The sequence below is a fragment of the Diadema setosum genome, chromosome 14 (assembly GCF_964275005.1).
Source record: "Diadema setosum chromosome 14, eeDiaSeto1, whole genome shotgun sequence".
Taxonomy (NCBI): domain Eukaryota; kingdom Metazoa; phylum Echinodermata; class Echinoidea; order Diadematoida; family Diadematidae; genus Diadema; species Diadema setosum.
Window position 1 is genome coordinate 5,732,599 of NC_092698.1, and position 127,638 is coordinate 5,860,236.

Here is a 127,638-nt window from a genome sequence, read left to right on the forward strand (position 1 = left end):
ATGAATGAATGAATGAATGAATGAATAAATGAATAGATAGATGGATGGATGAATGAATGAATAAATGAATGAATGAATGAATGAATGAATAAATAAATAAATAAACAGATCAATGAATCAATGAATCAATCAATTAATAAATTAATTAATCAATCAATCAGTCAGTCAATCAGTCATTCGAGTGAGCGATCTATCAATGAATCACAATAAATCAAACAATTTTATGAATAGAAATACAAACAAGATTAGTAAAGGACTATTAAACTAATTAAGTAAATAACGAATCATTTCAAATTGAAGTTATCTTTTCTTTTTTCAACTGGACTGACCTTCTTCTCCATGAATGGCAAGTCTTGAGGATATTTTGAGGACATGCATGATCATGTTGAACTGATGTAATGAATGTATGTAAAAACGACAGTTAGGAGATTTACGTCTTCATAGATTATACGTAAATGAGCTTTAAAGAAAAACTTCCAAGACAACTTTAATTACGCCTGCTGTATTTTCCAGAACATTTTCCCACCATATCGTAACCAGTTGTTCACATATTACAGAATGCAACTGTGTCTTCACACAAAACTACTTTAATGAACTAGTATTGTCAGAACAGATGAATTGCTGTAGATTTTCATACGCATGAACATGGCAACTGCGGTTTGAACACGAATTTGTAGCGCGCTTTTTATAGGTCTGCGACGCTGTGTCTCGCGCATGTGCAGAACACCATTTTATTTGTTTGTTTTGTTTCTGTTTTGTTTTGCTGTTGTGTGTGTGTGTGTGTTTTTTTTTTTTTTCGTTTTGTTTTTGCCTAATAGCGGCGTCTCGGCGTTCGCGTCGGTGATCCAAAGCGCCAACGCTCCAAAGCTGCATGTGACATAAAAAAGTGTGTCGAAGGTGCAGCATAAGGGTGCAGAGATCGTCCCTATAATTTGATATGTATCTTAGAGAGCGTCAAAAGGTGCCCACCCACTACACACAATGTCTCAGCTGATGAAACAGGTGCGATAATTAACCCCCTTTGTCCAGTCCTTGTTTAAGCGGAAGTAGTTAACCTCCTTCTTTCTTTCTTTTTTCTTTCTCCTCTTTTTCTGTGTGTAGAACATTGTGGAAGAAGTCACTCTGCGTGTAACCCCGGATACGTCAAATCAATCTATACGAGTACTAATTGGCTAAAGGGTCGTTGTATATCAGTCCTTCTGCATGCTGAACATTTTGCTTCATTAGTTAAACCAGAGGTATACTAAACTTTGAGGTTAATGTTTTTTGTCCGTAAAAAATATATATTATACATCCTTTGCGATGGCATTGAAATTAATGTCGCGGAATGTGTGTGATGATGGTAAGACATATAAAACAACAAATAAAAAGAAAGAAAACATGAAGACAGGCGGAGCTCTTGGACGATTGACATTAATGATATCATACATATGACGTCATTGTGATGGTGTAAAATGTTATAGCACGTATCAAACAAAATGGCTAAGCACAAAGTCATTAAATTGTGTAAAAGATGATTGTATGATTTGTGCGTGCGCAATGGTGACATTGCCTTTGGTAAGTTCCTAATGCAGGGGTATCAAGTAGGTGATGAATTGATACGAAATAATTATGTACTTTTGAATGCTTGTAAAGGAGAGCGCAGCCTCAAAAGATTAGATTAGGTGATGTATTCCGAAAGATCATTTATCCGAAAATGAAATAAGGTTCCTTATTCTGAAGGTTCGTAATTCCGCATCACATGCACGAATTCTGTATACCGCGATGCTCTCTCCGAAAATGGTATTATAGGGTTCCTTAATCCAGATATAATTTTGTGCCGTTTTTCCGAAGATTCCTTAGAGTCCGAAATGAACAAGAATAGTGCGTATATTATACTAAAGAGTTACTTTTGAAATAACCAGGGAGGTGAGAAAAAAACTCACATAAGACAGCAGATCAAAAACAGCACTTAAGCCTTCATGGTTACTATTATTAACAAATATTTACTGTCCAAATACATATTGAATTGATGATAATGTCTGACAGCAGAATCGCATTACAAAATACCTAAGTTGTGTCATAGGCCTTAATCAAATTATATCTAAATTTAATTTGATGATTTCTTAACAGTTATGGCTATTTCTTTAAATCAGATCTAACAAATTAATGATATACATTATTTTTGCAGATAATAATTAAGTATTATTTTGAGGTTCATGCACATTTACCCACAGCAAGATGCACCTTGCAGGACTATTTCAAGCACAATATTTTCCATTTTGCTTTCTCGTTTTCCTCTCTCTTCAGTGCCCAATTCCCAGGCAATCATCATTATGCATAAGCTAAAATACGAATTGCCATTTTCACATGCCGTCCATCATGAAGAAAATAGTTTTTCCATATTATGAAAACGCTATGTTTTCGGGGGGGGGGGGGTTCGAATCTGAGCTTGGGGCGTTTTAGCAAATTTGTCGTTTAAACTGTAAATAATGAATTAAAAAAAAAAACTACATAGGTTCTTTTCTTGCAAAGATGTATCTTATTCATCGATTCCCTGGTCCAAAGAAAAATGGTGTGTGCGATATAGGTTTTCAAAAAAAAAGTATTTTTCTTGATAATTTCTTTTCCCACTCAAGGATGGAATTTGTCTTTGATTCAGGAATTCAGTTTGCTCTATATCACATCATACGTCGTTTCTGATATATTGGTGCATGAAATGATGTCCCATTCAAAGAATTGAATTATCCAATTCAAGACAACGGGCCCCATACACACGCATTAAATTCTCAAACACGTCATTTCAACATTAATGTTTTGCATACTGTGCAAATTATGCCTCTGAATCCACAGACTGAAATATTTGCTTTGTTCTCATATGCCATAATTGTGTCACTTCCTTTTATCGCCAACCCAACTCCTACCACATCACAGGATCAATAACATATATTTTGTGTCATTATCTTCTTCATCTGGTAAACAAATTAGACATAAAGCGGGTAAACGGGTATGATACGGTCAGTCTATAACGGCCAATATACAACCTATAGCCAAACTTTATTTTGTCAAAGAATATTTAAACTAGCCGATCTAAATGTTGAATGAATAAATCTATCAAGCTCGCTTGACCATAGATTCATAGGCAATTTGGAAATTACAAATAATTTTAGACTTCTCACACACTGCAAAAACATCGGTGTTATATTTAACACCTTGGGTGTTAAATCTAACACCGATCAAGTGTCAACAGAGGACCACACCCACAGGTGTAGAAATGTATTGTGATGGTGTTGAAAAGTGTTCACCTGGCACTTCGTGGTGTTGATTTGACACGGTATCTGGTGATATTTTTGACACTGCGCTGGTGTTAATTCAATAATGACACCGCATGGTGTTGATTTTATATTGCTGGTGTTAATGTTAATGGTATAACACCCGTCCAGCTTCAATAGGAGACCACACCAGCTGGTGTTATTGTGGTGTGAATGTGTTTACACATTTTTTCATAAATCCAGTACTTTATCGGAAAATTCTTGGTCGTCTTGTTGAAGTTCAAAATCAACAAGAAGTGCAGTAACTAAGAAACTATAAAAAAAAAACAATTTTATATTTCAAAATGACACCCGGAGGTGTTAATCTAACACCATAAATGAGCACCAAAAATTTAACACTAGCTCGGTGTTTCATATTTAAACCGGACTTTTTGCAGCACAGGATTAAAATGCAATTCAACTTTACGTTCAAAAATAGGCCCTATATAGGAGTTTTGTGTTGTTGTTTGTTTCATTTTCCATCTAAGAAGATGGTTGGATAGCCCATATTCAGCTGCAATAGCTGGTCTTCCATGGGGTCCAGTTGGACAGTAAATTTAGGCAAAAAAAAAAAAAGATAAAAATCTGTTGAAGAAGACAACAAAATCGAACTAAAATGATGATTAATAAAAAAAACACCAAACATGACGTGGAATTGTATTGCAAGCCAAAAAGCTGTAAACTTAATGGAACATATCTCAGGAAGCCCCCCCCCCCCCCAACACACAAACAAACAGTAGCAAAAACAAAACAAAACACTACACTGCAAAAACATTGGTGTTAGATTTAACACCATAGGAGACCACACCAACTGGTGTTATTGTGGTGTTAATGTTTTCACACCCTTTTTTCCAAAAATCAAGTACTTTATCGGAAAGTTTTTGATCGTCTTGTTAAAGTTCAAAATCAACAAGAAAAATAGTACTTATTAAGGTGATTCAAAAAACAGTTTCATACATTGAAGTGATACCAGGGGGTGTTAATTTAACACCAAAGATGAGCACCTGAAATTTAACACCAGATTGGCGTTTCATATTTTCACCGGATGTTTTGCAGTGTATAATGAACAAAACAACATAAAGTCACTTGAAAATAGTCCACCATGCATGATTCGCTTATTGCTTTAACAAATCCGGTGTGTTGCCCACTATTTTTTTCTTAAATTATGCATCCTGAATCATAACGAATTAGAGGAAAACGCTTACGACGAAAACAACGAAAGGGGGATGGGAAGGCAACATCTGTGCGTGCGCAGAAATAAACCTTGACACGTATCTCAGTGTGAAGTGAAGAACTGTGTTAGAAATAGAAGGGATTGGAGGTGGTTTCGAGTGACGTTTGTTTTCCGAAGATTCTTCCGAATCACACAAATTCCGTATAACTCAATGTTCGTTTGATAGTCCGAAAATGAACAAGTGTTCGTTAATCCGAACATGTGTGGTGTTATTCCGAAGGTTCGTAGTCAAAAAAAAAAAAAAAAATAAAAAAATAAATAAATAAATAAATAAAAATAAAAATAAAAATGGAAAAGGTTCGTTAATCCGAAAGTTCCGAACCTCATTTCATTTTCGACTATCGAACCTTCTGACTAACATATTCATTTTATTTTCGGATAACAGAGCTTTGGACTAACGAATCTTATTTCGCTTTTGGACCAACAAACTTTCGGAATATCAAACGAACCTCATTTTATTTTCAGAAATAAACCTTCGGATGAACGAACCGTCGGAATAATTAACCTTCGACGGTACGAACCTTTGGAATGATTAACTCTCGAAACAGTTTACTGTAACCGGTGGTTTCACTGGTCCCACTGAAGTCAGAGGATGGGTATAAGGGCAAGATATTAAGTTGATACGATCACTGCAAAAATGATTTCCGTCAACCGAATTTTACACAAGTTGATAAATGTGTGTAGAGTAAATAATAGTAAAAAGAGAGAAATAATATTATATAGAGAGAAAGAGACGGAGAGAGAGGGAGAGAGGGAAAGAGGAGGGAGAGAAGAGGGAGAGATAGAAGGAAATATGACTATCTTTTACTTGGTTTATGTCCAGTACTAAACGCTAGTAGACCTACTTTCTTCTTTGATGTTGTGACTGCAATAAAATCGTTCTCATCTGTCGCGGGGGCATTGTAACACCAACCCACATTTAGTATAGCGCCATCTACCGGTAAAACGGCTTCACACACTCGCGTTCTGTATGCCAGGAACAACATTATAGGGCTCACACGGGTAAATAATTCCCCATAGAGACGTGTGTTAAAATTCAAATGTCAAAAAATTCTGTAAAATAGCTGGGAGAAATGAGGTGTTTCATCTTCACTAACCTGAATAAGTGAGATATTAACTTTCATCCATCAGATTGCCAGGGTGGGTTGTTCTGCTCTAATTCTGTCCAGGGGTCCGCAAAGCGAGACTACGAGTTCTTGTCACTCAAAAAATCACCTATTTTCCGTACACGTACCCAATGAAATATAGTCCCCTCAAATTCCATCAGAAAAGCTTTCATCTTCCAACCAAAATGCAGTTTGTAGAGGAATTCACACTCAATATCTACAGCTATTCAGTTTTTTGCCAAACTACATCATTGATTTTTAATTAATTTTTTTTCTTCATTTATTTTGGTATCTTTGGTACAAATTTGTGAAGGGGTCTGGGACAGTCCATTTTATTTACAGGTGTGAGCCCTATAGTGGAGGTCATATTTCTTATTTGACTTTTAAACATCATAAATGTGTTTTTTATGATATTTGCCCCTACATCATATGAGAAATGACACTTTCAAGGATTATAAAGCTTCTCAAAGGGACACTTTTAGAAAATCATGCCCTTTAGGGTTTTTTTTTTTTAATAAATCTTGCAGTTTTGATCAGTTCTTCATAAGATGAATACATAGATCCAGGCAGTTATCCTTGATTGTGGGTGTGTCATCATCACCTTATAGCCTACAAAGTACTTGATAAGACTTTGTTTTGTCAAACAGACTAACTTTATGTATTTTGAGCTGTTTCAGTGGTAGCCAAAACAAAGAAATACATTAAAATAACACAGTCATTCAAAGTTGTGTGATACTGATGACTGACTGCTATGTACTAAGATCTAGTGACAAGAACATAATATTAAGAAAAGAAATAGTAGCAAGGCAGAGTTGAGGAGGGGGGGGGGGGGAGTAGAGGAGAGAGGTAGAGAGAGGGGGGTAGGGAGGGGAAGGGGAGGGAGGAAGAGATCTGACACAATACAAGATACACAATACAAGATTAACACAGTCATTCAAAGTTGTGTGATACTGATGACTGCTATTTACTAAGATCTAGTACCACAAGAACATAATATTAAGAAAAGAAATTATAGCAAGGAAGAGTGGGGGGGGGGGGAGTTAGAGGAGAGAGGTAGAGGGAGGGGGGTAGGGAGCAGAAGGGGGAGGGAGGAAGAGATCTGACACAATACAAGATACACAATACAAGAAGTCATTCAAAGTTGTGTGATACTGATGACTGCTATTTACTAAGATCTAGTACCACAAGAACATAATATTAAGAAAAGAAATTGAAGCAAGATATAGTTGGGGGGGGGGGGGAGTAGAGGAGAGAGGTAGAGGGAGGGGGGGGGGGAGTAGGGAGGAGAAGGGGGAGGGAGGAAGAGAGATCTGACACAATACAAGATCAACATAAACCAGCAGAGCTTGTATGGGATGAATACTTCCCATAGACTTGCATGTATTGCGTGCATTCTCTATAGGACTCACACGGGTAAATAATTCCCCATAGAGATGTGTGTTAAAATTCAAATTTCAAAAAATTCTGTAAAATAGCTGGGAGAAATGAGGTGTTTCATCTTCACTAACCTGAATAAGTGAGATATTACCTTTCATCCATCAGATTGCCAGGGTGGGTTGTTCTGCTCTAATTCTGTCCAGGGGTCCGCAAAGCGTGACTACGAGTTCTTGTCACTCAAAAAATCACCTATTTTCCGTACACGTACCCAATGAAATATAGTCCCCTCAAATTCCATCAGAAAAGCTTTCATCTTCCAACCAAAATGCAGTTTGTAGAGGAATTCATACTCAATATCTACAGCTATTCAGTTTTTTGCCAAACTACATCATTGATTTTTAATTAATTTTTTTCTTCATTTATTTTGGTATCTTTGGTACGAATTTGTGAAGGGGTCTGGGACAGTCCATTTTATTTACAGGTGTGAGCCCGATATCCCTTCCGACATTTATCTTTCAAACAAATTCACAAATTAAAGGGCCCCTGAAATCCAAATGCATGTTGATTTGTGTTGATTTATCATTTTATGATACCTTCAACATCACTTTTGCGGTGAAACAATGAAGATCTAGAAACACTCCATATATTTTTAACGATTTTTTTTCTTCTATTTTTCTTGAGATTACTTGGGAACGCCCATAAAAAATCCTTCCAAACCAATATTCCTCAAATGACCTCATCTGTCCATCATTGCTAAAGTACTGAAATGTTTAACAAAAGACATTGGAATACACCTTCCCCTCGACTCAGCATAACTTGCATATTCCCTCGCCATGTCTTTTGTTAGTCACATTAATATCACAGAAACATGCAAGTTATGCTGAGTCTAGCCATTTCTAGATATTTGTTTCACCGCAAAAATGATGTTGAGGGAATCATAAATCAACACAAATCAACATGCATTTGGATTTCAGAGGCCCTTTAAGATGAACATATCACATCACACATAGGTTGCACTTCTAATTTACTGTGAAAATCATATTTCTATAAATAGAAATTGAAGAAGATACCATGCAGTTTACTATTTGGGCTGAACACAACAATGTTGAGACAAGATGTGTTGGGATCCTTTTTATTTTACTTAGCGCAATGAAATGAGCAAAAGTACACACACACACACACACACACACACACACACACAAACAAACAAACAAACAGATAGACACAAACAGATGCACTCACACCCATACACCACAGGCATTCATGGTTAATGTCAATGACTTAGTAGGACTATGGGGGGGGGGGGGGAGAGGCACTTGCCACATATTCACCATGCAAAAGAGCTGCCCCCTTTTGTGAGTTAAATGTGCTCTTTTGAGGGTTGGTGTCCATGTAATTATTTTTATATTCCACGTACTAAGAATCTTGCTATAGAATTGGTCAAGAGCTGATCACGTGATAAAGCGTAGTTTTTCCCATCACATCACCTGAGAAGAAAAGTTCGTTACACTCTATGATGATAGTCATTTTGTTTTGCTGATCTTTTAGTCCGCACAGTCCTAACGCGTTATATAACTTACAATTTTGAATACGCGCGAAATAAAATTGCGTTGCACTGTGGTCTATCACTTGACCGAGGTCAAATGATAGACCACAGTGCAACGCAATTTTATTTCGCGCGTATTCAAAATTGTAAGTTATATAACGCGTTATCAAATGATAGACCGAGGTCTATCATTTGACCTCGGTCAAGTGATAGACCACAGCGCAACGCACTTTTATTTCGGTGCCACGCGCGGGGCGTGGAGCAAATTCATTGTTTTGTCATCTACGTGCATACGTCAACGTACGTAACCTAAGCCCTGAGGATACCGAAAGACAGCTAAAATGGTTTCAGATGTGGAATAAAATGGGAATATCTAGGACCCTAGATGTGGAATATACAGTTCAGCCAGCGATCAAGTTCCCCCTAGATTGCGATCACGGGCGATCAGTGATCGTATACGCGATTATTGATTGTATGATTGATTGTATGCAATTCGGCATACAATCAATTGACTGCGACATATCGCGTATGCAATCACTGATCGCCCGTGATCGCGATCTAGGGGGAACTTGATCGCTGGCTGAACTGCAAAGCAAATAATCAACTTTTAGTTTCACGCAATGAGACAAACTATCACTTCCTCGGCGATCTGAATGTGTACGCTATCTTTCCTCAGCTGCGCTTTGTAAAGATAGCTACATCCAGATCGCCTCGGAAGTGATAGTTTGTCCCATCACCTTCACCAACGTTGATTATTTGCTTACTGTAGTGTACTTATAACTAGATTTGTGATTGGTCGAATTGGTACCACGTGACATTCATTGCAGTGCTGTAAAACCAGACACAGTTGCGACATGAAACTTTTGCAAATTGCTGACCATGAAAAAGTTAAAAGTATACTACATGTGTAGGTAAAAACTTTTGCGTGCATCTTATTTTTGTCAATTTTGGCTCCTTGCAAAATTCACCAAAGTTTAATGCACGCAAATATTTTTGGTTTTACAGTACTTAATTTCATACAAACCATGTCGTTCATGATACATGCATTCAAAGAAAAGTACCCAAGCCACTGCATTTTCACAAATAGTGGACAGTTTTTAGTTTTAATAAAGTAATGACAATATACATTCACTGCTAATGTACAGTAGAAGTCAAACAGGTTCACAGCGATTCAAGTCATGTCTTCTTCTGTCCAACTAAATGAATCAGTCCACTCCTTGGCGTGGATACAAGACATGACAAGACCTGTCTACACATAAAATACATTCCAAGAAATAATCAGAGAACATACCACGAGATATCCAACTTTATTTGGCAGCTTGATATCATTGCTGATAAAACAGCACTGCCCAATAACTTGGATTGATTTGATTCAGTTCCATACTGTTTCATGGCAATGTTGACCAGCGTTTTTATGATACAGAGTGAAATGAGACAGGCCATCACACTTATCAACTGGCGCGGGAAGTACTGGGTATGTTAAATACTTAAAACATTAGTACAGTAAAAGCCTGGACACATTTACCATGTTTCACTACAACTACCAGATTTACAACTTTAGTGGTACTTTAGATTTACAACTTAGTGGAATGTTACCTCTGTAACTTTCTACAACAAATGAAATCACTATTTTCAAACACAAACACCAAAGTCCAGGTCATGGAAATGCAGTGAATATTGCTAATACATCATACCCCTACACCTTATTTCAGAAGGTGCTTGTCTTTAGTTTGCGATCATGTTTGGAATAAATATCCTGCTTTTCAAAAGATTTTTTTTTTTTTTCATGACTGGTAAAAGTCAGTTTTGAAATAGGCACATTACATGCTTTCACAATCTTATTCAGAATAATACATATATACCACAAAATATCAAGTCACTTTCTACTGGTACAATCATATCAGAGCACTGAAAATTTGAGAAAAAAAAAAACACAACCAGAACATACAAATCTAATCACATAGCTTGAGTGCTCTGACACCAACAGTTAAACTAACAAATAAACAAAGTAACTACATTTGGTGATCTACGCAGGTCAATGACAGAGACAAAAAAAAATGATCTAGTTTCTAGGGTGTAGAAATTAACAGGTCTTGGGTTAATTTGCATGGCATCAAACAGATAGCAACACACCTGAGCTACAGGTTGTCCAATAAATATTTTCCACTCTCATAGACTGGATGAAGAGCCAATTAAAAAAAATGTTTGTAGACGACTTGGGGTTAAAGTATAAATAGGCCCAGCTTTGCTCTCTCCATAGGTAGAACATAGGAGAAGGAAGGCATACAAAAATTATATGAATATTTTTTTTTCTTTGGCCAACTTTTTTTTGCTGTATTTTATGCTCTTACATTAACACGAGGAGGATTTGGGGCAGGATGCTACAAACACGCTTTCCTGCTCACCAGGGGCAACCAAAACTCACTGCGGGGCAAATACAATATAGATTTGGCACTTGCCTATTCAGAGCATGGAACCACTTGCTTACATGCCCAACTGGACAAGTAGGAGAAAGATCTTTTCTTTGCCTGACCGGCAGAAGGGTCCTTACATGAACTTTGACCCCCACACTGAATTTTGGTTTGCGACATAATTCAACAGAGTTTTGAAAGCTCTTTCATGTGATGTGCCTATCATTATTTGTGAATTTTCCAGCGTGCAAGCTTTGGGACCCATCTGCCGGGCAGGCCACATTTTTTTGTAGTCTCCTGCTTTAGAGGCTTGGAATTACTGTTAATGAATCATTTCTGATCAAGTCCATATTAGGATTAGGAGAAAGTTGCCAATTAGGTGAATAGCCATTTCAGTCAAGATGAAGTGAATAGAATGGGGAGTAAATCAGGATGTATTACACTGAATACTTGAAAACCAAATGCAAAACATTAAACACTGATGTCACTTTTGTATGTACTATCGGAATTTATGGAGTCAAAAGGGGCCTGGGCCAAAGCTCAAGCCCCTTTAGACCCCATTTAACTCCAATGGCTCACCACTATTGGATAAGCAGTTTTTAGCAGTTTTTTTTTTGGTTTTTTTTTTTTTTGTTTTGTTTTGTTACTGCAGGTGTATCAGAATTATTATCATTCTTCTGCCATTACCATTCAGCACAGTAGCTTTGCCAACTGGGGAAAGTTTACATGATTTTAACAACATATGTCATTTCAATGAAACATAAGATGCCTCATATATACACAAAAGGAAAACCAGCATACATACGAATGCCACTGAGCTGAGCTGAGTTGTAACTGAAGGCAATATTTGTGTTTTATCTCTCTTTTTGGGACCATGGCTTAGCGATACAAAATTCCTTCCAACTCCAAAATTATTTGAATCATCACCTAAAAAGGCCAGTTAGTAATATTCATAAAATGTTATAAAAATCAATACAATAACCATGTCACACAATTTTCTGGGAATAGCATTTAGGCTGCAGCAAAGTAATGACACAGGTTTTGTAAATATAGACCAGTTTGCAGGTGAAGGAAAGGAAAAGACTAGTACCAAGAACTATCTCTCTTCCAATAATGGAATCCTTTTTCTTTCCTGGAAACATACATTACTGAGCAATAGTGAACAACAGCCAAACTGGATACAATTTGTGGGCTTTTGAAAAGTGGGCCAATTGATATGGCTCACCGCTTCGAAGAAACATACATCCTATAGTTTGGAAAGGTGTAGGGTAGCTGTGGCAAACCAGGAGTCAACAGAAACTGAATATATTTTGAGCTGCAGCTGAAACTTACAGAGGAAAACATCGAGCATGATCTGAAAGTTTCACCATTTCTTGATGCTTCAGCTATTTGATTGCAAAACATTTGGCACAATGAGTGTTCAACTGGTACATATTGTGAAAAGAACGCCTCTGTGTTCGCCTTTCAGACCTTTACCATGGAAGCATATTGCCAACCTAATGCTTTAATGATTACCATGGTAATTCCTTATTAAGTTGTCCAACTCACAATTTACTCTATATTTTACATGGTGAGTATCATTGCATGATACAAATATTCATCCACCACGATTTGCAAAAAATATAAGAGCAAGGCATAGATTCGCACATCAGAAAGTTGTTTATAAGCTGCCAAAATCAAATAAACATAGCCTGAATAAAAATTCACCACACATCCTGCTATAACATCAAACACATATCATACAAAGACATATTTGATACATGCAAAACCTCTTTAAAAACTTCTATGAGATGTCCATGTGAATTAGCCTTGAACATTGTAGCTCCACCTTTACAATCAACTCATCTATGAGGAGCCAAATGCTTCCTAGTTAATTTCACACCATTTATATTATCTAAGACAAAAAATTACAGAGTAATTTCACCTCATGATGTGTTCCAGCAGTCATGTTGCACCACATGTTGGTTCATTAAAATCTTGGTGGTTTGCAAATGATCATAAGGGATCTGTACAAATAATACTGAGGTTTGACAGTAGCATTCCTTCACTATGAGAAGAAACACAAATTCAATCCAAGTCAAGCAATTAATTACATGTACTGTCAGTTAGCTTCTAAGGTACAAAAATCTGTCTGCATTTTACAGGAGTGGAAAACATGCTATATTCTGCCAGCAACTCAAGGATCTTGACATAGAAATGTTAAACCTTTCTCATAGTAGTCCCATGTAACAAAGCGGAAATGGATCACTTAAACATGGATGCCATTCCCTTGCTAAAAATGGAGAGGAATTGAAATAAGATTTCACTAAAAAGTTGACCTTTGACCTGCAGGACAGTCTTAAGATCATGGACACTAGCTACAACAACAGAAAACAAACACAGAGTGACTTGCATGTAGAACTAATACACTTTTATACTATGTTCTTTACCAATTTTAGTATTAACTGCTACACATTACTATCTCATCTACAACAAAGGTACAGTTTACAAAGAGTAACATATGCAATAATGAGTCATACTAACCACTTTTTTTTTTTTTTAAACTGCATTAAATAAAATTGGGTTTTCACCATCTGGTGACCTAAAATACTTGTTCGGATCTATGCATATACACATTTATTTACACATACAGTCTCTTTCACACTTTTGCTACGAAATACTGGGAAGAGGGCTTACAGTAGATGACAGTGGAAATTATATCTTATAACATCCTAAAAACATCATGATTATACAAACAGTATTACCTACGCAGTCAATCTAGTTTCACATAGGATGCACACAATTGGTGCAGCTGCTTTGTGTCTATGCAACTGCACTGCTTATCACAGAAAAAATACAGAGAAGAAGATACATATTGATTTCCCATGCTAGTAATACAAAATTGCACTTTATAATCCTGAAAGTTAAGAAGCGATTACTGCTCCGATAAAAGAAGAAACTATGATCTACTGTCTTTTTTTGCATGCATTCCTAACCAGAATGGATGGGGAAAAGTTACCACTGACATTTTTGGGTCAAGGACAAGCAGGCTGCTATGGCAGATGAATTTACCTCAAAGAGAAATGATCTGTTGATATTTTTAAAGAAGTTAAATTTTACCCAAATGTTACCTACAAGGAATTCCTATAGAATAAAGCACACCAAAGTCCTACCTATCCTTTATGTGAAGTCAAGAAGAAGGTATTCATTGAATTTGTCGGGAGGATATATAATAATCCCACATGTATCATGAGAAAATTCAGAAAGAAACCATCTTTCAATAGAACTTGTTGTAAACAACATTCCTCTCACAAAAATACCAGAGGAGCGTCATGGCAATGACACTATCTGCTATTATGAGACCCATATGGTCCCTTTTTGATGTCCATTATGCAGCATATCATACAAACTATTAACATCCAGAGAATTGATATTTCCATAACTTTCATGTGATTTGCCAATTTTTGTTTCGCTGTATTCTGACAGTGTAAATTTCTTCAAAAAGATGCAAATTTCTTCATCACCGTGAAGAGTACGTGGAGTGATGTCTCTCTAGCTGTATGCTGACAGAGCTTGAGATAGCGGCCCTGTAGACCCAGATATTTCGCGAGTAGAGAACTCTAAGACACTCACACGAGTGGTGGAATCCGTGATCATGAAACACAACGGTGGAGTGCAGGGATTCTAAAATTCCGGCTTTTGACAGAAAATTTCCCACTTTGAGTCCATTCTCTTAAAATCCTCCACTTTCTGCCTGGGCGTGAATTTCTCATGCTCAAAATTTGACTTTCTTAAACCTTGGATGTCAATCTTTGCAAAACAAAAAGTTTTAGGGCAGATCTTTGCTTTATACGTAGACTTAAAACATTCTCACATACAAATCTGATCTACATCAAAGTCCTGGAATGATAAATTGCATGAGATCAATCCCTCTAACCCCTTCAATCTCTCCTAGCAAGAACTCTTGCCAGGAGTGAAAGTTGTCCCACAAATATACTTCTCATAGATCTTACGCAAATACTAGTAAGTACATTCTTGGAAATTTACAGTAAAATTTGCTTGTTATGTCAGAACTTAACAACAAGGCCAAGCTGAAGAAATTCACTGAATCCACAAAATTGTTGTTGTACTATGCACAAGTAAGGGAGTAATACCTTCCTGTACTTTGGTGCAAAAATGGAAGCATTTGCAGGTTAAACGTACATGACCCTTACTAAATAAATCCACGATACATTATCTGCCTCAGATATTGATTCTCTTTACTACTAATCTGCATAACTGCATTGAGCCTACAGTACACCACACTGTAAAGAAAAAGGCTCACTTCCCAATGAACCAGATCTGCAAAGCCTGCAAAGATAGAATGCCACGCAGTGAAACATTTCATCAGAGAGAACACATCTTTACTAGTACAAGCAGAAGAATTTACATACCCTTAAAAGGTGAATTCCAATACCGTCAATGCTTCCAATGACTGATGCATTCACAATAAAGCCTCTGGTACCCTTTAGAGCAAAAGCATAGAAATTGTCATTGCACTACGTGTAGCGCGACATGGAGACCCATACAACACATCTCATAGAATTTGCGCAGGAGCGATTCCGAACATTGTGTAGGCAGTGCATCTTGTGTCGTATCGTGTCTAAATTCTGCTGCCAACGCGACAAATGATATTCTTCAGAATACAGTCATCCATGGCCCACAACATGAAATTTGGCTGATAATTTTGCCTGCTCCAATCAAGTAAATTCTACCTAATAAGATGAGTAAAATACAGAGCATTCCTCTTCCGTTCTGGGCCTTAACTATACACAGCCCTGTCACTGTACACAAGTGTCGTGACCATGCTTCCCACAGCATCTGGTCGGGCTATCTGGGCCTATGAATAAATAATACAAATGATATGGATGAGATGACAGCTCAATTTGATATTCTCTGAACAAAGACGAAATCGAATCTACATTTTGGAGTGAATTTACTTGCTAAATAAATGAATTCTGGTCCTTTCAAGTGTGTTCGCCTTTCTTGCTTTCAGAAAACTCAAAATCAAGCAACTTTCCTTCGCCATAAACATGCAACCATTCTCATCTTTAAGACGTTTTGCCTCTGAAGCAATTACAGTGTTTCTTTACCTACTACTGCTTTCCATGTTTTCTTTTATTCTTTTTAAGCACAGGTTTTGTATAATGACGTGAGTATAATAGGTATCCACACATCAGTTTGTCAACATAACATTTTAGGAACACACAAAATATGTTTTTGTCCTACATGTCTACAACTAAGTTGATATTCTCAATGGTGCAACAAATGCTCGGTCACTAGTTTGTGAGATTTCATTACTGTTTTGCTAGTACGCCCCATTCTAGAATAGGTGGGAATTTACAAAATCAACCCATAACAGAAATCAACTCATGATGATATAACACTATGAATTACTGTTTCTGGGTCTTTACGAGCACAAAACTTGGTGTATGCAGGAAAGCATCATTTCAGCATCATATGTAATGACACAGCAGACAAAATTCTGAGGACTACACAGGTAATATTTGTATTCATGAAGTGATAAACCCATTTGTCCGGGGGGGGGGGGGGGGAATCGTTCGATACCTTCAACATAAACAAATAAATCTTCCGTGGGGCTTCATTAATATGTGTTGCCTCAAACCTATCAGAAAAACTATAGTATTTGTGATGATGCTAGCGCAACAATATCCTGATTCCACGCCCAAAGCGATATCTGGTTCTGCCTGGAGGTTCCACCAGAGGCATGGGATTCTCCCGCTGCAGAAACCTCCCTGCCGAGGACTTATCTGAGGCCTACTAAAAACATTCTGACAACACCCCCTTGGAATAATGACAGTGGCTCAGATCTACACGTGATGAACATGCATACCAGTACACCTAAAGCGGGTGCATACTGAACCAGCATGACACTGGATTGGTGGTTCTGAAATAATACTTACAAAAATGTGGTGAGTTGTTTGAAAGAATGGAGAAGCTTTTCAGGGTAAAAACACATTGTGATTTTCAACATCTGATCCCTGCTGTAACATAGAGGAATGTGTTCTAGCCACACTATGGCACATACTGTAGCTACCTTAAAGGGAAACTTCATTTTGTGTTGTAGTTGACTTTTAAAGGGAGAGTGGGGTCTAACGCACAGAAAAGTAACAGTTTCATAAAAGTCAACTGAAATGTAGGAAAGTCTTTAAAGTGTGACATTCGTCATGATCATTTGTGCAAATTAGATTAGGCGATGGATGTCTTCAATTCTCCTACTGGTTTGTAAAGGAAAGAAAGAGAAACAATTATTATATATATATTTTTTTTGTTGTTGAAAATGCAGCAACTACCCCCCTCCTTTAATTTCTTCTTATTGCGTTCATGCCAGAAAGGAAAATGAAATCGAAACTTGTGAGGCTATGACATCACCATCTCATCTTATTTGCATACAATGATGTGACTGTGACTGATGTCACTTTCACAGAAAATACATGACACTGTAAAATTCTCTAAATGTCTTGCCCAATTCTTCTGATTGTTCTGCTTGTCTTTACATTAATCAGTCAACTTGAACATGGAGCGAACATTTCAACTGAAGTCCTACCCAAATGCAACCTTTAATCTGGTATGCATGTATGGAGATGTACATAGCAGCAAGTGTTTCATGGGACCAATGACTAATCCCTTCACGCAAAGGATGCCTCTGGTGGAGTGGTAGTAACACCCCTAATCTACCGGTACTCCAACAAATGTATCCTTGTTTAAAGGGACCACGATCACAATGACACTGCTCCCTCCATACGCCTGTACTTACATATCATATATGTTTCTGTATATATGTATAGTCATATTTATATATATCTTCTTTTTTAGTTTCTACTTTTCTTTGGACGTAACAGGGCTGACATCACTTGAAGGAGGGCAGGTTGGGCAAGCTGATGTTGGGCGTGGGAATGTTTGGCAGGTTGATGTTCTTCACGGCTGCTGCTGCCCGAGCAGGTGCCGCTGATAGACCAGCCTGTATGGGAAATGAAGAGATAATGAACATGACATTGATGACATCGATGACCGGCAACAATGATACCAAAACAAAATCAAAACCAAAACCACAACTGCTGATGCTAGTAATATTATCTATACTGGGACTACAAATAGTAATGCTTTTACTACTACTGCTGCTACTGATATGACTGGTACTATTAGTCGTTGTACTAATACTGTTGCCACTGATAGACCAGCCTGTATGGGAAATGAAGAGATAATGAAGATGACATTGATGACATTGATGACCGGCAACAATGATACCAAAACAAAATCAAAACCAAAACCACAACTGCTGCTGCTAGTAATGTTATCTATACTGTGACTACAAATAATCATACTTTTACTACTACTGCTGCTACTGATATGACTGGTACTATTAGTCATTGTACTAATACTGTTGCCACTGATAGACCAGCATGTATGGGAAAAGAAAAGGTAAATGATGATGAAATTGATGATGACAACAAACATACCACAACAAATATAAAACCAAAACTACTAATTGCAACTGATTGACAAATTGCCCTACATCGACGTAAACAAAACTACTAATACTGCTGCTAGTAATATTATCTATACAGGTACTATTAGTCATCCGACTCCTAACACTGTTGTCTGCAATACTGTTAGTACTATTACTTCTACTACTGCTGCTACTAATGCTACTTCCACTACCACTACCACTGCCACTATCACTACTACTACCACCATCACTAACAATCACCACAAGACTTATAACTCACAAAGCACTTCTTCTCTTGTACTTCACAGTGAAATTTAAAGGAACCGTAGGCAGGGCGGCACACTAACCCATTTCTTCTACTGGGTCCGACCTGTCTGTCGGACCAGCAGGTACCCAGTTTTTCCATATTTTACTGGTAAATTCTTGAAAAAGTTACTGGTCCGACAGTGATTTTTACTGATCAGGGACCGACGGACCAGTGCCAGTGTGCAGCGTTGCCGTAAGTAACATGGACCCCGTTTACAGTGCGGGGCTGGGCTGAGCCGCGGCCGAGCCGCGGCCGAGACCAGCCCCAATTGCGAGGCCGTGCAAATTTTGTCCGTTTACACTGCCGGGCTCGGCTGCGCTTTTGATTCAAACCTTTCAATATTTTGTCGTAGTGGCGCTCTTCTTGTAAACATCTCAATTTGGTATTGTCTGGTTTTCAGACCCTTTGCCAACTGAATTTCGTGGCGACAAAGTCGCTGTTCGGGCAAATGCCTTTGTCGAAGGAAAAAAATCCTTTGCAGGACAAAACCACCTTAAACTATACTAGTTTTCGACGTTGAAGGAGTTAATATCCTGAATAGCGAAAGATACAGGCAGAGGGTTTGGAAGCCAGACTAAAATTGGCCGCGCATTTGGCCCAGTTTGCGTTTACACTGAGAAAAGGCCGGGCTCGGCCGCGGCTCGGCTGTGGCCGAGACCACCTCCAGAGCGAGGCCAAATGCGAGGCCAATTTTGGCCTCGCATTTGGCCTTTTGCGCGTTTACACTGAAATGAAGGTAGACTCGCCCGCGGCCGAGCCTCGCACTGTAAACGGGGCCTAAAGGTACATGTAGCATCTACTAATCCCTCCTGCTTTATATTTCCCCATGATGTTGGTGATTGGCATCAGAAGATTACACTTTCATTGGAAAATGTCTGTACAGTGCACTCCCGTTATAACGAAATGTTCAGGACCGGCAGTTTTCTTTCATTATATCGAAATTTCATTATAACCGAACAAATACAATAATAACGAAAACAAGGACGCTATCCGCACGCATACATCATAATACATGTACTTGTTGAATACTAATCATACACTTGAAAGCTATGTGAAAATGGGATGGTACCTTTTCAATTTCGTTTGAATATTACATTTAAAAGAGAGCATAAAGTTGTTTGTAATGTCTCATATGTATAGAAAATGATGGCGAAGGATTCGATGACAGTTCGTTATTCCAAATGTTTGTTTCTTACTTAAGTTTTTTTTACTCCGAAGGCTCCTTATTCCGAAGTTTCCCCATTCCCGGGATTCCGAAGGTTTATTCATCTGAGGCTTCGCTCTTCCGAAGATTCGTTATTCCGAAAGTTTATGATTTAGATAGAAATATATTGTTGTTTTCGGAAGGTTCGTTGATCGGAAAATGAAATAATGTTCGTCATTCCGAAGGTTTGTAAATCAAAAACTGAGAAAGGTTCTCTATTCCGAAGGTTCGTTGTTCCGAAGGTTTTTTAATCCGAAAATGAAATAAGGTTCGTTATTCCGAAGAAGGTTTGTGAATTAAAAAAAACAACCCAAAAAGACAGAGAAGGGTTAGTTATTTCGAAGGTTCGGTTATCTTAAGATGATTATAAGGTTTGTAATTTTGTAAGTTTTGTTAGTGGACTCACCTTTTTCACTTTTGGATTAACGAAACTTTTTTTTTAAATGTTCCAATTAACGAACGTTAGAAATTCCTATCATTTTTGGACTAACGAACAGTCGTAATAAGAACCATATTTCATTGTCGGATTAACGAACCTTATTGATAACGAACCTTATTGATAACGAACCTTTGAATAACGCCTTAATGTTTGTAATAACAAACCCTATTTCATTTTCAAACTAACGGACATTTTAGGTGTATCAGAATCTGTGTGTTTTGTAATAAAGAACCATCGGAACAATAAAACGAATAGTTATTTAATTTCAGATTATTGTATTACAATAACGCAAGTTCCCCTGAAACTGTGTGTGACACATGGAGCGAACACACAGTGATGTGAAGCGTTCGCCCATGCAGAAACGCTATAAATGCTTGTTCCAATACGTATTTTCGAAAGCGATCTGCATTTCGTTACAACGGAGCACATTTCTTTTGTTTTTCTTTGTCAGTGGCGCTCGGAAAATACTTCGTTATAACGAAAATTTCGCTATAACCGTGTTCATTATAAGCGAATTTTGTACCATACATTTTAATGGCAATAATTTTGGGACCAGAAGTTTTACTTCGTTATAACGAAATTTCGTTATAACCGTGTTCGTTGTAATGGGAGTGCACTGTACATGGTCCCTGATACAAATACTTGCCCAACCAGAATAGGTGGAAGTGTGGTCCATGGTCTGAACAATGTAGCTTTAATGTGAAGGTCATAGCTTCAATTACTGCAATGGTACTTTTAATAGGCCACTGTTAAAGATACTTTATCCTCAATCTCCCTCTTAACCTATCTGTGTACATGAATATTATTGTGATTGGATTGAGAATATGTGTGTTTGCTATAATTTACAGCCTGACTGGAATACTGTTTATGCCATATATTTAACCCTACAGACAACCCCCCCCCCCAACAAACAAACAAACAAACAAACAAACAAACAAACACACACAAACAAATCAACAACAACAACACATACACATACATGCAGAACAAACACCAACAAACTTGCAAACAAAAACAAAAACTGATTTAAACCCCTCCAAAGAGTCATCTCTGGTTGCCATAATGATCCTGGTCTTACCTCTTGCTTTTCCAGTTTGCTCTGCTCTTCTATCCTGGTGAGGATTTCTGTCATGTTTGTCTCCAGGACCATTCCACCCATGACCAACTCAGCCAGGATGTGATGCACCTGTGTATCAGAGGTCAGAGTTTAGAAGCATTACAGATGACCTACTGTAACTCAAGTAAATTTTCACTTTTTTCCTTTTTTTTCTGAATTTTGCAGGGGGGGGGGGGGAGGGGAGGTGTTTGACATCTTCTGTGGAATCATTTTCATTTCATCATCTACAACAGTTTTTGAGTCTCAAAATTTTTTTGACTTTGCCAGTCACATCTTTCTGAAAAGTATAATGCATGAGTATACACAACAGTCGTCACATCTTTTTGTAACTAGAATTATACACTTTCAAAATCATGAAAATTGGATAACACTCTTGAACATCAAGTTAGAAACACCTGGTCTAGAATGTTTACACACTGAACCATTGATGGAAAAAGGAAGCAGAACAGCATGGCAGCTGACAACACACTCGGTCTTTGAAGGAGCTTTAATTTCATCCCTACCTCTGACTACTGCATTATCATGATATATTTACAAGCATACTATTTTGCAAAGCGGGACTTGTGACACAATTTTACAAGTACTGGTAGTTGAATTTGGGATCAAGAACCATAGTGATGAAATGAGTGCTGAGCATCTCTTTTCATTAGAAAAATGAAGTTTTTCACTTTAGAAATGATATACACTGCATTTCTGTCATGGGGGAAATATTTACACCAGTGATTAATTTCACATATATCAGTCAGCTTGCAAACTTCACAAAAATAAAACAATGCGATATATATTGCATATACAAAATCATATGTCTTTGTTCTGAATCTCTTTAAGGTATTCAATTTCAAAGTTAACAGTTTGCAACTAAGCAAATACACATGCACCTAAGACATGTAATCTCAGTAAATGCCTTCAAGGAGTAAAATTTGCAAAAACAAAAACTATCACATGAACTCACCTTATCAACATGAAATATTAAGTCAAGCTCGCACACATTTTCAAAACACTTGTCTAATGTCTCTACAAACACCTGCATGACAAAAAGAAAACAAGAAGAGAGAAACATTTAAGAATAATGAAATGAAAAAAAAAAGAACAATGAAGAGATGTTATAAGTGGATTCCTAAAGGACAGAAATGGCAATCTTAATAATTGTTTTTCTCCTGCTAAAGGGGAGAAGTAAGTTTGTTACAAAACTACATTATATTCCTTCATGTTTTTGATAACTCTACAAATCAGTTACATGCTGCACATGGAATATCAATATCATTATCAAGAAGGAGCAAGCATATAGAATGAAGGCCTTATCCAAAAATGTGTGCAGCTGTGGTTACTCTTAAAAACACTATGGATCTGTTTCAATCACTACTGGGCAGCATCTCAAGAATCAATGACTGTATAACAGCATATCTTTAAATATATATACATGTATCTATTTACATGTACCATCTGACTACAAACCGCTAGACTCAGAGACTGAATGGCCTACTTGAAAGTTGTATCAATTAATCAGCTTGTCTGGAGGACATGATATCACCTTGAATAAAAAGCCAAGTACTGTTGAACATGACTGCCTCATCAAATGGACATTAAAAAAAAAGTATGCTTCTGTCTAGTCATGAGTAATTGTATACGAATAGCGATTTAAAAACTGGCAAAATCTCTTTAATTGTACCATTGTAGGATGGCATTACATCTATCATTCTGATAACTTGATTACCCATCCCATCCCTTACCAATGAATTTCCTTTAAAAAAAAAAAGAAGAAAAAAAAGGTAATTTGATGAACAGACAAAATATAAGGCAAAGAATCATTCTTTACACAATATCTCACAATGATCTTGCGCACTCAGTAATTTCCCTAACACATGTCACAGCATAGGTCTCATGAATGAATCAACCTGTACTAAGTTCATGCGATACAACAGTGACAAAATTCTGGTTCATTCAAACGAAACACTAGAAAATGTGATTTTGGAGTTATATGCTTCGGAAACTAATGTTTCACACAGAGGCCATTACTGCTCAGATAGTAGTGAATTCTCATACAGAACACATGCTACGTCCTCTTTTAAATTTTGATACTCAGTGCAGAGAGAGAGAGAGAGAGGGAGAGAAGAGATGAATTACATAATTTGCACTGAACACTATTGTAAAAAACAGGGCTCTGAATCAAATAAAGCTCATAAATCAGCCCTGTGACTAATAGTTTAGAAACTGGCATAAAAGGAAAGCCAGATTGTGCAAGCAAAACCAGTACTCACTTGTATTAAATCTAGGATGCCAAGTTCACTCTCTGATGAGTCGACGCAGAAAACAAAGTAGAGTGTGGCATAATGCCTGTAGACCAGCTTGAAGTCTTCATTGCCTACGATCCTACAATGGAGCAAAATTAAAGATGTACATTTGAGACTCGATGCAATACATTCTAGTTCTTCTCATATGAAGTTGTAACTCAGACTTTTCAAAATTTGGCAGGAGTACATATAATAACAATATATGAGGTACCTGGGTAAGAATTTTATACTGTATACACCATACATGTATATTTAATCGGGACTTCCTGACATTTTCGGGAGTGGTTAAATTTGCGATTGTGGAGTACAGTACAGAACAGAGAAATGTATGCATGCTTGTCACATTCATGTCAAGATCACACTTAATATTTTTGCGTGTTTTTAAATTCACGAATAGCACCTGACTTGCGAAATTCACAAAAATGAAAACCTTGCAAAATATTTGGCGTTTACAGTACATTGTACCTGAGGGTGTGCCATCCCATCACAGGAATCTCAGTAATTTCCCCAAACATATACATTGACTCAGAAAGATTAGTAAAATATTAGTGACACAATTCAGTAAACTTTAAAATAATTGGCTGCTCTACTAAAAAGTTAAAGGTAGGGAATCCCATTTGAATGCCTTAAATGAAGAGTTGTATAAATACAGTGGTATGTTGAAGAGAGTATCATTTTAGAAACTCCCATAAAGTATTGAAAGTGGAAGGTAACATTTAGTACATTTTTATTGACCGTTAGATTTTGAATTGAATTTTTTTCGGGGCTCACCGTAAATTCCAGTACATTACTAGGCTACCTTTGCAGACCCATGCACTGCATGTGTGTCCATCATGTATATTTTGTGAAGAAAGTTCATCAAAACTTACAAACATTTCTATAATATACATTCTTGCCACACACTCTATATGTTATTACATTTATAAGCTCTTATACTTTTAAATTTGTGTTTATAGATAAAAAATACAGAAGACTGCAACAAAAAGGCTTAAGTGTGGCTGACACACAGAACTACTGAGTAGTTGAGTTTTGTGCATTATTCAAATTGTAGATAACTGTTGACTTCCAAATTTCTCAGGAGTGGCCTAAACAAGTCCCCTGAGCTTCATATTTAATGTTTTGCTGCATTTTGGGAGGTCTGTAAAAGGTATATGTTAAAAGCATTGATTAGTTACCTGTGCTGCCCTCTACAGTTGGGAACTCCACAATAATTTGTGATGTCACATTACAGTAGAACACTTCATGTTTTATGAAAAGTGCACATTCCCTCAACATATTAGCAAATATTTAAGGTAAATACTTCATTCTCTGTGCATTCCAATGGAGCTAGGTCACATGTTCTTTCAATGTCCTAGAAAAATGAATATTCGTGAAATACTTATGACATTTCTATGCATGGTCCTACTACCATGATATCATGAAGAGTTCTAGTGCTGCCATCTGGTGAGGGTGGCATACGAAATGAACCAAAACATTTAAATAACAGAAATCACATCTCTTGAGTGCATTGCGAGATTTATTTTTACTGAGTGTTTCACAAATCTTCTGTATTGGTTAAATCAACATAAGTTTGGGAAAGTTCCCAATTAATAAAAATATTAAATTTGGGTCTTTACTGAAAATCCATTCGTAGAGGTTACATCACATGCTATCACAGCCTTGCAAGTATGTAGAAATCCACTTTCTGTACTGTCTTCCTTTAACAACAGAACAAGCATGTGTACAGATTGATACACAGCTGCCTATCTTTGTATCAGATATGAGAGTGATGCTGTGAAGCTCTATGGATGAGATTCAAGCTTGTTGTTTGTATAATACATGATTAGCTTATCAGCTAATCGTAGAAAAATTATTGATCTTTGCGATCATGCTATCTGGCCAATGAACCATCAACTTGCAAGAAACAAACAACATAAAACAAAGCCTTGATTAATGCATCAATACGACTTTAACTTACATGCCACCTTCGAGAAAATTGCACACATTGTCGTCTCGTTTGGACACCAGGTGGAAGGTTTCCCTAATTATCTGCTGCTGCTCATCTTCATTCTGTTTGGGGATTTAAGAATACGACTGACACAAATGTATATTGTAGGAAAGGAACACATGGGTTACATGTCATAAAGTCAGGGTGTCCAACCTCTGCAGATCTTACTAGGTAGTAAAAAAACATGTTTTGAAAGCAAACACCATATATTGCTTTAAGGCATGGGGAACTGCACACACTATGCATTTTACCAGTAAATCATATTTTAGAAAAACATTATTTTTGTTAAACAAAAATCTTCTTCTTGATGAAGAAAAAATATAATAACATCATAATGACATGTACATATCCTGTACAGTGGCCTACTACAGTGATTGACAACTTTGCAGTGTACAGTATATTCCTCCTCTAAAGACAATTTGCCACCGTCAAGAAGCACTGCGAAGTTGAAATATATTGGAATATGTGTGACCAGGAACAAGTAGCAACTTTGAACCATGCTATGAATTGTATGCAAGAAATGTTATCTGGCGTATCAGAGTGAGAAATTTGGTGTATAACACATGAAGCCACTTGCTATGACAGCTACTTATAGGAATATGTGTACATGTGTGTGAGAGTTCCAATCAAGAAGTATATCAATGGTTCCTGCCAGCTGAATTTTGGTCATCATGTAATTTTTGCCTTAATTGATATTTTCATGATATATATATATTTCCCCCCTTTTTTTTTTGGAGGGGGGGGGGGGGGGTTGGATGAATCATACTTAAGCTTGACCATAGTATTTCAATTCACCCATCATAAAGAACCAGGGATGATGCTCAGACAAACAATTCACTTCTATGGTGGAGAGAAGGCTATACGATGTAGGGAAAAAATTCTAGCAATGAAATACTGTAAATACCAGTAGCAGATCAGTAAAATTTGAGAGAAATCTCACAAATATTTGAACATATAGGGCCATTTGAATGTACTGTTCAAAATATGACTTACATAGTATTCCCCATATAGTAGATTTAAGGGACCTGCAAATAATGACATTACAATTTGTACATCCCCTCGAAGCAGCATTTTTCAGTGATTCTGCTTATCAAATGGTCATTTTGTGATTACACATCAAAGTTGCAGATACTTACACTCTGTAATGACTTTACAAAATAGGGGATGAAAATCAATAAGTGGCATCTTGAATGTCAAGTGATATGACAACAAATTGACTAATCAAATGTCAAGTTTTTACCACATTACAGAGGCATTTCTTGTGAAGAAACACTTATCTTGGTTTAAAAAAAAAAAAGAAAATTACGAAGAGAAAATAAATTTTTTTGAAATTGTCCACTATGAAAAGAAAGCACACCCGTGCTGTAAAGTTACATCTTCGAGAAAAGCTAAGATGAGACAATTACTGTATGTTACCTTTTGCATGGTTTATCAATAGTATGTATGCAAATAGACATATGTACAATTGTTGGTACAGTACTACCAAGTACAGTTGTAGCTTTGACTTATGCTTGGTACAGATGTAGATGGGATACTAATACCCTGGTGAAAAAAAAAAAAAAAAAAATCTAAAATGGCTGAAAAAGGAAGAGAGCATGTACCAAGGCTCTCCCTGCATAGAAACAGCAGTTTTGAAGCCATGATACAATGTACAATGTAGGTTCTTTGTGGTCCCTCTACAGAATTTGGTTCTGGTTCTGGTTTGGTACTGTACACGATGCCCTTGTGGGCTAACAATCATGGTGCAGTGGTAGAGGACGTGTACAGTACTATATGTGAGCGTTTTGCTGTACATCTCCTTAACAATGCTCTTCCATTGAACATCAATCTCATTGTCTCCAGTGAAATGGCTAAATCACATACAGTACATGTACTGCGATATCAAAACATAAAATATCAATTTATTCATTCAAATGATTTGCAATACCATTGTCTGGGCAATGCAAATATGGAGTGACTGTCTCTTAAATACAGTGCGACCTCTGTTATCTAGCAATGTTGCGACCCGTGCCTGTCCTGGATAAGAGCTTTGGCGGGATATGGGAGAAACAATGTTTCTCTGATGTACGTATATGTACAAGTGTAGCTACTAACTCAGTGGTAATTACAAGTACATGTAAGTAGGCAGCGTACTGCATTTCTCATCCGACTTCATTCGACTTGCCATAAATCATTTTGAACATTGATCTTTTTGCTCCCTTGTACTTGAAAAAGTCATCGCATACTAGATGGCTAACTTCAGTTTCAGATCAAAGGCAGCGTACATCGCAATTACTTGCAAAGAGCGAGTTGTTTTCAGTGGCGACATGCATGTCAACGTCAATATCGACGCTTCCCGAAGTCGATGACTGATTTGGTTCAAATTTATGTGAGTGATTGGAAATAATCTAACAGGAAGGCCTCTATATCCTGAGATTTGGTTCAGTAGATCATATGAGATACAGTGTATCTATAGGGGCGTGGATACAAAAGTACATTAGCATCTTATTCTGTTGGGAGTAAATTATAGAACAAAAGACTCATACTGACCGATTTCATAGTCATACCAATATATGCTGCAAGCTGCCCATAATTTGACCACAATGCTGTCCAAAATCTGACCGCCTGCTGCAAGTGCATGTAGGTCCTAGTAGAAACTAGTAGCTTTTAGTAGAAGCTGAATATGCTTTTGCGTACAGTTGAACCTTTGTCCTTGGCATGGGAGGTTGAACCGTGGTGCCAGTGCCGATACTATTTACTAGTAGTAGGCCTACTTTACTATTGTACTGCAAATCAAATTGTAGGAATTTTATTTGTAAAATCCCTTTTTCTTTTTGTCTTTACTGTGTGAACACGTCTGGATTGATGATAGAGAAGTTTGGATATCCCAGGGCGGAGATGGCCAGATAATCGAGGTCGCACGTGCACTGTACGTATGTACAGACAGCTAAATTTACATAGAGTCTAGTGGCAGGTGGTTTACTCAGTGATGTCCCGACAAGCAATTGAATGTAAAACACATGTCACGCATGGCATGCACAACTCCTCCAGTCCAGTGGACCACAGGCACAGATGTGATGTAAATTTATTGACGCCTGCGACTGCGTCCGTGTTTGTGTGATTGGCCCACTTACAAATCAGAAACCACTTTTGCAATACTAGATGTCTAACGTTATGCATTTGTGTAAATTTAAAATTTATGCCGTTCTTTGTTTAAAAATAAAATCCTGATGTTCTCGCCTTTTCACTTAACTGATCTGCAATTATTGACTGCCCTGATCCGACTCGTTCGAGATAAATGCGTACAAACACCACACTCGTCTCGCACACACTAGATTGTATTCTACTCATGTCATACTATTAAACAGTAACTTCAGTTCTAAAGACTCATCTGCTGATGCTGCACCCAATCCAAGTCGGTTGTACAGCGAATCGCTCGCGTAAATCCTTATATGTGGGACCACACAAACGCGCACTTTCAAACGCCACGGGACATCACACATCAGTCTAATAAACCGGTAAAATATATCTTTACGGTAACCTGGTACTACGGAAATACATAAAGAACTTACATAATGTGTATAGAACTTGACAAGTCTGGGCTTCCCATGGTTGTTGAAGACTAATATTGCCTTTATCATCTTGACGCGAATACCTTGCCCGATCTCATTGAACTGAATCACAGATGATAGGGTGGACTGCTGACGGAGACGATATCAATCGGTGATCGGTTTGACTGAAGGATCTATAGAAAAGATTGAAACGATGTTGCTATCGATCACTGACCGAACCATAGCTGAGAGAAAGATAGAAAGAATGAATGAATGCGAAATGAAAAAAAAAAGGAAATTGTCACAATCGTAAAGTCGTATAAAGATTTTAGTGCTCAGAACATGATGATAATCTAAGCTGATCAATAGTTACAGCTGTATGTATGTTGCTCTCAATCCGAAAGGTTATAGATCTCTTCTCCAACAGCAAGATTGTTGTTCTAAGAGTGCTCACTAAGCTAAGCTTCTCTGTTTATCGTATGTTTGTGTATGTGTGTGTGTGTGTGTGTGTGTGTGTGTGTGTGTGTGTGTGTGTGTGCGTGTGTTTTTCTTACGTGAATAATTACTGGTACACTGTATTTTTGAATGTTTACCGCGACTTTCAATGGCACATACTAGTAACAACAATAAAAAATAGAAAAAAAAAAAAAAAAAAAACAAGTTGCATTTTCTGGAATGTTATTTTCCAGACCGCCATATGGCGGTGAAGAGTCAGTGCTGAGCAATTCTCGCTTTAATCCCTATTTTAGCTCTCACCTGGCACCCATCCCTTCACTGAGACTGAGCTAGAAATTCATATTAAACCAAATTTAGTATCTGACTCACAGAATATAATCTACCCTTCAGATTCCAAGGAACAATACATTATATACCAATCCAACCGGAAATGAAACTCACCAGCCAAGGGGGGAGGGGGGGGGGGGGGGGGAGAGAGATGGCGCCGCACTGCCATGCAACACCTGCAAGGGGTTATTACATGCACATATAAAAAATTAGGTCTCACACCTGTCCTGTTGAAACAATTTCTATAGTTGGACGTGTGCTAAAAAATATCCAGACGTGGAAAATTGCATCAAATTTACTCAAGTCATTGTAAATAAACTGCACGGTTCACTTCGATGGTGGTAATACAGTTATTACTCTCTCTAAAAAAAAAAAAAAAAAAAAAAAAAAAAAAAAAATCGAGTGAAAATATTCACTCTTAAAGGAGTGAATACAAAAAAGAGTGAATTTCGAGTGATTTTGAGTAAAAATGTTCATTTTCACTCGTGTTGGAGTGACCTCAGGGATCACTCCAAAATCTTTGAGTGATCCCTGAGGTTACACCAAAATGAGTAATTTTCACTCAAAACTCACTCCAATTTCACTCTGAATTCACTCTTTTTTGTATTCACTCCTTTAAGAGTGAATATTTTCACTCGATTTTTTTATAGAAAGTATTGTTACATTTATTTTATTGTTATCATTATCATCATCATTATTATTATTATTATTATTATTATTATTATTATTATTATTATTATTATTATTATTATTATCATCATCATTATTGTTATTGTTATCATTATTATTATCATTATCATTATTGTTATTATTCAGTATCTTCATCATTATCATTATTATTATTACCATCATCATCATCTGTCCGTGCTCATAGACCTCATACGATAAATATTGCAGGTGTTTTGTGAGTCTACGCCGACAACATTATCCTGGCTTGTCATCATTCTGAAGTTCATGGAGGAGAGCATGGCCAGACCAACTTTGAGACGGAACTTCGCCATCATCAACCACACTAACCCGCGTTTAAATTGGCATTCACTACATTCATTTTTTTCTGTTTTATTTTTCCCGTTTATTTCAGTATATTTGACAAGGCAAAAGATAGGGTCGGTATAAAGTTTGGCAGTACAATGAGGTTCTTATGCATGGATTGTTCAAAAGTTACGTGAGGGTGAATACGTCTACTAACGTCCCACCAAGTATCTGATGTTGGCCATTATTTGTTTTATGAACATTGACGATTTGGCGCGGCAGCCAATTTCGCAAGATTGCAAGGACCACCATCAGCTATCCTCAAGCTAAAGGCCTACACAGGCAATCCAGCAGCTGAGCACAGACGAGTGGTCGTTTAATAAGTACCCGTCATTTGTAAAGGTATAGTACCTATACTACATTTTAGTAGGCCTATTATATATCGCATGGTGAAAAGTAAATTTGGGCCTTAAGCAAAATAAAAGACCGCGCTAGGTCACGTGATGTCTCTCTCCGAATATGGATATTTTAAAAAAATCATCACATAGTCTTTGGTTCAAAGAGATTCACGTGATATATTCTAAATTACATTCTGGATCAAAAATTGTTATATACTCTCTGGATAGTGAAATCAGATTGGTTGAAAAGCGGAGGCCCGTTAAGATGACCACACAGTTGAGCCCCGGGGTTTTGAGCACAGCTTTTGAACTAATTCTCAATATATATATATGTATATATATATATATTTTTTTTTTTCTTATGCTGATTTCTGCATCATCATTTCTATAGATCTTGATGTTTTCATTAACATTGCAGCTTTTTTCTTTTACTGGCTCCAAAATTACAGTAGCTGTATACGTCGTATAATGCGAGAATATAGCAGTAGCAGTAGTTGGCCGTCGCAACTGTATCTGCACGCTAAACCAAACATAAATTCTACCCACAAACATATAACCCTATTAACTCTAATCCTATATAATCCTCACATCAAACTATAAAACCTAAAACCCCCATTTATAGGCCTATAACCCGAAGTCCTTGGAGAAAATAAAACTGGAGCAATCGGCGTCGCAGGAACAAATATTGGTGTCATCACTGAATCCACTAACGCTTCAAGGGCGACTCATTTTTTTTTCAGCCAATATTAATGAGTGAGCTTACAGCTTACAAAAACAAATAGGCCTAGCAAAAACAAAAAGAAACAAACAGCGGAAATTTGAAGCCAAAGCTTTGATCTTCATGATACGAATTAATTAAGGAATTAAACTTCATAATTTAAGCACATTCTTATTTTGCAAAACATTGATTTGAAGCTAGTACACGCTAAACAACCAAAAATGCGCAGTTGGTTATTGTTTTTCCCCAAAACACAAACAACCAATGCAGAATGACAATTCAAGAGAAAACTAACGAAACTGATAATTTGACTCGTGTCTGAAAACGCCATGAAGAAAAATTATCACGGCAGGAGGAAATAATATCTCCACATCACTGGTCTGGTTTCTCGAAGTTTTTCATCACAGGTAGATTCCACAAAATGGATACTTCTTTAGAAGTCTGTTTTCTGTAAAACGATGGAAATTCATGTGTTTTAACGTAGGAAGCCTCAACACATAACTATACGGTATATTTTATGTTCACTAGCACTGTGCATCATTCGGTAGTTCGCTTTTTCTTTTTAATGTTTTATTTCATCTATTTCATGACTCTGTACTGAGACAGAATTTGCCGCGGATACAAGACTAGACTATTCCTGGCAACCTGATATTTCAAATTTATTTGTTTTTTATCTTAAACTATACTTGTAAAATAATGAATATTCTGGAAACAGAACTATTAATTTTTATATATCTTAAAATGGAAAATTTGAGCATTTGTGTGTCTGGTATGCAGTATAATAGCCTATAAAATTGATAATATACGCCTGAACGACTAGTTTTCAGCTGTAAGTTTTCGCGTGAATACAAGCGCGCCGAGTCAGTGTACTTACCACTGTGCACTCGCGATGGCTTTTTGCTTTTACATTACTGATGATGGCACTATTGCAAACATCCGGGACATCGCAGTTCAAGCTATTTTCGTCGCGGGAACACCGGAGACGAAACTGGAATGTAGGCTGGTAAGTTAGCATTTATCTGTTAAATTGCATGCTTACGATCGTTCTGTAGCATCATGAATAACGGCTTTCTATTTTTTGTTTAATTCAAAATCATGCAATATACATGGTATATTGTGTCTTTCGGGGGATAGTTTAGAAAATCAGAAACAACACTAATCGTTTCTCTTGAATCTTTCGCCGCGACCCTGTTACCGTAAACATAGACTGTCGTACAAGTACAGTGCAGTAATAATGTGCAGAGTGATTCGGGCAGCCCATCTCCCCCATATCGTAGTCAGTGCTCTCGTGCGGTGCATGTCACATGCATGCACAATCAGCCAAGCCACGGCTATCCGCGCACACGGCCAGCCAGGTTGTTTGCGTGCAAGCCAAGGGCTCTGCTGCAGGCTGGCTGCTGCTGCGAGTTGCCGAATTTTCAAACATGAATCCTCCCGCCATAACTAGAAACAAGTTTCTCTGGCTGAAATTCTGTACCTGTACTTGTGACAAGTGAAATGCTTTGTCCAATTTACTTATGGTTCATTTGTGCTCATACTGTAAATTTACAGTGTTCTTGTGAGTTGACTATTTATTTACCTGTAAATTTAACTTCTTAAAGTACAAGTTGGTGTCCTAGCATCTATTCCCACTTCTATTTTTAGTAGGGTCCTATTGACCGATTCTGTGACGCGCTATGTGTGTTTTTGGCATGGGCAGCGCCATTACTGCGGTGTATTATCCGACCCCCCCTCCTCTCTCCCCACCCCTCTCATGCGCGCAGAATGAAAAACTGATGCATGGTTGCTTTAGCCAATGGGCATCTCGTACTGAGTGCGCGAACGCTTGCTTAGTGCGCGAACCTTTGTTACAAGTGCGCGATAAACATGTTGCCCTGGGGGTGGGGGAGAGCAGGGGGGGGGGGGGTCGGCTGAGACACCGCAATTTGAGCTCATGGCTGCGCCCAGTGCCATAAAATGTCTGCTGCCCTCAACGAACCCGAATCGGTCAATACACGGAAAGTCTGATTGAATTTGAGAATGGCTGTATATCACTAGTAACAAGCCCACAACAATGCATATTAAATAGCAGCTGTGTCGTGCCATTTATCTTTATAGAATTGGAATAAAAAGCACTTGTTTGAGATATTAAGTAAAATATAATAAAGAATAATAAATGATATCTAGCCTAGGCTAGGGTATAACTAGAATGAAGAATATAAATCTCATGAGTGCAAGTGTCGGTCTAACGTTTAGTCAGTAGAAGAAAATGTTTACAACAGTGAGAGTAATAAAACTGTAGCAGTGGGAAGCACAAATTTCAAATATTTCTATTCACGTTGCGTGGACATGTTCAATATGTCAAAGATATTGCATTGTACAATGTAGATGCAAGACCTCTCCTGTGTACAACAGAAACAGTTAGTCAGTTACATGTATACTGTAGTAAGTACATGTAATGTGGCCTCTGAATAGGATCTGTTCTTGAATGGAGATAGGTGTTTATTGATTCCTGTCAGTGTCATTTTACTGATCTAGTGAATAAATAATCCAATGTACATACTGTGGAATTAATTGTATTTTTATTGTACTCTCAGCTTCTAAGGCAATCAACAACCATGGGAAATTTCAGCAAAATTGTTAAATAGTGAACTTTGATAGTCATGGATAACATTTGATATTCAAATATCACCTAAAATGTTTTAATTAAGCAATGGTGTTGAACCTTACTGTTGTGAGTCTTTGCCCACATGCTCTTTTCATGTTTTTTTTCATAATGTGTATTTTTATTCTTTTTCATGTACATGCATGACATTTTCTGTTTTTTTTTTTTCACTTAAAATAATTATTCTTCTGTTTTTCATGGAGAAAATGAAGTAATTTCAGGGTGCTCCAAACTCACTAGTCTGTAGTCACTTGTCTGATTAGGGCAATGTAAACTCACTGTAGTTAGGGCAAGTACTGTAAAATAATATTTTCGCGGCATAAAATTTTTGCGAATTAGAGCCGATGACCTTTTTCGCAGCATGAAATTTTCACAAGTTGCCTCTAACATTCAATGTATATAGTATAGACAAGAACTTTCATGTGCATTTTAATTTCACGAATCTTGGCTCGCGCGAAATTTGCGAGATTAAAATGCGTGCGAACATTCCTCGTCTTACAGTAATTATGTAAAGGGACCTTTGCCTATTAAAAATAATGCCCTTCCCTTTTCGTGCCCAGTTGGGCAAGGCGTACCAAATACATGTGCAGTGTCTGCGGGAATCGTGTCCTGAATTTTTATTGATAGCCATCTATTTTTCCCAGTATCCGAGAATATTTTATGTAATATCTTACATTTGTATATTAAATAGTCTGAGATTTAATTTTAGGATTTACACACCACATGTCATTATGTAAGGGATATGTACTGTATGTGTTGTGTTCAGAATCTTGGAGAAAGTATTAACCCGTTGAGGACGGGTCGATTTTGCTGCAACACGCATTTCCCATAGACGCTTGCCAGAGTATACTCGGGACACGTCCTCAACGGGTTAAGGAAAATATTAAGGAAATGACTCTTACTCTGAGCTGCTGCCCAAAAGTATTAACTTTTTATGGAAGTTGGGTATAGTGGTACAAAAAAACTATGTAAGGGTCCATATTAGTGTACAGAGTCTTAGAGAAAATTTTAAAGACGATGGGACTCAAATGGCAGAGTAGGAAGACTGGAATGAAAAGAACCATATTAGTAATGTTGTGTGACTGCTATACGCTACAGCTGGCTTTAGGAACCCACTGGTACCATGCTAGTTGAAGTGTAACGCAGCTGTAGCTGTCTTGGCATTTAATTGACGAGTCAGATTCTGCTTAAAATGTTTTAATAGAATCAGTGGCTTTGTGGCACTGTTTGTATTTTCAGTGCTTCTCTCTTTTGAAGTATTTCATGATACTATAGATTTAGACTATATTGAAATTCAAAACCCATCTTATGAAGTGCTGTTAAATCATCTTAATATTTTCCCTTCTGATATTCTCTCCTGTCTTCCATAGCAACGCTTTCTTTGATGCCTGCTGATGTCTTGTCAAAGTTTATACAAGACTGCCCAAGCAGCTGTGTAGAAATTCAATTAACTCTCGGGTCATTGTGGGTTTTCACAATATCCATTTTCGATTTTCGGTAGAAAGACGTGAATGGGTTTTCTTATTGTATGATGCATATGTATGTAAGCATGCCTACACTTATGCATCAATGTCATATAGTGGGGAATAGTCATTTACAAGGAGCCAAAAGTATTGTTTGAATATGTTTGACCTTTCATTGCATCCATTAGATGTGTTGTGTGGCAGCAAAGTCACCAATTGCAACCATTCAACAGCATTTTAGGTGCACATACACTTTGTTGTATGTGTTTTATAAGAATCTTTATGCTGCAAGTTGCTGTTACCATAGCAACAACTCAAGTGCTCACTGCCAATGGCTAGAACTTCAATTATCGTAATTTGCAAATTGTCACAAAGTGTTGTATTATTCAACTCAGATATGTGTGAGAATGTGCCATATTCAGTGACATCACACACTGCATTTAATTCTTGCATTTACCGGTAATTGTGTTTTATTCTGTAGAGGAAATCTATGATAATACTCAAAATGTTGACTTTATCCACTTTATGACCTGGCAAAAAAGAGATTTCTCTTATACTCTCAGAAATATTGCAATGTACAGTACCTGCTTTTGTGCTAGTGGTACTTGATATTATATTTTCAGGGGAGTACACCTTCTGTTTAGTGTAAGACGTAAGTAGTGCGGGGAGAAAATTGAATTTTATGAGCGCAATTCCAATGAGAGTAACAGATCAATGACAATTTGAGAAAAAATAGACAAATGGCATTTGATTTTAAACCATTGACCTATTGATGGGATATCATATCAACACAAAAATGGGCAATGACCATCCATCATTGTCTTTGTCCACACTAGTAATGTGGCTTTTGAAAGATGAGAATTCCTGTGAATGAAATGCCTTCCTCTTCTCATTTCCATACATTTGAGGATATATATCACACATCATTCTACATAGAGCAAAGTGATGCTTCTAAGCCGTATGTTTTGTTATTTTGTGTTAAAAAACGGTGCTCATACCTTTGCTTGTGACCAGGACAGTTATGTTTACTTACTTTCTTCAGGTCATGTGAGAACAGTTCGTTACTCATTGTTCTTTGAACATACAAGCTGCCATGACTTTCAAAAATCCATTTTTTTCCCCCTGCAAACTTCTGTTCAATCCTATTACCATGCAAATCTAGACAAAATTTTGTTTGACATGATGAGTTCTCCTGGAAACAAAGTCGCAGATATGTGTGTAATAAACAGACCAGACCACTCTTTAGAAATTATGAACGAGACCCAAATTAGGAGTGCCACCATGAGCATCAGTACAAACTGTGTTGTGATACCCATGTTTTGCGTTTCAGCTTTCAGGTGCCATTGTGATTATTAGTGCGAGGTGTATTTGTTTGAAGTAAACAAATCCTGAAATAGGCACAATTGCGAGTAGAAGAGGGCACTGCTCCTGTGAGCTCTTCAATGGCTCTGCCTCCAGATCTCACCAGGGGTTCCCTTGCATGCCTGCGAACCTACGGCGCACACAACTAGCTGGTATATATTGGTTTCTTTCACTGCTCTGTCCAAGTGTGCGTACTGCCATACATGTAGTTTCTGTGAATCCTCCAAGAAAAACTCCAATTCCATGTTCAGGTTGACATCGACAAAAAAATCAAACAGATCAGTTTCAGTATCGTCGGACTTGTATTAAGAGAGGTACTGGATTTTGTTTTAACGTTTTATAAGAGGAATATCAATTTGAAAGTATCAAAGTGCATTCTGTAATTCAGTGCAAAGTGTTCAAAGAAAGTCCATACGTTAGTCTCCTGTACCTGTTGACTGCTCGCTCAGACATTGCACAGTATTCATTGGTCTACTCCAGCCCATCTACAATGTTCATGTAAAGTTTATAAAGTTCCCAACTCCAGAAACCTTTTCCTGGTTTCCTCTTTTTCTGGTAGACTATATCTGTCATCTATTTTTTTTATCAAAAATTGTTTTCAGACTAAAATGTGACACTGATCCCACACTCAGATTCAAAAAGGAAGGTTTCCATGAAGGTCTTTAGTGACTGTACTCATCAACAGCCATGGCATTTTAAGAGTTAATTAACCTTTATGATGTGTAGTGAACCCACATGAGAAAGTTCCAGTAAGGCAGTATGTCATGATCCATATTCAGTTGAAATGGTCCCTGGCAAAGATTTTATGCTTGTGCGTTCAATAACTAGTGTATGTGCTATGGAAGTTAGGCTGCCTATTGAAGTACTTTGAATAGTATACCTGCACATTTATGTATCGGTCCATCTGCTCAAATTGTTTACACTTCCCTGAGTTTGCTCTTTTGACTGCACACTGTAGGTACTAGTGCCTCCTGTATGCCATGAGTTTAATCTTTGATGACTTCAGACAGATGTGATATCTGCTTGGTTGAGTCATTTTTGTATTCATTTATTTATTCTATCATTATCATTTTCTTGGGGGGGGGGGGTACTGGCTAGTCCCCTGTCTAGGCACTGGGTGCAGAGGTCAAATTTTGGTGACGCCGAGAGATTTCGGCATCAGTGTGAGTGCGAGGCAGGTATTAAACCTGTGTATTAAAGGGGCCTTCTGACATTTCGAGGTGTCAACTCAGGAAGAAGGATATCTCTGTCAGCACGGCCAGTACTTGAATTGACGGAAAGGATTTTTTTTTTCCCCTTTCATTTTTGTTCTTGTGAAGTTGGCACATGTGGCATATGGAAAGTAAGCTTTGTGAGGAAGGTTTCATGTCGCTAGCAGTTTGAATGTTTGTTTTATAATTTTTAGCACAAAATCAGCATATTTACTTCAAAGAGTATGAAGTATTGTGCCTCACAGAATTTTTATTATCCTGCTCTCCTCCTCTCTCTCCCCAAAACAAAACGAGTCAAAATAAGATGAGGTTTTAATGCCTTTAATATGAATCTAATTCATTATCCACATGAAAGGACCTGCCTGTGATTTGTAAACGTGTGGTGCCATGAACAATAAGAAAATTATTAAGAAACCTGGTACCGTTATGCTTTACCTGAAGCATATTTTTTTTACATTTTTTTTTTTTCATTCTGTGTTCTAGATAAAGGGAGGGGGTATTGGAGGGGAGATTCGTTATAAACCTGCATGAAATATTGCAGGTCTTGGTACACATTGTAGTTTCCGCGACTGCTTCAGTCAGATTGTCAATTGATGCTGGTCTATACACCAGTTTAGTATCTTTGATACTGTGATTATAATCTTGATTACAGTGGGTAGGGGATCATATTATCCAAATCTTTAACAATAACAATAAACAAACAAACAAAGCCATGGGAAGAAATATATCATCAAGAGTGTTTCTCGTAAATGTCAGATATTTTTGAAGATGGTCATGAACTTTTGTGGAAATTGGCCATACAGTGGACTCCCGTTGTAGCAAAGTCTTTGGGATCGGCAGTTTTCTTTCGTTATATCAAAATTTTATTATAACCGAACACATAAACAATAAAAAAACATAGAGTGGATAATGTTGCGGCCTGAATTTTTACTTTGTTGTAACCAGAATTTTGTTATAACCATGTTCGTTATAATGGGAGTGCATTGTATTATTTTTTATTCTATTTTTGTTTGTTTTTGCTAGTTTTTGGTTCAGGGTAGCAACAAGTATCAATCATAATGGTCTAGATCTTTTCATGTGAGTCAAAAGTTGTAAACTTGATATGCAATAGTAATTGATGAAATTACGTCTGTAGGATAATACTCATATTACATCCATCAAAAGCTAATCAAAAGATACTCGTACTGTAGCATTGGCATTTTATTGCCACCCCCTGTTGTCATGGCAACACAGACTTTACTGCAGTGTGACATTTGCGGGATGTTCAGATTCCAATGAAGAAAGAGGACCTGCCATAACAACACGTAACAATATTCCCATTCTTGGGTGAATTCATTCCAGTTTGACCCTTTCTGGAGGAGAAGGGTGGAAAGGCTTTTGTGTAGTTAGGGCTTCTGTCTGGTTATTTGTGGTCAGTCTATACTGTACTTCACAGTAGAAGTCCTTTTAAATGAATTTGTCCCAGGCAAGTTATGTGTAAGCATTTGTTGGTCAGATTGGTGCGTATTAATGGCCTCTAAGGTTTGATGACACCAGGTACTACACTGGAGATTGAATCCAACAGGGGACCTGCAGGCTCAAAAGGAGACATTTGTCTATCTCTGCCAATGAAATTTCTATAGCCTTTCCATGATTTCTGTGAAGGGAAAATGGAGAGATGACTGCAGTTATGGAATTTATGGAGTATGTAAATTCTGTGTGTTAGTTTAGGCTGTTTGTGCATGTCACTCGATATGTGGTCATTGCTCCCAAACTTTAAGGTCCTGTGTATTAATACTATTATGAGAGCTCTCCCTGCAGGGAGAGTGTAGCAGCCATCCATGTACAACCTACTGTCTTATCTCTCAGAGCTTTAGCAAAGACAAATGTGAAAACACAGTGTAAAAAATATATAGGGCCTAGGCCTACTCCCCTCACTCGTCCTGCCTGTGACTTTCATCTGAGCATAAAATGCATTTAAATTGAGACAGGTGTACTATTTTCACAGAATGTGTAAATGCTTGATTTTGTCGATAATTGAGCAGTTGTGGCAGTTCTGACAAACCGACATCAAATACAACATGTGGGACTGTTAGCAGATGCGTAATCTTGGGATTTGACACTTCGATGAACAAAGTTCCACAACAGAATCCGAAGTTTAAGAACTATACATTTCTCTGAACTACTTATTGTAGACCTTGTTACTACATGTCTGTATGGTTTCAGATTGTAGAAATGTATTAAAAAAAAAGAAGATATATAGAAGGGTTATTTGAATAGGAATGATAACTTTTCAGTCACATACTTGGCCACTCAAAAGTTTCTAGCAGCACGATATTACACACATTTTTTTTTTTGTGTGTGTATGTGTGTGTGTGTGTGTGTGTGTGTGATTTGTAACAGACCTTAATATCTGCTCAGCTATTTAGAAATTTTTGAAGTTCAAATGTGTATTTCACAACAATCAACTTTGAGTAAATAAACTAGGCCTATATTGTTGGATGTTGAAAGTCCAGTCAAGTTCAGCATTGTTTTCCCCCCATTGTTTATTGCCATTATGTAGTAGATTTTTTTAGCCTGTGATCTTCTGCATAATACCCAACAACAGCAACAACATTGATAGCAACAACAACAACAACTAGAAAGTTTGAAAGAATTCTAGTTATGAGACAAGTATGTTCTGTGATGGTATGAACATCAGAGTAACTTTCACAACTCATAAAACTGTTGCCATAAGTCACTGCACGGTGGCTTCCTGACTGTCCTAATATGCAGAGGTATTTCCCAACTGGAGTGGCATCTTCAGAGATGATCCCACTGATTTTTCATCTTTTGAGCCAAGTTCAAAGTCTGGCTTTGCAGTTTCATTATATCACATTTCCCCCCTCTCTCTCTCCCCTCTGTCTGTGCTGTAGAAATGTTTGGCAGGCAGCCAGCTGGCTGTGCACAACATAAATTATGCATGGCCAAATTTCTGCCCTATCACATTTCACTGAATAGTGCGTGGGTTTTGCCCATAATGTCAGCATTGAAAGGTTTACTGTCCTATGTGTACAGCGGTGTACAGGCTTGTCTGTTGTGTGTGAATGCGCACATACATATCAGTGTGAGAGTGTGTGTAAGTGTGTGTGTGTGTGTGTGTGTGTGTGTGTTGCGCCACAGTCTGGTATTAGTGTGAGCGGATGAATGCAGGGGTAATCCACCAGTGCGAGGCCCATGACATTGGCAGTGTGCAGAGAGAGGGAGAGAGGCGTATGACACATTCATCATAGCTGTGGTGAGGTGGACGGCTGTACTCATCCCCCTTGCTATGTGAAGTAATCCGGCCGATTGGCCTAGGGAGTAGGGTATGGACCTACGGGATGGATGGCTCTAACCCCACAGACAGGTCAGCTGATGAAAATATCCTACAGGTTTTCTGAAAAGAGTATTGATAGGGTTGGGGGGGGGGGTGGAGATTAGTATTTCATCTTTTGATAGTTTCATATTTGAAACCCCTTCATGCAAACAATCTTCCCGGGATGGGATACCTCATCAGCTTGTGGTTCCCTGGTCTTAGGCAACAAGTGACAGATGAATGTGTCCTCCTCTTGTGATCAATAGACTGGTACTAGCAGTAAAGTCCCCTCGGGGCCCATCTCACGCTAATATCTCATTTTCCTTGTGTATGTAAAACATACTGCCCATACAGTAGATCAGAATGTGTGAAAGACCTGATAGTGTGGGTAAACAGGGTTGGCTTGATTGAAGTGATCTTCATTAGCTGACAACCGGGGTACATTCGAAAACCGCGACTAGCGCAGGCCTGCCAGAATAAAATTTGCCCATCAGCGAATACACTTGTATGTGCACCGGAGCATACGCTCATCCATGACCTTCAACTCCAGTCCGAGATTTTTCAGCTGTGTGTGTACTTACATACTAGCGATCAGTAGTAAAGCTGTATCATGCAATTAATTATGAGGATATCTGAAAATATTCAAGTCGGGCCAGCTTCCCATTACATGGTATCCCACACTACCAGATCTGTATTTATAAGGGATAAATGTCTCTTGTCTGTAAGCAAATCTGTGTTGTATATTATATTCGAAATTGGTTCAGGGCATTGATATTTATTATACGCATGAAGCATCAACCAGCCATATTACAGTGGAAAGAAATGAAAGAATTTCTGGAATCAATTCAGTACAATAACCCACAATCTGCCATTGGTCTGCTTTGTGCCCCAAAAGAGGGCTGGCAGAGGATTGTCAATTCAGTGACTATTTAGTACAAAAGACAGTGAGGTGTGGATGTAAACTTGACATGACTGTTTATTAGATTGTCATGATGTGTTTAAAATGAAACAAATGCTTAAAAAGAAATTCTTAGCAGATGATCTTCGATCCCACAAAATATTATGCTTTCCAGTTTCACTTAAAAAATAAGTCCTACGAGTGACTCTCATTTCAGTGATATGGACACTATACTATGATGGAAATTGCAACATTTTGTAGTCTATTAGACTGCAAAATGTTGTGACTATTTGTACTCAATTTTGTTATAATAGACTGCAAAATTTTGTGACTATTTGTACTCAATTTTGTTAATTTTCTTCATTGAAAAGAAGAATATACGGGCTTGAAATGAAAGTAATTTGAATTAGCTTGTGTAGCATACATTTTCTTGATTCTCTACGACTAACCGAACTTCTATTTGTCCATAGGATTCATTACCATTCACATAACCTATTATTTTTAGCCAATTTTCTCTGTGTTTGTAATTTCAGGCCCCTTTTTGTATATACCCCAAAATACTTTGTAAATGAGGTTTGCTATGATGATACCCTTTTGATTCATAGGAAATTCAAATCCTTATGCCCATGTTTGTCAAACACAGACACACATGGCCAGCCAACAGCTGCTTACCTAATGTATGGAAATGTAATTGCTCGAGACATCAGACTGTCTGCTACAGTGCCATATAATCAACTGCTCTCTTGATGAATTCAGATTTCCATACATAACTTACCCACATATTCCCACAACTATCCCTATGGCTTGGACGAGGTTTTTGCTCGGCTTGTGCATCTGAGACAGCAAAGATCTCACCGATGCGATTTACATTCTGAGTGTAGGGGGGGGGGGGGGAATGCAATTAGTGGTAATGAGTTTACTGGATTGGTTTGTAGCATGTGATTACATGTAGGAGGAGTAAGTCAATGGATGTATCAAATGCACTGTGAAACTGACCCAGCAGCAGGCAAAACATCCCTCAATGTGAATTCATCTTTTGTAGTCAAGCTGGTTGATAGACCATGAAGCATAAAGCAAAATTGCACTACTGTTTGTTCTTCACTGATGAGCGAATTCTGAAGAAGAAAAAAACCCTTTTCAGGTGACAATTCTGGTGTTGCACTGCATAGATTGTACAGAATTTTGTTGAAAATGTTTGTAACATATGTACATGTAGATGGAAAATGCCTGTTTGAGAAGTGAAATCATTTCATGCTAATGATGCATGACAACACGTTAAACCCCCATTGAAAACTCTTGAAAAGAGGTACATGTACAAGCCGTACTTCTGCACCAGTGCCAAGTTGTGTGTATCCCCCTCCCCCACAGTCTCCAGTGTCCATTTATTGTGACTCACTCTGATTTGATTTGAGGCTTGCTGTCTCAAAGATCAAAGGTCAAGATGAAGCATTTGACAGAATATCACTGGTTAAAGGGGAAGGCTAGTACCTGATCAGTGGGAATCAGTGGAAATGCTGGGAGATGATTGTTCCAATCCTTATGGGATTCATTCAAGAGTTCATTGTATATCTATTGTTGTGTGAAAATTATTTGCTTCAGAACGGTCTCATATTCAAGTAATATGCAGATTAATGCCCCGTCACTGACCAGGGACGCTAACCTGGAAGCATTAAACTGCACACTACTTGAATATGAGACCATTCTGAAGCAAATCATTTTCACACAACAATAGATATACAATGAACTCTTGAATGAATCCCACAAGGATTGGAACAATCATCTCCCAGCATTTCCACTGATTCCCACCGATCAGTTACTAGCCTTCCCCTTTAAGTAACAAGAAGGAAGATACACTGTAGATCAGGATAGTCAAAATGAGCAAGAAGCTTTTAATGTGTTTAAAGCTCCTTGAAATGAGTAGACTAAAACTGAAGCTAGGAGCTTTAAACATACATTGTATGGAAGCTCCTTGACTGAAGAAAGGCTTACAGAAGTCAACAATAGCTGCCTTCACACACACCCGCAATTAACAGTTTGTGAAACTTGAGTTTTACAACGCGATAAAAAAGCACACATTAATTTGTGTGTGTGGATACAAAACAAATCGTTAGTTATTGCAATGTGCATAGCTATGCAAAAATTAGTCCTGCTTGATTTTGTTAGATATTGTTATGATGGTTTGCCCTGCAATGTTTATCGTAGTTTCTTCAGAGTTTTAACAAGGTTAATCAAAGAGTCTTTTCACACCAAAGAACTCAGAAATCAAAATGATGACCTTTAAAGGCAGCATTATCTGTTGACATTTTTGGGGCAACTGGGGTTAAGAATCTGATAATGAGCTTGCTTCAGTTTCTATCAGCCTGGCGGTTATTCTTGTGAAGGAGATTGTGCTACAGGGAGGCAGTTATTTCAAGTGTAGACAATGAAGCAAAAACAAAAGATCAGTGAAAGTGTCAGTGATGTCAGGACAAGGAGAGACAATCTTTTCAAAAGTCTCTTGTGTGAGGAACCTGTTTTGAATATTCTAACGAGGTTTAGAGAATATTATTATGCACGGCTGAATGTCTGTACTCAGTACTTTTTTTGTGTGTTCATCACTGGTGCTTGAGAGGTGAAAGCCTCATTCTTCAGTAGAAAGAAAGATGGGGATGGGGTAAGAATGTTTAAATAGTGAAGCTGCGAAGAAACGACTTTATGACACACACCCTAACAAGAGGTTGTATCAGAACGTGTTTATGGATCAGAATAGGTCTGCTTCCAGTATCGTAATGACATAATGCAATCTACACGTAGGTATGCAATGTTTGACTGATGATTAAGCAAGAGTTGTCAGACAGTGCTTCTCGTATTAGATTGCATTCACTTCGTTTTCATGTTTAATTAAATACTTAATAATGTGCTACATGTATGTACAGCTACTTTGTGTAGATTTTCTTTTTCAAAAAAAAAAAAGTTTTACCCTGAAATAAAGAAAAACAAGTGTGGATGTACAATACGTGTACTGCATACTACTGCAAACCTTTTCTTTCATGTTTAGCTGCTGGCTTAGTCTCTTCTTTTTTTTTTTTTTTTTCCAAGAAGTCTAGTCCTGTCTAATCAATTGTTGATAGAAACAACTAAGGAACGGCTTAAAAGCAAGAGTGAATAGATTTCTATTTCTCAAAATAACAATATATCTTATAGCTGAAAATGCTTTGTGGGTGATGAGGATCGTGCAAACATCTTTAAAAAGATGGCATGACCGAGAGATCATGTCACGCTGCCTTCGCATTGCCGTGGCAGTGGTCTAGAGATGGGGGGACAGGAAAGCGAGTCTTCCTGTCCGGAAGAAGACAGCAGGAGCAGCGTCTGAAGTTGAGCCATCTCGGAGCGCGCCCCTCCTCGAGACTTAGGCGTGATTTGTGCCATCTTGTCCTCTTGCAATCCTCCCCCTCTCCTGTCCCTTCTGTCATTGTTGACGTCTCCAGAAAACTAGTTCTTCTCTTCATTTTCTTGTGCATGAGAAAAGTAAATAAATACTCTGTTTCAGGAACTCCATCTGTATAACCCAGGAGAAACATGAAATGTCTTTCGGCATTCATTTGGTATGTCTGTAAATTGTTTAACTGTGAGATCTTACATCCATTTCTTGCTTTTTTTGTATGCTTATTATCTCCTTGAGAATAATGAAATGAAGGAAAAATGTAATGAAATTAATTCCCCCCCCCACACACAATTTATTTATTTATTTTTTTTTTGGGGGGGGGGGGATGGGGACGGGATGGGATGGGGTTAGTTGAAGGAGGTGATAGAGTTTCCTAAAACTGTTCGGGAAAGTTATTAATGTTGCCCTTTCAAAGCAAGCAATGAAACTGGAAGGAGCAATATGCATGTGTAAGGGTATCAACAACATACTCAAAATTCTTTAATTAGGTACAGAAAAGGGTGAGCTTTCATATAGATGAACAGTCAGAGAAAAAGAATATGATTCATGTATCAGAAGAGGCAAAAATAGTGCCGCCAAGTTGTGCTTTTGTAGGGCCTAATTTGTGTAGTAGTTTGGATGCACACTATACACATGGTATTTTATCAAGGGAACCCTGCTTTATTTGGCAAAGGTCAGATGAGGTCATCCTTGTGCAGAATCAGATTGAATTCCTTGATGTGATGGGTAGCCTTTATGAGAGCTGGCACTCGACTGGTCTTTTCAAGTCACATGCTCAGGAGCGTGTTCTTGGTATCTTTCAACCTGGTAGGTACATTGTACAAGTACATTTTATGTGAATGCATGCCAGGAGCCAAAGTGCTGAAAATGCGTGTAGTGTGTGCATAGATGCGGCCTGTGTTGAATGGCATTTGGACCATTGCCAATCGACCTGTCAAATCCACTACCGGTGCTATTTACTGACGCGTGCTTTCCTTATTTGTTTTGTTTGTTTTGTACTCGTTGGCGCTTCCGCGCTGTAGCGCGGCCCAGTGTGTTGTCAGAATCATACCAGCATAACTGTGAATGAATGGAGGGAATTGAAAGAAATACAAGTTGCAGTGCATTTGGCAGCTCTCATGATCCAGACAAGACTTTTACGATCTTACATTGTACCTCAGTGCACATATTCCTACCTACATTGTAGTGCTGTATTCTAACCATTCAAGGGGCTCTCCTGTAGCATGCCAAGTGTAGTGCTTTGCAGCAGTGTGGCTTACAAGTATACTATTGCACTGCCTGCTTTTCAACTTCTGGGGAAGAAACTCATGTACTGCAGACCAAATGAGACATAGTGTTGTATTCCATTTGTCCTACTGTATGAGCTGAAATTTTCGCGATGGTTTTATTTTCACGAATTTCGCGAATCACCTTTGAACCGCGAAAATAACAACACGCGAAAAAAACAACAACGTGCGAACAGATAAGCACAGTTAGACCTCGCAACCGCGAAATTAACAACACGTGAAAGTGTTCTCCAAGTAGCAATTCGCGAAAATATCTGTACGCGAAAATTTCAGCTCGTACAGTATATGTCTGGCTATTGTACATTATAAATGGCAGCATTTTGTATTATTTTTTTAATTCAATAGCTGTTATGGACACAACATACATGTGACCACTAGATTAATAGTCTGCTCTTTAAATCTAAGCTGGTGTTTATGTGTGGAGACATCTTTTAGATTGTTGTTTCAAACTGTGGTTGTGGCTATCTGCCGAAAAGATTACACTAGTCCAATATATGACTGCTACTCCAGCTGTGTGTTGGAAATATGTGGTATTGTGGTTTTGTGGTTTGCTCAGTACTTCTTGACTAATTGCCCTTGAGAAAATCTATTTGTTGGAAATGCAGCTTGAGTATGAGTCAACAGGTCAAAGGTTATGTGAAGATCTACTCCTCCCCATCCCCCCTACCCTTTTATTGTTGACGTAGTAGTCACAGCCTTGTATAAAATTGAAGCGCTTGAGTAGAGCAGTGTGTATGATCCCATGGCCCGTTTAACATCGACAGGATTTATTCAGGTCACAACCTTGGAAGTTTAATACTAACAGAAGTTTCCGCCCCATGTCAGATTTTTTTTTTTTCCTTTTTTTTTTCAATACACATAACTGGCTGGAGAATTTGTGCTTGTATGAGTAGATGTAAAGCAAGTGTGTCATATCGAAATCTAACTGTATTCATGTAATGATGCATCTATCAGTTGTATTGAATTGTACAGTTTTCATAAAGTTGCCTCCATCTTTTTCTCTTCTTTTTTTCCCTGCTGAACAACTGGTTTCAAATCAGAGTTTGAATGATGCTAATTATTCCATCAATCTGGATTGGACATCCCACAATGCTATTCTGTTTTATTTGTACATGCCAGCCTTGTTAGTGTTTGAAAGGATGGTATAGTACTGGTTGTGATGATGATTCAGCTTTTAACTTTTTGAGAGATAGTTAGAAACCACTTTAAGAAATGTTAAAGAGCATACAATTACAGAGGAATTTAATGTTTTTTTGATGAAAAGCAGTTTTGAGATGGCTGAGATATAGAGTATCCAAAAACAAAGTAAAACAAAGCAATCCTGATAAAAGGTGAGTCCCACCTTTTCGTAGGATAATTTTGGTTTGGATATCTCATCCATTTCAAAACCAGTTTTCATCAAATAAACCTTGCATTCCTCTGAGAATTACACTGTACAATTGTATGTGCTCTCACATATTTCATAAGAGGTTTCTCATCTCAAAAATTATCATTTAAAAAAAATGTTGAAAACCTGAAGCCCCATCTGAACCAAAAACTACAGTATATACCAAAAGAAACTTTGCGTTAAATTTACGTGTAACGCAAGCGCCGATCGTTACTGCGTTAATCTTTCTGCGTTACAAAATTAACGATCACCGTGCGTGAATGATCGTTACAGATCGTTACTGTGCGTGAATGATCGTTACTGTGCGTTACAGATCGTTACTGTGCGTTAATTTTTAGATCTTGCGTTAGCGGACTTGTCATGTGGACTGGGAAGAAATCTCGGAAATTGCGAGACTCGGAGATGCCTGTCGTTCTTTATATTTACTACGGACAATTTCCTGCCGGCGGAGGGCATCAAAATAGCGATACAAATACCGAAAAGATTTTATAGTTGAGCAGAACTCCCCTGGCAATGTCGTATTATCATGGTCGTCAAATTTGTACTCATGGGCGCAGTCAATGGAATCGGGCAAGCAAAAATGTCGAAGCCACCTTTTTCCCCAGAGCCAACATTTTCCATCGAACATTGAACCCATGAAATCACGCATACGCAAGCCTAAAACTAACGAACTAAAAACTAACGTTAGCGATGTCACGATTTTTAACTGTCAGACACTTACCCAATTCAGGAAGGTGCAAAAGTCCATTTATATTCCAATACACAACGTGTGTCTCGCTGAATAACTGGTGGTAGTGTGTGGTGACAAAGCCGAGTATTTCGGCAGTAAAAGTAGCGAGCAGCAGAAGAAAATGTCTGCCACTTTCTGCTCGCATTATTACACTGCCAGCAGGTGAGTCAAGTGGTGACTTGATAGGCACGCTTTCATATGAAAGTTTACCCAGAAACATGAAAAATCCCACGATGCCAAGGTGCCAGAGTGGGAATGGGGAGGGGTGAAGAGAGAGAGAGACCAATTAACAGAAGAAACCGCGCGTACTGGCGCATTCTCGGAGGTCATGAACAGTCTGGGGTCTTGGAGATGAACAGAGAAGGAATGTTTAATTAAAGATAACTCTAGTCAAAGACCCAGGATTACAAACGTTGATTTTTTTTTTCTCCTTTCATTTAACATGCCTTCACGTTTAGAAATGGTTGCACTCCTTAAAAAAAAAAACTCTTCTGCGATCTTTGTTAACTTAATGTAGCCGTTTAAAACGTCAAACTTACCATGAAAGTGTTACTACGTGTAATACAATAGTTAATACTATACCTATTGCTTTATTCATATCTGTAAAACACAAATTTGACTACCAATGACAATAAAAAGAAATACTTGTATTTGTTTTGTGCGGAGATTTTATGTCTTTATCCTGACTAGTTCACATGAAATTTCTAATGTTTTTACGGCAGCATCAACAGCCTAAGATAAATTACTGAGAGATTTATAAATTATGAAATTTTTGGCAACCATCCATTTGAACTTCAGGCATGAAAATCTCCTGATATTCAGCAAAAACAACTCAACAGATCAGAGACAAGGTTCCTTCAAATTTGAGAAGTAGCACGCAGATTTGCTGGGCGTGGTAAGGTCCATGCTTTGAGATCGTCACAATCGTGTTGTCACCAGGGAGGTGGAGTGTCTCTCTTCTACCTCCCAGTCCCTGATGTCACGGAGTATCGGGAAGTTGTCACAAACTCCAGGATCACCCCTCCCTGCCAACTCCATGTTGCTCCCAGGGAGGCGGGAAGAGTCTCTTCCCACCTCTCTGTTGCTCCCCGACGTGCATCGTGAATGCGTGGCGTTTCTTGTCACCGTCCGTACCCGAGGCTGCTTTGTATTTTTCTTGGAATATTGATTCATTTCTTGTCATGACATGAGTGTATAGTAATCGTTTTGCATGGCTATGTAAAAAATTGTGATACAACGAAACAACGATGTTCGAAAGGTCTGCTTTTGATAACTCACAGACTATCAAATCACCCTTGTTTTTCCCGCTCCCAGGCCTCCAATTGAGCAATCCACACGCGCGCGCAAATTCCTTTGCCATGTGGTTTTGCCAGCCAGCTGTCGGAATGTGCTTTGAAGTTACATTTCAGCCTGGCCTAGCTGGCATGAATGGGTGTCGAGTTTCAATCAATACCTACACTGTTGTTTTATTCTTGTATTTGAACATGTCGTTTCACCTGACAACACACGGAGATCGGGAAGGTGTAGGGCTGAGAAGAGGTTTTTGTTGTGTGTTGCAACCTAATCCGGGCAATTAACCCCAGAGGGCAATTACCCCCCCCCCCCCTCCCCCGCTAAATACTGGTTAATGGTAAGGTTAGAGTAAAGATTAGGGTTAGGTTTAGGGCGAGGAGTTTGGGTTATGGTTAGGATTAGGGCCAGGGGAAGGGTCCGGGGTAATTGCCCAGGAAGAAAAGAGGGACACGCTTTTGTTCTTGGTCAAATCGATTTTCTTAGGTGATGCTGTGGAGCTAGAAAGGAACAAAACAAAAAAAAGCAATTATGACGTCTGGCGTACTTCCGGGACATCTTATTTTTCTTGCACTCTGAAATTTCCTATTGTTTGGCGTTATCAATGTCGTTAATTGTTTTATAGTTACCCTCTTTCGCATTATAAACTTAAAGTCCATAGAACATTCATACGCATTAAGATCACACTCGAAAAGCAAAACTGGTGTATAGTTTGAACACAGCAAAATGAAATAACGAATATCCCGCAGATTTACCAAAATTATGCGTCATGTGGGTCCATTCATTTTCTTTCTTTTTTCTATCGTTTGTCTTCTTGTCGATGTGGGGGGTATAGATTCAGGATATACTTTTCCTTTTCCCCTTTCGGCCCGGTGCGATTACTCCTGGTGCTGACATTCTTTTTGCTCGTCTTCCGATTGTACTGTTGTTGTAAATAAATGCGCATGGAGCCCCAGCTGTATCGCAAAAAAAAAAAAGAAAAAAAAAAAGAAGTCTATCTAAAGTTGACCTTCAAATACATGTACTTCAGTAAAATCTGGATCAATTAGCCATGGTACCGGTTTGCGGTTTCAATCCCCTCGAAGCCCGATACAGACAGTTTATTTGCCTTTCAGCAAGACAATTTATCCACAAAAGGCCAGAGCTCCACACTAACTTTTATTTCGATGGCCCGATCGGGCCACCAAAATGATTGATTTTTATTTTTTGGTGGCCCGAAAAGAAAAACAAACAAGCAAAACTATCGGTCCAACTAAACATAGAAAAATAAATATCAAGTATTACTGACGTGATACAGGTACCCACGCCTAAAATAAATGAATAGAAAATTTAATCATCTTATACCGTTATTCTGAGTTCTAAGATTTCGCAAATAGGCTTATAGATTATTATAAAAGTTGATGCCTATTAAATTGGTCAAAATTTACGTTTGAAATGAGAAAATGGGAGCCTTTGCAGACATTGTAAACATCCGACATTTGTTTTAGCACCGTAAAGAGCCAAAAAATTACCGTTATTTATTTCTGGTGGAAATTCAAGCAATCATTCAACATTTACAAGTATTTTAACACCTTCCGGAGCCGAATGTTACCGATAATCATTTTCAAATGTAAAACCAAGCAACCGACATTCATTCTATCATCTTACGGACCTGAATATCATCCTTATTCATTTCCGAACGTGAAAGCAAACATCCGCTCTTTATTTTATCATCTAACTGAGCTGATTGATACCGTTTATAATTTCCAAATGTACAAGCAACAATCTGTTACTTATTTTAGCATCGTACGGAGCAAAATATTACCGTTATTCATCTTCAAATTCAAAAGCAAACACCCGACATTTACTTTATGATTGAAGGAGCCGAATGTTACTGCTGTCCACTTCCGAAAGTGAAATGAATCATCTGACATATTTCAGCATCGTACGGAGCCGAATGTTATACTGTTTTTCACATTCAAACGTCATCCGACATTAAATTTACAATCAAACGCCACTGAATGTTATTGTTATTCATTTCGAAATGTTAAATTTATAGCAAATGTCTGATATTCATTTTAGCATTTTAATTATGGAGCAGAATGTTACTGCTTGTCACTTCCGAACGTTCAAGCAATCTTTAATCATCTGACATTTATTTTGGCATCTTCCGAAGCCGAATGTTATTGAGCACTATTTACTTTCGAACGTAAAAGCGAACATTCGGCATTTCATCGTCGTACGGAGCTGAATATCATTATCATTGTTATTCATTTCCGAACGTCAAAGGGATCATTCGACATATATTTTAGTATCTTCCGGAGCTGAGTGTTATTGCCATTTACTTTTGAACGTAAAAGCGAACATCCAGCAATTATTTCATCATCGTACTGAGTTGAATACTATTGTTATTCATTTCCGAACGCCAAAGCAAACATTCAACATTTATTTTAGCATCTTCCGGAGCTGATTGTTATTGCTATTTACTTTCGAACATAAAAGTAAACATCAAACATTTATTCATCATCGGACGGAGTTGAATATTGTTATTCATTTCCGAACGTCAAAGCAAACATTAACTTCACCATCAAACGCAGTTAAATGTTACTGTTATTCATTTCGAAATTTTAAACAAACATCCGACAGTTATTTAGCATCGTGTGGAGCAAAATATTACTAGTACTGTTATTCACTTCCAAACGTAAAAACAATCATCTGACATATATTTCAGCATCTTCTGGAGCCGAATGTTATTGCTATTCACTTTCGAAAGTAAAAGCAAACATCCAACATTTATCTCGTCGTTGTACGAAGTTTATTATTATTGTTATTCATTTCCGAACGCCAATGGGATAATTCGACATTTACCTTAGCATCTTCCAGAGCTAAATATTATTATTATTTATTTTCGAACGTAAAAGTAAACTTCCGGCATTTATTTTATCATCGTATACGGAGTTGAAATTCATTATCACTTATATTCGACCGTGAAAGCAAACATTCGACATTTATTTCAGCATCTTCCGGAGCCGTATTTTATCCCTATTGATTTCCGAACGCAAAATCAAATATCTGACGTTAATTTCAGCACCGTACGGAGCTGAATCTTACCATTATTCATTTCCAAAAGTATAAGCAAACATCCGACATTTATTTTTGTATAATACGGAGTCGAATATTACCGTTATTCATTTCCAAAATTAAGAGCAAACATCTGACATTTATTCTAGCAGCTTACGGAGCCGATAGTTACCGCTGTTCATTTTCAAAACTGAAGGCAAACATCCGGCTTTTTTGGTGGCCACGCGGCCCGGCGTGCGTTTTTGGTGACGCCGGTCGCAAATTAACCATTCGCGAAATCGTGATTCGATTCGCGAAAAGACTCCGCTAAATCGCTACACTCGGCAGGGACTACGTCGTCCTTTCACCAGGTCTCGTTACAAAACCAAAATCTCGTTTGAGTTCTTGCGTTACCTATCGTTAATTTTAACGAAACATCGTTAATTTGCGTTAGGGATCGTTACTCATCGTTACTCATCGTTACTACAAACGTTAATTTTCCCGATCGTTACTTTGCGTTACTAACGATTCAGGTGAAACCGCTTGCGTTAATGAAACGTTACTGTTGATTAACGCAAAGTTTCTTTTGGTATATACTGTATACCATCCCTTTAAGGTGTAATGTTTTTCATAATCATTTCATTCTGAAACTAATGTGAGAATTATGCATACATGTTTCATTGTAATGTATGTATGTGTGTGTGTGTGTGTGTGTGTGTGGTATTCAGCTTTAGGTACGGTATTAAAATTGATTGACTCACCATGAGATACAGAGATGTCTCAACATTTTCCAGTGATCTTATGAGCTTAGCATCAGTGATCATACCAGCAGTGTTTGTTTTGTTGTTTTTATTTTATTTTATTTTTTTGGAGGGGGTGGGGGGGGGTGGGGAGGGGAGGATGCAGTGACATTTTTGATTGTCTTATTCTGTCCAAATGGACAATAACGAGAATTCAGTTGAGTGTTGTGCAGGCATTCAAGATTTTGCTATTAGATTCTTTTACTTTGTAATATTTTTTTTTTTTTTGTGTGTGTGTTCAGTTCCATTGTTCTATTAAAACAAATATAATTCAGCGATGATACAGACTTAAAGAGAATAAAATAAAGTAGTTATTTGCTTGTACTTGCTGTTTTGTGCATTATGCATTATCCCTGGAGACTTTGAGTGAAGTATCAAAGTACAATGTATCACTGAGTTTTGCTTGAATGTACAAATGTACACTAGGTTATCAAAGTAGGATATTTGCCAAGACTGAACTCTGTTGTGATATCTTTCACTATTAAAAAGAGAGACATTTGTGTGTGCATATCTATGGATTATCCATATTGTCTTCCATTTGACATTTCTGCCAAGATTCTAAAATTCGATGTTTTAATTTTGTGAATGTGATCTGAGATTAAAATGATTGCATACTCTCATTTACATTAACCTGTTGAGGATGGACTGATTTTGTTACAATACACATTTCTCATAGACACCTGCCCGAGTATACTCGGGACTCGTTCTCAACGGGTTAGTGTAAAAATGATTTGCACAGCTTTGTTGTTTTCCTCTGGTAATGCATGTATCTCTAGTAGTATAACAGAACAAAGAGAGAGAGGGAGGGGAAGGGAGAGAAGAAAAAAGTATGGAAAGTCTGTTCATCGATTTTAGCAAGGAAGAAGATCAATGTATAGGCTTAAGTAAACCAAATTACAAGTTTTACTGCCATACATTTCAGACCAGTGGGTATTGATGCGAGATTTCAAAGCTTTAAAGGGACTATACAGTACCGGTTGAGGTAAGGGATTCATGTTTTGAACATTTCTAAGTGAGATAATGAGAAACCTCTTATGAAATTTGAAAGAGCATATAATTTTAAGAAGGAGTCAACATTTATTTGATGAAAATTGGTTTTGAAATGGCTGAGATATCCAAAAAAGTGATAATAATAAAAGGCGACAGGCCACAACTTTATTAGGATCTCTTTGTTTCACCTTGTTTTTGGATATCTCAGCCATTTCAAAACCGATTTTCATCAAATAAACTTTTGATACCCTTTAGAATTGCATGCTCTTTGACATCTCATAGAGTGGTTTCTGAATATCTCGCAAAACGTTAAAAGCTAAATCCTCACCTCGACCAGAACTGTACACACCCTTTAACTATTATGTCTTGTTTGCTACAGTAGCCATGGACATTCTTTTTTTTTTTTTCTCCTGGATTGCCCTACATATTAAAGATACTGCTCTCATTCATCAAAAGGGAAGGGAATGGGTGTCTGTAATAGAGATCTGAAGTATATTGTAACTTGGAATGACTGTACATTGTGTAAACATTTCACAACAATGGATTTGTGATGACCTTGTCGCTCTTGATTGACATATGAAGTGAATGCTACTTACAGCTGCCAGAAAAGGCCATTCCAGGCATGCTAAGAATGTGAAGTGAAAATCAACTGCTTCTCTCGTATTTTCAGCATGAAATACATAAACTGTAGAGAGTCTGAGAATGCTGTTTGAATGATCATATAACATGGTAATAACAACAACAACATGTGTACCGTATAGAAATTGAAGAGTCGGTGAAAAGGGCTGAGATTGCGAACAGCCTTGTGACAATTTTTTTTTCTTTTTTTTTTTTGAGGGGGGGGGGAATGAATATTAAATTACATGTAAGTTCTTTTTTTGTGTGTGTGCAACCATGCAAGAGGAGAGGAGTCTACACGATTGTCAAGGAGAGGCCACAGAAGTGAATTACGTATACAATTTGTCTGCCATACCTGATCAAACAATAGTTTGTCCACAATTCATGGACACTCATTTTCCACGCTCCACTGCTAACATCGAATAAAATCTTTCAACATCTTTGAACAGATTTCTATGTGTCATCATCTTTGTAGTTCATATGGTAAAAGAGTGTTTGCTCTGTCTCTCTTTTTCACTCCTCCCTCACCCCACCCAACCCCCCTCACCCCACCCAACCCCCTCACCCCACCCAACCCCCTCACCCCACCCAGCCCCCCCCCCACCCCCACACACACACCTTACAAATGCAGCTGCTCTGAAATCAAATGTAATTTAGGGATTGACTCTGGGGACTTTTCTATCGAAATACAGAACTTCTATGAAAACCGAAGACTTGTATACAGTACTAGTACATAGTACATTGTATGTTTTCTCCTCTGACAAGCCATACACAGTGACCAGGTGAGTTCCTGGCCTGTGCTGGCTGCATGCATGCACCCCCAGCTCCCCAGCTGCTTCGGGTGGGAATGAAAGTGGCCAGCCGCCGCTGCCGCCGATGTGGTGGTATCTGTTGAATAACTTTGCATTATTTATGAAATGGAAGTCTAGAGAGCGCGGAGAAGCCAGGAATGAGCCCAAAATAGCCCGGTCTTGCTGTTAGAGTAATTTTCCCTCGCAGAGCATACGCTCATCCCACACAGATTTTATTTTTTTCCTCCTCTCGCTCTGTCTTTTTCCCCTGTCATGTTTTATCCTGCGTGGCCATGCAGCGATGAAGATTGGATAAATTGACAGGTTTTATCTGCTCTCTGAAAATCATGCACATTTGCACAGAAGGATTGGACGTGTAGAGAAGAGGCATATGTAGAAATCCTCTCATCTTTTTTTTTTTCCTGCTTTTTTTGTGTAGTGTGACAGGAATGATCACTTCCCGATGTACTGATAGAAGTGGCAGGACTCAGGAATTGATACATGAATAAATGTGGCAGATCTCAGACACACATTTTCATGTTTCAAAAGAAGAAGAAAAAACAATTTTATACAGTACATCCAGGAAACCTATGGAAGTGTTCTTCTTCCGTTTGTTTTTTTATTTTCCTTTCTTTAGTGAATTGGTCATATGTAATGTGTAGTGCTTGTGACATATGCACTACATATTTGTTTGAAGTATGATCAGCTCCGAGTCTGTTATTTTTTTTTTTTTTGAAGGAGTGATTGCAAATCCAGTCTTGCAATACAAAGTTAAGAAGGAAATTTTATTCTTGATGATTACCTGGGTTCAAACATCTCCAGCTACAAATTATAGGTCAGTTGTCCATTTAGTTTGTGTCCTTATAACAGTAGTATGTACGATTCCTAATTTTGGAAAGGACAATTGGTAGGCAGGGCCACTACTAATGTACTTGCCTGCTTGCCCTGGATGACTCAAATTCAGACTCATTCAAGTAGCGCAAAGGACCACTTGATACTTAAAGGTGCATGGTCCCGGTGTTTTAGTCAAATGCGTACGTGGGCGCACGGCGCAAGTTTCCTATAGAGACCTACGCTATTGACTCCTCTTTAGCGCTTATGCTTTGGCCCACTTTCCCGAGTCCGAAGAAGTCCGATTCATTGTAGTCGGTGGTCGGATCACAGTTCAGCTCATGATTCGGCTGAGGGGATGACAGCTTTAGCAGATTTCTTTTGTGATGTCATAATAACAAGCATATATGCACGTACCCTGGCATTACTACAGACTGCGCGATGCGCAGAGAAGACAACAAAGGCAACGTTACTTAGCAACACCTGCGCACTTTATTCTTGATGACAGCTCAACTTCGGTAATCTTCGTATCAATGCTAACGGTGATCGGCAGTATCATCAACAGCGCCCTCTACACTACCGGGACTATGCCCCTTTAACTACTGTATACGCCATATATTTTGGGAGTCTAAATTTTCATGAATCGATACTTCGCAACGATTTTGCGAGTGGTTAAATTTGCGATCGTGGAGTCCTGTACTGAACGGAGAAATGTGTACGCGTACGTCACATTCATATCAAGATCTGAGTCAATATTTTTGCGTGTATTTAATTTCGCGAGTTGCAGCTGACTCGCGAAATTCGCGAAAATAAAAACCTCACAAAATATTTGGCATATACAGTAATACTGCAGATCCAAAAATTTTCATGTGAGTAATTTTTACCACTTGCTGGGTAAGATCGATTTCGCCATTTTCTAATTTTGTTGAATCAAAACATAGAATAGTAATAGCACGTTGTACATATACAACAATGTAACAAGCAAAATAATGGGGATGCTTTTACTTTGGGCCTGTCTCGTGTTATGTGAAAAGCGCAAACATTTCCCAATCTGTAAACATTTCTACTTTAATACTGGTTTAGAGTCGTAGCCCAAATGGCATTTTGAACAAGTACAAACAATACTTTTGTAATATGCTCATTGGATATAATAGGCAAATTATCAAAAGGAAGAATTTGTTGATTGCAAAGATATTGATTCAACTTTTTGTACTTACATTTCATTATTTCCAATGTAGAAGATACATGTATATTTAGAAAAGAAATGCAGCAAAGGCAAGATTTTACTCTGCTCTATTTCAGCATGCTCAGTTTTACATTGTAGCATGTGCAAGTTTATGTCGGTACACTAGTGTCTATAGGAATGAAAGCCTGGGTCAAACTTGTGTCTACAAGCTTATTTTCATAGTTTTCATTATCCAATACCTGCTGAGAAAAAAACTGACCTTGGCACATTGATGATACAGTGTTGATGCCCTTGTAATGTCACACGTATTGTACTGTACATGTACATGGGTTTGCACCATCAATGCTGTGTTGACATAAGTACACACGTATTTTAGTGTTGATTAGGTGATAGTGAGTCTTGAGTTGTCATGGGCAATGTCTTATGTCTGAGTATCTGCAGGGAATATCCCTGTGTGTCTCCGTCTGGCAGATAAGAAATGATAAGACACTTACTTGATGATAGGAATAAATGAATGAATGAATACTGATCACAAGTAGACAATACATGTAGGCCTACCTTTAGCGAGTCAAGTTTTTCTCAATCAAAGAATGACTGTTTTGCGAGTTGTTAAATTTGTGATCTTTGAGTATTGTAATGGGCAGAGAAATGTACCTGTGCATGTTGCATGTCGGGATGGGAGGTTAATGATATTTTTGCTTGATATTACATCTGCAAATAGCACTCAACTCACAACATTCATGAAAATGAAAACCCCAGGAAATATATGCTGTATACAGTGCATGAACAAAAAGGTAGAAAAAGAAGTAAAGTAAAAGTAAATCGATTAAACATAAGTGATATATGCAGCTCATGCTAGTATTAAAAAAGAAAGGAAAAGAAAGGAAAAGAAAGAGAAAAAAAAAGCTTGATGTAAGGCAAAGTTACCAAATATTGATTTAGGCTTGTTTCAATATCATGCTCTTATCCCATTCTGGCTTGCTTGAAATGGAAAACACAAATAAACAAACAAACAAGTGTGAGACACACCATCTTAACCTAATGTACCAGCCCACATGGTTCTTACATCTGCAAGATATTTGCACAGATGAGAGATTGCTGGTAAATGCAGTTCCTGCCAGAAATGTTATTTGTGCTGTGCATGTCGTGACGGGAAGAATGGGATCGACCTCTGTGCCACTAAACTGTTTGCTGTCATGCGACTGGAATTGAGCTTGACCTTAACCTTTGACCTCCCACTGCTAACAGGGCCTGGGGACTGCTTGACAACGGCAGCAATGCAGTTGTATCCAGTCAGTCAGTCACTGGGGTTAGTCTTCTGCAACAGGCTGCTGAACGGTTTATTCTTGGAGCAGGCAGAGTGCCTTAGTAATTTGGGATGACACTTACATTCTGTCTGATTAATGGCCAAGGTCGTACTGTATGCTTGATTCGGTAGCTGCCCTGCCGCAGGATGTGCACGCAGTGTTTGCGGGTGCAAGATAGAGGGACGGATCCTAATAACGCCGAAGTTCACTGATACAAGTCTTGACATGTTTTGGATGTGTGCTAGCTCTGTCAGTCTTTTGTCAAACCGGGAGGGAAACTGTACTTTTCCTGCATAAATTTCAACAATTTAAAGGACAAGTTCACCTTCATTAACATAAGGATTGAGAGAATGCAGCAATATTAGTAGAACACATCAGTGAAAGTTTGAGGAAAATTGGACAATCGATGCAAAAGTTATGAATTTTTAAAACTTTTGTGTTGGAACCGCTGGATGAGGAGACTACTAAGGCTCATGATGTCATATGAGTACAACAGTATAAAGAAAATGTAAAGAAAATTCAACATATTTTCACTTCTTTCACATAATAAAAGAGCACTTGACTTGCCGCTTTCTAAAGGCAATAAAAATAATATTACCCATAACATACAATGTAGTCCTATGTCAGTAACGAGTCAAGGGAATGTGTACTTTTTTGAAAAGATGAAATTTTGTGAAATTCTCTTTATATTTTCCTTATATTGTTGTATGCATGTGACGTCATACACTGCAGTAGTCTTCTCATCCAGCGGTGACTGCACAAAAACTTCAAAAATTCATAACTTTTGAACGGATTGTCCGATTTTCCTCAAACTTTCAATGATGTGTTCTACTAGACATTGCTACATTCTCTCAATCCTTATGTTAATGAAGGTGAACTTGTCCTTTAATGAAATGCAATAGAGATGGCTGCAAGTGAAGGAAAGGGGGACAAACTGCCTGTCAAATTTTGTATACAACTCATAAGGAGAGATTGTATGGATGTGTGTATGTGTGGGTGCGTGTATATTAAAGGAATGGAGCTTAGCACTTGTTCCATTCAAATGTAAATGCACACGACCTACCAAGGTAGTGACAGACCAGTGGTGGAGTTATTAAGACATGTGGTTGAAGTGTTTTCTAGAGGGTACCTTTCAGATGGTTATTTTGTGTGAATGAGAAGGGAATGCGAGCACTTTGTTGCAAGACCCAAGCTTGGTATGATGAACAGGAACCCAAAATTAGAAAGAAAATCCAGAGATAAATCTTGTAGGGAGTGAGTAGTACTGTACTTGTGATGGCAAGTTTCCATTCAAAAGGTCTGTGTCTTCTATTGCAAATTGTTACAACTTGTTCATCCTCGAAATTTTAGCCCTGAGATATCATTTACTAAACAGAAAATATGTCTAAAATAAAAGTTTGATATGAATCTCCCTTTAATTGTGTGGTACCATAATATTTGTATCTTCTTTCATAGAACCCGTGAGTCATATTGCAGTTATTGAGTACCCACAGTCTATATTCTATGAATGAACTTGTAGTATCAACTGCGTGTGTAGAAATGTATCAGTAAATATCCAAATCAGGTGTATGGGAGGAAGTCCCAAGCAGTTTACTCAATTTATTGGTTGTGGCTATTCTTGAATGCTTGTACCGGTATCGGTTCGAGTATGGAATTGGGATATTGCAGCATTTATTACATTACATTATGAGTACTATTTGATATGTTTTGATTGACAGGTGTAAGAATTGATATCCTCTTACAAAAGTCTCTGAAAAGGGTTTACATTTTGATTGGATGGTTTTACTGCGTTGTGTGTAAATTCATGTAAATACCAAGGTTACAACATCACTCAAAATACTGAAGGTTAGACAGGACATAGCAGCAAGTATGTCTGCCGCTTGCCCAAATGTCTGTTTGCCCGATAATGTCTATTTGGGCGAGGGCCTGTGGGTGAGTGCTGTAAGGGCCACTGGGGCAAGTGACCATTCATTATACCCGTCTGACTGAGTTTTAGTTGCCGGAGCAAATGAGCAAATGGGTTTTGTGGCACCATAGTGATGAAGATACAATTAAAATATTTGAATCTTTCATTCCCTGTGTAGGAACGATGCACTGATGCAGGCCGGTCTTGACAAGGATGTCACGACACCGCCGAAGAAGTCGCAACAGGAATGCCAGCAGCAGTAGTAGTAGCAGCAGCAGCAAGAACAGCCACAGCATCTCAAATTATACCACCAGCAGCAGCAGTAGCAGCCGAACAACTCGCAGGCGCGAAAACGTGATGCCAGAGGGCGTGACCACGAACGGAGCTACGACGATATCGGTGTCGCACACCAACGGCGACTGTTGTGCCGGCACAACGCCAGTGGTGAGTACCCCCGCAGCTTTCGGTCTTTTGTGCTCAGTTTATGTCAGCTGCGGAGATCAAAACGTTAGATATGATGATGCAAGGAATAAAGCAGAACAGGGATGTAGTTGTTATAGATGCTATGAAACAATCATGCTCATAGAGCAAGGGACCATTCATGACTAATGCTTATCTTCCTAGGTTTCAGTGACTGTTGGGGCTGTAGGCAAACATATGTTGTCAGCTTTCTTTGTGACAGGTTCCCCTAGGAGTTTGCAACAACTTTTGCTTTAGAGATTTGTCACCTTTTTACCAGTTCATGCTTCAAACTTTTTGTGGTGCCTAGAGCAGTTCGTTTTCAGCTTGACCATGGATCTTGCTGCCACAGGAACTAGAAAATTTTTTGAAATGAACCTTTCTGAGACACTAAGTCTTTCACTTTTATCTGTTTCCATACAGGAATGAACTTTTTAGGGGTCATGAGGGCAAAGATCAAGGGTCAGTTTTGAGATTTCACACTTGTTCTATAATAGGAGTGCTTTCATTTAGCATTGAAACCCAGGGTTTGTCTTGTTCTCCGGACTCTTGATGGAAGTGAGTAGCAATTGCTGGTGTAGGGGAACCTTGTTATAATGACATTAAAAAAAAGAAAAAAAAAAGAAATGACAGTTAACTTGTTGTGTCAGGTTTCGCACTATATCAGGGTGAAAAACACAGAAATATAAAGGGTTGTGACCTGCGAAATCACAAGAGGATTTTGTTATATCTGTACTCTTTTTAACAAGGTCCCACTGTATACTAAAGTACTCTGTGAAAACTCCAAACATAATGCCCATCCCCCAAGTGTGATGATTTTTAATTTGTTTGTTTGTTTTTAGGTGATCCGAGTATCCTCTCGGATCACCTTCTGTTTTTGTACGGATTCTTTCTTCTTCTTCTTCTTCTTTTTCTTATTTCTCCCAAAAGTTGTGCATCGATTAGCTCAGAAAGTCCTCTTCCTATCAATTTCAAACTTATACCATATATGTATCGTCTCCCAAAGACGGCAATCGAACTAAAATCAAAGTGATCAGTCGACCGTGACGTCACTATGACGTCATTATATGAAAACACATTCTCAATCATATCTCATTAATGGAATGGAATTTTTCAATGAAATTTACGTCACATATATTTCAAGTCAAGGGCATTCTACTCATATTCTCAAAATTCATCTATACCTTAAAACGTGCGCGTACGCGCGTTGAAATATTTGTATGCTCAAATCGAGCTCAATTTTTTTTTTTTGCACACGTTTCAGACCATTTGGAGCATTTTTTGAAAAATTGAAAAAAAATTGCGTACGCGCGCGCGCATATACGCACGCACAGCTCATATGCAATAGAAATTTCCCGTTTTTTCACATTTATCGGCTGCCTGAAATGTCAAGGAATATGTCTACCAAGTTTCAAGTCAATCCGACTCAATATGACGTCATACGGGCCCGTCAAATTTGAAATTCCGCGCGCGCGTCAATGGCGATATACAGTGCAACAATGCCAAAAACCGCCAATTTTAAATCCGATTTTACTCGTCAGGATGGACGGTGACCCCCCATTTTCTTTACATATTCTGAAAGCTGATGAGTTGTACATGTCATTTCATGGGTTGGCGATGCTGGAAAAATGATTAAAAGATATCAAATTTCTTAATAAAATAAAAAGAGTAAATTTTCAAAATGACGTCATCAAATTACAAGTTCACTCGAGCGTATCTCACTTATCCTTTGCCCATTTTCACCCAGATTTCGATATGTTGTAGCTTATTAAATGTTCTTTCATTAATGTAAAAACAACATTTTGATTGGATGACGTTATCGCCTCGTAGAAATGGATTGAAAGTATCCTTGTAAGATTTGACCAGTTTACGTGTTATCTCTATGGGAGAGCAGTTTTTCTGGCAGTGAAAATTGACATGACTCTCTTTTTCGAGCACTAGCTCACTTATGCTTTGGTGAATTTCTCCCAGATTTTAGTATGTTGTAGCTGAGACTTTGGGCTATCGTTAGTGTGCGCTCCATTTCTTCATACAATGTCGGCATCACGTCGAAAAACTTGGTTGAAAATGGCACGAGGCTTCGATGCAGCGTCATTTTGCTTAATACACAGGGCCTATGGAGAATGAAATAGGTCATTGCGTAGCGCATTCGACTCGTAATCCTAAGGTCCCTGGTTCGAGGCTCACCCCTGCCAATATTTTTTTAAAATCTTTTTTAACACTTTTTTCTTCTTTTTCTTTAGTTAATCTTAATCTCCCTTTCCTTACTTTATCTTTTTCTGATTTTTTTCTGCTTCTCCTTCAAATTTCTATAAAATAACATAATTTTTGCTTTATTTTTCTTTCTTTCTACTACTTTCTGTGCAGTAGATGAACAACAACAATGGCTATCAATCCCATATTTTGCACATGTTTAGTACATGTCACGTACATTATTTCATAAAATAACAACTACTTGATCGGACACCATCTTGGGTATGTAAATTAGGGTCAAAGGTCATAAATGTTTCATCCTGTATCTTGGTGAATACATGTCCTATCTTTCCCATATTTTGCACACGCAAAGACCATGTTACAAGAATCATTTCATAAAATAATCACTTTTTGCTAAGACGCCATCTTGGGTGTGCAAAGTGAGGTCAAAGGTCAAATATACTTCATTCTGTATTTCCGTTAGTGTATACGGAATTCGGTACCAAAGATGGCAGGTCTGACTCCCTTTTCTAAATGAGACTCCAAACATCACACGGCCAATGTCCCGTCAACACAGATGAAACCTGTATGGTCATGAATATTGATGGCAGACCTGACTCCCTTTTCAAAATCAGTATCCAAACATCACACAGCCAATATCCCTAAACACAGATGAAACCTGTATAGTCATGCCTATATTGGGATCAAAACTCAAATCATTGATTTTCAAAAGATCGGATCACCTAATTTGTCAGTCTTGACAAATTCCGGGTCTAGTTGTTTTTGTTTTTGTTTTGTTTTTGTTTTTTTGAAGCAGTTTTTCACCAGTGTAAACATTTGCCTCTTTTAATACTCACCAATGAATGGATGGATATTCAGGATCTCTATATCCCCACACCCTCCCCACTTTGGCCCGAATTCACAAAGGTGGTTTAAACTTAAACCATGGTACGAATTCAGGCCATGGTCTAGAATGAGCGTGAAATACGTAGGTGTGCCTTTGACAAATTCGCACTTGTTACTGGGCGTCTGTTGGCATCCGCAATATGTCGATCATGTTGATGCAGGAGAAATTTGCGTAAACCATGGTTTAGATTTAAACCACCTTTGTGAATTTGGGCCTTAGTGTTTGGTGTACACAATCATAATGGCTGTACGAATGAATTTATTCGTGTACATCCTCTGCCTAGTTGGGGATTCCCTGACTCCATTACATGAAGCCGGGTACATACCCTCTGCTTTCAGTGGCAAATGAACTCGCAAGTTTTTTCTGCATTCATTTTCTGCAGCGTAAAAAGGTACACCTATTTTTCGTCCATATCAGTTGGTTACAGTATTTGCCAATGTGAAATGACCCCATATACAAGTGTAGAATGTATCTTTATTATAGGTGATATGACTGACTATGATTAAAACCTTAATGTCAGTTTTCTGTTTTAAATATACATTGTAATTGACTTTTTTTTTCTGGTAGATTGTGTAAACATTCTGGATGAAGATGAACACGAAAATCAGTAGGGTGTTTTTACTTTCATCAGACATTAATCTGAAATTTGCAGTGACTGGTATTCATTATGAATGCACCTTTCTCATTATCAGTTGTTGTTGTCAAAGATAAAAACAAAACAAAACGAAGTCACCCAGAAATCTGTAAAGACTTATACATAATTATAGAACGGTTAACATTGTGTGTACGGTTGCACAATATGTACAATGTAGGCAAAACTGTGTAGGAATGGCATGCGTGAAAGTGCGGGGATGCACAGTGACTCCGACTTTATACATTTGCTCAGCTGTTTTTTACGCTGTGGCTGCCTCCCTATTGACACCTGTTCATTCATGACTCAAACAACAATGCCTGCGTCATAGCAATCTCGTTGCTCAAGCAGATACCAGCAGTATTTTCACGCATGTCCGCAGGCAAAAAAAAAAAAATGGAAAAAATGCAACTTCTTGAGCCAGCCACTGTTAACTACCTCGTGTACAAGGAGAGATTTTATTTCTTGCTTTGTTTTTATTAGGTGTATTCTTGCATAGTTGCATAGTTGCAGTGAGTGTCTTAAACAATTTATGGGTTGGCATTCACACAAATGATTTTGTGATGTGGGAATCTTCTATTTGAAGGAAGGCAATACAAGCATGACCATAGAAATAGGCTATGAATGTGATTTGCTCTTAAAAGGTAAACATGATTGTATCCCCCCCCCCCCCGCAACATTTGTCATTGTGTGTGTTTTATAAAATAGCACAAAGACTCTCTCATTTGAGATCTTCATCATTTTGGTCTTGTAACATTTAATTTGGTTGCAGAATCATCATTAACTTCTGTTCAGTAGATTATTTAAAAGTGATCCTTAAGTTGGTAATATATATTTCTAGCTTTGTGTAGATTTTATGAATTTTACCACTTCCATGTCATCTGTCTGTAAGATAGGATGTGTAAAATTCTGAGTAACTATTTTATTGAGGACAAGACGATAATTTCCATAGCAAAATTTCCCAGGATTTGTGATGATTTAAATGTGCATGGTCCCGGTGGTTTAGTCAAATGCGTACGCGGGCGCACGGCGCAAGTTTCCTATAGAGACCTACGCTATCGACTCCTCTTCAGCGCTAACGCTTTGGCCCACTTCCCCAAGTCCGAAGAAGTCCGATTCACTGTAGTCAGTGGTCCGACCACAGTTTGGCTCATGATTCGGCTGAGGGGGATGACAGCTTTAGCGAACTTCTTTTGTGATGTCATAATAACAAGCACATATGCACGCACCCTGGCATTACTACAGACTGCGCAATGCGCACAGAAGACAACGAAGGTAACGTTACTGTAATAGCAACACCTACGCACTTTACTCTTGATGACAGCTCAACTTTGGTAATCTTCGTATCAATGCTAACGGTGATCGGCAGTATCATCAACAGCGCCCTCTACACTACCGGGACTATGCACCTTTAAAGGCTGTCTCTTTGTTGATTGATTTGAATTGATTTTCATGTTGTGTTCTCAGAAACAAAGAAACAAACATTACTGATTTACAGTGATTATTGGAGAGGAGAGGATATCGAGTGCGAGGATTGATGATATCAAAGAGAATACCTTGTGTAATGATTTATTGTTTGAACCTTTAGAAGGGTGGTAAAAATTCTTTTATACCAAATATAGAATCCAAGTCATTACCTTCCACGATGAGTTGTGCCAGGAAAGAGAGGTGAATACGGCTTCTGCAAATGAATAAAGATTTGAACTGGACAGCCGCAATGGAACCTGCAAACTTTATAGTTTGCAGATAGTTTGCAGCCATGGGCTAACCCCCCTCCCCCCCCCCCCCATAAAAAGTATGATTGTGTTGGTGGTGGTATGTCACATCTGGTTGTGTGTATTTAGTAAGAATAGATATGACATGAAGTGCTGGAGAAGAGCATTTTTCCTCAATGTAAAATGTTGTTCAGAAATCGGTGTGTGTTGTAGTGTGTCATACAGTACATTGTGTAGGTAAGAATAAGGAAATCGTAACAAAACAAATCTTGGCCTAATCACTTTCAGGCACGTCGAAAACACTTTGCTTCTTGAACGTTGGCTTCTCAGACAGAATCAACTTTGGCTTTGGAATGGGAATCATAAGAGGTTTCTAAGAAGCATCAGGGAGCAATGGTTTGAAATTTTATTTGGCTTGGAAGAGAGACAGTTTGGAGATCGTTGCTGAAAACTTGGTAGCAGGAGTTCTCGTGCTGTTCTTTGTGAAAAGTCAATATCAGTCCTGGACAAATTTTTTACCTACATTGTACTCAAATAGTGTATGTGCATTAAAGAAGCAAAATGTTATGCCAGATTGAACCATGCTGCTCTTTTATGACTCATGCATGATTGTTTAATGGCGCAAAACAGTGGAAAACTTGATAGATTCACAGAGCCAAACCTGATATTATCTTAGGTATCACAATTTAGATTACTATGCATGGTGGCATAAGATGAAAGAAAGAAAGTCATGTGAGAATAAAAGAGAAATACACAATGAAACGAAGGTCGCAAGATTAAAACTTTATGTATACATAGATTTAGAATAATATTTAATATAGAATCTCTGGCATGCTAAAATGGATCTTGATTCATCTGGAACTAATAGCTGGCTAGGGAAAAGCTGGTATGTGTACCTAGTGTGAGTGTAATTCTACACCATGTTTGAGATGACTTTTGTAAATATAATGAATATGCATAAAACTCTCATTAAAATCAAGTTCTCGTTCAGTTGGAGCTGTAACCCCCCCCCCCCCCAAAAAAAAAAAAGCATTATTGCCAAGTTATAGCTACCCAAAAATTTGACATAAAGGATTCAAGTTTGTCTCTCACATGCGTTTTAATGTCAAAAAAAAAGAAAGAAATTTAATGAAGATCTGTCTGAAGACAGGGAATGATTTCCCTTCTTGAAATTGATTGGCAATTTTAGTCGATGGACATATATTTTAAATGATAAGATTCTGTGCCATGAAATTGCCACACAAGGACATCTTGTATAGCAGTCACATCCAAAAATGCATAGAAAATGCTATGCAATACCAGGAAAATGATTTCCGGGAAGGTCATTTGGAGGCTTATTTTAGCACATCACATCAATACCTCAACTGATTTGCATAAGTGGTTGGTAGAAATGAGCATTACTCTGAAACATTCTAAGTCTCAAACTTTTTTAATTACGTCTTTAATATTTTGGCAAAAGTTTTCCCATCATGATCATCTGATTTGATTCTATGAAAGCCAACTTAAACATGGTGTGGAAGAGTACATTAGCTTTTAAAGGACAAGTTCACCTTCATAAACATATGGATTGAGAGAATGCAGCAATATTAGTAGAACACATCAGTGAAAATTTGAGGAAAATTGGACAATCGATGCAAAAGTTATGAATTTTAAAAATTTTTGTTTTAGAACCACTGGATGAGGAGACTAGTAAGGCTCGTGATGTCATATGAGTACAACAGCATAAAGAAAATGTAAAGAAAATTCAACGTATTTTCACCCTTTTTTCGCATAAGAAAAGAGCACTTGACTTGCCTCTTTCTAAAGACAATGGGAATAATATTACCCATAACATGTCGGTAACGAGTCAAGGGAACGTGCACTTTTTTCAAAAGATGAAATTTTGTGAAATTCTCTTTATATTTTCCTTATATTGTTGTACGCATGTGACATCATACACTGCAGTAGTCTTCTCATCCAGCGGTGACTGCACAAAAACTTCAAAAATTCATAACGTTTGAACGGATTGTCCGATTTTCCTCAAACTTTCAATGATGTGTTCTACTAATATTGCTACATTCTCCCAATCCTTATGTTAATGAAGGTGAACTTGTCCTTTAAGAGTTTTCTGCTCGTCTCTTTCCTTCTTTCCCCCATCTTGTGTTGTTTTATCCCTTCCCTCAACCCCTTCTTTCTGTCTTTTCTCTCTCTCTCTCTCTCTCTCTTTCGCGCTCCCTCCGTATGTCTTTGTGTCTCTCTAGGCCTCCTCCTCCTCGTCTGGCCCCCACCCACCTTCCACCCTGAGTATCCTCTCCTCCCTCAAGAAACTGGTCTGGCAAACCCCCGCGGTGAGTTTGGAATGGTCCTCATTGTGTCAAGTGTAATGTGTGCGAGATACAGTGCGTAGCAGTGTGTAATACGTGAGCTTTGTTGCGTGACTTGGGAATTCCACATTGATTTGATAATGGGGCTTTGAATCATTGCTCTCAAAACAGAAAGAAGCAAAGAACAGATACACTGTACTATGAACAGAAAGCAACAACAGAACTAATTCCCAAATGTCAAGTTTATTTTTGATAATTTGGTCGGGATGCTCCCTGACCAAGCAGTGATTGATGGATGTTTGCATTCAATACTAGTATCCTTTCGTACTTCTCAATCTTTGTCTCTGCGTTAGTTGGAAATGTTTTTGAGAATGGATGATGCTAACATTAATATGTTTGAATCAAATCGAAAGTGAAAGTGCGGTGTAGAAGTAACATCTAGTTCTTGTCTGACTATCAGCAGCCAAGCCAGAGCTATCCGCATACTCTGAATGCATGATCTAATCCATATCCTCACTGCGTGGGACAATTCCCAAAAGCCTATAGATTGTTTTGATTTGTAATCTGATGAAAACTGTTAGTCACTGTTTGAGATGTATCTGAAAAATCATGTTTGTATTGAAGTAATTGTTGGAACTTTCTAGACTCTGTACAATAAGTTTGAAATCATTCAAATGTATACAGTGTTTAAACTTTTAACAGAATTTGTATGGCTCAGGTGGACAGAAAGAACATGCAGATTTTAAAAAAAAATGTGTGCAGTCTTGTTTAACAGAGGGCAAATAAAGACATAAACCTGAATTCCATCCCACAGACAAGTTGTATGTACACAAACACATGTATGTACACATTCTTTTCCCCCTTTGAACTTCTCACAAAATGCAGTGCATGAGCTGTGTTCTCACAGGCCTTTGACTGCTGGTACTTGTATTAATACATCAGGGAGGTACATTGTAAAAGTAGAAATTTTCGCGGTGTGGAAATTTTCACGTATTTTGCGCAACCAGAAGTTAGCGTGAAAATAAAAGCATGCAAATATTTTTGGATACCACACGTTCCAGTAGTTATTGTCCCGATTCTGCAGAATTAAAAACACACGAAACTCATCTTATACCCGTTGAGCGCAAAAAATTGCTCGTGCGAAAATATCCACTTTTACAGTACACTTCAGCCAGGATAAGTGTACATGGCCATGTGTTTACGAGGCAAACCTATTCCTCCTATTAATCTAAAGGATCATGTTTCGTACAAACTGCAGACTAATTTGCTTACATTGCTCCTCTTTTTCTATGTAAACGATGGCAAAATGATCGGGTTTTCTGGGGATGCAAAATAGACATCTATAGGCCTGCCTGCCCACACAAGTCTATCCCGCCCACTCAGTTGATAAGAATATTTTTGTTTACCACTCTGCCGACCCGCTACTACTCACACTCACTGCTGCAGTGAACGGTGTGTGTTATGCATCTGTGGTGATTCATACGTAAAGCCACAATGTATTTTCCATGTTTTGATGGGGCCGGTTTTTAGTTTGTTGGTTTGTTTGTTTGTTTGTTTGTTTGTTTGTTTTTTTCTTTGTTTTTCTTGGGGTCAAACAAGGTCCATTGTATTTCTCAGGGGGATTTCACACTTTCAAGACTTATTTGTAAATGTAATCACTTTTCGGACTCACATTTTTGAATGTCTCTCAATTAGTAGGGGTATTGGACACTGGAGTTCATCTCTGTACTCATATGTATTGACTATTTACTGCAAATGATGCCCCATGTAACAGATGTATCAGAAACTCTTTGGTCTGTCAACCAAACTTGCGAATCCCTGATATATTCAAAGTAAACCAAAGCCCAAATACAAATGTGGATTGAGTGAAATTAGCAATATTTGTAGAACACATGAGAAAAAAAGTTGAGTTCTACTGTGCAGTGGTTGCAAACATGTGTTTGTGCATGTTTACAAACAAGTTTTGTCTGTAAGTGTGAAAGCCCTCCGCGTCTTTCCTGCAGTGCTGTTTACATGCACGTTCTCAACTTGATACAAATGTTTTCCAAGAAAGCTGACCTTGATGAAGCCATGTGAATACATTGGTCCCACATTTTGACGTGAAGTGCACTTTGGAGTGCAGGGAAAGCTTTGTGTTGTGGCTAACATATACCTCAGCCTACGGTGTGTTCCAACATGCATACTGAAGTGGGAATTACATCACAAATTTCAAAAGCCAATTTCTTCTAGGAGGTTTGTACTGTACAACGGTTGCAAAATACATGTTTTTCATCTTGTTTACTAACTTTCCCTCCTTTTATGTTCGTTGTCCTTCTGATGAGATGTTGCCAGAGCCTCAGATATGGGTTGAAAAGAATTGTACATTGTTAATGATGTAAAAACCTGTGTGTAGATGGTACAAATCAACAGAAAGAATTGGAAGTGATATCATGTACTCTACAGCAATCAGTAAAGACAGTCAAATTCCAACCAAACAAGGTTTGAAAAAAGCTCATCCTTTTCAAGAACTTTTGCACACTGATTTTTTAAGGTAATAGATTTTTCATTGTGATTTCATGGAAAGTAATTGATGCTCAACCTGTAAGGTTATTTACATCCTAAATGTAATTTCTAATGCTGAATTAAAAATTAATCTTTCCTCTTTGCTATAAATTCAAATATATTGATATGTTGACAATTGCAGAATGAATGCATTATCACAGCTGTTTGTGTATATGTGTCACCAAGTACATTTTTTAACCCGTTGAAGACAAGTCTCAAGTACTGTATACTCGGGCCCGTGTCTGTGGGAAATGTGTGTTGTAGCAAATCAGCCCGTCCTCAGTGGGTTAATCAGTCTCATACTCATCAACATCTTTGTACACACACAAAATTTGAGCAATCTGACAAGGGACATCGAACATTTAATCATTTCAGGAGCCAACGATTAGGACTGAAGAAGACCTGTAAGCTATTTATTGTCATGAGTAATTTTGTGCAAATAGTTCCCGTTGTGATATCTTTCACTGGGATGTATTATGTCATATAATACACCACTAGTTTCAAAGAATTATATTTATGGAGCTACAGGAGGAGTGTTTGCCATCCTTGAAATTTACAGGTGCAGAATATTACTGATAAATTCCTTCCCTCCATTCGAGGGGCCATTCACGCTGCTAGTGAAAAAAATCAACGTTAGGAAAATCACAACATTTGGGCGAAAGTTGTGTGGCAACTGTAAAATGCGGCCCAAAGCCATTGCCAGCAGAAATCGTAAAACAGAGAGGGATTTTTTTTGTCATTTTTTTTTTTTTATAATGGCGCGACTTTTTGCAAGGAGAATTCTCGCTGCAGACGAATTTTGGTACTTGTCACATTGCACGACTTCCCCTCTGTACACCCTGCAAGGACATTTAAGATACAATGCAGTTTGTCGGTCAGGATATTGTTCAAGCTGTGTGCTGCAGACATTTCAAACTTTGTTACTCTTTATTGTCCAGTTTGCGCAGGAAGTTCGAACACTGCAATGTTTCACATTTTGATAGTTCTCAAAGAGAACAGGCCTAAAGGGCAGTCCACTGCGCATCCCAACATCAATTCCAGACGTTTATCTTTTGTCTCAATCCCTCTGAGAGGATTTAATGAGAATGACAATTCAGGAGGTGATGATGCAGATTTCGTTTCGATTGTTCTCGGCTGAGATGAGTAACATGATACAAGCTTTCGCATGAGCAACGCTAGGGAAGACTTGCATGACACTCAAGCAGTCGTCCTAAACCCTCAGATCTGTCTTAGGCAGTCTTCTCAAAGAAATCATTTTTCACATTATATGCATAACTGCGGGCTCTACATGCACTCAAGTTCTTCTTTTGTAAATCATATCCCTGAATATACTGTCATCTTGATCTTGTCCCAATGTGTATTACAATAATGTGTATAAAATATATGGCATTGAATTTAGGGTCCATATTACACTTCAAACAGCCTTTGGATGTGGCTGCAGTGGGATGCCAAAATCTTCAAACTGGCAATTGCCTCCTTTTTCCATGTTGCATGTTTGTGGCATCTGTCTGAAATGTGAAATCATGTGAAAACTATATCTAAATATCGTAAGTCACTGTAGATTTAAAGGACAAGTTCACCTTCATAAACATAAGGATTGAGAGAAGTAGCAATATTAGTAGAACGCATCATTGAAAGTTTGAGGAAAATCGGACAATCCGTTCAAAAGTTATGAATTTTTGAAGTTTTTGTGCAGTGACCGCTGGATGAGAAGACTACTGCAGTGTGTGAATAACTTAGATGTCACATGCGTACAACAATATACATTGTAAGGGAAATATAAAGAGAATTTCACAAAATTTCATCTTTTGAAAAAAGTACACATTCCCCCGACTCGTTACCGACAAATGTTATGGGTAATATTATTCCCCCTGCCTGTAGAAAGAGGCAAGTCAAGTGCTCTTTTATTATGCGAAAGAAGTGAAAATATGTTGAATTTTCTTTACATTTTCTTTATACTGTTGTACGCATATAAGCTGTAGTAGTCTCCTCATCCAGCGGTTCCAACACAAAAATTTTAAAAATTCATAACTTTTGCATCGATTGTCCAATTTTTCTCAAACTTTCACTGATGTGTTCTACTAATATTGTTGCATTCTCTCAATCCTTATGTTTATGAAGGTGAACTTGTCCTTTAATGTATAATTCATTGCCATCAGATTCATCTCATTTGACCCTTTGTGCGCTTTGAGGTGCCAATTGACATAGAAAAAACCCATAGCATTGTACACACTGTCCAAAGACCCTGGTACAGAAAGGGTTAAAGCAGCAACTCATCGGTCTTCAGATCTGACGACTACATTTTATGCACACCTCTATACCAAAGACTTTTGAGTGTTTATTTATACAAATGATGCACAGGATAGAGTGTGTTAGTGAAGGTGCGGGGCGCTCGAGAGTATTGACAATGGTGCGACATGCACGAGGCGCAGCCGAGTGCATGTTTGCAACCGTTGTCAATACTCGAGAGTGCGCCACACCTTCACTAATGCCACGAAATAATCCTGTGCATCATTTGTTTTATAAAATGGGTTGAAAACTAACAGCATTATTCACGTACCTTTGTGGGTCAATACCAGTCAGCTACATGTAGCACTCGCTCAAAAGTCAAGATGTCCGAAGATGTTCGTCCCAAACATTTACGCACGTCGCACTCGGAAATCCCGCACATAAGTACTGTACGTACGTTTAAGAGTATAATTACGCCACGTGTTATGCACAAGAAAGGCCGCCGGCTGTTGTGGCAGCCCGCGGCCCGGACTAGTAGAAGTTGTTTACAGGATTGACAGCGCGTATAGTAGCGCGTGACGCACTTGTAACAACTGATTGAGTGCGCACTGCTAGCGTAAACATTGTGACGTACGTCAGGCCAGGGAGGTGGAAGAGAGACTCTTCTTAGTGCATTTACTAAGAAATTAATGCACGCACACGTGACTCATTTCAGCGCTTCCAATTGGCTACATTCTTGAACCCATTTTATAATACAGGTTAACATACTGACTGTTGCATTCGACTGGACTCTTGTAGCACTGAAATGGATTTGTACATAGTAAATAACGTATCGGTCTGAATCTCGTTACTACATATTATGTAGGTCCTAAAGGAAATTTTAAAAAGATAAAAAAGCACAGATTGGACAGCTTAAAAAATGATGAATATTATCTGTAACATGATGGACAGCTAGAGTTTTCCAATTTGATTGCTACTACACCAATGATTTAATATCATGCCTTTTCCTTTTAACAGTTGGTCATATACTACTTTATGTACAGTGTGTGAGTAGAAGGATGTGTAGAACTTTGTCCTTAATTCTCTTTAGATGACATTGTGCCCCACCTTGTGCATTTGTAGTAGACCTTTGCAAAAATACAGTTTTCCATATAAGGTATGATTTCCTATAGGGATGTTATTTTTTTTAGATGAAATTGTTTTTGTGTGACAAGTCTAGTTTTGCTATTAAAAGTACGAGGGGAAATATGCGATGTGTATCAGCTTCTGCATGAACACTCCTCACATAATTGCGAGAAATAGTGTCTGTAAGTGTCATTACGAACGGTGTTCTTTTTTTTTGTTTGATGGCCCATTCCTGACAAACCTGTGATTGGAAACATCAGAAGCGATTTGTCACTCTCGGCCTATCATTCCGTGCGTTGCGGCTCATACACGGAGAACATGGAATGCTGCTGTGTGTGGATGTGATGAATACATCATGTCTTGTTTCTGATAGCTTCTCTAACCCCCCCCCCTCCTTTTCTTTTATTTTTTGGTCCCAGGAGGATGACATGTCTCGCAAGAGGAGACGAGCAGAGGAGGAAGATGCGAACACTCTGATCGCATCCACGCCAGTAATGGTCGCCGCCAAGATGAAACGGAGGAGAGTGGAAAAACAGGAGGAAATTTCAGACATGGAAGGTATAAACTCTGTCCCAACCATCTTTACACATTGTAATTTGTGTGTATGTGCAGGGGGGAGGGGTAGGGAGGGGGAATGGAGATTTGGTGTTGTAGTCTAGCTCCCCAACATTTGTTATTTATTCTTTTCATTTGGGGAGGGGAAAAAAAAAAGGAGAAATGATAGTCTCATTTCCAGACTTTTGTCATTATTAACATTCATGGAGATCACAGGGCTCAAGTAGCGTTGTATCATCCTGAAGATACACCGTCAGAGGTACACAATGGCTGTGTCAAAGATCTCTGCACTTTGTGATGAGAGTGGGGACAGACAGATTGCTGTTTGTTGTTGTTTTGGTTTTAATGGCATGTATCAGAGCTTGTTGCAACTCTAGTCTTGTTTGCAGGCTATGTTCTTTGCATGCATTCAGTCCAAATTCTTGTGCTGCGGTGGCAACACTTGGCATTGCTATTAAAGCTGTGAATATTATTGCTGAAGATATACCCATCAGGATTTGAATGAACAGCAATAAAATAAGAAGGCCAACAACCTTGTCAAGGAAAGACCCTCTGTATTTCTGGTATATATGGCAAAACTATTTTACTCTTTAAAAAAAAAAGAAAATAGAAACTGCTTCAGAAGGATGCCTAATAACGATTCCTGTGTTTTCTAAATCTGTAGACACCAGCAAAATTCAAATAAAAGTGCAAAGACCTTCAAAGACTGTATGTAGAAATAGGACTATCATACATGCAGATGTGATCAGAAAAGTCTGGCATCCTATGCAATTAGTCCCAAATTTAAGTTTTGTTATGCCTCCGCCACGAAGTGGTGCCGGAGGCATTATGTTTTCGGGTTGTCCGTCCGTCTGTCCGTCCGTCCGTCCGTCCGTCCTTCCGTCCGTCCGTCCGTCCGTCCTTCCGTCCGTCCGTAATGAATTTTGTGGACAAAGTAACTATCAAAACCCGTTGAGGTATCCTAATGAAACTTGGCATGTATGTGTATTAGGGGGTGAAGTTGTGCCTATCAACTTTTGGGTGCACATGCTCAAGGTCAAAGGTCAAAAGGTCAAGGTCAAATACATAAAATTTCACTATTTCCACCATATCTATTGAATGCCTGAAGATATTTTCTTGAAACTTAGTGTATACATGTATTACCCAATTAAGATTCTCTGGTGAAAGTTTGGGTCATGAGGTCAAAGGTCAAAGGTCAAAAGATCAGGGTCAAATACATAAAATTTCACTATTTCCACCATATCTATTGAATGCCTGAAGATATTTTCTTGAAACTTAGTGTATACATGTATTACCCAATTAAGATTCTCTGGTGAAAGTTTGGGTCATGAGGTCAAAGGTCAAAAGGTCAAGTAAAAATATTAAAACTTTTTTTTTTCTCCATACCTTGGAAAATTGTTCAAGGTATCTTCATGGAACATAGTATATACATATACTGACTGGAAGTGATTATCTAGAGAATGTAGGGTTCATGGGGTCAAAGGTCAGGGGTCAAAGGTCAAGTGCAACACTTCAAAATTTTATTATTTCCCTCCTATCATGCAATGCCAGCAGGGTTATTTTTTTTTTACACTTGGTGTATGCATACATGTGTAACCTAATAGAAATTCTCTTGAAAGTTTTTTTTTTTCTTCTTTTTTTTGCCTCAAAGGTCGAAAGGTCAAAGATCAAGTGAAAGTGCTGATCTAACTTTTTTCTCCATATCTCGGAAGTGAATCAAGTTATCTTGAAACTTAGTACATATTATGCATGTTCTACCTGAAAGTGATTATCTTATGAATTTTAGGGTCAAGGGCCAGATGAAAATGGTAACAATTTACTATTCAATTCAGAAATTGCACTTTTTCTCCACACCTGTACCTTGAAAATTACTCAATGCCTAAATGTATGAATGGGTCAAAGTCGAGTTAAAGTCCTTAAATCCCTAGATACATGCTCTCTTATTCATCCAATTAAACCTAGGTCAAGGAAGGTGAACATTCAACACATTTGTGACAAACTTGTCATTTCAATATTTTGCCAATTTTGTGAAAATGTAATCACACATTGTCCACATGTACGATCTAGACCTATTGGAAAAATCATGCATTATGGCGGAGGCATACCAGTCGCCAAAGCGACATTTCTAGTTTTGTTTTGTTTTGTCTTATTTTTTTTTTTGTCGGGTTCAAGTTTCTTTGTTTTTGAGACACAACAATCAGTCATATTTGTGTATCGTGCCATAAATCACCAGTAGCTTGGACACCTCCAGAGCAAGGGCACTGGAAGTATATCCCCATTCATTATCTCCTCCCCCTTATACTTACACACATGCACACACACACAAACATGGACACATTTTCTGTTTCATTATGATCTGCTGCATCTTCCTTGCTTTGCAGAACCGTGGAGAGCATTTGCATTTTTATCCATTGTGCACAAGGAGCGAGATTCCGCCTCTGCGGATAAAAATAGTTGCAAAATTGGCATCCGTTTGGGCGAACAATGCTCTCAGTTTCTTGAAATGTCACTCAAACCCCTCCAAGTAGGAGAATATGTACTGACTTCCTGCATAATGAAATGTATAGAGAAGAGATATGAGGTAGAATTTGAAAGGAGAAAACTGTAACACAGTCTACGAAAGAGAGACAACCATGATTTATTTATATAAAAAAAAGAAGCAAAAGTAAAAAGAGAGCGGAGCATTGAAAGCATGTGAATGTGTTGCAAAGTGTGAGTCCAGCACCAGCAAGAAACAGTGGAAAACAGGGCAGTAAAGGCGGATTTAATGCACATGAAATCAAAAGCAAAAGGGGTTATTAAGATATTTGACGCATTGAAGATATGAAAGTCAAACTTGTGCCATTCTGAGATGACTTGTATGAATGTTACTATGTGGTTTAAGATCTGAATGGAAAGAAAAGTCGGGGCAGAGAGGCACCGAGGGAAAAAGAAGGAGCAGAGAAGTGACATGGATATTAGACTGGTTGATATGAATAGTAAAAATCTACCTCAAGCCATGATAGATGGCTTCAATAAAAGAGAAAAAGAAAAGGAATGAGAATCCAGAATTCAGGGAGAAAAAAATATGACTCTGTAAAGAAAGAGCTGAGGTGAGATGAGCAGTGAGGAAAGGAAAAGAGTATAGATTTGAGAACAGATTTAGATAAAGGGAGAAAATTTGATCAAATAGGAATGACAAGGATATTAATCAGATTAGACATAAATAATAGAGGGGAAAAAGTTGACAGAGTATGTGTGTGTGTGTGTGTGTGTGTGTCTGCAAAAGAGATACAGAAAGACACAGAGAGGAGAAAAGAGAGAGAGAGAGAGGCTTTAAGAGAGACATAGATACATGATGAGTGGTGGTACATGTATAGGATGAGAGAGGGGGAGGTAGTTGTGGACATTTCGCAGTGCGGAATTTTCACCCATTTCAAGTGACCAGAAACGTTGAAGCAAAAGCTTACAAATAGTATTGCTTGTTATCATGTACTGCTATGTAATGTCTTGCTTCTGTGGAATAAAAAGAATACAAAATTCATCTTACATGGCAGAGCGTGGAAAATTACTTGCTCAAAAATGTCAGTTTTTACAGTATGTTTATATAAAAATTGCTGAAGAAGGATTGAGGTTAAGGATAAAAAGCATTTGAGGGAGAGACTGTTCAGGGAGTTGAAGGACTGCTGATCTCAATGTTGCCATTACAGTATCAGAACAATGTGGGTGTTAAAGTCAAACGCCTTCTTTCAGTGGCTCATGGTGTATGCCCACGCGATCAGCCTTATCCGCATTGAAATTGAGCAAACATTTCTCCAATCATACCTATTATTATAAAGAAGAATAGAAGATGGGAAAGCTCAGACCTGCATCGCAATGCAAACAAATCTTACGTAGGTCAGGGAGTGTTTGTTTTTGTTTTGGGGTTTTTTTTGTTTTTGTTTTTGTTTTTGTTTTTGTTTTTGTTGTTGTTGTTGTTGTTTGTTTTTTTTTTTTTGCTGCTGATGTGTTTAGTTTTCACTCCATTTTAGAATTTACCATCATCACGCCTTCGGTATCTTTATTAGCCATGAGAGTCCTAAAAGACTATGTACATATACTATCATGCACAAAATACATACACACATACAAACATACAGTACAGTTACACACACATATACATACATACATACATACTACATACATGCATCACTACATATGCTGCTTTCTTTGAGGACTTCTTTACACTTTCTTGAAGCATTTACCATCTAATGTTGGCCATAGTTAAAGGGGATGTTTAGTTATTGATCAGTGGGAATCAGTGGGAATGCTGGGGGATGATTGTTCCAATGCTTGTGGGATTCATTTAAGAGTACATTATATATATCTATTGTTGTGTGAAAATTATTTGTTTCAGAACAGTCTCATATTCAAGTAATGTGCAGTTTAATGCCCTGTCACTGTATAGGCATGCTAACCTGGAAACATTAAACTGCACATTGCTTCATTCTGAAGCAAATAATTTTCACACAACAATAGATATATAATGTACTCTTAAGTGACTACCACAGGAATTGGAACAATCATCACCCAGCATTCCCACTGATTCCCACTGATCAGTTACTAGCCATCCCCTTTCAGCTTCATACAATGATACAGCAGCAGAGATTTTCAAAAATCAGCAAGTATATTTCTCCCACCTGTTGGGGTAAGGCATTCAGGCAGTCCCCCTATATTTTCACATTTTACTTGCCCGACGATCCCAGTTTTAGTTGCCCCCCTGCTAGCAGACAAGTGTGCTCATGGCACCGTGTACAAATGCCTTCAGTGTGAATGATGCAATGCGGCACTGCACAGTCTCAGTTATGTGCCAATCATTTCCTTTATACCAGTCACTGAGCATTATTAATAGCTGTGCTCAAATTTTGATGTGTGTTTTCCCGGCAGTTCCCATCAGTGCCGTAGCAGCCAAGTCACTGTCCACCGACGCCCCCGACACGCCGCAGAGGTCAACGATCTTGGGCACTATCTTCTCTCCCGTGTACCAGTTCTTTGGCGGTAAGAATGCAAACTCCTCTCATCCTCCTTGGCTCCATTTCAGAGAAAGTTGCTATGGGAACAACTCTTGCTGCAGTGGCAAGTGTCATGGTTTCACGACTGGAATCCTGCTTCCTGATTGGCTGTTGCCATGAGCATTTGCTAGCTGAACCAGAATTGCTCGTTTAACCTAACATCTAATATGAAATGCGAACCACGACTTGGGCAAGTCCTAGTATTACAGGCATGTACTGATGAGCTGGTATGACCCAGTGGTCGAGATCAAGGACTCTTGATCTGCAGGTCTCGGGTTCAAGTCTCGTGACATCAGCGGTGGTGGTTCCAGGCTAGTCCTCTGGAGTGGAATTAGGACTGAAACTCCACTTAGTGCTCAGCTCAACTTCACTGAATAAAATTCTGTCATTTCCATGATGAAGTTGTATAGATTTAGTGTGTGATAAGTTACATTAAAAGATGATTTTGTTGTTTCACATGCAAGATTGTCAAATAGGATGTCATGTTGATTTTAGATTGATTTGTGAAGAACCAGCCTCAACCAATTTTAGCCATTGTGCTTCCAGTCACCCTCACAAAATCCTCTATGTACGTGTTTTTGTTTTGCTTTTTACAGTGTGGACATGATTAAGATTGAAACTGATGCACTGCTTGATAAGGAGCTGTTTCCACATATTGTTTTTTAATGCATGTGGAGGTGATGGTCAGTTGTGATGTACATGTCACTTTGTGTCGTGGTAGGATCCCAAGCGGAGAACAAGGAGAACCTGACGGCCGTTCCTGAAAATCTGGACATGGACGCGGTCAAGCTGGACAAGGGGAACATGTGCACCGAGCTGAACACGGCAATCCCAACGACATCGGCTGCTGAGGACGTCAGCCACACCATGACGACGGCGATACCGGCAGACGTGCACGGATGCGTGCCGATGACGTGTCTGGCGGAGGAGGAGGAATACGAGCGGGAGAAGCAAGAGTTGTATCGAGGTGAGCAAGCGTGAAATTCTCAAACACCTCCTTCTGTGCCTCCACTCCTGTACAGTGTACTTCGGTTATAAGAAACACGGTTGCAGCAAAATTCTCATATTTTCATAGATTTATAATATTGATAAATTCACCTGTAAAGAAATTTCCTTATAATGAAAGAAATCTGCCGATTCCTAAGGACTTTGTTACAACGGGAGTCACCTGTACCTGGACGATGCAAGTCTGTTGATCAACTGGCTCTGGATGAAATATCTAAACTAAACTAAACTAGGAGCACATTCTCATATGTGACTCTGCATCACAAAACCACCAAAAAGTCACCTGGTGTGGAATTCTAGCTAGGGGCAGGAGCTGAAAATCAAACTCTAAGCTCTAGAATGACATATAACTCAATACGAGTGGACTTTCCTAACCCATCTAGGCAATGGAAAGATATTACACCCTCTGGAAAAGTGTCTGCTAAGGAAGGGGTCTTTGGAGTTAAGGGTCTATTCGAGTGCTTAATCTCACCCAGCTGTGCACAATGCATTGAATGGGACAAAACAAGATTTGAACTGTATAGCAAGCACTATGAAGAGATTATCAGATTAAACTGAAATTTTGCACACTCATTTGGAGCTTTTTATACATGACTAGATACCAACTTTCAGTGCCATGCTATTATCATTTTAAGACTTACGAGTGTTGAAAGTGAAGAAAATGTGAAGGATTTTAAGAAATAAAAAGTCCATAAGCTTTGTTGACTTATTTGATCAGACAAACCAGGTAAAGGTGTATTAGAAAAACTGCAGCAAAAGACAATTTCTTATATGTTAAAGTTATCCTAAACTTTAGAAATATGTAGAAAGAGAATCGCTCTTCCAGAAAATATGAAAAACTAAAAATTTACTAGGTTACCCATTTGACTGATTTTAAGTCCTCACATGAGGTCGGGTTGTGTGACTTAATGTATATTTTGTGATGCACAGTCACATATGTATGTCTGTGATGTTATCTCTGGTATCATTTATGATGTCATTATTTGATGAACCGAATGTATTTGGTATGCATCAGACTGTACATTGCCAACACTTGGAAGGAGTGTGTTTTTGTTCCTTAAATAGTAGGATACAATAGCCATTGTTCTCCATCTCACCCCCTGATTTCCTTCCTGTGTTTGTGTGCTCGTTTGCCCGTTTTGTCTGTTTGGATAACTCTTTTATTTGTTAAAAAATGTATTACGTGTGAAGCGTACAACTTGACTTTGGCCGCATATGTCAACGCCAATGTGGCCAGCCACAGATTTCCTGGCTTGATATTAATCATGTCTTCATTCTCAATGATTCTCTGTGTTGTGTAATTTGTCAAGCTGTCTTATGTTTAAATTCATTCCGCAAATTGTGGGAAGAAAACCAGCCACCAGAGTAGACACACGTTGGGAAGAAATTTAGATGCGGGCTTTGAAATTTACATGCAGTCGAACTTGCAGGGGATTAGACACTTCCATGCTGTCGCTTGATTTGGCACACTTTGGAAACGTGTTATATGAAAACTAAAATGTTCCTGACTTCAGGATATCCTTGGACACTGAAATGCAGACTAGAGGAAGTCGTATAGTTTAAAATTTGTTTCTTGTTTACAGACATGAAATCGCTGGGGTCTGTCATTTAACCAGTTAAATATGGTGATTGGTTCCACGTAGTAGTACAGAGACTGGCAAAGACACACCCAGTAAAATCTGTCCCATGACTGTGAAGAGAAGTCAGTTTATTTCTCAGCATTTTTCTCTAGCATATCAATCCGTATTGCAGCCACCACCTTTCTTAAGATTAAGATGTTGAAGTCAGTAATGATTGACCATGTGTCAAGAGAGAAAGTTGAAGCTGCGGTGAGGCGACAAGCATTTGCGTCAACCAATTATGCTTTGCTTACGCAGACAAGTACATTGAAGTTACGTTTCCGTATTTCCTTCTTCTTCTTTTTTTCTGCCACAACCTTCTTGGGTATTTTAAAAAATCAATTCACTCAACATCCTCTTCAGAGTGTAGTAGGTCATCCTAACACTGGTCTTGAAAATGTCTAATGAGAAGGATCCTGTTTTTGCAGTAGTCTTGACTTGTTTGTGTCACTCTAAAGTGACTCACAGATGTCTGAAATCAAGTCGCCATCCACAAATTTGCTTCTGGAGTTTGCAGTGATAGTGAATGTTCAAGGATACTGATATTTCATTTAACCAAGAAGTTAGACAACAGAGAAAAAAACCAGTACACACAGTTAATGAGCATCTTACACCCTTATGCCTCTTTGACGCTAGTGTTAAGAATATGATTTATTTTCAAAATGATAATCTCCAATGTAGACACAAGGGAAACTTTGAAATCTATGAATATTTTCTTTGAGGTGACATTTGCCATGTTCTATCAAGAGTGATTGGCCATCACACATCGTAGGAAGTCCAGTCATAATGCCCGATTTTTATTCTGTGTAATGGACAGGAAATATGTGATTTTGTAATTTCTGATCATAGATGTAAAACCCTGCTTGACTGCGGCATGATGGTGTCTGCTTAGGAATATCTGAATTCACTGATGATTTGTTTTTACTTCCAGTTCGTGGAGAAAAGGTGTTCATACAAAATGATGTGTCTGCTTGTTTACCTAGTCATCAGAGAAAACATAAATGTGCTTTGTGAATACAATGGCACCTAAGGTGATAGTTGCTACAATTGTAAGAGTGTAAACCTACACAAATACTTGCATAGGATACATGATGTTAAAAATCTATGGATGTGTGTGCAGTGCACCAAAAGCTTACCTGTATGCGTTACATGCCTTACGTAAAGTGAGACAAATTGGTGTATGATTATGGATTATTTGAAATTCTCACAAAATTTCCTGTACTTTGTTTGTTACAAGATGCCAACCACAATGACTGGACACCATGCCAGATGCAGTACCCAACCTACGAACCCATCGAGCCAGACTTCAGCATAGAAGATGAGTGGGAAACATTTGATCCGTAAGTGTGTGCTCTCTCTTCCTGTGATTTGCAAGATTTTTGTATTAGGATTTTCTGTATTTGTTTTGTTTTGTTGTTGTTGTTGTTGTTGTTGTTTTTTTTTTTTTAAATACATGATTAGTATGAATAGCATCACTCTGCCCGGAATATGATATTGCTCTGATGTTTCTATGAGGCATTAACGAACTGCATCTAACAGAACACATGTTGCATTACTCCAGGGGGAATATAACATTATACCTATTCAATCCTCTGTGTGTATGCACATGCCAGGCCACAAACACACAAAACACACACAACATAACACAACACATACAAAAGGAGGAGGGGGAGAGAATATTAGCCATAATATGAAGTTAGACACACCCACTCAGGTGCAACAAAGCATTAGTCCCACGTGAAGGCCATTGTGATGCAATAGGGATTATGATGCTTGCGTAATCCCTACTCATCTCGAGTTAGCTTGAGAACACTTGTGCTGATCATTGAGTGAGTGAAGCACGCCGGTTGATGTGCTGATGAAACCAAGAAAATACAGTAAGGGTTGATATGGGATGATTTTGTTTGCTGCGGATTGCTTTTTTGTCCTGCTGACTGCACATGATCAAAACAAGAATGGAACTCAAGGCTACCCCATCATCCAAAGGGCTACTGACAAAGACATGACTATTTTTCTTCTTTTGCAGAGCATTGTTATGACAACATGAGCATAAATTTAAAAGTAGAAACTCCAGAAACAAATGCACTACAGGGTCATGTTGGTTCCCTGCAAGAAAGTTGCTATTGCCATGCTATTTCATTGGCCTTCTAGCTCTAAGCTAACCATCATCAGCATACTTGTTTAAAACTCTTGGTGTGCACCCTTTCTTTCTCTCGCAGCTACTACTTCATCAAGCAACTCCCTCCACTCACGGACGAGCAGAAGAACCGCATCCCCGTCCTCCCGTTGAAGACGAGGCGGTCACCGGAATACTCCTTGGTCTTAGACCTGGTGAGAAGCTGGTCTAGTCCATGACTTTAGCTTGCATGTCTGATAATAATAATAAAAAAAAAACACTCACATTACCTAACAGATTGTAAATGGATAGATTGAAAGATAGATATATGATGAATAGATACGGAAGTAGGTAGAATTATGATGGGTATATTTCATTATCAATAAGCAGGTCAATAGAAAAGTAAAAGATAGATATCTTTGAGTAGTATGAGTATTGATAAGTAGGTCTACAGAAAGGGTCAAAGATAGACAGAAAAATAGATAGATTAATAGATAAATTGGTAAACAGATAGATAAGTAGATGAATACATGGATGAATAGGTCAATAGACAGGTAATATAAGTAAATATATACCTTGTAGTTAAATAGATAGGTAAAGAGAATGAAAGATAAAAAGGTAGAAGGATAGTGAGATAGATAGACTAGGTAGATGGGCAGATGAATAAATAGATGAGTAGAAAGACCCTTGCAAAAAAAGATAAGTAGATACGCTATACATGACAGGTCAGGTAGATGTCTGAGCACAGGTAGATAGATCAAAGATTAGATAGATATTGCAACTCAGTTGTCAGTGAATGATTACCGATAATGAATAAATGCATAAATCAGCAGATTAATGGCGTCCTCCTTTTCTCATTTCTCCTGTCCATATAGGATGAGACTCTAGTGCACTGCAGCTTAGCGGAGATGGAGAACTGCACGATGTCATTTCCTGTCTACTTCCAGGAAAACGAGTATCAGGTCAGAGGTCAACCTGTTATTGAATATGCATGTTTGTTCGTCATGAATATTCATAACCTTTATGTCGTCACATATGGTGAATGGATATTTATTGTGAGGGGATGGGCTGACAAGATTGCTGACCTTTGTGTGAGAACACTGGATCAGGTGCACATTGGCCCCTGTAGAAGACTTAAGCGTGTGCCGATTAGTGGTGGAATGGTGGTTTGTGTGTGTGTGTTTTAACCCTAGCATAATGCCACTGGAGGAAGAATTCATGGTATCTAGTCAAATGTGCCAACATTGGACACAGTTAACGCATACATACATCAGGAGGATGTGATGCTTCTATTTGAAGATACCAGTATGTAATCTCCCCAAAATATGTTGAGAGATATTTTCTGTATCATCAGTTGTTTTAGTAAGATTCAATGTAAGTCCTTGCATTTTACTTTGTGGTTACAAAGAAAGGACCTTGATGAGAAATAGTCATGTTTGGTCACATGGTTCAGAAATAAGATGCGTTATTGTCCCCGCCGAACGAGTTCGAGCAGGGGACTATGAAATGGGCTCTGTACGTGTGTGTGTCCGTGTGTCCGTCTGTCCGTCCGTCCGTCTGTCTGTCTGTGCGTCCGTGTGTGATCAAAATGTTCAATTTGCTACTTCTCTGTCATTTATGAGCCAATTTTGATTCTGTTTGCTTTATATGATAGCACTACATGGGAGCTTTGAAACATCTACACAGAATTTCAGTCGTGACCTTTGACCTTGACCTTTGACCTATATTGTACATTTTGCTTCAAAATGCTACTTCTTCGCCATTTCTAACCTGATTTCGATTCCGTTTGCTTTATGTGATGGCACTAGGTGAGGGCTTCAAAACTTCTACACAGAATTTTGACCTTTGACTTCTTTGACCTTTGACCTTGATTTTTGACCTATATTGTACATTGGCTACAAAATGCTACTCCTTCGCCATTTCTAACCCAATTTCGATTCCGTTTGCTTTATGTGATGGCACTAGGTGAGGGCTTCAAAACTTCTACACAGAATTTTGACTTTGACTTCTTGGACCTTTGACCTTGATTTTTGACCTATATTGTACATTTTGCTACAAAATGCTACTCCTTCGCCATTTCTAACCCGATTTCGATTCCGTGTGCTTTATGTGATGTTACTAGGTGAGGGCTTCAAAACTTCTACACAGAATTTTGACCTTTGACTTCTTTGACCTTTGACCTTGATTTTTGACCTATATTGTACATTGGCTACAAAATGCTACTCCTTCGCCATTTCTAACCCGATTTCGATTCCGTTTGCTTTATGTGATGGCACTAGGTGAGGGCTTCAAAACTTCTACACAGAATTTTGACTTTGACTTCTTGGACCTTTGTCCTTGATTTTTGACCTATATTGTACATTTTGCTACAAAATGCTACTCCTTCGCCATTTCTAACCCGATTTTGATTCCGTGTGCTTTATGTGATGTTACTAGGTGAGGGCTTCAAAACTTCTACACAGAATTTTGACCTTTGACCTTGATTTTTGACCTGCCTTGTACATTTTGCTACAAAATGCTACTCCTTTGCCATTTCTAACCCAATTTCATTTCCGTTTGCTTTATGTGATGGCACTACAGTCTGTAGGTGAGGGCTTCAAAACTTCTACACAGAATTTTGACCCTGGACTTCTTTGACCTTTGACCTCGATTTTTGACCTATATTGTACATTGGCTACAAAATGCTCCTCCTTTGCCATTTCTAACCCGATTTTGATTCCGTTTTCTTAATGTGATGGCACTAGGTGAGGGCTTCAAAACTTCTACACAGAATTTTGGCCTTTGACTTCTTTGACCTTTGACCTTGATTTTTTACCTATATTGTAAATTGGCTACAAAATGCTACTCCTTCGCCATTTCTATCAAAACCCGATTTCGATTCCGTTTGCTTTTTGTGATGGCACTAGGTGAGGGCTTCAAAACTTCTACACAGAATTTTGACCTTTGACTTCTTTGACCTTTGACCTTGATTTTTTACCGATATTGTACATTTTGCTACTAAATGCTACTTCCGGCGGGGACATATTTTACGCACCGCGTAATTTCTACTTTTCCTTGTTCTCAATGACATTGCATAATATAATCTCTTACGCTTTGCGAATGTGAATGTGTGATGGCTAACATTGGCAAAAGTAGAATTTGTCATGGATTTCCATACTAATGCATTCATTAGAGCCATCCAGGTATTGCTGTAAGAATGTTCTGTCTCTCCTCAAACTCTAGTTGTTGTCTCTTAGGGACATTTGGTCATAAAGCGGTTTACAAAAAAAAACAAAAAAACAAAATAAATCTCTGTCATCAGTAAATTAGGTTACCCAAATTGCTGTTCTGTGCATGACTGGGTCACAACATCATTTTGCTAGCAGTTGTACTTGACAGGTCAAATCAAACAAAACTGAATAATCACTGTAGTAAGGATACTCGTGACTTCAAGCCGTTATGCTTTGCTACTGTGTTGTGCTGCTGTTTCTCACCGACGATTGTCACTGACTTTCTCGTCCCCTCCCAGGTGTACGTGAGGACGCGACCGTTCTTTCGTGACTTCCTGGAGCGTATGTCTAAGATCTTTGAGATCATACTCTTCACGGCCTCCAAGAGAGTGTATGCAGACAAGCTTCTCAATCTGCTGGACCCAGAGAAGAAACTCGTGAGGTTGGTAATAGATCCCAAAACAATGCCAGAAAGAACTGCTATCATGAATGAAACGATAACAAGAGATGGTACGACTGTTACTGTTCAAGAAGAATGCCAACAATGTAACCTATAGACCATGATGTCTGGAGGAATTATATGATAGTTATAAGGTAGTATATTCTGTGATCAGGTGACTGTGAAAGAGTTACTCCTGTTTGGAAGGTGAGAGGTTGCATCCAAACTTTTGAGCAATGAGCGTAATACATGTATGGTACTTCGTTACTTTTACAGTTATTTCTGCTCAACAGACACAAAGGAATGATAGAAGTTGGTCTCTGCACAAGTGATTGAAATTGACATGCAATTTTTCCAATTGCTTTAGCCTCAAGGGCTTTTACTTTAATATAATCTATGAAATAATCAAATTGCATCATGCTCAACAAAACTACTCTGTGCAGAATGTAGCATTGCACCTTTGGAATAATTAATGCATGAAGAGTGTGTGAGCTTTCGAGGGAAAAGAAAGGAAAGAATTAAAAACAAAAAGAGAAGTAGATTTCATGGCCCCTCATCCCCCTTGCGATTCTTTCCTGGCAGGCATCGCTTGTTCCGGGAGCATTGCATCTGCGTTCAGGGCAACTACATCAAGGACCTCAACATCCTGGGCCGAGATCTGACCAAGACTGTCATCATTGACAACTCACCCCAGGCCTTTGGGTATCAGGTGAGCTGCTGTCACTTGGTAGAAGAGGAGTTATGTTTGTCCGTGTGTCTGTCTGTTTTAGATTCTCGCTATCGCATATAGATGTAATTACTGCAGTGGCGGCAGCACTATCTAATTTCCACGCTAATGTGTTGACGAGGCTATGCTGGTGCACAGCGAGAGCTCTATTTAGTCATACACAAAAAGCTTCAAGCAGTATCTCTTCCTCCAAACTACCTTAGATAGATTCTTTCAGCAATTATTTTGTGTTAGGAAAAGAAATATCAACTTAAGTTCTGAACCTGCATTTTTGTTGTATAGTGACAGTGTTTTAGTCGTGATAAAAAGGAAAAAATTAGGTGCTATTTCTGTATATATGCTCTGAGCGTGCCTGCTGCACCGTAACTTTGCATTACTGGAAGTGTTCAAGTAAAGACCAAAAATGTGACCCAGCTTGACTTCCATGTGTTGCACATGGGTGCCTAAGATCACCTCATTCACCTGCACATTGCGTACGGCCAGTGTACAGATCCCCGACCGCTAGTAACAAAATGCTTACATTTTTGTGCGATAAGAGAATTGAAGCCTATCTTAACCCAGAATGCGTGACAAAGTTTATAACTCCCTTGTAAGAGACATGTCACCTTTTTTTTTTCACTCACAGTCAACCTCCCCTATGTCAAATCCCAAGGGATCAGAGAAAATCCTTTGATTCAGAGTGAATTTTGACTTCCATGTTAGATTAAACGCATGTTTTTATCCATCCGGGTATAATTCTCTTTAGACCTTACCAAATTTCTGACTAATGTGAGGTCAATTTAGGAGAGGATGACTGTATTTCAGTGTGGAGCTGCTCCAAGAAATGCCTTTTTTCCTGATTTTGTTTTATCATGTGGAGAAAAAAAAAATGTGATTCTCCCTGTGTATTACAGTTTCTACCCTCTCTCAGAGCACAATGTCCAAAGGGCATTGTAAAGAGTGATAAACATTGTATGTTCTATGTAAATACATTTATGGTCTGATCATGCACGAAGTATGATAGCAGATTTGCACAGAGGCAGCAGTCATGATCTTAATGAATTTCATGAGTACATTCCCTTCTTTAGTTACCCGGATGACTTATCAGGGCAATTACCCCCCAAGGGCAATTACCCCCTGGCTAAATACTGGTTTGTGGTAAAGTTAGATTAAAGATTAGGGTTAGGGTTAGATTTACGGATGGGAGTTTGGGTTGGGGTTAGGATTAGAGCCAGGGGAAGGGTCCGGGTTATTGCCCTAGACCTTCGGATGAAGCTCATATTTTGCTGAAGTCTTGCATGATCATGTCATACCCGAGATATGTGATTGCCATTTCAACAGCAACACTGATCAATTCAATAATACTTCCTTGTCAGAAGACGGCTTGAACACTACACGATTCTTATAAAGCCCCTAGTCATGAAACTCGTCAGTGTAAAACATGAACGTGATTACAGAGGAGAGCAGGTAACAAGCTATAAAGCACCCTGGCATACCTCCAAACTCTACTCTTTGAGTGAAGCATGTTGGTACTGTCACAAAATAAGATTTGAATACATTCGCAAACACATCATTTAGAAATTAATAATGTTTTGTTTAAAATTGTACATTTTTTGCTTCTTTCTTTTGTGCATTGTCTTGGCACAGAGGGATTTCTTAGGTACAGCAGAAGAATTTTCCATGAAAAAAAAAGTTGTGTTTTGTAGATTCAGTACTAGTAAGATTAATCTTTGATTTCCGCTTTGACTGATCCTCAGCTGGAGAATGGCATTCCGATTGAGAGTTGGTTTGCGGACGACAATGATTCAGAGCTCATCAAACTCGTTCCGTTCTTGGAGAGCCTCGTCACCATGGTAAGCAACAGTACAAATGTGTCCCCCAAGTTTCCCAAAAGTTAACTTCAGAATGTTGACCCAAATTAGTTGCAGTCAATCTGAGTCAGTCTTCGGCGAGAAAATTTGCTCAGGCCGAAGAGTGTTTTCCCTTTACTGCAACAAATGCTGTATAAGCTGAATATTTCGTGAGGTTTTTCCCACCTTTTATTAGGACCTCTTTGTTTGGAGATGTGGAGAAGAATCAAGGTGGGACACGCCTTTTATTTTGACCACTTTGTTTTACTTTGTTTTTTTATATCTTGGCCTTTTCAAAACCGATTTTCATTAAATACACTTTGAATTCCTCTTAGAATTTTATGCTCTTAAATATTTCAGAAGTGGTTTCTAATCATCTCATAAAAAGTTAAAATTTGAATCCCCCATCTCAACCAAAGTTATACCATCCCTTTAACCTGTCATTCAGGCTAAAAGTTCTCCCCGAACACATTAATGCCTATGACTTGCAATCAAATTTAGTGGTTATAATGATAAAAGTGCTGTTAATATCCCACTTGATACTCCAAGTGGGGTAATAGTGTCTACAGTTCGCAGTATGCTTCATTCTCAACTCGCGCATTTGATTCATGGTGTATCCGCCCTTTCACACATTTTAAACAAGATTCACGTTAGCACAAGTGAAACTAGAAGTATGTATGTACTGAAGCAGACTGGTATGAGTCTACTACGTGTTTGAGGTTAAGTGGGAAATGCCCTGGGGAATTTCTTTTTTATGTTCTTGTCATTGACAAAGAGATGCTCTCTGCATGTTGAGAAATTTCGAAGAGAACTATGAGAGTTTTTGTGGATTGTTTCACTTTGACTAAAAAAGACATGGGCAAAGTGTTTTCCCTTGATGCGGGAAGAAAATGTATGTAAGTGAGAGCCAATGTTTTCCCTTTCGTCTTTCTTATTGCGTGCAGAAAGAGGATGTGCGGCCCCATGTGAAAGAAAAGTTCCGTCTCCACGAACTGTTACCTCCAGACTAATCATCGGATGGATTCCGGTTCTTCTCCCCGTGTCCCTTCCCCCGTCAAGGAAAAAAAAACAACAAACAGAGCAGATAAAGTGTTACAGACTTGTATAAAAAGTGTATTTTTGTGAGCTAGAAAGAGAAGAGAAAAAAAAAAATTCAGAGATATTTCTATGAATGAAAGGCAACAATTTTTAACTATCATGTACAAACTTATGCGTACAGTGAGTGCATTGCAGAAAATCTTGTACAGGCATTGTAAATTACCGGAGAATTTTGACATGTGTAAATATATTGTACATAAATCTACCCCTAGTTTTCCCTTCCGTATTGAAGAGAAGCAAATGGCTGCCAAGAGTAAGGTTGTTGTTTTGTTTTTTTAATTTATTTACTAGGCTCTCACAGATTTGTGGTTTGTTCTAACGTGCTCTTCTAAAAATTCCATTTCCAGGGTTATTTCATCGCCAGTCTCTGAAAATGACACAACTTACATTTTTGTTGTAATGATCGTTCATACCATCCTTTTATCTGTGGTGATTATGGCAAACTTTCTCGTTTGGAGTGTTTTTTTTTTTTTTTGTTTTTTTTTTAATATCTTTTAGGAAGAATTCTATTAGAGAAATATACTGTTCCAATGTAGTCTAAACTATCGTATCACAGGAGTATTACATAAGCTTGGTACATATCTGTTTGATTTTATCATGGTAATGTTTAAATTTCATTTGGGAACACTATTTATCGCCAGTAGCGGAATCAATTCACTGCATTCCACATCTTTCTGCCGTAGATGTTTATGGTAATCTGCATTTATATCGATTTTGATTTTTTTTTTACCCCTTGAATGTAAATGGTATTGTATTCTGCACAATTTTAGGATTTTAACTCAAAAAAAAAAAGAAAGAAAGAAGAAAAAGTATCATTTGTACGTGGTGAAGTGTGATGGTCGTTCAGACATGTTTCACAAGGTTTTACAAAATTGTTGCCATTGAAGAAAGTATGCTGTATTTCACAGTGTTTAGAACAGTCTTTTTCGAAATACCATTTTATTCTGCTCCCAAGTCTATTGATTCTTTTTTAACTTGGAGTATAAAAAACCCTGGTGATTCTTCATCTTTAACACATTTTTTAGAAGTTATTAAAAAAGATATTAGTGTCATATCAGAGTTTTTTAATCTAAATTATTTGCAGGTTTATTGATACACCTTACCCCTGCATTCAAAAACTTCCTGTAACATCCTTCATTGATAAAGTAGAGCTCTTGCAGATATGAGTGAATGCATATTTGTAACATTGGTGTCAAACCTCAAGAAACTTCTCTCTGCACAGAAAAAAAAAAAATGCCTTTGTAGGCATTGCTTGCTTGCTTTGTAGCGATGAACGCCAAAGACACATTTTTCTTTTTTTTTTATCAAATCCTCAAATCCTTTTTCAAGAAATGGCAAAAATAGGTTACACCTTTTTGATCATGCACAATCTTGTATACTCTACACTTCATTGCTCAGCAGAATGATATAAGTTCACAGACTTGCCAAAGATTATGTGTACTATCAATTGTTAATTACAAACAAACATGGGTTCAGATATGTGGGACTATTACCTTTCATGCTTGTGTGGGGGAAAACTTTCGAAAGTTTCATGAAACCTCTGTCATGAACGCATGTCGGTGTGTTCATTAGGAAATAGCAGAGTTAGAAATGTTTGTTTTGGTTTTTCCCAAAACTATACTTGCTTGCTAAGTTTAACAAACATTTATTACATTCTGATGATTGCTGCTTCTCCTAGGTTTGATTGAATCCATGTTCTCATGTGTTAGGTCCATAGTAATGTGCTTTATTTTTTTCTTTTAATGTGCCCTGACAGTCATTCCAAGAAGATGTCATGACATTATTACATGATCTTTAGTGAGGGTAATAAGTTTTGTTTCTTGTTGCATTTCCACATGATCAAGAATACACAAACATTGATATGATGACGGACCGTTACAGCAAACTTTTGCAGTTTCTCTTCAAGTGATATTTGTGGTTGTTTGGTAATAAACTGAAAGTATGATTATGATGATTTAGAAAATGTGCTATGTTGGAGATATCCATTTGATGAATGTTATTGTAGTAGTGCCAAATGTGTATGAAAATCATTAGGAATCTAAGTTGACACAGATACAGAACTGTTTTTAAAGATTTGTTCTTCTTTTAATTCTTTCACCATCTAAAGATTAACAAACGTAATCTTTCATGAGCCATTTTGGAATGATTTTTTTATCATCTCTGGAAATCAAATGTTGAATTGGAGTGGAGGGGAATTGTAATATCGATTTCAATGTACATTCATGCTTCCCCCCCCCCCCCCCCACTCGCACTCCCAGTCCATCTATGATGTGTGTTTAGAGTCATGTGTAGTTAGGTAGCCAGTAAGTTTTCCAGGGAGTTTTTTATACTATGATACTTTAATTGTTCCTTCCATGCTGCTGTATCTGTAGAGAGGACGACAGTTCCCCTGTCGTATCTCAGACATATGAAATGCCAGTCTACCCCAAGTTAGGTGTACATAATGCTTGTAAATATTATCCTAGATGTGTGGGGGATATTCTTCCCCCTTCCTTTGTAAAGAGCCTGTTATGATTTCTATTGCGTGTCTTACTATTATTCCCCTAGCTTTTACTGCCACAGACTATGGAACAATGATCACTTTGGGCTTGACTGTTCTATTTTATATTTTGTAAATGAAATCATGCATTAAACTCACTCACACTCGGTGTGTGAGTCTGAGAGAAAAATTTGTTGTGTGCCCAGAGTAGTCCAGGAATGTAATGCTGAAAGTGGAGAAAGTCAAATATTGTTCAAGATTTTGCCACATCATGGTTGCCATGCACATACAGTTGTGCTGAAGGTCCCGGGTGCCATGGTTACAGGAAAAGGCGTAGCCAATCACAGTCACAGCTCATTGGTTCGTTGTTATCTCCAGATCTTGCCATCTCTTGGTTTTAACACGAGCAAGGTGAAGTTGGAAAACAGAAATGCAAGGTATGGCGTGCCATCAAAAGGAGGCTTGTGAACTTCACATATCTTGTAGAGTTCAGCGGATTAAATGTACTGGCAAGTATCACGTTGAAGGGCTGATTGAAGCGTTCATGCAGATAATTCCTATAATGGTATGATGTTTTGTGATGATATCAAAGACCTCATGTTTTGATAGCTGATTTTAATCAGGTTTGATGCTTTGTAAAGATGTAAGACAAAAAAACAAACTCAGCCAGGAACAAAACACTATGCATAATCCGTTCAGATATAATTTGCTATAACGGCTTTCTTCGCATCTCAGCAAAATCTTGCAGGCTGATTTTGCCCTGTGTACTCTTTTTCAATCTATTGTGGGAGTGGAAAGTAAAAATTGATGTGCGTATAAACAAGGCCCAGTGGTTTTACTCATTCTTAAACATTTTATTGAAGGTTGTAACCTTTTGTACTATGCTGTTCCCCAGATATGTATAAACGTGTAAATATATTCTCCGTCTTCTTTGTTCCCTTTTCTATTATAATCTATGCGTAAATATATATGAATTGAATGTGGATAACGTGTAAAAAGCAGTCTATTTCGTCTCTATGTACTTTTTCGTTGGGGGTGTTCCGAATTTCACCTGTGCTAAAACCTTTGACTGCAGAGTGTGCATTTCTTTTTCCCCTTAGTGTCATTATTTGAATCCTGTGTAAAGTGAAGAATCATTTGTGAAGTGGAAAAAAAAAATGGCTATCAATCAAGAATTTAAAGGCAAATACTGCCCCCATGGGCTTCATACAACTCTCCAAATTGTTTCTCATTTGTGTGTCCGGTATAAGGGAGGTTTGTTCATCTGGTGAGGAATTGCATCATCAACCCTTGCGTAATAGCTCGGGTTTCAGCTGCATTGCTTGTTTTCATATCGGTTTGTTGTGGTCGCGTTCGATTCTCCTAAGTTCTTGGCCAAGAGACACAATGTGAGAATTCATTTCTAGAGCATTGCTGCCGGCACTACACAATCATATTTGAATGGATGAAGAATAACTCGAGCACACTAACATTTTGAAAATAGCGTCGCTCTCACGATATCTCTGAACGAATACCTCCATGCTAGTAATATTAAAGTAAACCATTTCCAAAGTGGTTGAATCTAATGCAATGCTACTATGAGTAGGTAGGGAAAAAAATTGAGGGTGGTAAATCTTCTACTCGTTACAGATATTCACTTTTCAAAGCATTCAACACTCATCTGCAACTACTTCAGTCATCAGAGATTCCTTTTCTGCACAATATCCAAGAAACTGGTGGTATGTACTATTATTTTGTGGTTTGTAGTATACATTGTTTAAAAATGAAAATAAAAATTAACTGAAAAAATGAAGAAAAAATGCTGCATTATGTCAAACTACAAACATTTCACTTAATTTCAAACCCTCAAAACCAAACACCACTAATAGCACTGTACTTTGAGAAGGGGTTTCAGTACCTCTGGACATTCAAGATTTTAACAGTAGAGTGAAGTTTGAACTATGTCATACCTTGTAAGAAATCATAAATTTGATACAACACACCCATCACAGCATTATATTGTTGAAATACTTGCCATTTAGAATCTGGACTATCTTGCTGGAAAAAAAAAAGGAACCCTTTCTGCTTAGAAATGCTCACATTTACAGGAAAGAAACATACAAAGAAAACATCATCCATTTGGAAGTGGGTGCACTGGACATGTATGATAACAGTTTTGATTAAAATACCACTTATTGCTTAGGTTTCATTAAGCAGCTTCCCAAAAGTGCTTCCAGCAAAATAATTTTGCTTTGTTTCATGATCTGTTCTACCTTTAATTATTTTTTTTGGAATGGGTATTAGTGAAAGTGATAACATTTTATTGAGGAGCTGTGATAGTCAGTTTATACCCTGAACAATAAAAGCAGCTGAATGAAATTACAGATAATATAAAGTTTTGGTACCTCAAAAGTTTCCCTGAGTTTCCTTGTCTTACTTTGTGTTTCAGGTTAAAGTACCTTTCATATAACTAACACTGTGAGACTTACTCCCCCCAAAGTGCTCTCATGTCTTAGTAATCATGCAATAATGGTTTCGTACAATACGTGTATATTGATTGTCGCGGTACCGCGTCAAGTCAAACTAACGGCTCGTTCGAATTTTTCAGAGCCCGCTCTGCTCTGGTATGAAACCATTATTGCATGATTACTACAACATGAGAGCACTTTGGGGCGAATAATTCTCACAGTGTTAGTTATATGAAAGGTACTTTAACCTGAAACACAAACTAAGACAAGGAAACTCAGGGAAACTTTTGAGGTACCAAAACTTTATATTATCTTTAATAACATGCAGTGATTGTAGTTACACCATTGTTGTAAGGAACTTATGTGATGAAAAAGTAGAGATATAGTGAGTACAAGAAAAAGAACATCACCCCACCCCGCCCCACCCCACCCCCACCCCCTCTGGGAAAAAAAAAAGTGAAAAAAAATGCAGTCATTCAATTAGAAATTACCTGGTTTTTTGGGCAAGTGCTGAAAATGGTGAGGAATGTATCAAATGAATCTTTCAAGACCAGCCAATTTAATTATAGATTCTCCTGACGATTTCTTGGAATGCAAAGACACAAACAGACAAAGACATCATATTTCAAGATTCAAGATTTTATTTTTCTCTCTCCCTGAGGGATATGAATACGTGTACTCTTTTTCACTGCGATCATCACATTTTGCTCATCCACAATCAGCAACACAAATGTTTACCTCCAATCCACTCTTACCCGTGAGAGTTGCCATTGGGTCTGTTTTATATAGAAAGTTTGCAAGTACATGTATTACAAGTTGTGATGCATGCAGTTGCCATAGCAGGTACTGTATTGCCTCCAGCCAGTTGGTCACTACCCAACTGCTGCCATGGTAACTGAAATTGTTTCCATTTTGCAATAATTGTAAATCACATTATGAAACATGCCCATGGCAAATTATTTTGCATTCACATATACATGTAGTTGAACATGGTGGATTTCATGCTGAACGAAGACTTACCAGTACGGTACCCAAAAGTCTAATGCTGCATCGATGTTAAATTTTTACTGTACTGCGAGTAAGTGAAAACAGTTCAACCTGTGATATTAATCCCTGCATAGCCACAAAGTTAAGACACCATAGACATTTATCACCACAGAGCAACCAGGGGTTGAGTTAAACACATGCCACTTGTAGAAGGACGAGAGTGTTTCAAAGCTAATTCTGCATCATGTCTCAAATATGAACAGTATACAAATAGTGAATAGTCGCAAGATACCGCACGAGGTGAAAGATAGAGGCGCTCTACTCAACGAGGCGAAACCAAGTTGAATAGTGCACCTCATCTTTCACCAAGTGCAAAATCTGGTTCCATTACACGAGTAAAGACCATACACTACTGTAGACGCCAAATATTTCGCGAGGTTTTCATTTTCGCGAGTCGGGTGCTATTTGTGAAACCAAAGACACGCGAAAATATCGACTCTATTCTCGATGTGAATGTGACGTATGCGTGTACATTTCTCCGTTCAGTACAGGACTCCACGATCGCGAATTTAACCACTCGCGAAATCGTTGGGAATTCCCGATTCGCGAAAATTTACACTCGCGAAATATATGGCGTATACAGATGTGGTCCATCACACAGATCCTTGAATTTAGCACAGAAATGGCAACCATTTTCCTTGCAAGGTGACTGAGTAGCACAGTCACAGTCAGCTGTGTACACATATAGTACTTTAGTACGCGAAACCAATTGGTTAAAGTTGCTTACAAAACTGAGTGACAAAATATGTATTGTTGAGTGCGCGCAACATATTTTTGTGTTTTGTGACGTCAGAGCTGTGCGATGCAACAAAAATTTGGAGTCAATCATGAGTTTAACACGGGAGTCAATGGAAATTTGTGATGTCAGCCATGCACTGTCCATTTTTGCTCAAACAAAATTGCATGGCTGATGGAACTTTTAGCTACATGTCACTTGATAGGCAATCAATCAATTGGAGAGCTACCTTCTTTTAGGTGTTTAAAAAAGAAAAATGGATTGTGTGGGTTGGCCTTTTTGGGAATGACCAGGTTATCCAGCAGGTGGCCATGTTGAAGGTTATGGACCATAAAAGGTAAGAGGAAACCCTAAACACAAAATTTAATCTGCAATCGTGCAGGCTGGCCTGTTAATTTGACCACTAGCTCATTGACGGATCCCATCCATTTCAGTGAGACACTCAATATTCCTTCATGATAATGCTCAAACTTTGGGAAAAGTGCAACTTGTCATTGTTGTCTAGTCATGCATGACATTTGTCAACACACATAGGTATCACTGGAAAGAGAAAGAGCTAGTTCCCCCTGCCTCACAACCAACATAACGCTCTCCACAGTTGACTCTTATGAAACAGTAGCACTCTAAAGTTGGATTACCTTTTTGTTTTTTGATACACTCTTTATACCTCTTCTGGTCATTCAAAAAGCAGCAACTATCATTCAGCTTAGAATGTGTGTGTGGTTCTTTCATCGCAAGTTTGCATTAGTGTCCAAGATAGCTATATAGTTTTCAGTGGTCAATTCTCAGTGGTAAATTTAGTCCAGAGACCCATCACCACACGCTTCTACATTTAAACTGACTCGACCTTCTCTACAAGATGTTCATAGAAAATTGGTGTTTGTGTGTTTTTTGTTTGTTTTTTTCACAAAAAGTAACTTTCTGGATCCTAGTGTGTGCAAATTGCAAATTCAGTGGAAAGCATCACTTTGATATGAATTATGAAATGTCTGTACTGCAACGTTACTCTAAGATTTATTGGGGACTTCTTTTTTTTTTTTTTTTTTAACAGGCTTGAATAATTATGATGGTAGTCGAGTAGTGAATGATAGTCCTACATAATGTGCCATTGTCCTGAGAAATTTCGAGCACTATTCATTCCTTCTCTTTGATTGAAACTTGCCCTTGGTTTTAACAGTATGTTAAAGCTGTGTAATTATGTTTGTAACTTGTTATTTTAGCCAATCTAATAACATTACATTTGGTGATAAACTTTGCGGCATAATTTTTTAACTTTTTTTTTTCATTGAAACTACTATTCTATAATTAAGGGCTATCAAAATTTGTACCAATAATGGATTTGGGGATATCCCCAGCCTGAAATGCACATGAATTTTGTGAATCAGGGCAAAGGTGTTACAACTTTATATGGTATTTATTACATAGAGTTGTGATAGAGTCTGATGTACTTGCATACATGTAATCTTGCTTCTAATTTTGTCTATTGGTGATCGAGATGGATGAACAAAAAAAAGAGGGCGCTTTCTCTAGATTTGTAGGTTTCTTGTCAGAAAAGTGTTACTAATGTGGTTTCTTTGTACAGAGATCTCAATTTTATCTTTTTTGTGTAAAGTGAGTGTGCCTTTCTTGGCTTGTCTACCATTAAACGCAGTTCAACACCCCCCGATTCCTACATGTGTGTGGTGTTTTTAGATTCATGTAGCTGTATGTAAGATGTGCATACTTATCTCTTCTTACTCTAAAAGCGGAAATTCTCGCGGTGTTAAAATTTTTGCGCTCTTTGTGCAACCAGAAACCAGCGCGCAAATAAAAAGCACGTGAATGTTTTTGCTTGCTGTAAGTTCCAGTAGTTCATGTCTTGGATTCCACGAAATTAAAAACATCATCTCAAACAAATTCATCTTGTCCGGCCGAGCGCGAAAAAACTGCCCATGTGAAAATATCAATTTTTACAGAAAAAGGTGTACATATGTCATAGTGTGGCGGTGAATGGGCGTGCATGTGTGTGTGTGTTTGTGTGTGTTCATACACAAGTAGCATTCATACATACTGCCGCAACAAGGAGCTTCAACACACCGTGTTTGAAGCTCCTTGGTAATACAGTTCAATCTGTAATCGATCACCAATGATAGCTCTGTGGCAGTGAATGTCTTCGGTGACTTAACTTTGTAGCTATGCAGGGGTTAAGATCACAGAAATCAATACATTGTAATACAAAATTCAAGAAAGTGCCAACAGCTGAATCTGTGATTGACAGCGAAGCAAGAAAGATGATTCTTCCATCTTCAAATTTGACTTGTAAATGAGAGAGCAGCATATATATATATATATATATATATATATATATATATATATATATACATATATATATATATATATATAGTTGCTGGGGTGACAAGACCTTGTATCTGAAATTTGGGTGAAAATGACTTTTTTTTTTTGGATTAATGGTCAAATAATGGATTAATTGATGCCCTGTCCAAATCCCTAATGTCTTACTTCAAAAATGAAGCCACCCTGTCATGTCAAAGGAAAGGCTTTCCCATTCACTCTAGTGCTTTGGCCACCATGTTTTTTGGCTCTCCTGAACATATGACACTTTGTAGATACGAGGTCTTGTCACCCCAGCGACGATATATCTATATATATATATATATATATATATATATATATATATATATTTTATTTTTTTAAGTTTATTTTAGAGTAGCAACAAATTGGGAACTTGAAGATGCATGTGCAACATCCACACAAATAGAAACACATGGAATTGCATAAATACACATTCATCTTAGTTTGTTCTTTTCAAATTGCACATAATGGCACAAACGCACTAATCACTTGTGTCACCAATGCCTTGAACTATACACACACCGTTATGGCCAACATGTCATGAAATCACAGAAAACCAACGCAGAAAGCACGATACTACACGTCCTAGCGAAATTTATTCCTCCGAACAATCCTCGTTAATAACTTTCTGTACAGATCATGTTGCAACAAGGACAAAAACAAAGACAAAAGAAACAAAACAGTAAATTTTTGACTCAAGGTCTCTTTGTACACATCACAAAAAAGTTCACATTGCATTTATGGTACACAAAAACTACGAAGACACCACACTGAAGTAGCCTATCAGTATCAAAATCAATCTTTTTTTATTACATGTACCAGCATCACTCACATACAGCTGCACTAAGTTTACCAAGAAAATGGCACATCTACAAGCCACATAACCTGCCTTATCGATGAATTGACACTGAATCTAGCCGGGTAATTTTTAATGTACAGTCATCCCAAATCCACTGCGTAGATCTTGGAATCATTGTTTTTAAATCTCTTTGAAAGTCTACCCCACCCCCAACCCCCTCCCCCCCAAAAAAAAACGAAGAAGCAAAATGAAAGGATACAATGTTTAAAAAAAATTGTGTCCTGAATTTCAGCCTGCCTAAGAAAATCAGAGGATGATTTTGCTCTATTTTTCTCTCACATTTTAAGATTTGCTTTAATATTGCAGTAATACTGCTTTACGGTCAGAAAACCTTATTTTCCTCTGATACGCAAAAACATTGCAAAGTTTTGAGATAACATGCATACAAAGGATGAACTAGATCAACAAAAAACCGAACAAACAAACAAACCAGGCTGTAGGCAAGAACATATTAAGGACAGCAAACTGTATGGAGCAATGAAATTATATTTCTGCCTTCATTTGAAATTTGACACCCCTTCAAATCCTCCTCGGATCATAATTTGTCTTGAGCTTGACACTTGTCTAATGAAACTCTTGTAGTCTCTGGTACTTTTGATGAGAAAACTGAATATCACCTATTTTGTCTAGTGTGTCACCACATATTATGAAGCAAAGATATTTGTGAGAAAACCCCAAGGCAAGACTTCATTATTTACAAAAAATGTCATTAAAATACTCTTAAGGTGATGTGAGGCTCCAATCTACAGCCATGCTATAATACTTTATCTAAGGTTACAGCTCTCAACTGCTTGGAATTACAGAGGTTTTGAACCAAAAACAAAAACGCACTCTTTTAGCTCCTATGAGGACTTGGCAAGTGAGTAGGAATGAACACACATTGGTAAATAGATTCTATCACTGAAAATAGACAAGGAATTATTTGTGAAGCAATATGATTTCTTACTACCGTACCAGAAGATTCTTGACATCAATCTCTGAAACCTTTTGAGAGAGTCTGGCAAAATAGACGAACAACTTGCGAATGGATATTCATAGTACATTCTAAATATCATCTACTCTTGAGTAGCACTGGTAACAATTGCTGCTTAAGTACTATCTAACCTCATGAATTTTTCCCATGAAAAATCTCACCATGAGTTCCGCATCATGGCAAATTTATTATGTAACATTTTTTTTTCTTTTTCTTTTTTTCTTTTTTAAATCTGAGTGCTATTCAAAACCATACATTTACCAACATAAAATCACAATAGCTGTCGCCAGAAATACAAGGTACTTTTATCACATGCATAAATAAATACATTTGGTACATAGTCTGTCACAATGCTGCAGTATTGTTTTCCCTGAAAAATAAAAATGAATCGCATCAATATCAAGAGAAAAAGTACCGGTAATGATGAAACACGTGATTACAATAGAATCTAAAATCACATTCAGTGATGAAAGCAGTAAACTTACCAAGTTGTTTACACATGTATTTTCAGTTTGCCAGAGGAGCGTTCACACTCCTCACAAACTTCATACAATGAATTCCCACATTAGATTCAGCTGACCACAGGTGGATGAAATAACTCATTAGAGCAAGCTTTCAAGAGAAAACAGCCCAAAATAAAACCATCATCACATTAGAACAAGGATAATAAAGGAGTTGTGATACAACGATGCCACATTTTATGGAGAAGCTATGCAGCCCCCTACCTGCCCCCCCCCCCAAAAAAAAAATAAATAAATAAAAAAAAATAAATAAAATGGGGAGGGTAGGATGGGTGTGAAAAGCACATTCTTGGTCTTTACCATTCACTATCACTTTCTTCTTTTGGTAGCACAGACATGGAGAACTATCACCTACCATCAAGTCCATGCAAAACTTTTCTTTTCCCACAAGAAGTAATTTCATTCCATCCACGACAAATGTACCCTGAGATCGCTCATGCTGCAGTTCACACCAAACAGTGGTGCTTGCCATCATTTGCTGTAAGTTTAGCAATCAAACGAGCAAAGACACGGAAACTATCACAGAACTGATCACTGTCTCCACTAATCACTTATTACCGAGTCTAATGCTGTTGGATAACATGCACTTTGAAATTCATCTGAGTATTCATTATGGACCCTGTCACACTCAAACACGAAAATCAAATTTAAAAACTGAACACTACGTTCAAATCCGACAGAGCTTACTACCATTTAAAGGGGATGGCTAGTAACTGATCAGTGGGAATCAGTGGGAATGCTGGGGGATGATTGTTCCAATCCTTGTGGGATTCATTTAAGAGTACATTATGTATCTATTGTTGTGTGAAAATTATTTGCTTCAGAATGGTCTCATATTCAAGTAATGTGCAGTTTAATGTTTCCAGGTTAGCATGCCTGTACAGTGAAGAGGCGATTAAACTGCACATTACTTGAATATGAGACCATTCTGAAGCAAATAATTTTCACACAACAATAGATATATAATGTATTCTTCAATGAATCCCACAAGGATCGGAACAATCATCCCCCAGCATTCCCACTGATTCCCACAGATCAGTTACTAGCCATCCCCTTTAAAGTGCAGCATGTCAAGGCTCATGTACAATTCTTAAAGCCGATCTTTAATTAATACTAATTTCAATTAATCAAGTCCACAGTCCTTGAAACATGTTCGATAAATGGTCAGTGAGATATTTCACTATTAGACGAACAAGATAGGGTTAAAAAGTATGTTAAATCTTGGCAATGTGCTCTGCATGAAGTGGTCTACATCAACTAGTCATTAAATCAGAGTGAGGCAAGATATAACCTGTTATCTAAAGTGTATTTCAGTGAACAAGCTGCTTCACAGCAGATTTGAAATGCATTCACTTGTTTCCATATTTTATGCACTAAATATGACTTTCTCTCACATTGGTTTATCTTTTTCCGGCTTGGCAAGTGTGTCCAGACAAGTATGTAAGCATGTAATGGCTCAGAATTACCGGCACAGCGTCACATGCAATGATACATCTAGAGCAATTCTAGCTTTCTGATTCATCATTAACACAACAAGCAATAATGAAGAGTTGTAATTCTGCCACAGTTTACATCATATCTCTGGAATGAAATTGTTTATGACACAAAATATTTTCTCCACGGAGTGTTTCCTATATTTCAATGTTCCTATCCTGTGTAGGAGGACTTGCCTATCTACACTAATGATAATTCTGGGGTTTGGGCTTTTTGTTCTTGTACTGATTTTGTATGAAGACTCATGTTTACTGCATACCTAGTGAGAAGCAAACAACTGCACATTGTGTACTCTCTTAGTCTTCTGTTTCATCTAGGGAACGGGAACTTCATCATCTTATTGCTACATGTTGTGTTCACATTAATTTTGCTTGGTGGCAAAAAAAAAAAAAAAAGAAGAACAAAAAACAAAGGACATTTACATACAAAAGAGAATCAATTTTCTGGCAACCATACTCAAGGAATTTTTGCACAAGGATACCAGTACTCGCTGGCGTACTTCTAGACTCTTTCCAATGTATTTTACCCTACAGTATTTTGACTTGAAACGTACAACTCTTGCAACATTTCATTTAAAGATTGAAATTACAGGGGGAAAAAAAAATCACATACAAGTGTAATATATGCTGTTTTCTTCCCTCATCATTCAGCCATACCTTTGGGCTGTGAGTGTAGCAGAATCATTTACTGAAGATACAGAGGAGCAGCAGCTCTGATTGGTGCTAAACACCTTTTCCCTTATCATCCCTTTGATTTTTCATGGACTTATGCCCCTCTTGCTTTAAGTGGTACGATCAGTATTATACATAATGGCCCAAATTCACGAAGGTGGTACAATTGAAACCATGGTTTAAACCATGGACAAAGACCGTAGTGTTTTATGGGGCGCCAAGTGTCGCATGGCCTATTTTGTTACGAAATCAGTCATTTCGTCGATGAAATGATCATTTGTTAACAAAATGGCAATTTCGTTGACGAAATGACTGATTTCGTAATGAAATAGGTCATGCGTCACTTGGCGCCCCATAAAAACTACGGTCTTTGCCCACGGTTTAATTCATGGTTTCAATTGTACCACCTTCGTGAATTCGGGCCACTAAGTTCACATTGTATGCAGGAAGCATACCTTTATCACTTCATCTGGGTCAAATCTGTATAATTGTGCTAATATGCATATCCAAATCTACAGCACAATATGGAAGAAAAAGAATCTAAAATACTTGGCAACAACTTGTGAATGCATGTCCATGCACTGAGCAACAAGTTTGACATTCTGACGCTCTAAATTGACGTCTGTTAAGCATCTTTACAAATATGATGAAATTCAAAGACGAAGTTGAGTCAAAACTTTCAGTTCTGTCCTATTTTATGAAATGATTATAATACAATGCTCAAGTATCTTGTCATTACCTTTTTTTTACAAGAAAAAATAAAAACCTTTACACACAAGCATCAAAGAAATATAAATTATCTTGAATGTTTGGTCATGATAAATACATTCAATACCAAGAACACACGAAAATGAATAGACTTATTGCATCAGTGAAGAGAAGCACAAATGTATTAGGCCTCCTAGACAAACAAAGACAAACAATCAAACAAAACAACAAGAGTACCTAACACACACGATTCTACATGTATTTAAATAATTGGTCACTCCATAGGTGTTGATTGTTAAACATACTATAAATTGATTTAACCTGGCAGCACCATCTGCCATTACTGCAGTGTCCCACGTGCTTATGCGTATGGTTGAATATGAGACAGATCAATTAACACAGCCGGCTTGCAGAACATCGCAGTGACATCAATCATGCATTCATCATATGCATATCAAACACGTATGGGTCACTGTCGTATTGGTGGATTGTGCTGCCAGGTTGGACAGAGTATACCTGTAAGCAAAGATTCCGGACCCTTTTTCTTTTTTAATGAAATAATATGACTTATCACAAATTATAAAGTAAAGCACAAATCAACTGATCAGCCACTCACAACCACATATTCTATTGACCAGTCTCTCTCCCCACCCCCCCCCCATTTTGTTTCTGATTAAAGCACATCACTTCATATCAGATGCCCCCAAATCAATTGACACAATCACTTCTCTAAAACCACAGTCATTTTGGGAAACCAACTCTAAAACTCTATTTTATTTCCCCATTTATACAATTCCACATACAGCCTTGTGGTCCCATACATCGACATCTGCCATTACGTATATATGGGAGCTTTGAGCTGTATGGTGGCCTACGGGCAAATATTGATAAATAAATAAAACCTAAATGCCAAAATGCAGCAGATAAATCCCGTTTTACAACATGTTTACTGGATGAGTTGTGATTTTTTTTTGTTGTCACAATGAACAAATGACTATCTAAACTGAATTTTGCATCATGTGTTGTTGGAAACAGGAATCAGCAAAATATCAAATATCTAACAAAAAATAATAATTCCACAAAAAAAAAAAAACCCACCATACAGACCTCCCAACTTTTCTGACTGAAAAATAAGGATGATTTGGCTCAAGAGTTGGAACGAAAGAGCAAATTCCATAGGAGTGTGTAGGTAAAATTATCAAGAAAAACAGGAAGCTTCTATTGAATCAAGAGCTGGGAATGGTCAAAATTTGGATTCTCTCCTCAAAATTCAGAACTGTTGGAAGGTCTCCGTCTGCATCATATCTTAAAAATATAACTACCCACAATGCCTTAGAAATGTGTGCTGTCATCTGCAGTGACAAGAAAGAACTATTATATGAATAATCTTTGCTGCTTATAAGCACCTCAGCACCTAGTAGATAAAGCATCCCTTAGGAGAAAAAAAAATGAAATATTTGAATGCCTTTACAAGGAAAACAGTTTGCATTGGTTTGAATGTTTTGTGCATTGGTGCTACTTCTGGAGAGAAAGTGCTAAGTTTTCTCTCTTTTGCAACATATCATGTATATTACCCACCCGGCTTTACTCACATAGGCTCTGACACGCAATTGTATAGTAGTTGCAAGAAACACTATTTGATAATTGCACAAAGTATCAAAAAGTTCATCATTTAAATCATAAGACATGTCATGAAAAAAAAAATGAAATTTTCATTGACGCTCTTCCCATTTTATAGTTAGATCATATGCACACATGTGTAGAGGCACTTAAGTAATGGAACACACAAAAAAATAGCCAACACAAAAAGCACATTTGGTCTGTAATATCCACAATGACTGCTTACTGTATACGGCAAACATTTCGCAAGGTTTTTATTTTCGCGAATTTCGCGAGTCAGGTGCTATTCGCGAATTTAAAGACACGTGAAAATATTGACTCTGATCTTGATATGAATGTGACGTGCACATATAAATATCTCCGCTCAGTACTTAGCTCCACAATCGCACATTTAACCACTCGCAAAATCGCCAGGAAATCCCAATTCGCGAAAATTTAGACTTGCGAAATATATGGCGTATACAGTAATTTGCTGACAAATTTGTTCGTAAAGATGAGAGAAAGAGCGATTGATGCACAGAAAATGAAATCGATGAAAGCAAAATTTAATCAATGCTGCGTGTAGTTTTTCTAAAACTTCACATATTAATAAGATCAGGTAAAGTGTGAGCACACTAAGCAATCAAATTCTTTATTTCATGTTGGGGAGGAGGTTGCTTCTAAATGTCATTTTGTTGAGTAGCAGCACATCTGTAATGCAGACAGAATGAGTGAGTTTTCCAATGACGTATGGGGATCCAATGAATGCAAAAAGATCAGTGAAGCACTCATTGAAAGTTTGAGGGCAATTACATATTGCAGTCAAAAGTGATGATTGTTTCAAATTTCAGTAAAGTGCGATGTGCTCCGCTCTCTGGATTAGAGAACTCTATAGTTTGCGATGTCATAGCACTAGAATGATATAAACAAAATATAAAAGGAGTTTCACAAAAAGTCATATTTGGAGGACACTGTAAGAGAACATGACTAAGCTCCTCCAGAGTGTACAGATAATCATAGTTAACTTATCATTTTTCAACAGGTTAAGGGAATGTGAGATTTTGTAAGTCTGTTTTTTTAAAGATATCATTCTTCTACTGTGAAATGACAAATTGTTGTAAAAGTTACCATCTAGAGAGGGAGTTAGTGGAATTAATCAACACTTTAAGATCTCATAACTTATGAAAGGACAGTCTAATTTCACTCAAACTTTCACTGAGGTCTTTATTTATCTTCCTAACTTGGCTGAATCTGCATATTATGACTGGGCCCCTTTTAGGTGCACATGTTTGCCAAATCTTCTGAAAACTGTGCATACTTTGATGATTTACACCCGACATCAATCACACTGCCAAGCAACAAGATTGCTTTTACCAAAAAGATAGTTTGACATACCAATGTACAGATTACCTTTGGTGTGTCAATGTCAAACTCTGGCTTTGCTCAACTGAGCATCTAATGTCAGCAAGGCGACAGACACTGTTCATGCTTACCATAAACATCCAACCACAATTCAACAAATAACACTGCTTCGTATTTACAAATGCAATTGAAACTTTTGGCAAAGCAAATGCTATATTTTCAAATACCAAGCACAACATCCAATTAAACCCAAAAGAGTCAACGACAGAACATCACAATACATTAGCTTGAATATCGATTCCTCGTACCAACAACTTGCTTGATGCTTGCGTACTTTTTTGTTTGTTGGTGTTTCAGCAATAAATGACAAAGAGTTTCTGCTTACTGCATTGCATGATCATGGTGATGTTGAAAAAAATTTGGACCATGCAGAGATGCACTGCTATCTCTCATCATCCTGGTCCTTAACTTCACTCGTTGCCATGGCAACCGCTTCCGAAGCAGGCGGCTCCTCCAGTTGTCCTGGTTGCGTGGCCGTGGCCACACCCTCTTCCCCAGACTCTTTGCCAGCGGTTTCGCCCGTGCCCTGCACCTCATCGATGGATGCTGTGGGTTGTTCAGACTGCTCAGGGGGGCTGTTGGCCGAGTCTGAGTTGCCTGCCTCACTACCACTGCTGGATGACCCAGATTCTCTGCGCTCTTGCCCCACTTTAGAAAAAAAGGACAAAATATTTTGCTATATTTCATTCCATATTTTCACAATCCATTAAAATGTCTTGAGATCTTTACTCCACAAATCATGAAAAAAAAAAAAGACATCTGTTTGACAATTTTTTGTGAAACTTGCAAATGATGAATACTACTTCCTTCAATCCACCAGAATGTTACCATCCTTGTTTATTGTGACCCCCCAGAATATGGTGGAGGTATGTTGATGACACCTTTGTCATCATAAATCAAGACCATATTGATCAATGTACAACATAAATCAATAGCATAGACCAGCATATACAGTTCACTGTAACCTATTTCCTTTACAACGACAGACCTATCCGGAAAATTGTCATCAAAGTTCATTCATTACTTGTTAAGTATCAAATACTGTTAAGAGACAAACAAACACACAAACAAAAGGTGGCAGAGACATAACTTCTTTGGCAGACGTGATGAAATATTCATGGGTGTTCTGACCTGTTTTGGGACCCGGGGTGATTGCAGGTACCTCTGGCAGCTTGGGAGCATTTGGCCGCACCTTCTTGGCTGGATTGAAGGTACCGCAGTATGCACAGCGGAAGGCTGGATGAAGCAACAAAGACAAGACAAGATCTCTTGAAATGTTATGTCCCATCATTTGCCTACTCTCCTTCGCTCAGTACTTTTTCTTTGATCTGCTGTGTTAAGCTTTTTGACTTTTACACAAAATTGCAAGAAGAATATCAATATGCCTACAAAGAAATTGTCTTAAACTTCATTGCTAGCAATGCGTACAATTTTGCATCTTATTCAGTGCATTTAAATCATACAGGGCTGTAGATTGTCCATCATCTGGAATTCAAATGACTTAAAAACAGGTCAATTAGGTAGGGACTGGGTGTGTGTGTGTGTGTGGGGGGGGGGGGGGGATGGAAACGTACCAAGATATTCAAACTCCTCCTTTAAGGCCATGCCGTTATGTGCGTAGCAGTGGCGGCAGATGAGAGCATAGCGGCTGCTGGGTCCGTCTCCCACCAGGTACCCCACCAGCTTGTCGAAGGTACCCTGCTCCTGGGTAAGAATGGGTCTCACTGTGCCTGGTGACCCTGTCCATCAGAGTAGGTAGGAAAAGAAAAATGGGTTTTAGCCATTGCCTATGCAACACCAATCAATTAGCGATGACTGCATCATCTTTAATCAAGCTTTTCTCTTCAACCAGGTAATATACAAAGATCTGCTTCATCACCTTATAGTATTCCTTAATCTACATAACTTGATACATATATGATCAAACTGACAGATTGTTTTCATGCTTGAAGGACAGAACTCACTCAGCATGGCGGCCTGCGGTGTTTGAAGCATCGGCTGATGTCCTCGGCCAGTCATGGGCGTCTGTGGGGTGGCCCGAGGGGAACCTTGTCCGCGGCCGCGCCCACGGGCACTCTGAGGTCTCTGGCGCAGAGCTGAGGGCAGCAGAAGAAGATGACAAAAAAGCGTCATAGGACGTATGACACATAACAAATTTTAATCAATAAAATATGAGAAAGTTATGAAGTGACCAAGGAATGTAACTCATGCATAATCATAACTAAATCTTTTTAATCATTCACATATTTTTTTTCACGAAATGTGAGAAGGAATTCTAGTCTTACCACCTAACAATGCACTTTACACACACAAACACACACACACTCACTCACTCACAAAAACACACATCTAATTACTACAACAACACCTGGAAAGATAGGTTGTACAATGTCATTATTGAAGAACCTACAAAGATTATGTGATAAACTTCAAGTATGGTTCAATTTTCCATTGTGATGAACATGCATTTTTCATCCATAGGCATGGATGCCAACCTTGAAAACATTAATGTAGAATTCTGAAAGCTGAAAAGTTTTTTTTTTCTATTTTTGGTAGAAAAACAGTATTTTGCCTTTATTGCAATAGACATGCGTAGTCACGCAATATGGAAAAACGGTATTTTTCAGGAAACCAGCAGGATTTTCTGCTGGGGGGGGGGGGGGTGGGCGTACTTGATATTGCAAAAAACAACAACAACAACATTAGTCAGCATCTCTGCATAGTTTATCAAAACAAGAAAATAAAAATTTGCTCATGAACATGAATGAATATTCCACTGACACAGTTGTGGACATGAATGTACAGTATGTAATGCTGTACTCTGAGGATCTAGCTTTACTATTTGTCTGACTCAATCAATGCCAGGCACAAATGAGAACAAATTTTGCTGTTTTTACATTGTTATTTTGTATCTCAGACTAAAAGATGTGCCAGTGGCATGCAGGGTTGGCATCATAGTTAACAGGCTAATTTCGCAGATTTCATCTACCACGACTGTATGCAAACAATAAAACACTGATGCACACTTCAGACACATTTTCTTTCTATGTGGTACACACTGGAATGGCACACAACACATTGACAGATGTACAACATGTTTTCACAACTGATTCACTTCTATTGATAGACTTATAGTCCCAGCTGTGCATTATATATTTATTGATTACATACCACCTGTTTGTTTCTACTCTTTGCATTTCCTTTCTTTCTTTCTCTCTCTTTCTCTCTGACACCATGAAAATGTTTTATAATGATCCCTATTTCATGGCATCATTTGGGATAGAAATCCAACTCGGGTCATGTTTATAGGGTTTTTAATCTATACTTTAATTTTCATTAATTTAAACATGCTCATTAATCATACGCTGTTTGTTTTCAAGACTCAGTGTTGTTAGAGCATTTAAAGTAAAACTGTTTGTCTAATTACAAAGAGGTAATGATTTCATAGAAGGTTACAAGCTGGCTCCAGTATTGCATCATATTGTTGTTATTTGCATTCTGAACATTCAGAGCAGAAGGAAGTAAATCACTGTTTACAAATCAAATACAAATCTTGACCAATGAGTCCATGAATTGACTGTAAAAGCAATTTCATAATTGGTTAGAAATTGCATGTTGTGATTGATGCAGATAATCATAGCTTACAGTTATGCTATAAGGGGTGGTCATGTCCCCTGTGTTGCTGGTGTCATATGTCAGTCAACTGTTAGGTGGGTTTGGGATCTCTTGCATGGGTGTGAGAGGAGGTATGAATGGTACTTTGAATCAAGTGTTGCGGTGTTAATGCTTGTCCCATGAACAAAGTAGGGTGTAATGTGTCTGGTGTATATGATATCAAACACAGCTCTCTTGATGGGGACAGCTGACCTATGTCCAAGCCTAGGACATGTCAGATTGGTTTATGCTGGAGTGTTAAGGGCACCGGGTGGTCAAAATTATGTTCAAAAGCCTATGACTTACACAACATAGAGTGCTAGTGTCCTTGGTGTATATATTACCAAGGAGCTTCTTGATATTGCACATCATTCATCTAGTGTAGGCAACTGCCTTATGCCTAAATTTGGAATTTTACAGACAGGTATGTGAGTGGTTTTGGTGTCATCAAAGTTGGTTGCTATGTGCACAGCGAATATCCATTATTTACACAAAACAGGGTGGTAATGCTCCTGGTGTAGATGAAATAACACATTTCTCACCTTGTGTAGGTAACTGCCTCAGAACAGGGCTGGGGTCAGGTGCTATGTGTAAGTGTCTGTCATTTACACAAAACGGGGTGGCAATGTTCCTGGTGTAGATGAAATGACACATTTCTCACCTGGTGTAGGTAACTGCCTCAGAACAGGGCTGGAGTCAGGTGCTATGTGTAAGTGTCTGTCATTTACACAAAACGGGGTGGCAATGTTCCTGGTGTAGATGAAATGACACATTTCTCACCTGCTGTAGGTAACTGCCACAGAATAAGGCTGGGGTCAGGTGCTATGTGTAAGTGTCTGTCATTTACACAAAATGGGGTGGCAATGTTCCTGGTGTAGATGAAATGACACATTTCTCACCTGGTGTAGGTAGCTGCCTCAGAGTAGGGCTAGGTGTACGTTGGATGGGTGTCGGTGGGGGCATGACAGCGCTGGGGTCAAACTTCTCCAGGATCTCTTTTGCCTTCTTGTAGCTCTCGTTTTCTTTGACGTCTTCAAGCTGCACCAAGGCAAGAAGAAAGAGAAGTAGGAATTTACAAGATAGCTGACAATCCACCTCTGCTATAGTTCAAATTGAAAACATTCAGTCCCTCGCAGTTTTAGCAAGTTTTCAAAGTGCGACAAGAGCGCTAAGCCTCCCAGGTTGGACAATGGAAACAGAACACCACTTTTTGCCTAATTAGTGTCGAATTAGCACTAACGTCGCAGATCTTAAGCTCGCTATTGTTTGTTGGGAAGAGGTATTAAAACACTCACAGCGATCAATCCATCGGACAGTATATTATCATAGTTTGAATGAGAAAACGTTACACATTCTTCGAATCAGAGTTCTTCAATCTGCATGTAGGTGAGAATCAATACATAGCCATAATCACTAACTACTACAGCAATCAATGTGAGCTTTATTTGTTGCAGATCGGTGGAAAATTGAGAAGCCACTCTTTCTTTCTCTCAAAACTTCACATGCTTCTAATGCCATCCATTTTTCTACATTTTTGATTGAAAATGCATTTTGTCCATATGGTATGGCATTAAATGTATTTTTTTTTTTTTGGGGGGGGGGGGGGGCGGCAGCAAATGGATGATGTACAAGTGTTAACTTCAACAATCATAATAATAACGTAATTTAGAATTACTTCTGTACTTTTTTAAACGTCAGTATTCCATTCTATTGCATCTAAGTATGATTGATGGTTTCATTTTCTAAACAAAGCAAATAGACATCAAAGGTTAATTTCAAGTGCTGTATTCAAGCAGACAGGCATATATATGAAAAGACAGGGGTATGGGTATGGGGGGCATAGTTGTAATTCCCACAACGAATATGCAATAATGGCATTGCCATACAAAAAGGAACAACTTTCTGCACTGTGAACCCACACAGCACTTCTCCTGTTTTGTCACTTAGACATGTAGGATGGCCCTTATAACTCATATGCTGAGAAAAATAGCACACGGTTGTGGACTAGTGATTTCATATTTCAACTTTAAGTATTTAGTGACTTACAGTTACAAGTATAAATCACTGTAACTAGTCAAAGATATCACATCAAACAAAATACGGGATTTTCAGCAGAGTTGCAAAGGGATTACCTGTTTACCTTTTTCATGTGTACAAGAGGATATAAAAAGTCACACATTTCAGAGGCAAGGAAAAAGCAACAATTAGCATTTTTTTTTTATATTAATTGACTCTTTCATGAGGGAATAATCATAGAAAGAGGAGGAGCTACTGTCAAATTATAAGGGGGGAAAAGCGTCAGGAAATCAGAATCATCAACTTACCACATTCTTTTTCTGGTTTCTCAATTCTTCAAGGGCAAGATCTTGAAAAAATGAAACAACAGGATACACATCAAACAAACAAAGTATTATTGTAGCATTGCTTCATCGAGCATATCACAGCAGTGTTCATATCTTTTTCTTAGTTCTTGTTTACTTGCCTTGACAATGAGACAAATATGGGCAATGTGTTGCTACACTTAGCAAATTAATTGCTAGGTTATACATCACTAGCACACAGACTGTACATAGCTGTTTAGCATTTGTTATTTTTATATCATGCAAGGATACAATTTCAAAATTTTCTCTTTTCATACAAGGAAGAAACAAGGGGTAAATCAGCCGATATTTGGTCAAACAACTTACTCTACAGACCTATCCAAGACCCAGAAATCTAAGAAGCCCTCAGATGAGCAACATGGTCATTCACAACAAAATGTTTTTCAAAGACATTAAAACTGTTAGTGTAATCATAAGAAGAAAGAGTGGAACCAATGAGGTACTTCATGTAATTCATTTAGTTTATATGTTAAATAACTTTCTCACCATTTCTGGCAATCCTCTTCACAAAGTACCAGTGTAGTGCTTTCCTCACAAACCAGATTCTGTGTAGGTGAGATAATTCCATCAAACACACACATTTAAAAAAAAAAATAACAACAGCAATGGAAGACTGATTTTGAACAGTGTTATGCATAATTCATGCTCTTTGCCACAGGTAAACCAATGGGGAAAAATGACAACAACAAAAATGCATTAACCATGTCAACACAATTCTCGGTATCGCCAATACCTAGGTACCGTGCGCAGAATAGTGTTTTAGATGCACTATGGGATAGCTCATGGGACAAACTTGTCCCAGTTTTGGCTGCACATGCACTCAGATCACCCTCTGTCTTTATCCAGGGGTATTTTTTGTTTAAGATTTCTTCGCTTTCCATCAAGTGACCAGCACATTGAAGCTTTGTAGTTGTGAACCATGACTCTAGTGACCACAAATCAGTAAAACTTAGAAACTTTCAACTCTTTTAAGCTGAATTATAGCCAAGAAAAAAAGGGGTAACAATGGAAAAGCAGACAAATAACTCCATTGAATCATATGGAACTGCGACCCGCGTGAGACAACCAGAAGCAAACAAGAGCACCAAGGAATCCCACAGTGCATCTGTGACAGAGCTCTTCAGCGTGCGCAGAAGTTTTCTGCGCAATGGCGATACTGAGAATTGCCTGACACTTCTATCACAATTGCAAATGACAGTCTTGACTTTGAGTACAATAGGGTTAAGAAAGTCTCCTTGCATCAAAATAATGATGAGGAGTAATTTCCTTCCATTACTTACATGAGAATAACCTCAGCAATATGCATATAGCACGAAATGGTTTATCTTTGCTGATGAGCTGAATTTTAACATAACATGATGTCCAGTGTCAAACGTCACAACCCTGCAATTAATGCACAGCACCAAATATAAAACGTCAGTGTGAATTCCATATGATGCATAGAGCTATATCTATATTACAAAACATTAGATAATGAGCATGTCAATCTTGTGAGTCTTGTGTCACAAACACAATCATGTGTCATTTCAAAATCAGTGGAAAAGTGGTTGCCAATGTTTTCTGCTATGCACTTATGTGATAATAATATGTACAGGTAAACTTCCCAAACATCCCAGGGTTATGCAATTCAATTCAATTCAGTTCATTTATTTTTTAATGTATTTTTGTAAACTTTAAATACAATTTACATCCCAAAGTTAGTCTTTCTCTGTAATTGAAACCTGGAAATTGCAATGAGGATATGCCAAACTGGAGCACCTTTATCATATTCTGAACTATTCAACCAGTCTCGAGGCATAAGTACTTAGATTTCATTTGGTGTCAGAATTAGATTAGAAAGTCAATCTTTGGTTACTACTTGTCGACTGACTGCACTGTCTTGCAAACTTACAGGAAAGGAGAGAAGAGGAGTGGCAGAATCTGGACCAATCTTTGCTGCCATGATGTAGCCTCGTAGAGAAAGTAGAAGAAGAGAGCCATCACCAAGTAGCCGATGACCGAGTAGAGCATCAGTCGCCCCATGTAGTGTTTCTCCAGCTCGACATCCCGGCGTTTTAGTCTGACCAGCCTCTCAATGTCCTTATCGATTCCCTCAAGGATCTCAACAGTGGTCTTGCGTTTCTGCGAGCAATGGAAAGATGCTTTGAGATTCACTGGTGGAATATTGCACTCAAAATGCATATATACAAACAGCAGAGTTTACTACCAGCTGCAATCATCAAAATAGTCCAAGATTTTCTATATTTCTGCAAGTTCTGCATATCAAAATGTTATGATGTTCAGAAGTCCGCCACACCACAGGACTGATTACATTGCATGCACAGACAGGAGTTCAACAACTTGGTGAAGTAGGTGCCAGGGTTAGAAATAAGGAAAAAAATCAAGAGATTTCAAAGAAAATTGATGAGATACAGTCTGTCCTGACTACCACTACCATGTCATATGAAGTTCACAATCAAAATAACAACAGCCACTACACTGAGAAATGACTGTACCTGTGATAAACTATGCCATGTGTACCATTCCAGCTTGGCATTATCACACATGAACTGCTTTTCAGATTTGAGCAAGCAAGATAATACAACGTATGAGTTATTCTTGTACCCGTCTGTATTGGGTGAAGTCAAAAGACACTTTGCTTAGGCATAGTCAAGACTTTTCTTTGTCTTCTCATTTCTCTTGATTGACCTCCTTTGCAAAGTAAATTGATTAAGTAAATACAATAAGCAACATTATTGTTGTATTCAAACAAAGTAACATAGTGTACTGTGATATTAATAGAGGGAAAATTCGATAAAAATATAATGTTCAGGATCAAGGGTGAGTGGATGCCCTGCGCCATGATCTGGTGATGTAGGGCAATAATAACTGATAATATTTGTGGCAAGAGGTCAGGATTTCTTTCACTGGTTTACAAAGGGGAAGAAATTACTTTGATATCACCTCATCTACATTTGTAAAATTGTACATGAATTAAATTCATTTTTTTTTTTTGGGTCAAATCAATGAAATGGTTAGTCATTAATAGACAAATCAATTAAATTTACTACAAGAAATCTTTCCATAGAAACATTTCTAAACCGTTCTAGACTAGACCTAGAGAGGTTAAAAATTACAGCATCTGCAGCCATTTTTAAAGTTTCTCTTAATTTTCTGAGGTCAGACTCATAGCCACAGTCATAAATTTGACTCCGAGATTTTTGTTACATGTACTACATGAATTTAATTGAATTAGGTCTCTAAACTTAAATTCAATTAGAGTCTAAATTACATCAAGAAGGAAAACTTTGTCTTTGAAGCATGATAATTTATTAGAACCTAGTAAAATATGTTAGAGTACTTCGGCACGCCAGGCCCTACGCCCATGACGGTATACTAATATTATTTAGTGTCTCTGTAGCCCGATCAGACGCCGTGCACGTACAGCGACAGGGCTGTGTATAGTTTAATAGTGTTTCTGCAGCTCCTCCCTGTGTATCGTAGCATTTTAGCACACAATATTATCAGCATTTAGCTAACACGTAAGTGAGTGTATGGGACTTGATACGGACGAAATTGCACCGAATTATTTTCGAACAATGAGAAAAAATGGAGAAAATAACTGTCACTTAAAGTAAAACTATGCAGCAACTTACGCGAAACTTGTTTAGTATAGCACCCATTGTTGGAAAGCTTGAGTCTCAACTTGTACGACCATCAGAAAATGTGATGTTTACGTGCAGCCTCGACTCAATCTGACAACTTCCTGTACGTGTACAAGCGCAAGATTCGCTTCATCGATCAAGATTTTTATACCGTCTATGTATTTGTACTGTGTGTACCGTACCGCGGCATTTGACGTTTAACCCAACAATACCATGAACCCGCTGGTACCAAAGTCTATCGAGTGAAAATTAATTTCCAAAATGCACATTAAAACTTTACTTATAATGGAATCTATTGTTTCACCTTGATACCTTGATGTAGTAATCCCTTGAAGCAGCTTGTACATGAAGCTATACTGGGATGCTTTCATGTGAAGTATTTGATTTGATCAGCATCAAGGAGCAATCGACGGACCTCTACCAAACTCCAATCTAAGTTGATTTTGATTAACAAATTCCTCAGAAACATATAAACAGTTGTATCAAAAATCAGACAAACTCGGGCAAAAAAAAGTTCTAGAATGTATAAGTTTCACACATTTTCTCGGAACTGCTGATGACGGTCTCACAGTCCTAATTATAAGCAACGTGGATGAGAGGAAGAGGTGATGACATTGAGTCGCCTATTTGCTTCACAAATCTTTAATAAATTTCCTTTACTACGTACATTCAGGGAGGTTTTCCACCTCCCTGGTACATTCAAGTAGAAGAAATCATACCCTTAACACTGATTTACACAATATGGAGTTTGTTTGTTTGTTTGTTTGTTTGTTTGTTCGTTCGTTCGTTCGTTCGTTCGTTCCTTTGTTTACCCATTTATTTTGTTTCATTTTCCATCTGAGAAGATGGCTGGATAGTCAATATTCAGCTGCACAGAGTTGATCTTCCATGGGACCCAGTTGTAACGATCCTTTAGCAATATTGATTTATGTATAAAGGGGAGGAGGTTTATGATTGGTCAGTTGTTGACAAGAAGAGATATTTTCCTGTCTGTAACGACCATCGGGAAAATTGTAGGTCAGTGGCATCTTTGCAGGTATGTGTGTCCAGGACCACTGATTCGCAAAAACACATATTTTACATGCAAAACTTTAAAATTCCGTAGCTGTTTAGAATGACGCTGTGTTCTCCAAGTTTGGATGAAACTTTTACTGTTCTGTTTTATTAGACTTTACCTTGACTTCTTTTAAAGTCATCATGAAAACAGGGTGGATTCGAGTTTCTTTGATCACAACAATAGAATAAACATGACAATGGAGTAGAAACTTATCAGCTGGTACAAAAGATTAAATACTTAATTGTGTGTATAAAAATTTAGTGATTCTGTATCACAATAATGATTATATCGGTAAATAATAAGTCAATTGCAGGAGTCATATAGGTGCAGGTTACACCAAGGTCTTTCCCTATAGACTTTCACGATCTTATAAGTTGTGAGTTCATTTTTTTTTTTCGATGCTGACTTCATCAAGGTTTGACTCATTCACTTTCCTGACAAAGCGTAAAATGGATACATTGTAATCCCTATTATATACCTAGATAAACTCTTTGCGTACTTGTAGATAATTATACTGCGCACTATAGACGAGAGAGGGCCCTGTTCTGTCAGCACTCTGCAGTCTAGTTTCAGGGAGCCATTATAAACTCGTTACTTCAATATTGATAGCCTCTTTGAAGGGAGTGTATACTCTACATGGAAGATATCGACATTATGAGATGTGCGTCATGTGAAGAGTTGAATCACAAAATGACTTATGCATTCTTCTTGATGTAAGATATTTGCAATTAAAGCTGCTTAAAAGACAATTAAAATCATATGAAAATATCGGACGTTCTTAATCATAACTTAAAGAATATTCCTTGTTAAGCAACGAGTCAGGTATCAAAAGGTTTGATTTTGCTCTGTCTGATGATAGACTTACTTTGAAGTGTGTAAATATGGCTCTTAACTCATTCTGTGGATCAAATTCTTCATATATTCCCTTCCCCCCCCCCCACTTAAGCTAGGGGAAATTGTTTTTATATATGCGAAATGGTTATAGGGACTCCCTATAAATGGTCTTATGCATTTTCAAAATTAAATAGATTATCATGCTTCTACCGGTACTTTCACCTACTAGCACCTGTGCTACCTCTTGGTTCTTTTAGCAACCTCATTGTGTACATTATTGCCATAACGTAGCTCTTTTTTGATAAATAGTTTTAGATTACTAAATGTCTTAATCATTCATCCATTATATTTGATATGTTTCTAGATCGTTTAGACAGTTATGTGTGTTTTGTATTAATTTTGATGTATGAACATGACACCATTGTATTCAAAGTTTCTTGTACGTATGTTGTTGTTGTTATAAATAAACTCAAACTCAAACTCAATGAGCTCATACGACGAATTTTGTACTTTCTTTCCGTGAATATAAATGGAGAGCGATGCTTGTATTAATTAATCGAGTATAATGTTACATCACTTATAGGCCTATCTCACGCCTGGGTGAGAGTAATGCACTTGAGAATATATCCTCGACGCAAAGGATTTTTTTTTTTTTTTTGCACGCTCTGGAGTGATACTGTATTGCAAATAAATATCACCCAAGAAGATGCGCTATACTAGATAGTATTGCATAGTGAGAATGGTGATGATATAATGCATATAATACATTATAATTGCCCATAATAGGTATTTTCATCCAGTCACATTTTGTTGTTCATTGCACCTAGAAAAGCAAACATGAAAGGCAATGCAACACAACGTTTAGGTTGGCTTTAAGAAATAGAGAGTAAAATCAGGCGAATACAAATGTTATAAGAGGTTTAATCAAAATCAGGCCTAAACTATAACACAGGTTATAAAACATGCATTCATGAAGAGGTGACAAAAACTGTTTCTTAGTATAACTATTCAAATAAATGAGGAAATGGTTTAATGGCCACAACTACCATAAATCATGTCTCTTATTCACCCGTTAACACAAGCAGTCCATAAAAATTGCTTTATGATTATTATGATCATAAATAAGGTAAGCTAATACTGCACCCGACCTTCACATTGTTGTTGTTGTGTTGCAGTGACCCCAACAATGATTACCGATGAATAATATTGTATGGGAAAAGAGTATATCTACTAATATCAACCAATTTGTTAAAGCATGTTAATAGTCATGTAATTTCAAGCTAATTGTATATCATTATAATTTGACCGCTTTTTTTGAATAAATAATGAAGCTGTTATTAAGTAAACTATAAATGGTTTTCTCCGACTGTCTTTCAATTTCACCCAGTAGAGACCAATGGAACCTTGAAATAAGGGAACTCGGTCTGAGCATCATCATCTTCAGAAGTACGTTGATGATGACGGGTGCAGCCTTTATAAAAGGGGGAATCCAGTCCAAATAACCCTGACTAAAAAGAGTAAAATCTTACGAGTTCAACGGTAAAAAAATTGACTGAAATCGGATGAAAAGTATTAAGGAAGCTATGAAATTTTGAAGTTTTGATAATTTCTCCAAAAACAGTTCTTGTATACTATGGGTATGAATATGCAAATGAGTGAGCTAACCATGTCATACCCTCACAATTTTGCATTGATTGTGTACAAAAAAAAAAGAAAAAAAATGACGAAAATTCAATGTTTCTGTCATTGAATTCTGAAACATGACGTTATTCCTGGTTGAATAACTTCAGAATAGTGATCAGTTAGATAGAGGATTTGAGCCTCGTAATTGCATTTGAATGAAAAAACAGAAAATGTCAAAATTTTATGTATGCAAACTGTGAGGGAATGGCGTGCTAACTTTTCCATTTGCATATTCATATTGACTGTTCAAGAACTGCCCCCCCCCCAAAAAAAAAAAAATAGCGAAACTTCATAATGTCATAACTTCCCTATTTTGCATCCGATTTCGATCAAATGTATATCGCTGAGTTCGTAATATTTTATTCTTTCTCATCAGACTAACTTATATTTGGACTGGATTTCCCCTTTAATAGAGGCTGTGCCTAAACGTGCAAAAGAGCAAGTTTCGCTTTCATCTCATCATCTGATTTATTCATTCATTCTCCGTATGGCATTATTTACATTTTTTTAAAAATAATCAAACATAATGATATACAAATATGAAACTCATTAGCTATAGTTTCAACAATTTTGATTACAAATACATTTGTGACACAATTACAATACATATGTTTTGAATTACCACACAGAACGGTCGCCAATAATAAGCTATAAGCTTGACCCTTTGCCATTTAACCGATGATACAATACGTTACGTTAGAGAAAGGGAGGGGGTTAGATTTTTCCCCGACATCCTCGTCCTTCTCCCCTCACACCCCCCCCCCGTTATATAATTAAAGAGTTTATTTGCAAAAGGGGCTAGATCCACTTTTAGTACTTTGGAGAAAAATTGGTTTGTTTGTGAGAATTTGTACATAAGTGCATGGAAAATCCAAATCTAATTTTGCGATGATTTCTATTCAAACGGTTGTCTGGAGTTGAAATTTTCAGTGTAACTAACACAAATGGAATTCTGTGCGGTGATGCTAATAACTAGATTTTCATAAAAAATGAATCTAGCACCTTTTGCAAATGAGCTCTTCACATTCTCTCATGTTCCTCTTGTCTTCGAGGAAGAGAAGTGCTTTGGGGGTTTCGATGCTGTTTGTATTTGGTTTGTTTGCTTCCATATTCCAGGAAGGAATCTATTTCCGCATTCTCAGTAAATGATAAGTGATGTTAATTACTACATTTTGCAGCATATACAGTTCATGAACAGCAGGAGACAAATGTAATAAGATACAGAAATGACAAACAATAACTCAAAACAAATAAACTTGAATTGATTTTGTATTATGAGGGAAAATGGATCCATGGGTTGATTATGTCCCTTGGTATCGTTCACTTTTTTGTTTGTTTGGGCTTCCCCCCCCCCCCCCCCCTATTATTATGAGTACAGGGAGCCGATCCGTGCATCAAGATCATGCCCAACAAAAATATGACACAGGCCTAATATTGTGAACTATACGTGCTTTTTGCTCCACTACATTATATTGTATTATCAATATAACTCTTTTTATGCAATCATTTCAAACAATTATTACTACACGTCATTATTATGATAATTATATGACAGTGGCGTATCTAGGGAAAACGGCGCCCGGGGCAAGCACGAAAATTGCGCCCCTAATTTCTGAAAAAGTGTTCAACCCCAACCCCAAGTCCACATGATGCTTTTTCAAGCACTTAAGGGATCTTTTGATGGTGCTTTAAATGTAATTGAATTTTGATAGATTTTGACGAGCGAGCGCAGCGAGCGAGCAGAAAATTTTTGTATTTCAGCTTACAAAACATGGAATTCTTGTCATTTTTTGCTTACCAAATCTTACAATTCTAATCAAGATATAGTGACGGCCTTATAGATAACGATTTATACCAAACAACTGAGGACTTTAAAAAAATACTCTAAATTAGTGCGCGCGAGTGAGCTGAAATTTGTATGTCCTCGTCATTATCACGTATTGTTCTTATCTTTTTTATATAAATTTTGGCGAGCGAGCGCAGCGAGCGAGCCGAAAATTTGTGTATTTCAGCTTACAAAACATGGAATTCTTGTCACTTTTTGCTTATCAAATCTCACAATAGTGACGACCTTATAGATAACGATTTATACCAACAAACTGAGGACTTGAAAAAATACTCTAAATTAATACGAGCGAGTGAGCCGAAATTTGTATATTTCTGCGTCATTACGTTTTGTTTTCTTATCTTTTTTGATTTTTTTTTTTGCGCCCCTCGGTTCGAAACCGTTGGCGTCCTCTTTTGATCCAATCGGCGATCGTTTCAGAACGAAAGAAATTGATGCCGCTGCTCCGTGAAATATTTTGCCTGCTAAATATAAAATGACATGTGTGAACACAATAGACACTGTCATTTTGTCATCATCACGTTTTGTTCTTACCTTCTTTTTTATATAAATTTTGGCGAGCGAGCGCAGCGAGCGAGCCGAAAATTTTTGTATTTCAGCTCGCAGAACATGGAATTTTTGTGTGAACACAATAAACATTGTCATTTTGTCCGCGTCATCATCATGTTTTGTTTTTATCTTGTTTGATTTGGTTTTCTACCCCCCCCCCCCAACATTCTCCCTCCCCCCTTCCGGGCGAGTTTTTTTTTTTTTTTTTCTTTCTTCTTCTTCTTTTCTTTTTTCCTTCTTCTTCTTCGTTTTTTTTTTCTTTCTTCTTCGTTTT

The 127,638-nt window shown here is 38.0% G+C and overlaps 3 protein-coding genes across 3 annotated transcripts; 1 reads left to right on the forward strand and 2 right to left on the reverse strand.

Annotated features, from left to right (window-relative positions):
- Positions 1-16,655: 16,655 nt before the first annotated feature.
- On the reverse strand, positions 16,656-29,463 carry LOC140237559 (AP-3 complex subunit sigma-1-like). Its single transcript, XM_072317494.1, has 6 exons — positions 29,350-29,463; positions 25,769-25,860; positions 23,779-23,890; positions 22,473-22,544; positions 21,482-21,589; positions 16,656-17,964 (listed from the first exon to the last, which is right to left on the reverse strand). Exons 1-6 carry the CDS (start codon positions 29,416-29,418, stop codon positions 17,854-17,856), a joined length of 564 nt encoding a protein of 187 aa, XP_072173595.1. The 5' UTR covers positions 29,419-29,463; the 3' UTR covers positions 16,656-17,853.
- Positions 29,464-33,135: 3,672 nt separating this feature from the next.
- On the forward strand, positions 33,136-94,884 carry LOC140237395 (CTD small phosphatase-like protein 2-B). Its single transcript, XM_072317316.1, has 13 exons — positions 33,136-33,202; positions 62,857-63,122; positions 70,824-70,910; positions 77,201-77,339; positions 82,242-82,352; positions 83,088-83,333; positions 86,228-86,330; positions 87,210-87,321; positions 87,982-88,068; positions 90,615-90,757; positions 91,337-91,463; positions 93,218-93,313; positions 94,255-94,884. Exons 2-13 carry the CDS (start codon positions 62,892-62,894, stop codon positions 94,318-94,320), a joined length of 1,548 nt encoding a protein of 515 aa, XP_072173417.1. The 5' UTR covers positions 33,136-33,202; positions 62,857-62,891; the 3' UTR covers positions 94,321-94,884.
- A 16,887-nt stretch (positions 94,885-111,771) lies between these two features.
- LOC140238060 (endoplasmic reticulum junction formation protein lunapark-B-like) lies at positions 111,772-121,505 on the reverse strand. Its single transcript, XM_072317984.1, has 9 exons — positions 121,387-121,505; positions 119,643-119,872; positions 118,238-118,296; positions 117,695-117,735; positions 116,270-116,408; positions 113,681-113,812; positions 113,291-113,455; positions 112,848-112,952; positions 111,772-112,364 (listed from the first exon to the last, which is right to left on the reverse strand). The coding sequence occupies exons 1-9, from the start codon at positions 121,411-121,413 to the stop codon at positions 112,099-112,101; spliced, it is 1,164 nt and encodes a 387-aa protein (XP_072174085.1). The 5' UTR covers positions 121,414-121,505; the 3' UTR covers positions 111,772-112,098.
- Positions 121,506-127,638: the final 6,133 nt, after the last annotated feature.

Coding starts and splice junctions, on each gene's coding strand:
- LOC140237559 (XM_072317494.1), bottom strand. CDS start 29,418: ATGATAAAGGCAATATTAGTCTTCAACAACCATGGGAAGCCCAGACTT. Junction 22,545..23,778: donor GCATCCTAGATTTAATACAA/GTGAGTACTGGT, acceptor TTTGTCATGCAG/GTGTTTGTAGAGACATTAGA. Junction 21,590..22,472: donor TAATATTTCATGTTGATAAG/GTGAGTTCATGT, acceptor TCTGATACACAG/GTGCATCACATCCTGGCTGA.
- LOC140237395 (XM_072317316.1), top strand. CDS start 62,892: ATGTCACGACACCGCCGAAGAAGTCGCAACAGGAATGCCAGCAGCAGT. Junction 86,331..87,209: donor GAGTGGGAAACATTTGATCC/GTAAGTGTGTGC, acceptor TTTCTCTCGCAG/CTACTACTTCATCAAGCAAC. Junction 90,758..91,336: donor CCAGAGAAGAAACTCGTGAG/GTTGGTAATAGA, acceptor CTTTCCTGGCAG/GCATCGCTTGTTCCGGGAGC.
- LOC140238060 (XM_072317984.1), bottom strand. CDS start 121,413: ATGGGTGCTATACTAAACAAGTTTCGC. Junction 117,736..118,237: donor GAAGAGGATTGCCAGAAATG/GTGAGAAAGTTA, acceptor CATTTTTTCAAG/ATCTTGCCCTTGAAGAATTG. Junction 112,365..112,847: donor CACCCCGGGTCCCAAAACAG/GTCAGAACACCC, acceptor TTTTTTCTAAAG/TGGGGCAAGAGCGCAGAGAA.